This window comes from Aegilops tauschii, chromosome 6 (assembly GCF_002575655.3).
Source record: "Aegilops tauschii subsp. strangulata cultivar AL8/78 chromosome 6, Aet v6.0, whole genome shotgun sequence".
Lineage (NCBI taxonomy): Eukaryota > Viridiplantae > Streptophyta > Magnoliopsida > Poales > Poaceae > Aegilops > Aegilops tauschii.
In genome coordinates, this window is record NC_053040.3 from 318,355,161 (window position 1) to 318,499,339 (window position 144,179).

A 144,179-nucleotide genomic window follows, 5' to 3' on the forward strand; every position below is an offset into this window, starting at 1 on the left:
CCCCGCGCGGTAGTACCGCCCCTGGTTTACGGTACTACCGCGTGTCGGATTTTTGCATTGACTCCAACTCAGCGGAAGTTGCCACGGATGTATTTTTATATGTCTGTGCCTTCCAATATCTGGTACATCCCTGCCTTGCGGTAGTACCGCAAGGGGGAGCGGTAGTACCGCGCCAGCGGTTCTACCGCCCTTCGCTTCAGTGCATTTGGGCTGTCCAGGTCTGTACTTCTCGGGAGGTAGTACCACGGGGCCCTGCGGTAGTACCGCATGCCTTTGCGGTAGTACCGCGGCCCTGGCGCGGTAGTACCGCGCTACGCAGGCTGGGTTGGTGGATAACAGTTTGATTTGTCCCACCACTATATAAGGGGTGTCTTCTTCTCCGAGTTGGCTACCTCTTCCAACCCCAAGCTCCATTGTTGCTTCAAGCTCCATTTTCGCCCGATCTCTCTCCCTAGACAATCAAACTTGTTGATTTTCTAGGGATTGGTTGAGAAGGCACCGATCTACACTTCCACCAAGAGATATTTGATTCCCCCCACTAATCCCTTGCGGATCTTGTTACTCTTGGGTGTTTGAGCACCCTAGACGGTTGAGGTCACCGCGGAGCCATAGTCCATTGTGGTGAAGCTTCGTGGTGTCATTGGAAGCCTCCAATTAAGTTGTGGAGATTGCCCCAACCTTGTTTGTAAAGGTCCGGTGGTCGCCTCCAAGGGCACCAATAGTGGAATCACGACATCTCGCATTGTGTGAGGGCGTGAGGAGAATACGGTGGCCCTAGTGGCTTCTTGGGGAGCATTGTGCCTCCACACCGCTCCAACGGAGACGTACTTCCCCTCAAAAGGAAGGAACTTCGGTAACACATCCTCGTCTTCACCGGCTCCACTCTTGGTTATCTCGTGCCTTTACTTGTGCAAGCTTATTTGTGTTATATCCCTTGCTTGCTTGTGTGCTTGTTGTTGTTGCATCATATAGGTTGCTCACCTAGTTGCATATCTAGACAACCTACTTTGATGCAAAGTTTAAATTGGTAAGGAAAAGCTAAAAATTGTTAGTTGCCTATTCACCCCCCCTCTAGTCAACTATATCGAACCTTTCAATTGGTATCAGAGCCTCGTCTCTTTATTAAGGACTTTGCTGTCCGAAGAGTATGGTTGACACCGTAGACGGCGTGGAGGAACACTCCGGTGCGAATCCGGTCTCGTCTATGGCCGATGGGGGAACCGTGGTCTCTCGTGAGGAATTCAATGTGGCTTTGGACACACTGAAAACCTCCATGACGACCAAGGTTGAAAGCATGTTTAATAAATTCATAGAAGGGCTTAAATTATCCACCGCACCGTTGAAAGTGGGTGATCCCACCAACAAGGTGATGGATGCTAACTCCGACAAGGGGGAAGCTACTAGTGAAAAGACTCCTTCTTCTAGTGGTAAAAATGGCACCGGCAACTTTTCCCATGTGGAACCTCCACTTGTTTATGATGGACCAATTCCTTCCACTCATTTGAATCATGTCGGTCCTCCCCCTAAGATTGTGAAAAATGAGGACTTTGATTCTTGGGTTTATCGCTTTAAGAGTCATTTAAATCATGTGAATACTAATCTTTGGAGAATCATTGAAGAAGGTTTCTATCCACATGACCGAAGCAACTTCACCCCTAGAGAAGCCGTGGATAATCAATTCAATGAGAATGCTCTCTTCATCATACAAGATGCAATTCCACCCGAAGACCTCCCTCATCTTCGGCCCTTCGCCACGGCCAAAGATGCATGGCATTGTGTTGTTTCCCTCTACCGGGGAAGCGCAAGATTCAACGCTCCAACTATGAAGTGGTGCAAGATGAAGCCGATGAGTTTGCAATGAAAGAAGATGAAGAACCTCGTGAGCTCTATCGGAGAGTAACCAAACTCGCGGTCTCACTCCGAGATCATGGGAGCAAGGACACGGATGACAATTGGATCAAGCGCAAATTCCTCAAGGCAATGATGCCTTACCACAAGGCCATGTCCTCCGTCATTCGTCAAAGGCCAGACTTTCACACCTTGTCCTCAAGTGAAGTGTTGGATGAGTTTGTGGCTATGAGCATCTTGGACAAAACCGCCGACAATGCGATGCTACGTTCTCAAAGAGCAAAGAAGCCCAACCTTGCTTTGAAGGCCAAGGTTAGTGTGGAAGAAGAAGAAGAGGAAGAAGAGGAAAGCATGTTGGAAATATGCCCTAGAGGCAATAATAAATGGTTATTATTATATTTCTGTGTTCATGATAATAGTCTTTTATTCATGCTATAACTGTATTGTCCGGAAATCGTAATACATGTGTGAATACATAGACCACAACCTGTCCCTAGTAAGCCTCTAGTTGACTAGCTCGTTGATCAACAGATAGTCATGGTTTCCTGACTATGGACATAGGATGTCACTGATAACGGGATCACATCATTAGGAGAATGATGTGATGGACAAGACCCAACCTAAGCATAGCATAAAAGATCGTGTAGTTTCGTTTGCTAGAGCTTTTCCAATGTCAAGTATCTTTTCCTTAGACCATGAGATCGTGCAACTCCCGGATACCGTAGGAGTGCTTTGGGTGTGCCAAACGTCACAAGGTAACTGGGTGACTATAAAGGTGCATTACAGGTATCTCCGAAAGTGTCTGTTGGGTTGGCACGGATCGAGACTGGGATTTGTCACTCCGTGTAAACGGAGAGGTATCTCTGGGCCCACTCGGTAATGCATCATCATAATGAGCTCAATGTGACTAAGGCGTTAGTCACGGGATCATGCATTGCGGTACGAGTAAAGAGACTTGCCGGTAACGAGATTGAACTAGGTATTGGGATACCGACGATCGAATCTCGGGCAAGTAACATACCGATTGACAAAGGGAATTGCATACGGATTGATTGAATCCTCGACACCGTGGTTCACCCGATGATATCATTGTGGAACATGTGGGAGCCAACATGGGTATCCAGATCCCGCTGTTGGTTATTGACCGGAGAGGCGTCTCGGTCATGTCTGCATGTCTCCCGAACCCGTAGGGTCTACACACTTAAGGTCCGGTGACGCTAGGGTTGTAGAGATATATGTATGCGGAAACCCGAAAGTTGTTCCGGGGGTCCACCGGGTGGGGCCACCTGTCCCGGAGGGCCCCGTGGGCTGAAAGTGGAGGGGAACCAGCCCCTAGTGGGCTGGGGCGCCACCTTGGGCCTCCCCCCCATGCGCCTAGGGTTGGGAACCCTAGGGGGGAGTTCCCCCTTGCCTTGGGGGGCAAGGCAACCCCTTCCCCCCTTGGCCGCCGCCCCCCCCTTGGAGATCCCATCTCCTAGGGCTGCGCACCCCCCTTGGGGGCCTATATAAAGGGGGGGGGAGGGAGGGCAGCATACTACAGCCTTTGGCGCCTCCCTCCTCCCCTGCAACACCTCTCTCTCTCGCGCAGAAGCTCGGCGAAGCCCTGCCGGAGAGCCGCTACATCCACCACCACGCCGTCGTGCTGTTGGATCTCCATCAACCTCTCCTCCCCCCTTGCTGGATCAAGAAAGGAGGAGACGTCGCTGCACCGTACGTGTGTTGAACGCGGAGGTGCCGTACGTTCGGCACTCGGTCATCGGTGATTTGGATCACGGCGAGTACGACTCCGTCATCCACGTTCATTGGAACGCTTCCGCTCGCGATCTACAACGGTATGTAGATGCACTCCCTTCCCTCGTTGCTAGTAGACTCCATAGATGCATCTTGGTGAGCGTAGGAAAATTTTAAAATTATGCTACGATTCACAACAGTGGTATCAGAGCCAGGCCTATGCGTAGTTACTATGCACGAGTAGAACACAAAGAAGTTGTGGGCGTTGATGTTGCCAATTCTTCTTGCCGCTACTAGTCGTTTCTTGTTTCGGCGGCATTGTAGGATGAAGCGGCCCGGACCGACATTACACGTACGCTTACGTGAGAAAGGTTCCACCGACTGACATGCACAAGTTGCATAAGGTGGCTAGCGGGTGTCTGTCTCTCCTACTTTAGTCGGAACGGATTCGATGAAAAGGGTCCTTATGAAGGGTAAAATAGAAATTGGCAAATCACGTTGTGGTCATACGTAGGTAAGAAATCGTTCTTGCTAGAAACCACAAACCACGTAAAAACTTGCAACAACAATTAGAGGACGTCTAACTTGTTTTTGCAGCAAGTGATATATGTGATATGATATGGCCAGAAGATGTGATGAATGATATATGTGATGTATGAGATTGATCATATTCTTGTAATAGGAATCACGACTTGCATGTCGATGAGTATGACAACCGGCAGGAGCCATAGGAGTTGTCTTTATTATTTTGCATGACCTGCGTGTCATTGAATAACGCCATGTAATTTACTTTACTTTGTTGCTAAACGGTTAGCCATAGAAGTAGAAGTAATCGTTGGCGTGACGACTTCATGAAGACACAATGATGGAGATCATGATGATGGAGATCATGGTGTCATGCCGGTGACGAAGATGATCATGGTGCCCCGAAGATGGAGATCAAAGGAGCATGATGATATTGGCCATATCATGTCACTATTTGATTGCATGTGATGTTTATCATGTTTTTGCATCTTATTTGCTTAGAACGACGGTAGCAAATAGGATGATCCCTTATAATAATTTCAAGAAAGTGTTCACCCTAACTGTGCACCGTTGCGAAGGTTCGTCGTTTCGAAGCACCACGTGATGATCGGGTGTGATAGATTCTTACGTTCGAATACAACGGGTGTTGACGAGCCTAGCATGTACAGACATGGCCTCGGAACACACGCAATACACTTAGGTTGACTTGACGAGCCTAGCATGTACAGACATGGCCTCGGAACACGGAGGACCGAAAGGTCGAGCATGAGTCGTATAGAAGATACGATCAACATGGAGATGTTCACCGATCTTGACTAGTCCGTCTCACGTGATGATCGGACACGGCCTAGTTGAGCTCGGATCATGTTTCACTTAGATGACTAGAGGGATGTCTGTCTGAGTGGGAGTTCATTAAATAATTTGATTATATGAACTTAATTATCATGAACTTAGTCTAAAAACTTTACATTATGTATTGTAGATCAAATGGCCCACGTTGTCCTCAATTTCAACGCGTTCCTAGAGAAAACCAAGCTGAAAGATGATGGCAGCAACTATACGGACTGGGTCCGGAACCTGAGGCTCATCCTCATAGTTGCAAAGAAAGATTATGTCTTAGAAGCACCAATCCCTGAGAACCAAGACGTTATGAACGCTTGGCAGCAGCGTGCTGATGATTACTCCCTCGTTCAGTGCGGCATGCTTTACAGCTTAGAACCGGGTCTCCAAAAGCGTTTTGAGAAACATGGAGCATATGAGATGTTCGAGGAGCTGAAACTGGTTTTTCAAGCTCATGCCCGGGTCGAGAGATATGATGTCTCCGACAAGTTCTTCAGCTGTAAAATGGAGGAGAACAGTTCTATTAGTGAGCACATACTCAGAATGTCTGGGTTGCACAACCGCTTGTCTCAGCTGGGAGTTAATCTCCCGGATGACGCGGTCATTGACAGAATCCTCCAGTCGCTTCCACCAAGCTACAAGAGCTTTGTGATGAACTACAATATGCAGGGGATGGAAAAGACCATTCCCGAGGTGTATTCAATGCTGAAATCAGCTGAGGTAGAGATCAGAAAAGAACATCAAGTGTTGATGGTGAATAAAACCACTAAGTTCAAGAAGGGCAAGGGTAAGAAGAACTTCAAGAAGGACGGCAAGGGAGTTGCCGCGCCCGGTAAGCCAGTTACCGGGAAGAAGTCAAAGAATGGACCCAAGCCCGAGACTGAGTGCTTTTATTGCAAGGGAAGTGGTCACTGGAAGCGGAACTGCCCCAAATATTTAGCGGACAAGAAGAAGGCCGGCAACACCCAAGGTATATGTGATATACAAGTAATTGATGTGTACCTTACCAGTACTCGTAGTAGCTCCTGGGTATTTGATACCGGTGCGGTTGCTCATATTTGTAACTCAAATCAGGAACTACGGAATAAACGGAGACTGGCAAAAGACGAGGTGACGATGCGCGTCGGGAATGGTTCCAAGGTCGATGTGATCGCCGTCGGCACGCTACCTCTGCATCTACCCACGGGATTAGTTATAAACCTCAATAATTGTTATTTAGTGCCAGCTTTGAGCATGAACATTGTATCTGGATCTCGTTTAATTCGAGATGGCTACTCATTTAAATCTGAGAATAATGGTAGTTCTATTTATTTGAGAGATATGTTTTATGGTCATGCCCCGCTGGTCAATGGTTTATTTTTGATGAATCTCGAACGTGATGCTACACATGTTCATAGTGTGAATACCAAAAGATGTAAAGTTGATAACGATAGTCCCACATACTTGTGGCACTGCCGCCTTGGTCACATTGGTGTCAAGCGCATGAAGAAGCTCCATGCAGATGGACTTTTGGAGTCTCCTGATTACGAATCATTTGACACGTGCGAACCATGCCTCATGGGTAAGATGACCAAGACTCCGTTCTCCAGAACAATGGAGCGAGCAACCAACTTATTGGAAATCATACATACCGATGTGTGCGGTCCAATGAGTGTTGAGGCTCGCGGAGGATATCGTTATGTTCTCACTCTCACTGATGATTTAAGTAGATATGGGTATGTCTACCTAATGAAACACAAGTCTGAAACCTTTGAAAAGTTCAAGGAATTTCAGAGTGAAGTCGAGAATCAACGTGACAGGAAAATAAAATTCTTACGATCAGATCGTCGTGGAGAATATTTAAGTCACGAATTTGGTACACACTTAAGGAAATGTGGAATAGTTTCACAACTCACGCCGCCTGGAACACCTCAGAGAAATGGTGTGTCCGAACGTCGTAATCGCACTCTATTGGATATGGTGCGATCTATGATGTCTCTTACCGACTTATCGCTCTCATTTTGGGGTTATGCTTTAGAGACTGCCGCATTCACTTTAAATAGGGCACCGTCTAAATCCGTTGAGACAACACCGTATGAATTATGGTTTGGGAAGAAACCTAAGCTGTCGTTTCTAAAAGTTTGGGGATGCGATGCTTATGTCAAGAAACTTCAACCTGAAAAGCTCGAACCCAAATCGGAAAAATGCGTCTTCATAGGATACCCTAAGGAAACTATTGGGTATACCTTCTACCTCAGATCCGAAGGCAAGATCTTCGTTGCCAAGAACGGGTCCTTTCTAGAGAAGGAGTTTCTCTTGAAAGAATTGAGTGGGAGGCAAGTGGAACTTGATGAGGTGATAGTCACCCCTTCCGAACCGGAAAGTAGCGCAGCGCGGGAAAATGTTCCTGTGGTGCCTACACCGACTGGGGAGGAAGTTAATGATGATGATCATGAAGCTTCAGATCAAGTTACTGAACTTCGTAGGTCCACAAGGACACGTTCCGCACCAGAGTGGTACGGCAACCCTGTCCTGGAAATCATGTTGTTAGACAACGGTGAACCTTCGAACTATGAAGAAGCGATGGCGGGCCCGGATTCCGACAAATGGCTAGAAGCCATGAAATCCGAGATAGAATCCATGTATGAAAACAAAGTATGGACTTTGACTGACTTGCCCGATGAGAGGCGAGCCATAGAAAACAAATGGATCTTTAAGAAGAAGACGGACGCAGATGGTAATGTGACCATCTACAAAGCTCGACTTGTCGCTAAGGGTTATCGACAAGTTCAAGGGGTTGACTACGATGAGACTTTCTCACCCGTAGCGAAGCTGAAGTCCGTCCGAATCATGTTAGCAATTGCCGCATACTATGATTATGAGATATGGCAGATGGACGTCAAAACGGCATTCCTTAACGGCTTCCTTAAGGAAGAGTTGTATATGATGCAGCCGGAAGGTTTTGTCGATCCTAAGAATGCTAACAAAGTATGCAAGCTCCAGCGCTCAATCTATGGGCTGGTGCAAGCATCTCGGAGTTGGAACATTCGCTTTGATGAGATGATCAAAGCGTTTGGGTTTACACAGACTTATGGAGAAGCCTGTGTTTACAAGAAAGTGAGTGGGAGCTCTGTAGCATTTCTCATATTATATGTGGATGACATATTATTGATGGGAAATAATATAGAATTCTTGGAAAGTATAAAGGCCTATTTGAATAAGTGTTTTTCAATGAAGGACCTTGGAGAAGCTGCTTACATATTAGGCATCAAGATCTATAGAGATAGATCAAGACGCCTCATTGGTCTTTCACAGAGTACATACCTTGACAAGATATTGAAGAAGTTCAGTATGGATCAGTCCAAGAAGGGGTTCTTGCCTGTATTGCAAGGTGTGCAATTGAGCACGGCTCAATGCCCGACCACGGCAGAAGATATAGAAGAGATGAGTGTCATCCCCTATGCCTCGGCCATAGGGTCTATTATGTATGCCATGCTGTGTACCAGACCTGATGTAAACCTTGCCGTAAGCTTGGTAGGAAGGTACCAAAGTAATCCCGGCAAGGAACACTGGACAGCGGTCAAGAATATCCTGAAGTACCTGAAGAGGACTAAGGATATGTTTCTCGTTTATGGAGGTGACGAAGAGCTCGTCGTAAAGGGTTACGTCGACGCTAGCTTCGACACAGATCCGGATGACTCGAAGTCACAGACCGGATACGTGTATATTTTGAATAGAGGAGCAGTAAGCTGGTGCAGTTGCAAGCAAAGCGTCGTGGCGGGATCTACATGTGAAGCGGAATACATGGCAGCCTCGGAGGCAGCACAGGAAGCAGTCTGGATGAAGGAGTTCATTACCGACCTAGGGGTGATTCCCAATGCGTCGGGCCCAATGACTCTCTTCTGTGACAACACTGGAGCTATTGCCCTTGCGAAGGAGCCCAGGTTTCACAGGAAGACCAGGCATATCAAGCGTCGCTTCAACTCCATTCGTGAAAGTGTTCAAAATGGAGACATAGATATTTGTAAAGTACACACGGACCTGAATGTAGCAGATCCGTTGACTAAACCTCTCCCTAGGGCAAAACATGATCAACACCAGGACGCAATGGGTGTTCGATTCATCACAATGTAACTAGATTATTGACTCTAGTGCAAGTGGGAGACTGTTGGAAATATGCCCTAGAGGCAATAATAAATGGTTATTATTATATTTCTGTGTTCATGATAATAGTCTTTTATTCATGCTATAATTGTATTGTCCGGAAATCGTTATACATGTGTGAATACATAGACCACAACCTGTCCCTAGTAAGCCTCTAGTTGACTAGCTCGTTGATCAACAGATAGTCATGGTTTCCTGACTATGGACATAGGATGTCACTGATAACGGGATCACATCATTAGGAGAATGATGTGATGGACAAGACCCAACCTAAGCATAGCATAAAAGATCGTGTAGTTTTGTTTGCTAGAGCTTTTCCAATGTCAAGTATCTTTTCCTTAGACCATGAGATCGTGCAACTCCCGGATACCGTAGGAGTGCTTTGGGTGTGCCAAACGTCACAAGGTAACTGGGTGACTATAAAGGTGCATTACGGGTATCTCCGAAAGTGTCTGTTGGGTTGGCACGGATCGAGACTGGGATTTGTCACTCCGTGTAAACGGAGAGGTATCTCTGGGCCCACTCGGTAATGCATCATCATAATGAGCTCAATGTGACTAAGGCGTTAGTCACGGGATCATGCATTGCGGTACGAGTAAAGAGACTTGCCGGTAACGAGATTGAACTAGGTATTGGGATACCGACGATCGAATCTCGGGCAAGTAACATACCGATTGACAAAGGGAATTGCATACGGATTGATTGAATCCTCGACACCGTGGTTCACCCGATGATATCATCGTGGAACATGTGGGAGCCAACATGGGTATCCAGATCCCGCTGTTGGTTATTGACCGGAGAGGCGTCTCGGTCATGTCTGCATGTCTCCCGAACCCGTAGGGTCTACACACTTAAGGTCCGGTGACGCTAGGGTTGTAGAGATATATGTATGCGGAAACCCGAAAGTTGTTCGGAGTCCCGGATGAGATCCCGGACGTCACGAGAGGTTCCGGAATGGTCCGGAGGTGAAGAATTATATATAGGAAGTCCAGTTTTGGCCACCGGGAAAGTTTCGGGGGTTATCGGTATTGTACCGGGACCACCGGAAGGGTCCCGGGGGTCCACCGGGTGGGGCCACCTGTCCCGGAGGGCCCCGTGGGCTGAAAGTGGAGGGGAACCAGCCCCTAGTGGGCTGGGGCGCCACCTTGGGCCTCCCCCCCATGCGCCTAGGGTTGGGAACCCTAGGGGGGAGTTCCCCCTTGCCTTGGGGGGCAAGGCAACCCCTTCCCCCCTTGGCCGCCGCCCCCCCTTGGAGATCCCATCTCCTAGGGCTGCGCACCCCCCTTGGGGGCCTATATAAAGGGGGGGAGGGAGGGCAGCATACTACAGCCTTTGGCGCCTCCCTCCTCCCCTGCAACACCTCTCTCTCTCGCGCAGAAGCTCGGCGAAGCCCTGCCGGAGAGCCGCTACATCCACCACCACGCCGTCGTGCTGTTGGATCTCCATCAACCTCTCCTCCCCCCTTGCTGGATCAAGAAAGGAGGAGACGTCGCTGCACCGTACGTGTGTTGAACGCGGAGGTGCCGTACGTTCGGCACTCGGTCATCGGTGATTTGGATCACGGCGAGTACGACTCCGTCATCCACGTTCATTGGAACGCTTCCGCTCGCGATCTACAACGGTATGTAGATGCACTCCCTTCCCTCGTTGCTAGTAGACTCCATAGATGCATCTTGGTGAGCGTAGGAAAATTTTAAAATTATGCTACGATTCACAACAAAGCAACCCCGAAGATACAAAGTATGCATATCATGAACACAATTTTGGAGCAAGAAGAACTCAAGGCCCAACTTAAACAAGAGCAACTCAAGTGGCGCGAAGGTCAAGCAACGAGTGAGGACTTGCTATAATTGTGGCAATGTGAGCCATTTTGTTGCGGAATGTCCTTACGAGAAGAGGGAGGACAATCGTGGCAAGCTCATCCGAAAGGACAAGGCCAAGTCTTTCCCCAACAAGAGCAACTTCACCAAGAAGACTCCTCCCAAGGTGTTGGTGGTCCAAGAAGAATACAATGAGGATGATGATGATGATGAAGATGACGAGTCGGTTTCCATGGCCTCCGTTGCCATTGCGGCAACTTCACGGGTGTCTCTCTTCGACTCACCCAATGAGAGCATCACCGCCAAGTGCCTCATGGCTAAAGCCACCAACAAGGTAACCACCATCATTAATAATCCTTCTTTGACGGATTGCATTGATGAACATGAGGGTTCTAATGTGGAGAACAATGAATTTGACTCTTTTATGAGTAAACTCAAGGGCAAATCCAAGAAGCACTTCGTTGCTCTCTTGGGACAACTTGGTGAAGCCAATGACATGATCGAGGCTCACGAAGATACCATCTCTAAGATGGAGGGGCATAGTCATGACTATGTGATACGTCTCCAACATATCTATATTTTTTTATTATTCCATGCTATATTATATTCTTTTTTGGATAATTAATGGGCTTTATTATACACTTTTATATTCTTTTTGGGACTAACCTATTAACCGAAGGCCCAACCCAAATTGTTGTTTTTTGCCTATTTCAGTGTTTCACGGAAAAAGAATATCAAACGGAGTCCAAACGGAATGAAACCTTCGGAAACGTGATTTTCGGAACAAATATGATCCAGAGGACTTGGAGTGGACGTCAAGCAACAGACGAGGAAGCCACGAGGTAGGGGGCGCGCCTACCCCCCTAGGCGCGCCCTCCACCCTCGTGGGCCCCTCGTGGCTCCACCGACCTACTTCTTCCTCCTATATATACCTACGTAACCCCAAACCATCAGAAGCGACCACGAAAACCTAATTCCACCGCCGCAACCTTCTGTACCCGTGAGATCCCATCTTGGGGCCTTTTCCGGCGTCCTGCCGGAGGGGGCATTGATCGCGGAGGGCTTCTACATCAACACCATAGCCTCTCCGATGATGTGTGAGTAGTTTACCTCAGACCTTCGGGTCCATAGTTATTAGCTAGATGGCTTCTTCTCTCTCTTTGGATCTCAATACAAAGTTCTCCTCGATTCTCTTGGAGATCTATTTGATGTAACTCTTCTTTTTGTGGTGTGTTTGTCAAGATCCAAAGAATTGTGGGTTTATGATCAAGATTATCTATGAACAATATTCGAATCTCCTCTGAATTATTTTATGTATGATTGGTTATCTTTGCAAGTCTCTTCGAATTATCAGTTTGGTTTGGCCTACTAGATTGATCTTTCTTGCAATGGGAGAAGTGCTTAGCTTTGGGTTCAATCTTGCGGTGCTCGATCCCAGTGATAGCAGGGGAAACGACACGTATTATATTGTTGCCATCGAGGATAAAAAGATGGGGTTTATATCATATTGCGTGAGTTTATCCCTCTACATCATGTCATCTTGCTTAAAGCGTTACTCTGTTCTTATGAACTTAATACTCTAGATGCATGCTGGATAGCGGTCGATGTGTGGAGTAATAGTAGTAGATGCAGGCAGGAGTCGGTCTACTTGTTACGGACGTGATGCCTATATACATGATCATACCTAGATATTCACATAACTATGCTCAATTTTATCAATTGCTCGAAAGTAATTTGTTTACCCACCGTAATACTTATGCTATCTTGAGAGAAGCCACTAGTGAAACCTATGGCCCCCGGGTCTATTTTCCATCATATTAATCTTCCATCAACAAGTTATTTCTATCTTTGTTTACTTTGCAATTTTTACTTTTAGTATTTATCATAAAAATACCAAAAATATTATCTTATCATCTCTATCAGATCTCACTCTCGTAAGTGACCGTGAAGGGATTGACAACCCCTTTATCGCGTTGGTTGCGAGGTTCTTATTTGTTTGTGTAGGTGCGTGGGACTCGAGCGTGGTCTCCTACTGGATTGATACCTTGGTTCTCAAAAACTGAGGGAAATACTTACGCTACTTTACTGCATCACCCTTTCCTCTTCAAGGGAAAACCAACGCAGTGCTCAAGAGGTAGCACTATGCCGATGAGATTTCGGATCTTTCCAATGCTCTTGAGGAAGAGCGTGGTTTTCATTTGGCTCTTGAGGAGTCAGACAACGATGATCATGCTAAATTGAAGAAAGACCTTGATCATGCTCTTGTTGTCTCTCGTGTGCTAGCCTCCGAGAAGGCCAAGCTTGGGGTTGATCTTGCTAGACTCAAAAAGGAGTTTGATGTACTTGACAAGGCTCACAAGGTCTTGAAGGGTGCTCATGCTAGCCTCAAAGAGTCTCATGATCAACTCCAAGTAAAGCTAACCAAGGAGAAAGCCACATTTCCTCATATGGTCTTAATTGATAATGCAAATGCCACTAACCTGTGTTATGAGCATGTGCATCTTGTTGAGGAGAATGCTAAGTTGAAGGAGCAACTTGAGAAAGGCCTTGTGTCTTGCATACAAGGCGAGAAGAACCTCAACGACCTTTTGAGCAATCAACAGGAAGTTGTAGCCAAGGAAGGGATTGGGTACGCGCCCAAGTCCAAGAACAAGAAGAAGAATGACAAGGCCCAACGACCTTCTCCTCTCAAGCAAACCTTTGTGAAGGAGGGAGAGGGTGCTACTAAGAAGAAGAAGAAGAACACCGTGAAGGGTGGTGATGCCAAGAAGGGCAACACTTTCCGTCCCAACAAAGCCGGCGACTTTAACCCTTCTTATGTGTTATGCCGTGCTAGTGATGGACATGTTTATGCCAAATTTGTTGGTTCTTCTTATGAGTACATTGAATGGTCTATTTGGGTTCCTAATACCCTTGTTACTAACATCAAAGGACCCATTACAAAATGGGTACCTAAAACCAAGCATTGATTTCTTGTAGGTGTTTGCTTCCGGTGGAGGATCATGGTTGCTCGATAGTGGAGCAACTAATCATATGACCGGAAGCAAGGACTTGATGGTGGATTTTCACTAGATTCCATCTATGCCCACCAATGTCGAGTGGGGTGATGCCTCGTCCTCTAAGGATTGGGACTTGGCAAGGTTGTCATTTCTCATGATCTCACGATCTAGAAGGTCATGCTTGTTGAGTCCCTTGCATATAATTTACTTTTCGTTCGACAACTCGCACTCATGGGCTTTGCCACTTTCTTTGATGTTGATATCGTGGCCCTCTTGTGGAGCAAGACTCTTAAAGTAGCCTTTGTTAGGCATGTCGAGAACGGTCTCTATGTGATTAACTTTTCGGAGCGACCCACTAGGACCGCGACATGGCTAATGGCAAAAGTTGACGTGGGATGGCTTTGGCATCGCCGTTTAGCCCATGTCAATATGAGATCTTTGCAAAGTCTTCTCAAGGGGGACCATGTCCGTGGACTAACAAATGTTAGTTTTGCTAAAGATCGTGCTTGCAGTGCTTGTATCGAAGGAAAGCTACATGAAAAGGCTCACCCTCCCACGACTATCATTTACTCAAAGAGGCCTTTGGAGCTCCTTCATTTGGATCTCTTTGGGCCTCCATCCTTTGATAGTCTTGGGGGTAGAAAGTATTGCTTGGTGATTGTGGATGACTATTCAAGATACACTTGGGTATATTTCTTCAAGAGGAAGAGCGAGACCCAACAAACCGGCATTGACTTTGCAAATGAAGCCTAACGTCAACACAATGCAAAGATCTTGACAATAAGAAGTGACAACGGCACCGAGTTCAAGAATACACCTTGGATGAGTTTCTTAGTGATGAGGGGATCAAGCATCAATATTCCGCACCTTACACCCCTCAACAAAATGGTGTAGCGGAGAGGAAGAACCGGACGTTGATGGATGCGGCAAGGACCATGATGGCGGAGTTCAAGTCTCCATACAACTTTTGGGCCGAAGCCATCAACACCGCGTGTCATGCATCAAATCGGCTCTATCTCCGCAAAGGCTTGAACATGACTCCATATGAGATACTCACCGGTAACAAGCCCAACCTCAAGTACTTTCGGGTGTTCGGGTGTAAGTGTTTCATTCTCAAGAAAGGTGGTCGTTTGTCTAAATTTGAAGCTAGAGCTTATGAGGGCATACTTGTTGGTTATGCTACAAACTCTCATGCCTACCGTGTCCTCAATAAGTCCACGGGACTTATTGAGGAGACGTGTAACGTGGAGTTTGATGAGAATAACGGCTCCCAAGTGGAGCAAAGTGGCACTTGTGATGTAGGTGATGAAATTCCTCCTCAAGCCATAAGAAGAATGGGAGTTGGTTTTATCCTACCCATTGAGGAACCCCTTGTGGCCGAAGGAGAAGGACAATGCTCCACTCAAGTGGAGCCATCACCAACCCAAGGCCCACACGCTTCCGAAGAACAAAGTGAAGGCCCTCAACCTCATGAACAAGACCAAGGGCAAGATCAATCTCAAGGTGGTGTTGAAACATCAAGTGATGCCCAAGGTCAAGTTCTCTCCTCCGAGCAAGTTCAAGATCAAGAGCTTCCTCGAGATCAAGAACAAGCTCAAGACGGCGCTCAAGATGATCAAGTGACCGCTCCTCAACTCACCCCCGAGGAGGAATTGGAGCGTCGTGCCGCCAAGATTGCATCCAAGCTCTCCACCAAGGGTCATCTCATGAAGAATGTGCTTGGAAGCATTCAAAAGGGGGTAAGCACTCATAGAAAATTGGCAAACTATTGTGAACATCACGCGTTTGTCTCTTGTATTGAACCCCAAAAGGTCTATGAGGCGCTCGAAGATCCGGATTGGCTCAATGCCATGCATGAAGAACTCAACAACTTCAAGTACAACAAGGTGTGGAGATTGGTGCCAAGGCCAACGGGGAACCACAATGTCATTGGAACCAAGTGGATATTCAAGAACAAGCAAGATGCTCATGGGACCATAGTTCGCAACAAGGCACGATTGGTAGCACAAGGCTACTCCCAAGTCGAGGTTATCGACTATGGTGAAACCTTTGATCCCGTTGCTCGCCTTGAATCCATTCGTTTGTTGATTGCTTATGCTTCCCATCATAACTTTAAGTTACAACAAATGGATGTGAAGAGTGCTTTTCTTAATGGTCCTATTAATGAGTTGGTATATGTCAAGCAACCCCCCGGGTTCGAGGATCCCTACTTCCCCGATCATGTGTATCAACTCGATAAGGCACTCTATGGCCTTAAGCAAGCCCCACGTGTGTGGTATGACCACCTTACCGAGTTGTTGCAAGATCGTGGATTTGAAGTTGGGCAAATCGATCCCACTCTTTTTACTAAGAAGGTCAAAGGGGAGTTGTTTGTGTGCCAACTATATGTTGATGATATTATATTTGGTTCCCCTAACAAAGCTTTCAATGAGGAATTTGCCGCACTCGTGACCTCTAAGTTCAAGATGTCGTCGATGGGAGAGTTGAAGTTTTTCCTTGGATTCGAAGTCAAACAAAGAAGAGAAGGAACCTTCACCAACCAAGCCAAATACACTCAAGACATGCTAAAGAGATTCAAGCTAAGTGATGTCAAGCCGGCTTCTACTCCAATGCCCACCAAGTGCCAACTTGACATTGATCCCAATGGTAAAGCGGTGGATCAAAAGGTATATCGCTCCATGATTGGCTCCTTGCTTTACCTTTGTGCATCTAGACCGGATATCATGTTGAGTGTGGGAATTTGTGCACGGTTTCAAGCCGCACCTAAGGAAAGTCACTTTGTGGCGGTCAAGCGAATCTTTTGATATCTGGCTCATACCCCAAACTTTGGGTTATGGTACCCAAGAGGAGCGAACTTCAAGCTTGTAGGTTATTTGGACTCGGATTGGGCGGGAGACAAAGTGGATAGGAAGTCCACTTCCGGAGGGTGCCAATTCCTTGGTTGCTCTTTGGTAAGCTGGTCTTCTAAGAAGCAAAGTTGTGTGTCTCTCTCGTCCACCGAAGCGGAGTATGTGGCGGCCGGTAGTTGTTGTGCACAACTTCTATGGATGAGGCAAACTTTAAAGGATTACGGTGTCATTTGTGACAACGTGCCTCTTTGGTGTGACAATGAAAGTGCCATCAAGATTTCTCTCAACCCGGTGCAACACTTCAAGACGAAGCATATTGAGATTAGGTATCACTTCATCCGGGATCACATTAGGCGAGGGGAGATCGAGCTCAACTACGTCAACACTCATGATAACCTTGCAGATATTTTCATGAAGCCCTTGGATGAAGCAAGATTTCGCGAGTTAAGGCATGAGCTAAGTATCATTGATTCGAGCAATGTTGCTTGAACCCTTGCACATCCCACCATACTCAACTTGTTATCTTATTTAGGTGTAGGCATGGACATAGGGGGAGTGTTGTTCTCTCAATGAACTCTCCCTCCCCCCATTATGCATAAATTGATCAACTCTTCCACATTAGCCATTTTTATGGTACTTGTGCTTCAAAGACGAGTTTTGGTCATGGGCCCAAGGATAATTCTTCGCGATGCCATACCAATTGACTCAAACATAGGTGGCTCCGGCCACCGGCCCCTCTTTAGAGAGGTTGTGTTGAGTGTCTTAGTCCGTGTTGTCTCTTGTCTTCCTTTCTTCGTGTCGTTCTTGTTTGAGTTGTTTTGTGTGTCTGCGTTTTGGTGGGTCCGTTCGGGTGAAGGTTGCCTTGCAAAGACTTTGTTTTCCCCTTCTTGAAACTTGCATCTTCTTGAGCTCACGGTACTACCGCGGCCTGCCACGGTACTACCGCGTGAGGAGCGTACGGTACTTCCGCACCTAGCGCGGAAGTAATTTTTTACTGTCGCCTGGGGGGCGGTACTACCGCCCCTGTGCGGTACTTCCGCCCGGGCGGTACTTCCGCCCGGGCGGTACTACCGCGATGACGTGCGGTACTACCGCACGGCCGAGGGCGCGTGGGGGTTAAGAGCGGGCGGGGGAGTTCCAACTCCCCCATACCCATTCGTCCTTTTCTCTCCCCGAGGTCTCTCTCTCTTGCCGAAGAATGGTGCCGGAGACCCTCGCCGGATCTCCGTCTCGGGCCGCTCTCCTCGGATTCCGACCGGTGGGATCGTTCCCCACCACTTCCTCTTGCCATGGAACAAGGTTTCTCCCCAAATCCCTCTCTCTTTTGTTCGTTCTTTCGCTTCTAGGTTTTTGGGGAGATGCATGTTGTTCTTGAGATTTTAGGCCAAATCTTTGCAAGAGTAGGATGTAGGAGAGTAGTGATGCGCAGAAATTGTACTTGGTATGTTGTCTCGTGGTAGATTTGATCAACCGTAGTACCTCCTCGTTGTCACGGTTGTTCTCAGATTCCATTGGTTCGGATATGACGCCGTGCGGTACTACCGCTCGTACGGTACTACCACCCCTCAGGCGCGGTACTACCGCGCGAGCCGAGGTACTAAATCCCTACTGCCGCTCCGAGCCCCGGTACTACCGTGCCCCCGCGCGGTACTACCGCGACTAGGAGCGGCACTAAAATTTTAGTACCGCGCGAACAAGCAGTACTACCGTTGATGACAAATCTTCTTCATGGCAATTACCAAGTGCACATTCTACTTGTTTCACCTGTTTTGTTGTGGTCTTTGCATTGATTCTTCTCGCTTCTCGTGCGTGTTTTGTGTTTTGTGTCTTAGGTGGTGGCTCCGGCGCTCCTGCTCGCCATTCCAATCCCAGCCGTGACACGGGTTCCAAGCGTCTGCGCAACCAAGATGAAGCCCCAGAGGGGTCCAATGCCCCCCAACGCAGGACTAAGACCACCGCCACCAAGCAGAAGGAGCCCTCCATGGGCATGGATGAGATCTCACTGGCAGAGTTTATCTCTCGAAGGAGGATCAACCCTTATGTGAATCCTTGTGCCAACATCAGAGGCAATGATCTGTTCTGGACCAAGCAGCAGAATCTCATTTATTTGGATGTGATCAAGGGCAAGCAGAACACTTATGTGGACGTGCACTGGATTGATATGAATCACATGAGGGAGGAGAAGCACCGTGCCTACTTTGGTGAGGCCTTGGATCTCATGGAGCAGTTTGCCATTGAGGATGTGATCTCTTTTCACCTGGACTTTGATCCCGAGCTTGTGGCCCAGTTCTTTGCTTCGGTACACTTTCACACTGAGGAGAAACGGCGGATGACCTGGATGACCAATGGACGTCAGCTGACTGCTACATGGAAGGAGTTCATGGCTTTGCTCAGTATACCTGATGAGGGGCTCAACACGCTCGTTGGAGTTCGCCCTCATGCCAACCCCGAGTCTGCCAAAAAGAACAAGCACATACCATATTATGTTGAGAAGCTCCTTCCAAGTGGCAAGAAGACGTGGGTTCTGAACCCTTTCCTTGACATCATGCACCGGATCTTCCGCAACTCTCTCTTCCCACGCATTGGGGACAAGGACAAGGTGCATGCTTATCTTGTGGACATGCTGCTTCTCTGTGAGGAGGCGTGTCTCTCTCAGACTCAGCCATTGGACGTCTCCCACATCATGTGGTGCGGGCTTTGGTTTGCGGTGTTCAACCGTAAGGTTCCCATCTATGGACCTTACCTATTTCTTCTGATCTCGAAGACGTGGGAGAAGCTATTCCCCCAGGATGATTTTTGGCCCCTGACTGGATCCGTCATGACCCCATCAGACTTCGCATCAAGCCCCAGTGGGCTAACACTACTACTCGTGCTGACGCAGCGGCTGCTAAGATGGCTGTTGATGGGGAGGAGAGTGAGGAGGAGGATGCGGATGAGGACCGCTCTGCTGGGTATGTGATACGTCTCCAACGTATCTATAATTTTTGATTGCTCCATGCTATATTATCTTCTGTTTTGGACATTATTGGGCTTTATTATACACTTTTATATTATTTTTGGGACTAACCTATTAACCGGAGGCCCAGCCCAGAATTGATGTTTTTTGCCTATTTCGGAGTTTCGCAGAAAAAGAATATCAAACGGAGTCCAAACGGAATGAAACCTTCAGGAACGTGATTTTCGGAACGAACATGATCCAGAGGACTTGGACCCTACGTCAAGAAAGCTACCACGAAGCCACGAGGTAGGGGGCGCGCCTACCCCCCTGGGCGCGCCCTCCACCCTCGTGGGCCCCATGTTGCTCCACCGACGTACTCCTTCCTCCTATATATACATACATACCCTCAAACGATCAGATACGGAGCCAAAAACCTAATTCCACCGCCGCAACCTTCTGTACCCGTGAGATCCCATCTTGGGGCCTGTTCCGGAGCTCCGCCGGAGGGGGCATCGGTCACGGAGGGCTTCTACATCAACACCATAGCCTCTCCGATGAAGTGTGATTAGTTTACCTCAGACCTTCGAGTCCATAGTTATTAGCTAGATGGCTTCTTCTCTCTTTTTGGATCTCAATACAATGTTCTCCCCCTCTCTTGTGGAGATCTATTCGATGTAATCTTCTTTTGCGGTGTGTTTGTTGAGACCGATGAATTGTGGGTTTATGATCAAGTTTATCTATGAACAATATTTGAATCTTCTGAATTCTTTTATGTATGATTGGTTATCTTTGCAAGTCTCTTCGAATTATTAGTTTGGTTTGGCCTACTAGATTGATCTTTCGCAATGGGAGAAGTGCTTAGCTTTGGGTTCAATCTTGCGGTGTCCTTTCCCAGTGACAGTAGGGGCAGCAAGGCACGTATTGTATTGTTGCCATCGAGGATAACAAGATGGGGTTTATATCATATTGCATGAGTTTATCCCTCTACATCATGTCATCTTGCTTAAAGCGTTACTCTGTTCTTATGAACTTAATACTCTAGATGCATGCTGATAGCGGTCGATGTGTGGAGTAATAGTAGTAGATGCAGGCAGGAGTCGGTCTACTTGTTTCGGACGTGATGCCTATATACATGATCATGCCTAGATATTCTCATAACTATGCTCAATTCTGTCAATTGCTCAACAGTAATTTGTTCACCCACCGTAAATACTTATGCTCTCGAGAGAAGCCACTAGTGAAACCTATGGCCCCCGGGTCTATTTTCCATTATATTAATCTTCCAACACTTAGCTATTTCCGTTGCCTTTTATTTTACTTTGCATCTTTATCACAAAAATACCAAAAATATTATCTTATCATATCTATCAGATCTCACACTCGTAAGTGACCGTGTAGGGATTGACAACCCCTTATCGTGTTGGTTGCGAGGATTTATTTGTTTGTGTAGGTGCGAGGGACTCGTGTGTAGCCTCCTACTGGATTGATACCTTGGTTCTCAAAAACTGAGGGAAATACTTACGCTACTTTGCTGCATCACCCTTTCCTCTTCAAGGGGAAACCAACGCAGTGCTCAAGAGATAGCAAGAAGGATTTCTGGCGCCGTTGCCGGGGAGGTCTACGCAAAAGTCAACATACCAAGTGCCCATCACAAACCCTTATCTCCCGCATTACATTATTCGCCATTTGCCTCTCGTTTTCCTCTCCCCCACTTCACCCTTGCCGTTTTATTCGCCCTCTCTTTTCGTTCGTCGCTTTTTTGCTTGACTTGCCGTCATGGCTAGTCCTTTATCTTCTCCGTTGTCTCCCGAAAATGAAGTTCTCAATTTTAAACAAAGGGAGGGAGAAAATCTAAAAGACGCTTGGTATAGAATTTGCAATGCTCAAAATAGATCTACCAGGAAGCAACCTACTTCCGTTCTTCTCCGCAATTTTTATGTAGGTGCTAATCCTTGGTATAGATATATTCTTGACACCATTATCGGAGGGAATTTCTTGGCTAGCCATACTTTTGACTCTTATAATGCTATGATAGATTTGTTTGGCTCACCACCTCTTTTGGTTAATGGAACTATTTTAACTTTGGAGCATGTAATGCAAAGACTTGAAATTATTGAAAATAAAGTTGCTACCGTAGAGCTAATTGAAAATTTGGATAAAAAGATCCACAACCAAATTACCCAATACGGATCTAAAGTAGGAGTCACTTTGAAAAACATTAAGGATAAGGAACCCATAGTTAATGAAAGAATAAATCAGGATTCTACTAGAATCGATAAACTTGAGGGTATCATTACCAACTTGGGAACCGCTTTTTCTTCCGTAAAAAATGCTCCTAGTCCTCCAACGAAAATTGCCAAGCTTATGTATGTTCCTAAAAATAAGGGTGAACCCTCTAGTAAGGAAACTGCGGATCTCAAATCTATAAGTATTCATCCCGATCTTTTTGCTATCGTTAAGGAACCATTTGCTATAAATGAATTTTTCGATCTTGTGCCTAAAAGTTTGTTAATTAATAAAAAGAAAGAAATTCCCAAGGATGATAGATGCCTCATTGAAGAATTGCCTACCAAAGATGGCAATACCTAGGTCTATCCTTGCTATTATGCCTAGCTAAGGGCGTTAAACGATAGCGCTTGTTGGGAGGCAACCCAATTTTATTTTTAGTTTTTTTTGCTTTTTGCTTCTGTTTAGGAATAAATATTTGTTCTAGCCTCTGGTTAGATGTGTTTTTATGTTTTAATTAGTGTTTGTGCCAAGTTACACCTATAGGATCTTCTTGGATGATAGTTATTTGATCTTGCAGAAAATTCCAGAAACTTTCTGTTCACGAAAATAATTTTTTTAAATCACCAGAACGTGATAAATATTGATTCCAATTGCTGCTGACCAATAAACAAATTGTCTAGGTCGTCCTATTTTGTCTGATTTTTTGGAGTTCCAGAAGTTTGCGTTAGTTACATATTACTACAGACTGTTCTGTTTTTGACAGATTCTGTTTTTCGTGTGTTGTTTGCTTATTTTGATGAATCTATGGCTAGTAAAAGAGTTTATAAACCATAGAGAAGTTGGAATACAGTAGGTTTAACACCAATATAAATGAATAATGAGTTCATTACAGTACCTTGGAGTAGTCTTTTGTTTTCTTTCGCTAACGGAGCTCACGAGATTTTCTGCTGAGTTTTGTGTTGTGAAGTTTTCAAGTTTTGGGTGAAAGATTTGATGGATTATGGAACAAGGAGTGGCAAGAGCCTAAGCTTGGGGATGCCCAAGGCACTCCCAAGATAATCTAAGGACACCAAAAAGCCAAAGCTTGGGGATGCCCGGAAGGCATCCCCTCTTTCGTCTACTTCCATCGGTAACTTTACTTGGAGCTATATTTTTATTCACCACATGATATGTGTTTTGCTTGGAGCGTCTTGTATGATTTGAGTCCTTGCTTTTTAGTTTACCACAATCATCTTTGTTGTACACACCTTTTTAGAGAGACACACATGATTCGAAAATTATTAGAATACTCTATGTGCTTCACTTATATCTTTTGAGTTATATAGTTTTTGCTCTAGTACTTCACTTATATATTTTAGAGCACGGTGGTGGATTTGTTTTATAGAAACTATTGATCTCTCATGCTTCACTTAGATTATTTTGAGAGTCTTAAATAGCATGGTAATTTGCTTAAATAATCCTAATATGCTAGGTATTGAAGATTAGTAAAAACTTTCTTATGAGTGCGTTGAATACTAAGAGAAGTTTGATGCTTGATGATTGTTTTGAGACATGGAGGTAGTAATATTAAAGTTGTGCTAGTTGAGTAGTTGTGAATTTGAGAAATACTTGTGTTGAAGTTTGCAAGTCCCGTAGCATGCACGTATGGTAATACTCTAGATGCATGCTGGATAGCGGTCGATGTGTGGAGTAATAGTAGTAGATGCAGGCAGGAGTCGGTCTACTTGTTTTGGACGTGATGCCTATATACATGATCATGCCTAGATATTCTCATAACTATGCTCAATTCTATCAATTGCTCAACAGTAATTTGTTCACCCACCGTAAATACTTATGCTCTCGAGAGAAGCCACTAGTGAAACTTATGGCCCGCGGGTCTATTTTCCATCATATTAATCTTCCAGCACTTAGCTATTTCCGTTGCCTTTTATTTTACTTTGCATATTTATCACAAAAATACCAAAAATATTATCTTATCATATCTATCAGATCTCACTCTCGTAAGTGACCGTGTAGGGATTGACAACCCCTTATCGCGTTGGTTGCGAGGATTTATTTGTTTGTGTAGGTGCGAGGGACTCGTGTGTAGCCTCCTACTGGATTGATACCTTGGTTCTCAAAAACTGAGGGAAATACTTACGCTACTTTGTTGCATCACCCTTTCCTCTTCAAGGGAAAACCAACGCAGTGCTCAAGAGGTAGCAGTATGCCCCTCCCTCCACTGAGCCCTCATGGGCTAAGAAGCTGAAGGCCAAGATGAAGGCCTTGTTCTGCATGCAGGCTAAGGGGCAGTACCGGACTCATGTTGCCTCCAAGGAGAGTCGCCGCCGTGACAAGAAGATCATGAGGGTTTTTGGAGAGGAAATCTCTGGCGGCTCCGAGGAGCACATCACTCCAGAGGCTGAGTGGATGACGAAACAAGGCTACAAGTGGACAGATTCTGAGGAGGAGCCCATCCCCGCTGCCGAGTCCGACGAAGAGCGTGCGAGTGAATACTCCGCTTGAGCCACCACTTGTGTTGTAGGTGTCCTCTCTGCCTTTTTGGCGTCTCGATGCCAAAGAGGGAGAGAGTGTAGGGATTTGCGAGTCGTGTGTCGTGTTGCGTTTGTTTCGCTGTGCTTGCCTTTGATCCGTTGAACCTTATTTGCTTTGGTTTGGTTTGCGCTTGTGAGACTTATCTATCATATGGTGTAAGACATATGCACTCTATCGTACCCTATTAAGCTTATGCTATCTTGTGCTATCTATTTTATGTTCATAGTTTATATCTTGCTTAGTGCTAGCCTTGTTGTTGCAAGATATGCCTAGTCTATAAAATATAGGGGGAGTGTTGATCCTAGTATGTGTGCCGTGCAGTCCAAAACACTTATCTAGATAGCACACATCTAGGGGGAGCCCGTCGATATTTTATAGATGTGCGGTTTGCACATGTTCATTCTATCTCCTATTATGCAAATCCCGTATTGTCATCAATCCACCAAAAAGGGGGAGATTGTAAGGGCATATTTATCCCTTAGTTGTTTTGGTGATTGATGACAATGCTTTTGCGGACTAATCGTGTGCGTTGAGTGTTTCAGGCATCTCATCACTACGCACAAGACGATTTGGTGCCCCTCGAAGACTATTGAAGACAGCGTTTCTCTACGTTTCTTTTTGGTGGATTTGAGTCGTAGGAAAGTCGTACTATTAAGAGGTGGTCCGCTTTAGAAAGGTTTGGGTGGAATCATCACGCACGTCTACTCCCTTTTGCACCTCCTTTCCTCTGGCTCTCTGGAGCATCCTCCGTCTTTTCACGTCTATGCAAATTGTCGTGTTTGCTGAGCTTGGGCATGCGGTAGTACTGCTCCAAGGAGCGGTAGTACCGCAGGCCCTTGCGGTAGTACCGCGCCCTGGCACGGTAGTACCGCAAACGCCCACGGTAGTACCATTCCTCTGAAGCTGTACTACCGTGACCCCAGACCAGGCGCCGCTGCGGGTGCAGTAGTAGGGGCGGATGTAATTTTTTACATCCGCGCCCTACGCGGTAGTACCGCGCCGGTGCGCGGTAGTACCGTGCACTCTGGCCTGACTCAGCAGCTTGCGTGGCAGTAGGAGCGGATGTAATTTTTTACATCCGCACCCCGCGTGGTAGTACCGCCCCTGGCTTACGGTACTACCGTGTCGGATTTTTGCATTGACTCCAACTCAGCGGAAGTTGCCACGGATGTATTTTTATATGTCCGTGCCTTCCCATATCTGGTACATCCCTGCCTTGCGGTAGTACCGCAAGGGGGGCGGTAGTACCGCGCCAGCAGTTCTACCGCCCTCCGTGGGGCCCTGCGGTAGTACCGCATGCCTTTGCGGTAGTACCGCGGCCCTGGCGCGGTAGTACCGCGCTGCGCAGGTTGGGTTGGTGGATAACGGTTAGATTTGTCCCACCACTATATAAGGGGTGTCTTCTTCTCCGAGTTGACTACCTCTTCCAACCTCAAGCTCCATTGTTGCTCCAAGCTCCATTTTCGCCCGATCTCTCTCCCTAGCCAATCAAACTTGTTGATTTTCTAGGGATTGGTTGAGAAGGCACCGATCTACACTTCCACCAAGAGATATTTGATTCCCCCCACTAATCCCTTGCGGATCTTGTTACTCTTGGGTGTTTGAGCACCCTAGACGGTTGAGGTCACCGCGGAGCCATAGTCCATTGTGGTGAAGCTTCGTGGTGTCGTTGGGAGCCTCCAATTAAGTTGTGAAGATTGCCCCAACCTTGTTTGTAAAGGTCCGGTCGCCGCCTCCAAGGGCACCAATAGTGGAATCACGACATCTCGCATTGTATGAGGGCGTGAGGAGAATACGGTGGCCCTAGTGGCTTCTTGGGGAGCATTGTGCCTCCACATCGCTCCAACGGAGACGTACTTCCCCTCAAAAGGAATGAACTTCGGTAACACATCCTCGTCTTCACCGGCTCCACTCTTGGTTATCTCGTGCCTTTACTTGTGCAAGCTTATTTGTGTTATATCCCTTGCTTGCTTGTGTGCTTGTTGTTGTTGCATCATATAGGTTGCTCACCTAGTTGCATATCTAGACAACCTACTTTGATGCAAAGTTTAAATTGGTAAAGAAAAGCTAAAAATTGTTAGTTGCCTATTCACAGCCCCCCCCCCCTAATCAACTATATCGATCCTTTCAACAACTAAACCCACCAAACCTAAAACTAGAGTAGCATACCAACTCAGCTGGACGTCGAACATCTTCAAGCCGTCTAAGCCTCTGAATTGCGTGAAAAATAGTTTTTCTCCTGGCTTTTCCTCTAACACCTAGGAGGTTAGTTCCAACAGAGATAAAAGGCATCATTTCTGGATTTCAAAATACATTGACTAGATAGCAACTTCTGGATGGTCCACATGGAGAGCTTCGATGATGTGCACGACAAGTAGATTGTCCCTGATTAAATGTGTTGACTGTGATCACGATCTACCACATGCTCTCCCTTGAGTTGCCCCCTTGGTTGTTCATGGGGATCAACAAACTCTGTCATAGTTTCTTCTAGACGAGGGCCGAGGAGGCTAAAGGTGGGCATTTCCTAGTTGCTTGGGAGCAGATTTGCAAACATGTGGAGTTAGTTGGCATTGGTACGTTGGGTTATCTCAATTAGGCGTTGCATATTAGATGGCTTTGGCTGCAAAAGACTGGGCCGATCAGGGCGTGGTCTGGGCTATCCCCTTCTATCTCTAAGGAGGCCACACAGCTTATATGGCGGCAACAAAAGTGCATTGTGGGCAGAGGCAAATCGGTTTCTTTCTGGCAGGATTTGTGGATTCATGGGAGGAGTGCCATGGACATTGCACCCAAGTTGTTTCTGTTCGTGAGGGTGCAAGAAGGGAAAGGATGTTTGGTGGTGGACGTGTTATCCGACGACAAATGGATCACATACATCAAAGGATCCTCACCTTAGATACGATTGTTAAATTTGCTCAGCAATTCTGGTTTGTGCTTTGAAATTTCAGGCTGCTGAGCTTAATCTCAAGCAATGACTCGACGGTGAGAGGTTGGTTGTGCAAGCTGGGCACTAGATTTCTGGAGATCAGGGCGAGGGAGATTGCTTTGATTTTGACTGTGGGCTTCCGTAAACTCTGCTAGAGAGGAATGCCAGAGTGTTTGATAGTAAAGCTTCGATGGTCCAAATAGTGCTTGCCCCCGAGATCGCCATCTCGGCACATAAACAGAAACCATCCGGAGCGGCCGCCCCGGCATCCACTGTCCCCGCCGACAAAAAGATCCGTGCAAACCGGTAGCTCTATGAGGTGGGGCTCTATCTCGGCATTGGTTGGCTGGCATCCTTTGTCCCGCTTGGGCGGTGGGGGTGTTGACTCGGTCGATGCGTCCAGAGGGGGCGGTCTGACTTTATGTCGGGGCAGCGGCCCCGGATGATGGTGTGACGTTCGTGGTCTGCGAACGGTTGCCCTGTGCAGCGTGGGCTGCGGCAGCTGGGTTGTGCGGCATTGCTGCTCGAGGGGAGCAATGGTATGTCGGGGCGGCGGCCCCAGAAGGCGGTGCTGGTGGAATGCGTTGGGCGCGACGGGGCGGTGGATGTCGGGGCGGCGGCCCCGAGAGGATCTCCGTGGCGACCAGGCTTCTGTGGCAATGATGATGGTGGGAGCGATGTCGGCGACGCGACAATAGTTGTGGTAGTCGGCTCTTCTCTGGCGTGTCTGTGGTTTTGCCTCGGTTTGTTTGTTGCTGCGGAGTCGAAGCTGTGGCGGCGGGGCCCTGTGGTATACGATGACTGGCTGCAAGTTGCCCGTTCGGCGATCTTCCGAGCTCCAGCTTTCGCCTAGTTTTGTTCTTCTGAGTTCTTCATCAGAGTCGGAGCTGCGTTGTCCGACCGCAGGTCGACATGTTGCCGATTAGGATGGGCTTTGCCCTGTGCGTGTTTGTCTTTGGGAGTGGGCTTGGCCCTTGTTGTTCCTTTTTTGCCCAATTTTTTATAATTAACGGGGCAAACTTTTTGTATTTAATTAATAGATGAGGCAACCTCTGCCTCAAAAAAATAGTGTTTGCCAGGCAGAAACAAGGGATGGTCTCGCTAGATGGTAGGGGCAGGCCCCGGTGCTGTGAGTTTCTCTTTTGGGTGCCAAAGAGTGTGTTCCTTGCGCTCAAAATTTGTAATTAATTCTTTCTCTTTTTAATGAAAATGACAGGCAACATTGGTGTTGGTTGTCGTGAAAAAATATATAATATATCTACGTAGGTTTAGGTATATATTATGTAAACAATGTATGGTGAAACTTGCCAAGAATGATCAATGTAAGCTCTCGGCGGCAAAGCTCCTTCTAGTAATTTCACTAATCGCTACCTGTTTACTCATTTTGTACGCGCTGGACTCCCAGTTACTTTTACAAACTCCACCGTGTGGGGTGGGGGCATTGCTTTAGAGATCACTGACCGTAGAACCAAACATGAACAGAACCGTCTCCTTGTTGCTTTCGACGAACAGCAGTAGTGTTTCCTCCGGTAGAAGACGAGGAAGGAACCCAACGGAACCATGCACGCCCTTCCAAGACCAAGAGGGGGGCGGAGGAACTGCAAGTGCACGAGGCGGAGGCCCTCCTACGTTTGTCGCCGCACCGCCACCACGGGATGCATGGTCCACCTGACGAGCGGAGGCCCGCGCTGTTGCCCACAGTACTACTACTACGCACATGGCTCGCTGCCTGCCTGCCTCCCTCGGAGCGCGCAGTCCCCGGTGCCACTCCCGGCCAGCTCGGTGCACAGTCACGGGCCTCACGGCGCCTACACCTACCCAGGAGGCAGCAGTGCACCCAGCGCTAGCAGCAGCATATGCGCGCGCGGGAACGTTGCCTTCCGCTAGTCGACGGCACGGCCGATGGGATGAAACTGCACGAGGCGCCACCTTTGCTCGGTCACATGCGGAGCTACTAGCCATGGATTCCCTCTTTCTGTCAGCGAGCAGAACAGGGCAGCGCAGCGGCAGCTACAGTTACTTTTGGGTACTTTTGCCCGGCGGGTCCGCAGCCTTTTGGGATTAAATGATGAGACTCAAATTGCAAATTTGTAGCCGTCTGGTCTGCCTGCGCGCGCTTGCATCGGAATGTCAGATGAACAGCCATTTTCGCGTGCGCTGCGCAGGCAACGCAAGGGGCCAGCCAGCTCGGGGTACGCGTGAACAATAGTATGGCCGTTCCGTTCTGCAGTGCAAGCGACCTAAACTATTGCTTTGCTTTGCTTGGTTGCACATGCAGCCAGTTGTGGGGGTGATTTCTGATGCATGACCGGGGGCCGCATGAAACTAGCGCCCGTGACGAGGTTGCTGGTTATATTGATGCTGATGGGACGGCAGACGCCGCTCCCATGCAGATGCAGCTTGGGAATAATGTTTATACTCACGGCAACGTATAAATTATTATTTTCTTCTGCAACCGCATTATATTGAGATAATATGATGGTGGTTGTGCTATCGTTGAGCCCTCGAAGCTGGTGAAAATATTTCAAAGTTGCTGCATTTCTCGGAGGATCATCTACTGTATTCTGTATGGGCAAACATGGAAGCATTGCAAGGTAACGATGGTGCTTTCTGCCAGGCCAAAGTTTCTTCGCGTTCGATTTTGTATTGTTGTTTCCGCACTCGGAGGGGACAGCGCTCAGAATGAGGCGAGGAACAATCTACAACGACAGGAGAGGATACGGGCATCAGAAAAGTCGTGCATTTTACTTGGCACGCCGCTACTCCATCTCTAAAAGATGACAAAGGGTCTCGTATGGTTGCTGTGCCGTTCGGTGGCAGCCGTACAATTTACATTTTTACAATGGATATCCCGAAGCTTGTAATCTTGTACAGTAGCACATTTAGATTTTACTAGAAGAATCTGTGGCGTGGATCATCGTAACTAACACAAATAAGTCACTTCAGTTTTGACAGTGACAAAGCTAGCATCAGGTGTAGGTTTGAAGAAGCAACAAAAAATAACTCCCTCCGGTCCTATACAAGTCGTTGTTTTTGACAAAGATGGGCAAACTTCTAAAATTTTAACCAGTGGTATCTTTATAAGTATTCCCTCTGTTCTTCTATGTGCAAGACCACTAAACAAATACGAAAAGTGCAAAAAAAAAAAATACAAGATCACTTGCCATTCCCAAATTATTCATATAACTATATGTTGTATGACACATTTTGTTTGGTCAAATTGTTGACCAAGTTAGACTCGAATTACAAGTGTCATATATAAATAGACAGAGAGGGAGTAGTACCGTTAGTTAAAGCCAACACATGATTGGACGGTTAGGAGGATGGTTGTGCCTCTAGCTACCCACGAGAATTCAAACTTAGGTTTGACGTCATGGATACCGGCTAACACAGAATATTCTTTCAGCAAAAAATGACATTAACGTGATCTAACTGTCATTGTGAGTTAAGAATATGAGTTTCAGTAAAACCAGAGTTAAGAATAAGTTTTTACTCGTATAGAGTTACAAAAATTCAGTAAAAGATTTGATTATGCAGTTGAGAATTATCTTGAGATTATCATGAATCATGCTTCGGGGTGATGACTGTACGTCTACCATGGGCAGAAGAGTTGTTGTACGTGCTAAATCAAGACTTGCTGTAATGGAATAGGACGAACCATGGTTAATCTAACAGTAGAGACTGCCACACTATCCTTCTTGTAATATTGAGTGTTACGATTGTCAGTATCAATCTCTTTCATTATTTCTTATATTCTTTGAAAAATGATTCAAATCATCTGACTAATAACAACGCGTGCGTTCCCGTCTCTGTGGCCGCCGGATCTGATTATAATCAGATGGCTCACGAGCAACTTATTACCTAGACTAAGTTTTACAGGATCTGGATCTACTCGAGAGCAGTTGCCTCGCGTGCTCCTCCCGAGCTTCCCATCAAGCCAAAGGCTCCACGCGCCCTCATAGGCCCGTAAAGCTCCCGCCTTCGCGCTGCAGCAGGCACGCCGTCGACGTCGCCGCCCCCGGTCCGAGCTCCTCCTCCTCCTCACCACGCAGAAGACAATGAAGCCGCACTGGGGGACGGCCCGCTAGGACCCAGATCAAAGCCAGGGGGCGCGCCGCCGGCCACCCCACGCCACCAAGCCGCCCTGCCGCCAAGGAGCAGCGCCGCCACCTCGCCCGCCGGGTCGCCGGACCGCCGCCTAGTCGAGCATCACCGCCGCCGTCCCCGCCCCGGGAAGGGATGACACGCGTGCGGGTACAGGAGATCCCACCGCCGCCAACACCATCCAGGCCAGCGGCGGGGGGGGGGGGGGAAGGAGGGAGGCCGAAGGTAGAGGAGCGCGCGCCGCCCAGGCCGCCTCCCGGGGAGGCGGCGCTAGGGCGGATTCGGGGAGGGAAGGGAAGGGCGGAGGGAGGGGAGCCCGGATCTGGTCTGCGCGCCGATGAGATCCGTCGGAACCCGCCGGAAGCGAGCGGCGAAGGTGGCGGCGACGAGGGTTTCGGGGGAAGGAAGCTACAGCAGATAATCCCAATAAGTTAATTTACAAGCTTTGATCTGACGGCTCGCGAGGCGGTGGATCTTTCCAAAAGATCCGACGACCGACGCGTAGCACGCCCCATCTTCTTTCTCGAGTTCCCTTGCTTCTTTGCCCACTACATTTACTTTAGGGAAAAGTATATTTTTCATCTCTGACTATCGATAGTTTTAAAATGGTCCCTCAACTTTAAAATCAGGATAACCTTGTCCCCCAACTGTTAAAAAGACATTTTTTTTTTGTCCCTCGGGCTGCTTCGGTTGGTTTTATGCTGAGGTGGCATGGTTTGACCATTGAACTTTGCCATGTCATCATCTCTCTCTACACTGTCACACGTCACCACCAATCCATGCCGGCACCAAGGCCGAGGCTAATCATCTGGTCGTCATCAACGAGCGCCAGACCCGGATGTGGTCACATTGATGTTGGCTACACTCACTCGTTGCTCATCACACGACTCAATTGTGCTCTTGTCATTCCACGGCGCAATGGAGAGCGTAGGAACGCCTCTCAACTGAGCGAGTTGGCACTTCCGCCGAAGACAGAATCATCATCGCATCACCGACGATGCGAAGGACAGAACTGCGAGGCTGGGGAGCAGTTCGACGCGACAAGCAGCAACCAGAAGCTCGTCGGCGCATGGTTCCAGTCCCAGGGCCACCGCACCAACTACTGCTAGACACTGCCGCTGCGCGTACTGGTGCCGCTCGCATCTCTTGGCCTCCGCAGCGGCCCCAAATTTGGTTTTTCTTTTCAAAAAAACACAAATGGCCGTTTGCTTAACATCCGACCCCGATTATAACTGGGCGGCCGCACCCGACCATTGGGGCATGTACAATGGTTCTATCTTAAACATGCCACGTAGGATAAATGATGAGGTGGAGGAAAGAGAAATCATAAAAAAGGACTTGTCTTCTCTTATTTAGAGAACACAAAAGATGATCTTTTAAGATAATATGATTCATCATGTTTTTAGGAATAGCTAGTTATTAAAATAAGGCTAAGAGACGACCCATTGTAGACATATTTTTTGTCATCTCTAAATCACATGTAAGACTTAAGATAAAATCATCTTATCAACCATTGTACATGCCCTTAAAGTCCGCCATCCGCTTGATTGATCAAAACGGCCCGGCCCGTGTCTCTCAATCACTCGCTTCACTCTCCATCTCTCGGTCTGCCATGCATGATTTGGGCTCCGGCACATCGTTTCGTCTGTCTCCTGTTGGTACGGCAAAGCCACCCGCTTTGAGTCCCCGCGCCATGTTTCCTTCTCATAGCATCCACTCATCAGGTCTCATTTTCAGCGTACGCGTGACAAGTTCGTGAGAAGAAACGACGAGCGCAAACTTTGTCGCAGCAAGGCCATGGCCATGGGATATTGTATTGTTGTTCCCGTCCCGCACTCGGAGAACAACACTCAAAATGAGGCGAGGAGGCGAGGCGAGGAACAATCTACGCGAGAGGATTACGAGCACCAGAAAAGCCGTGCAGTTGTACGTGGTTTTCTCCTTCTACTACTCCCTAGAAAGGATCGCCGTGACGCGCTACGAGGTCGAGGCTACGTACTGTTGTCACGGAAACTCACAAGCATGTCGAGTGATGAGGAGAGCTCTTTTCGCTACCACGTTTCGGATGACAGTTTACTAGCTCATGTTTTTCTTCGCGAAAATGATCCATATATTATCAAAGTTCACCGGAAGTACAAAGTACCTCAAACATAATAAAAATTACATCAAGATTCTGAGACCATGCGAATGACCACTACCGTCATCAGAACGAGCCGTCTACGCATCGCTGTCGCCGCTCTCCTATCACCGCCAGGTTACGCTCTCGTGTTTGTTTGGCCCGCGCAGAATTGTTTTTTTAAGAAAAAAAATAGGGGCCCTGGAGGGCAACAACACAAAGTAAGTTTTGTCCGGGTAGATATTTCCAAGAAAAGCGTGAGCTCGGGTCTGCAGAGGATGAGATGTACCTTTGTGTAATGTGAGAAAGTACTGTGCAGTACACATATATAATTTCTCCAAACGAAAGCTCGCATCACATGTTTAGCGGCAAAAGGCTTTTGGAAATTGATCTTGTCACTTTGGAGAGTCTTTGACCGCCAACTTGTCGGTTTCCTTTAGCCACCATAATATAGTACAACTGCTTTTCCAAAACAAAACCAAAATACCCAAAGTTTTCATCAATCAACATGCCCATGCCATCCACGCGTGCATGCTGAGACAACACTTTTCAATCAACAAAGAAAATATGAAAAGGATGAAATGGTTTGTTTATTGAGCTTGTCTATACATGCAGCATCTCTCTCATTCAGCTCCCTGCCTTTGTTTTCACATCATCACCCTAGTCCAACATCAACAACAAACCCAGGAGGCAAATCAAATATATACATTTTCTGGCAATATTTACAAACTTCATACATCAGTTGAAGCACATCTGATTGGATCCATGGTATAAATAGAAACCAGAGCTAAAAAACTGTTAAAACTCAAGGAAGCCTACTAGTCTACGAAGAACCAAAGACAAACCAAGAACTATACAAGAGGAGCTAGCACTCTCATGGGGCCCGTGCATGTAGTGATAACCGGTGGAGAGCCTTCGCTCCAGCCAGCATCCACTGCTTCGCCTCGACCATGATCGATTCGACTGCTCGCTGCAGTTCGGCAGCAAGGCGTCGTTTCAAGACCACAGTCGCTTCTCAGCTCGCCACATAGTCAGGATGTTGAGTGACCGTGCATCTCTTGAGATGTCTTCCCCGGCGCGTGTTGCAGCTTGCTCAAACCAGGAGTTGCAAGTCTTGCCTGACTGCGGACCAGTGGCCTGCAGCGACAAGGGTGAGAGGACATCATGCCAGACCTGTCTCAGAAATGGGCATTCAGTTAGCATGTCTGACAGTGTTTCAGCTGTCTGATCGCGAAGGGGGCAGCGACCAGACCATGGCGTTTGAGATGATCTGCCATCCAATATCTGTTTGCTGCACCAACCAAGACAAGCAAGACCTTGCGTTTCAACGGAGCCCATCGGTCCCAAAGTGTTCACTCAAAAGTACCCCCCGAAGAGGGCATTTATGCTGATTTAGCTGAATAGGAATCTGAGTCAGATAAGTTCCACATAAACTGGTCTTCGATGCCAGGGTAGATGGATCGGGTGTCGCTGATTTCCGCAGGATGGAGAAACTGCACAATGTCTTGCACATTCAGAGTTCCAGCAATGTCTCTGGTCCAGTGGTTGTTGAGGATGGCATCAGGAAGTGACCTCTGCTAGGAGTTCACGACCCTGACCACGGCAAGAACTGTAGGTGCCAGCTCGGCTATGGACTGACCTGCGATCTATCTGGTCATAACCGTGCAGGCGTTCCATCACCCAACAGTCAGTGAAGCTGCATGCACAAGGCCAGCGCCACACTTTTCACCTTGACTGGAAAATCTGCCCCAAGGTTTGGAGGGGTCGACTTGGCGCAGCCAGGCCACCAAGCATGCAGTTGCATCCAGTGGAATTTATCGTCCACTACCAGGGTCAGTCTACACAGAAACAAATACTAGCACTTCAAGGAACAATGGAGTGCAGAGCTACCACCTTACACCATCAAAAGACAACATGGGAGTCTCGCTGATGCTATCTCTAGTAGAGCAAGAACCAGATAATGCAAGATCCGATGTACCAAACAAGCCGCTCTTGGTGTTGCCTTCGACTAGCGTGATACCGTTGTCATCTTCAAAATCATTGCAAATACTTCCATTCGACGAGAAACCAAACATAGCTTCCAAACTACAACAACAAGATTGGACATGATGTGATGATGACCGCAATTCTGTGGAGAAATCACATAAGCTTTCCCAGTTTTGCTTACAAGAACGCTCTGAATATGAGGATAAGGAATCCAAACAAGTGTCATTTGCATCCATGCGCAAAATGCTGTAGCTGTCCTTTGGGTCATGATGATGATCAAGAATTCCAGACGTGTACTTGGAAAAACTTGAAGCAGTAAATTTCAAAGGTAGCTGATCCAGTCCCTGTACAAGCCCAGTATCAGGATCATCAAACAACTCTGCCTCTGTCAAATGTTTATCCACCATTCCATCCATACAAGATATACGGACAGCAGAGTCACAAAAGCTCTTTGACCGCTGCTCAAAAGGGTCATCTGAAGTTGAACATATGGAATTCAGGCAACTTCTGTCTGGATTCGGCACAATGTTCTTGCTCTCACTAACATGGAAGTTGGAGATACTGCTAAAACCATTATTATCAAGAATTGTGTTTCTAAGGCCTAAAAAGCTTGAAGAAGTGCATTTCTCATGTGACTGATCAAATGCAGATTGAAGTCCAGCATCAGAATCATCAAACAATCCTGCCTCAATCAAGCCATCCACCTCCAGTCCAAGCGACCTAGAAGTACAATGCTCTAGGGATCTGGAAAACTCAGGTTGCCATGAAGTATCTGATATTGCACGCGACACCACAGACTGCTCTCTGGTCTGACAGGGGAAGGACAACCGATTTGGAATTGGTTCAGTGACTGCTAGCAACAGCATTGGATCCCATTCATCATGATCATATGGCTCAGATTGAATATTGCAGCCCAATTCATTACCCGAAGCTAATTTGCATTTGGGGAGGTGTTGAACATCCTCTAGCAACATGTTGGAGACCTGGTTGTGAACAGTGTCCCTTCTCCAATCAGAACTTGAAAATTTTGTAGTATATGCTGATGGTAATGACATGCCCTCATGTGCTCCATTGTCCCCACAAGATAAATCGTCTTTCCAATCAAGAAAACTTGGAAGACCCTGATCGTCTACCCATGGCAACGCTAAGAATTGACGTGATTCGTCACTTGAATATGAGGATGACTCTTTGCCCAATATCAGTTTAGTTGATGATTTGAAGTCACCCCCGTAATCAAGCATGTTTTCAAAATGACCTCTGGGATCAGAACGAGCACGTCTGTGAACCATTTCCCTCTGTCTCATGGGCTCTTTATGATGCTGCATTGAATTAGGTAGCTGTCAGAGGTAAACCAACTAGATAATAGAACTTTAAGTAGGTGATGATACATTTGTAACTATAAGTGTTCAAACTAGAGGGGCTCAGCAAAGAATGCCTTTCTTATTATGTCGTTGGCGCCTAACCTTTGCAAGATATCAGCAAAAAATTCTAATCTGAAAAGTTCAATCACCGCACCAAAATATTAGAGTACACGAAAATATAAAAAATAATTGAATTATTCAATAATATAATAACAACCTTTTTCGCAACAACTCACAACTTCCCATTGACACAGTTTTTGCAGCTAGCTTTAATAATTTTCTTCTCTTTTCTGAAAACATCCGTCCACTCCCAGGTTCTGCGTCTATTACCGGTACACCACAAGTGGAAACATAATGGGATTAGCATCTCATCTGAATGTAGCAATTGTAAATTTGCTAGAAATACACTGCTAACAACATATGATCTCACCGGCACAACCTTACAAAAGATTTCCAGAACTTGGGGATTACAGAATTTAGATACGGTGAATCATCATCTCAACAAGGTGATGTATCTAAGCAGTAACATGTGCTTGTAGCAGGGAACGATTGCAGGACACATATCAGCATCCACGCAAGGAAAAATTATGTACATTTCAAAAACAGATATCTGATAGTTAGCAAGGAAAAGGAGCATCTAAGACTAATAAAATATCATGATTGCAGGCATGATATTATTATATTCGCATCTATTTTAGTTTTAGTACTAGTAGTACGTCTTTAGTTTGTTCACTCCCAAAATGCAACCATGGTAAATAAAGTTTCAACTATGTCATATGTCATATAACTGTACAACAACAACAACAAAGCCTTCAGTATAACTGTAAAGTTACCAGAAAGGTTGACTACTGTATACGGCAAAACTTTCAGCAGTATGTAGTATTTGTTTTGATAACAAAGCAGTAAAGTAGTGATAGCACTAAACATTTGTATCGAGCAATGAGCATGTGCTCACCGGTATTTCTTGAAATCCCTGCAATTTCAAATGGTGTCTGAACCGTGGGTGTGAAAACATGACCCATTGGCAACTGAGGTGTATCATGATTGTGATATTCTGCAGAGATGAGGATCAATAGTGAGAAGAGTCTAACAACATATCACTCATAATTAAAAGAAGGGGCCAGAGAAAGAAAACCGGACCAGAATGTGAGGCTTGCACTTCCACTTGCTCATCAGAGATTTCATTGTTTAAGGGTGTGGCTGGGGTCTCATCAGGACACAGAGTAACATTCTGGGCAGGGAACTTCTTGTGCGACGTCATGTTCTGTGGTTCTACAAGATGCAGAAAGAACAGAAGAAGATCATAGGACTGATCCGTTGCAGCTCCTTTTAATGTATGAAGCAAGAAGAATCAAAGAGAATGATACTATAGGACAGCAAGAGTGGATAAAAAATTACATACCCATTCTATCGCCCTCTTTTTGCTTGGAGATGCTTGGCACAATGTTTTGATGAGGTTGTCTGAGGGAACGGGATCTACATCCTGACTGCTCCCACAATTTCTTAAAGAATTTGAGTTCGGTAGTTTTCGCATCGGAACCTGCATAGGAAGTGATGCCCACATAGGAGTGTCAAATAACACATTATTTATTATTATTGCTTTTTATTTTTATTTTCTGTTACTCCAATCTTAGGCAGACTTGATTGTCTGATTCTGTGTATTTTGAAATTTGAATGTTTGAATACAAGTCATCAGGTGGGTTATTCCCAGCCCAGCATTGACCCTTCCAACAGAAAATTAAATATCACATGGCTCGAACAATCTAACAGGTACATTACAAGCATCCTTTTGAATTTAGAGCATATTGAACCTTTGAGTAGGAATTCCAATAAGCAGACAGGTTGACACACATAAGAAAAGAATTAACGTTACCAGATTATAGTTGTGGCACAACGCCCCCTTTAAGCTGTGTTATTACAGAATTGCAAGATGCAGAAACATATAGCGTCTAAAAGAGTACTAATGCATAAATTCAGTACTGTTAAGAAAGACAGGAGTTCCAGTAGATTAGAGGCACCTTGGGGCTTAGTTTTCTCAGCTCTGCCTGTGTTAGCAGCATCCTGTCTCCCATGCATGTGATGACTACCAGCTTCACTTGCAAATCGAACCTTTTTTCTTGGCCTTCCATCTGCCATTAGATAGTGAATCATTACATGAAGCCAGAAATACAGAATGATTTACAGGATGAAACTCTCACTCAAGAAAGACTGCAATGACCAACATGTTGGTACTTAAGGGTCAATTAGCAAGATTCGCAATAGCCAGAGCTGTACAAACAAAATTCAAAGAAGTAAAAAAGAAGATCCTAAAACCCCATGACCTCTCAGAAACCGAACGTGCTAGTCAAGAATCACAAGGAACAGATGGAAAACAGCAACATATATGTAGGGAACGGAAGCGCACAGCCTTTAAACTAGCACCAGATCCTACTACATCGAGAGTGAAATGATCCCGAATCTCCCCAAAATGCCATGAACTCTTCTGTTTATCTTTGGGGGGAAACGCAGGATCGGCATTCCGGTCCAATTAGAATCCTAACGCAGAATTAACTCCCCGGCGTGTTCCTGAACCCCAAATCCCGACTCAACCCACAAGACGGGAACTTCTGCATCAATCTTGGTTCCAAGAACTCGAGGGGTAATACAAGAATCGTAAAAGCGGTGGAGGCGAGGGAGACGAGCCTGGAGAGGAGGGCCCGGGGAGAGGCCTCGACGCCGGTGGGGGCTGGAAGGCCGAGCCTCGCGGTGGCCGCGGCGGCTTAAGAGGGCGGCTGCTAGGGTTCCGGAGCTGGGGGCGATCCATCGCTCGCCACCGCCGCTTGGGTGGGTGCGCGCCAACACTCGGCCGCAGGAAGTTTGCGCGTTCGGTTCTCGCGTGTGGTCAACTGACAAGTGGAACCCACGTGGTATTTTTTTTTTTTGCTTTTTGCGAATGCCCACATGGTAAGGGCAACTCCAACCGCATGCATCAAAATGCAATAATCGTGTGGTCTGCATCAAATGTTTCCCAAAATCTAAAAAGTGGTCGTGCACTAAACGGAGAGAACGAGCGGCCGAATCAGAGCCGCTCGATCTCGTCCCGATCGACGGCGCGGGGTGTCCAGGTGTCCCTGGTCGGGTGGTGGAGCCGCGCCGCTCGGACCCGCGCGTGGACCGGTCGCCTGGTCCGATTGCGCCGCGCCGCGCGAGATAAATCTCCCGTGGGACCCACATGTCATAGAGGATTAGGCAGTTCCCCAGTGTATTAGCCGTCGTGCGGAGTGGGCGGCGGTTTCGGATTTCGTGCCATTACCCCGTCCATCCCCCACCTCTCGTGGCCCATTCCTCCTCTTTCCCCCTTGCTTTCGTCGTTGGTTGGTGCTCAGAGGCGGTTCCAAATCCGCCGGGTTGTGGTCGACGGCGGGGTGCGCCGCGAGGGTCGTCGTCCGCGGCGGCACGGGTACTGCTCCTACGCGCGCTCCCCGTTCTTCGTCCCTGCTTGTTTGTCCACTCGCCCGCCCTCCTTTTTTCTGGTGAGGTCGCACGTTTTCCGGTGAGGTCGCGGTCGTTGTCAGGGAGGTCGAGGTAGAGGTCGAACTCGAGGTCGCAGTCGGGGTTAAGGAGGTCGAACTCATTTTCCGGCGAGGTTGAGGTCACCCCCGCGGACTACTTCGTTTGGGAAACCGCCGGATTGGCAGGGGTGGGCTAGGGTCGTGCTCATCCCGTCGTTTTTGCGTTGCAGTAGGGGGAGAGCTCGTGCATATACGTACGGGATGAGTGGTTCAGGGAGGATGAGTGGTTCGCGGCGATAGAGCCTCGTCTGTGGATTGTAGCCTCGTGGTGGATCTGGTGTTTTTGATGAGTGTTTTCCCCTGCGGTGTGCAACTCTGTTGCCCCTTGCGTGCAAATTAGGAGAAGTAGTAGACAATTTTTTAGATAATTTGCCAGCCTTGTGGTGGTTCTCCTGGGTCATGTGTTTTCCCCTGTTGTGTGCAATTAGGGACCATTACCTGTGCAAATTAGTACCTATGCTTGCCAATTTCCCAATATTCTTTATCCAAGCTGCCAGCCTTTGTGATTGATCTAGTGGTCCGTGTGTTTTCCCGCTGTTGTGTGCAACTAGGAACCCTTATTTGTGCAATTTAGCACCAATGCTTGCCAATTTTTGCAATATAGTGTACCCAATCTGCTAGCCTTGTTGTGGATGTGGTGGTCCACGTGTTTTTATACGGGTGTGTGCAAATAGATATCATCACTTCTGCAAATTAGTACCAATGGTTGACAATTTTCCAATATAGTCTACTGATTTTTCTGCCAGCCTTTGTGCTGGATCTGGTAGTTCGTGTGTTTTTCCCCTGCTGTGTGCAACTGGGGCCTCTTGATTGTGCAAATTAGTACCAATACTTACCAATTTTCCAATATAGTCTACCCAATCTGAAGTCTTTCTTGTGGATGTTGGGGAACGTAGTAATTTCAAAAAAATTCCTACGCACACGCAAGATCATGGTGATGCATAGCAACGAGAGGGGAGAGTGTTGTCCACGTACCCTCGTAGATCGAAAGCGGAAGTGTTATGACAACGCGGTTGATGTAGTCGTACGTCTTGACGATCCGACCGATCCTAGTACCGAAAGTACGGCACCTCCGCGATCTGCACACGTTCAGCTCGGTGACGTCCCACGAACTCTCGATCCAGCTAAGTGTCGAAAGAGAGTTTTGTCAGCACGACGGCGTGATGACGGTGATGATGAAGCTACTGGCGCAGGGCTTCGCCTAAGCACTGCAACAATATGACCGAGGTGGATTATGATGGAGGAGGGCACCGCACACGGCTAAGAGATCAGTGATCAACTTGTGTGTTCTAGGGTGCCCCCCGCCCCCGTATATAAAGGAGCAAGGGGGGAGGCCGGCCGGCCCTTGGGGTGCGCCAGGAGAGGAGGAGTCCTCCTCCTAGTAGGAGTAGGATTCCCTTTCCTAGTCCTACTAGGAGGGGGAAAGGAAGGAGGAGAGGGAGAAGGAAAGGGGGACGCCGCCCCCCCTTCCCTAGTCCAATTCGGACCAGAGGGAGAGGGGGCGCGCGGCCTGCCCTGGCTGGCCCTCTCTCTCTCCACTAAGGCCCATGTGGCCCATTATTTCCCCCGGGGAGGTTCCGGTAACCCTTCGGCACTCCGGTTTTCTTCGAAATCATCCGAAACATTTCCGGTGTCCGAATATAGCCGTCCAATATATCAATCTTTATGTCTCAACCATTTCGAGACTCCTCATCATGTCCGTGATCACATCCGGGACTCCGAACTATCTACGGTACATCAAAACACATAAACTCATAATACCGAACGTTAAGCGTGCGGACCCCACGGGTTCGAGAACAATGTAGACATGACCGGATACATCAAAACACATAAACTCATAATACCGAACGTTAAGCGTGCGGACCCCACGGGTTCGAGAACTATGTAGACATGACCGAGACACGTCTCCGGTCAATAACCAACAGCGGAACCTGGATGTTCATATTGGCTCCCACATATTCTACGAAGATCTTTATCGGTCAAACCGCATAACAACATACGTTGTTCCCTTTGTCATCGGTATGTTACTTGCCCGAGATTCGATCGTCGGTATCTCAATACCTAGTTCAATATCGTTACCGGCAAGTCTCTTTACTCATTCTGTAATGCATCATCCCGCAACTAACTCATTAGTCACATTGCTTGCAAGGCTTATAGTGATGTGCATTACCGAGAGGGCCCAAAGATACCTCTCAGACAATCGGAGTGACAAATCCTAATCTCGATCTATGCCAACTCAACAAGTACCATCAGAGACACCTGTAGAGCACCTTTATAATCACCGAGTTACGTTGTGACGTTTGGTAGCACACAAAGTGTTCCTCCGGTATTCGGGAGTTGCATAATCTCATAATCATAGGAACATGTATAAGTCATGAAGAAAGCAATAGCAACATACTAAATGATCAAGTGCTAAGCTAACGGAATGGGTCAAGTCAATCACATCATTCTCTAATGATGTGATCCCGTTAATCAAATGACAACTCATGTCTATGGCTAGGAAACTTAACCATCTTTGATTCAATGAGCTAGTCAACTAGAGGCATACTAGTGACACTCTGTTTGTCTATGTATTCACACAAGTACTAAGTTTCCGGTTAATACAATTCTAGCATGAATAATAAACATTTATCATGATATATATGGAAATATAAATAACAACTTTATTATTGCCTCTAGGGCATATTTCCTTCAGTCTCCCACTTGCACTAGAGTCAATAATCTAGATTACACAGTAATGATTTTAACACCCATGGAGTCTTGGTGATGATCATGTTTTGCTCGTGAGAGAGGCTTAGTCAACGGGTCTGCAATATTCAGATTCGTATGTATCTTGCAAATCTCTATGTCTCCCTCCTTGACTTGATCGCGGATGGAATTGAAGCGTCTCTTGATGTGCTTGGTTCTCTTGTGAAATCTGGATTCCTTTGCCAAGGCAATTGCACCAGTATTGTCACAAAAGATTTTCATTGGACCCGATGCACTAGGTATGACACCTAGATCGGATATGAACTCCTTCATCCAGACTCCTTCATTTGTTGCTTCCGAAGCAACTATGTACTCCGCTTCACACGTAGATCCCGCCACGACGCTTTGCTTAGAACTACACCAACTGACAGGTCCACCGTTCAATATAAATACGTATCCGGTTTGTGACTTAGAGTCATCTGGATCAGTGTCAAAGCTTGCATCGACGTAACCATTTACGACGAGCTCTTTGTCACCTCCACAAAGAGAAACATATCCTTAGTTTCAGGTATTTCAAGATGTTCTTAACCGCTGTCCAGTGATCCACTGCTGGATTACTTTGGTACCTCCCTGCTAAACTAATAGCAAGGCACACATCAGGTCTGGTACACAACATTGCATACATGATAGAACCTATGGCCGAAGCATAGGGAATGACTTTCATTTTCTCTCTATCTTCTGCAGTGGTCGGGCATTGAGTCTGACTCAACTTCACACCTTGTAACACAGGCAAGAACCCTTTCTTTGCTTGATCCATTTTGAACTTCTTCAAAACTTTGTCAAGGTATGTGCTCTGTGAAAGTCCAATTAAGCGTCTTGATCTATCTCTATAGATCTTAATGCCCAATATATAAGCAGCTTCACCGAGGTCTTTCATTGAAAAACTCTTATTCAAGTATCCTTTTATGCTATCCAGAAATTCTATGTCATTTCCAATCAACAATATGTCATCCACATATAATATTAGAAATGCTACAGAGCTCCCACTAACTTTCTTGTAAATACAGGCTTCTCCAAAAGTCTGTATAAAACCATATGCTTTGATCACACTATCAAAACGTTTATTCCAACTCCGAGATGCTTGCACCAGTCCATAAATGGATCGCTGGAGCTTGCACACTTTGTTAGCATCCTTTGGATCGATAAAACCTTCACGTTGCATCATATACAACTCTTCTTCCAGAAATCCATTCAGGAATGCAATCTTTACATCCATTTGCCAAATTTCATAATCATAAAATACAACAATTGCTAACATGATTCGGACGGACTTAAGCATCGCTACGAGTGAGAATGTCTCATCGTAGTCAACTCCTAGAACTTGTCGAAAACCTTTCGCAACAAGTCGAGCTTTGTAGATAGTAACATTACCATCAGTGTCAGTCTTCTTCTTGAAGATCCATTTATTCTCGATGGCTTGCCGATCATCAAGCAAGTCAACCAAAGTCCACACTTTGTTCTCGTACATGGATCCCATCTCAGATTTCATGGCCTCAAGCCATTTCGCGGAATCTGGGCTCATCATCGTTTCCTTATAGTTTGTAGGTTCGTCATGAGCAAGTAACATGACCTCCAGAACAGGATTTCCGTACCACTCTGGTGCGGATCTTACTCTGGTTGACCTACGAGGTTTGGTAGTAACTTGATCTGAAGTTACATGATCATCATCATTAGCTTCCTCACTAATTGGTGTAGGAGTCACAGGAACAGATTTCTGTGATGAACTAATTTCCAACAAGGGAGCAGGTACATTTACCTCATCAAGTTCTACTTTCCTCCCACTCACTTCTTTCGAGAGAAAACTCCTTCTCTAGAAAGGATCCATTCTTAGCAACGAATGTCTTGCCTTCGGATCTGTGATAGAAGGTGTTCTCAACAGTCTTCTTTGGGTATCATATGAAGACACATTTCTCCGATTTGGGTTCGAGCTTATCAGGTTGAAGCTTTTTCACATAAGCATCGCAGCCCCAAACTTTAAGAAACGACATCTTGGGTTTCTTGCCAAACCACAGTTCATAAGGTGTCGTCTCAATGGATTTAGATAATGCCCTATTTAACGTGAATGCAGTCGTCTCTAAAGCATAACCCCAAAACGATAGCGGTAAATCAGTAAGAGACATCATAGATCGCACCATATCTAGTAAAGTACAATTACGACGTTTGGACACACCATTACGCTGTGCTGTTCCGGGTGGCGTGAGTTGCGAAACTATTCCGCATTGTTTCAAATGAAGACCAAACTCGTAACTCAAATATTCTCCTCCACGATCAGAACATAGAAACTTTATTTTCTTGTTATGATGATTTTCCACTTCACTCTGAAATTCTTGAACTTTTTAAATGTTTCAGACTTATGCTTCATCAAGTAGATATACCCATATCTGCTCAAATCATCTGTGAAGGTGAGAAAATAACGATACCCTTCGCGAACCTCAACATTCATCGGACCACATACATCAGTATGTATGATTTCCAACAAATCTGTTGCTCGCTCCATTGTTCCGGAGAACGGAGTTTTAGTCATCTTGCCCATGAGGCATGGTTCGCAAGTACCAAGTGATTCATAATCAAGTGATTCCAAAAGTCCATCAGAATGGAGTTTCTTCATGCGCTTTACACCAATATAACCCAAAATGCAGTGCCACAAATAAGTTGCACTATCATTATCAACTCTGCATCTTTTGGCTTCAATGTTATGAATATGTGTATCACTACTACCGAGATTCAATAAAAATAGACCACTCTTCAAGGGTGCATGACCATAAAAGATATTACTCATATAAATAGAACAACCATTATTCTTTGATTTAAATGAATAACCGTCTCGCATCAAACAAGATCCAGATATAATGTTCATGCTTAACGCTGGCACCAAATAACAATTATTCAGGTCTAAAACTAATCCCGAAGGTAGATGTAGAGGTAGCGTGCCGACTGCGATCACATCGACTTTGGAACCATTTCCCATGCGCATCGTCACCTCGTCCTTAGCCAATCTTCGCTTAATCCGTAGTCCCTGTTTCGAGTTGCAAATATTAGCAACAGAACCAGTATCAAATACCCAGGTACTACTGCGAGCATTAGTAAGGTACACATCAATAACATGTATATCACATATACCTTTATTCACCTTGCCATCCTTCTTATCCGCCAAATACTTGGGGCAGTTCCGCTTCCAGTGACCAGTCCCTTTGCAGTAGAAGCACTCAGTCTCAGGCTTAGGTCCAGACTTGGGCTTCTTCACTTGAGCAGCAACTTGCTTGCCGTTCTTCTTGAAGTTCCCCTTCTTCCCTTTACCCTTTTTCTTGAAACTGGTGGTCTTGTTGACCATCAACACTTGATGCTCCTTCTTGATTTCTACCTCCGCAACCTTTAGCATTGCGAATAGCTCGGGAATTGTCTTATCCATCCCTTGCATATTATAGTTCATCATGAAGCTCTTGTAGCTTGATGGCAGTGATTGAAGAATTCTGTCAATGACACTATCATCAGGAAGATTAACTCCCAGTTGAATCAAGTGATTATTATACCCAGACATTTTGAGTATGTGTTCACTGACAGAACTGTTCTCCTCCATCTTGCAGCTATAGAACTTATTGGAGACTTCATATCTCTCAATCTAGGCATTTGCTCGAAATATTAACTTCAACTCCTGGAACATCTCATATGCTCCATGACGTTCAAAACGTCATTGAAGTCCCGGTTCTAAGCTGTAAAGCATGGCACACTGAACTATCGAGTAGTCATCAGCTTTGCTCTGCCAGACGTTCATAACATCTGGCGTTGCTCCTGCGGCGGGTTTGGCACCTAGCGGTGCTTTCAGGATGTAATTCTTCTGTGCAGCAATGAGGATAATCCTTAAGTTACGGACCCAGTCCGTGTAGTTGCTACCATCATCTTTCAACTTAGCTTTCTCTAGGAACGCATTCAAATTCAACGGAACAACAGCACGGGCCATCTATCTACAACAACATAGACATGCAAAATACTATCAGGTACTAAGTTCATGATAAATTAAAGTTTAATCAATCAAATTACTTAAGAACTCCCACTTAGATAGACATCCCTCTAATCATCTAAGTGATCACGTGATCCATATCAACTAAACCATGTCCGATCATCACGTGAGATGGAGTAGTTTTCAATGGTGAACATCACTATGTTGATCATATGTGACGCCCGGATAATTAGGCTACAGTAATCCCCCGTTAATGTCGCCACATCACCTTGGTTACTGTTCCTAATCTCGCGTTAGTTCGAAACCGATTCCAATTCAAATTCTAAAATCAAGCAAGAAAATAAAACTTTTCAAACATTAAAACTAAAATATTCCAGGTGTGACAAATAATACCTAGATAATAATGGTGGAGAAACCAACATCCTTAAAAATGTTTGAATGTCCTAAAATAAATAAAACAGTGGCAACTTAATTAATTAAATGCCTTTTATCATTTATAAAATATCAAACTATTTTAGTTAGGAGTGAAACTTTTTGTGGCAGTGGGTTAGACCATAACACTAATTTAGAAACTATTTTCCTAATTTATAAAACTAAGATAAATAGAAAACAAAATAGAAAACTACTAAACAGAAAATAAATAAGAGAAAATAGGAAAGAGAAAAAAATAGAAGAAAGACCCCCCCCCCCCGCTAGGCCTCGGCCTAGCTGGCCACCAGGCCGCCCGAATGGGCCGGCCCACCCCGCGCCCCCCACTCCCTTATCCACTCACCTGCCCAAACCCTAGCCCAACCGAACCCCACTTTCCCCACGAACCCGTCTCCCCTCGCTCCTCCTCCCGAACGCGATCTTGATCGGGGCGCCTTGCCCCTGTGCCCATCGCCGGCGCCCCGTCGTCCCTGTCCCCCGTCTCCGACCACCGCCGCCTGAGGCCCCGACGTCGGCGCCGCTCCCCCTCCCGTCGCCCGCCTCGCTGGACGCTGTGCTCGCCGCCCCGACGCCAACTGCCGTCGCCCGGAACCGTCGTCCTCATCCCCACCGCGCCGGACGGCCTCGACCTCCCCCGGCTTCACCGAGCCCTCCACGAGCTCCGCAGTGAGCCTCTCCGACGATCCCCCCACCTCCCACCTCAATCTCGTTGCCATAACCCCCGCTTCGCGCACGACCTGGCCGCGCCCTCGCTCGCGCACGTTCGCCCGAGGCGCGCCTCTGTCCCTGCTGCCGTCGGTACTGCCGCCGCTTTCCTCCCCTGCTCGCCATGCGGCGACCGCCGCCACTCGCCATCATTGCACGTCCCGGCCTCCCCGCCTGCGTCCTCGCTCGTCCCGCCCCGCATCGCCCCAGCGGCGCCCTGCCACCCACGCCCCGCCTCCGGCCACTGCGCCGGCATGCACGCCTACCGTTGTTGGCCAGGACGGCGCCCTACTCCCTGGCCCGCGCGGCTCGTCGCCGCACCATCCACGGCCTCCTGCCGCCCGCTTCCCCCCACGGGTTGCCCGCGGCGCCCGGCGGCCTCGTCCCACTCGGGCGGGCTACGCCCACTCCTCGTGGGCTCCCACCCGTTAGCACCGCACCCGCTAAGGCCTCTGGCCATTGACAAACGGGGCCCACGCCCTGAGAACGAAAAAAATTAATAAATAAAAAAAATTAAAACAAATAATAAAAATAAATTTAATTAATTAATTAATTAGCTAAATTAATTAAGTTAATTAATCTTGTTTAAATTAATCTAATTTAATTAATTAGTTTAATTAATAGTTAATTAATTAGCTAAACCCTAATTAACCTAAACAGAGAATGACAGGTGGGTCCCACTTGACCCACATGTCAGTTTGACTTAGTCAACCCCTGCTGACTGCTGATGTCAGCATGACATCATGTTGATGTCGTAAATACAATTTTGAATTAAATTAAATGATTAATTAAATTCCAGAAATTAGTAAATCTTTAGAAAATCATATCTTTTAAACCGTAGCTCAGATGAAAATACTTTCTACATGAAAGTTGCTCAGAACGACGAGCCGAATTCGAATACGCAGTCCGTTCGTCCGCCACGCGTCCCTAGCATAGTGAACCTGCAACATTTCACCTCCGGTTCATCTGTCCGAAAATGTGAAACACCGGGGATACTTTGCCGGATGTCTCCCCCCTTCACCGGTATCACCTCATACCGCGTTAGAACACGTCTAGCTCTGCCTGTTGTCCTGTTATGCACTTGCTTGCTATGTATTTACTGTTTCTCCCCCCTCTTCTCTTCGGTAGACCCCGTGACGATGCTGATGCCCCTGTGGTCGACTACGTCACCGACGACCCCTCTCTCTTGTCTGAGCAACCAGGCAAGCCCCCCCCCCTTTGATCACCAGATATCGCCTACTCTACTCTCTACTGCTTGCATTAGGGTAGTGTAGCATGTTACTGCTTTCGGTTAATCCCATTCTGTTGCATAGCCTGTCATTGTTGCTACAGTTGTTTCCCTTACCTGCTATCCTACTGCTTAGTATAGGATGCTAGTTTTCCATCAGTGGCCCTACATTCTTGTCCGTCTATTGTGCTATACTATCGGGCCGTGATCACTTGGGCGGTGATCACGGGTATATACTTATATACTATATACTTGACACATGTGGTGACTAAAGTCGGGTCGGCTCGTTGAGTACCCGCAAGTGATTCTGATGAGGGGGCTGAAAGGACAGGTGGCTCCATCCCGGTAGAGGTGGGCCTGGGTTCCTGACGGCCCCCGACTGTTACTTTATGGCGGAGCGACAGGGCAGGTTGAGACCACCTAGGAGAGAGGTGGGCCTGGCCCTGGTCGGCGTTCGCGGATGCATAACACGCTTAACGAGTTCTTGGTATTTGATTTGAGTCTGGCCATTTGGTCTATACGCACTAACCATCTACGCGGGAGTAGTTATGGGTATCCCGGCGTCGTGGTATCAGCCGAAGCTCTTTTTGACGTCAGCGACTGAGTGGCGCGCGCCGCATTGGACCGTAAGCTCGCACTTGTATTAAGGGGGCTAGGTCTGCTTCCGGCCGCGTACGCAACGTGCAGGTGTGCATAGGGCGATGGGCCCAGACCCCTGCGCGCATAGGTTTAGACCGGCGTGCTGACCTCTCTATTGAGCCTAGGTGGGGCTGCGACGTGTTGATCTTACGAGGCCGGGCATGACCCAGAAAAGTGTGTCCGGCCAAATGGGATGAGCGTGTTGGGTTATGTGGTGCACCCCTGCAGGGAAGTTTATCTATTCAAATAGCCGTGTCCCTCGGTAAAAGGACGACCCGGAGTTGTACCTTGACCTTATGACCACTAGAACTGGATACTTAATAAAACACACCCTTCCAAGTGCCAGATACAACCCGGTGATCGCTCTCTAACAGGGCGACGAGGAGGGGATCGCCGGGTAGGATAATGCTATGCGATGCTACTTGGAGGACTTCAATCTACTCTCTTCTACATGCTGCAAGATGGAGGCTGCCAGAAGCGTAGTCTTCGACAGGATTAGTTATCCCCCTCTTATTCTGGCATTCTGCAGTTCAGTCCACTGATATGGCCCCTTTACACATATACACATGCATATGTAGTGTAGCTCCTTGCTTGCGAGTACTTTGGATGAGTACTCACGGTTGCTTTTCTCCCTCTTTTCCCTTTTCTATACCGGTTTGTCGCAACCAGATGCTGGAGTCCAGGAGCTAGAGATCCCGAGGATGATTCTACATGGAGTTCGGCTTTGAGGAGTAGTTAGGAGGTCCCAGGCAGGAGGCCTTGCCTTTTCGATCGTTGCTACTTTTGTGCTAGCCTTCTTAAGGCAAACTTGTTTAACTTATGTCTGTACTCAGATATTGTTGCTTCCGCTGACTCGTCTGTGATCGAGCACTTGTAATTGAGCCCTCGAGGCCCCTGACTTGTATTATGATGCTTGTATGACTTATTTATGTTTTAGAGTTGTGTTGTGATATCTTCCCGTGAGTCCCTGACCTTGATCGTACACATTTGCGTGCATGATTAGTGTACGGTCAAATCGGGGGCGTCACAAGTTGGTATCAGAGCCGACTGCCTGTAGGAATCCCCTTTCCACACTCCTTGGCCGAAGTCGAGTCTAGACATTGCAAAAACTTTTACTAACATGGATGTGTGTCCTACGGGCCCACGTCGCCATTGGGTGGTATTAGGATCTTTTACTCCTTGTCTATACTCTGGGACTCTTATCTCTCTTCTATTCGGGTTAAGTGAATTTTGCTAAATCTAACATTAGGATCTCGTTATCACTTTCACCCGGAGAGCCCCTTATTACTGATGATCGTCTGCTGCACGTGAAGACCCTGAAGATACTCTCCGCTGATAACCCGAGAACTTGTGTTCATCGCTTTTGCAATTCCCTTTCATCGATAAACTCCTATGGATAACCGCGTATACTCGCCATTCATACAATGTTTCCCAGTTGATCTTGTTACTACAAGATACCCCGAAATTATCTCTGTTGTTTCGAGAATCCTTGAGCCTACTGCCTTGCTGTTCTTTGTCACCTGAATACCCCTACGGATAATTCTCGCACTTACCGAGTATCCGCTCATCCCCAGTTGATTCAAGTATTTCACAAAAGTGTTCAAAATACCATTCGATCTTCCGAAAATCCTCAAGAGCCTTTTTGCTCTTGAAATTCTTGCTTACTTGCATTATGATTAATCTTAAGTCTCGTAATCTTATTGGCATCTCTTGTCATTATCATTTTGAGTCCGTTGATTCAATTTGTTGCGAATGCTCGCAATCCTCAATCAGATCCTAGAATTCATCCTTCCGGCTTAGACGTCATTTGAAACGTGAGCTGGTTCTCGACTAATCAAATTACTGTCGATTGTATCCCTATGGCTATTCAACTTATCCATCCCTAATCAGAGCATTGCTTCGGATCCCTTGATTTGGAAATCATAATTCCTTTGCCTTTGAGCTTTGAGTTAGTCAGTTGTTTCTATAATCTGATCTCCTTGCATTCTTCTTCCTCTAGTGGAGTACCGTTGCTCACGTCAGATCCCTTGTGGACCACCAGATCCTTTGTTGGGTTTTATCCGACAGTGTCCTTCATATTCAATAAGCCTGTGAGCTTTTCCTCGGATACATAATGCCTTTGGTAAATTGTATCCTCTGCTTTGTCAACCATGCTCTACTATTGAGCTTGTGTTATTTACTCCTGAAGTTTGTAGTATATCTTTCTACGATGCCCCGATGGGTTGAACCTATGCCTTCCTTAATCTGTGTGAACCCGAAAGATTTCGCGGGACATACTTATCTGGTATTGCACCAGGTAAAACTTTCGACAACTAATGTCATTATCAAAATACGAGAGGCGAATGGAAGGTTATGCATTGAAGAAGTGGGAGTCGACCTTGAACCTTTGTGTTCATGCCCATGGACACGATGTAGATCCTATCATGGAAGCTTCTTATAATAATAGCTATTTCCTTGGTATAATATCATCTGGTATCGGTGAATTGATCCTTTGTAATCGTGGTTCCGACCATGTTTCTCCTCGATTCCGTTTCTCGTGCAAGTTTGAGCACTTGTCTTCTGCAAAGCAATACCCTAGTCCAACCTCTACCTTGATCTGTCGTCGAGTATTACCCCCTGGTATCTCGAGATTATCATGGAACTGCATAACTTCTTATGAGTTCTTCATCAAGTGCTAGATTCTCACTGATTCCAATTTTCCACAGGCTCTGGGTTATTAATCACGCAAAGACACCGATAACTGAACCGAGTCCGCACTACGGTTCAACAACTCTTAGTAATCTTCTTTAAGTACGAGTTTGTACCCGATCACGCCATTCCTAGCTTGTTTGGCTATATCATTATCTTGATGATTTTAACTATGCTACCTGGTCCTTATTCCCGGAGCACCACTTTCGACGATGAGCTAAGCTTACGTCGATTTTCCTCGTCATATCGTTTCACCTCGAACAACAAACTTGACCCCGAGTTTGTGCAGTATCTGTGGCTCCAATAATCTTTTGTTGCATCAGTCCTTTTGCTTGATGCAGTCGCTGATCAATTGCTTCTTCGTGGATCCCCTCGACAACAAAATGTCGTGATTATCATCAACATTTTGACTCCTTCCAGGATATCAATGGAATTCTTGATGATAAGTGCCATCCTCGTTCCTTGGTAATTTGAGTTACCATCGACAACATCCTTACATTCCTTCCATCACAAACTTGATCATGTTATGGAGCTCCTTGCTAACCAACTTATGTTATGTTCTACATTGAAGTATTACTGTCTTTCATGTCAAGGATGTTGTGAGGATTGCCCCACCTCTTAAGAATTCCTGATATAGTAATACTTCTCGCCATCTCCATTCATTTCCAGGTTCACGTGTTGATTCTAACCGGGATACCAACAGGTGAACTGTGTTGTTCGGATTTTAAAACTTCTAGCAACCCTATTGCTTTGAAGTCAATGGTCAGCCGTTCATTCTTAGACTATTGATTATTGAATCACCATTCCGACGTTGGTCGTGCAACCCATCCCATATTTCGGGTGCACCTTTCAACCAATGTTTAATTGGGTATGTTTTCCTCGAGCATACCTCATTATATCATTCGATCTAGCTAATGTTATCTCCTTGGTCAAATAGTTGTGGAAATCCATCTTTTGGAAATCTCAATGGATTGTCGCTGAGTCAATCAGCCACCTCCTCATCCTCTCGTTGGTATACTGATGGACTCTTGTTTCGGAACTCGCTTCCATAGTTCGTTTCCCGAGAATCTTACAATGTCATCTCGTCAATTGGTGTTGCGCCTTTTTCTTCTTAGGCATCCTAAGTCTGAGGAATCGTGACACCAATCAGATCTGAATCTCGGTCAGATATGATGGTTGGAACATATTTCCAAGAGTTATAACATTGGTCTCTACATAACTCGATAAGGTGGTGTCTTTGCTTAGCACCCCTAGCCAGAGGACCTTTTGTTATAATTTCCTTTTTAGCAAGGTTAACCATTCTTCCATGAGGAAATTGAAAGACTTATTCTATATGTTGTTCCTGATGAATCCTTGTGTATTCCAAGTCTGTCTTTTGCTTGAAGACCATGTCAATGCTATCTCGAAGCATGTCTGTGGTACTCCGAATTTTAATAAGAACATTTGAAGCACAATGCTAAACTTTCTTTATCAATTATCCAAACACCGTTGTATGGGTAATGGCATGAAATTTCTCTCCTCTTTCCTAAAGGGTTTTCTACGTTATATCCCGACATGGATATCATGCTCTGCTTACCCTTGGGAAGAATATACCCTTGAAATATGTGTTTAAACACATTTTCCTTTCCATTGTTCTGTTTAATCTGATAATGATATTTTCCTTTCCATTCTTTTGTTTAACCCTTCTTGAGTTCTATATGATCTAAGCAGTAATATTCTCCTGCTTATGTAAACACCTCGGTGTACAATTCTGTCAGCAAGACCCTGTTACTATTGTTGATGACATCCCGGTAGCCACCGATGGACGAGAACTTTGCCTAATGGTCCGCCTCGTTTCAACGAGCAGGAAAATGGTTCTCTTCGTCCCTCGCCCTTGGTACCGATGTTGTTGCCGACATAAAAGACAGGCTATCCTCTTACATGCCTTGCTTACATGACCGTGCAAGATGTCACCGCTTTTTCTACCTTTATTCCGTATGGTGGGCCCATAACCCACAGTTCCACAGGATCGAAACCTGACTCTCTTGTACACCCAGGTTGAAAAAGTTATTCCTCGCATTTGACTTCATATGAAATTCACGGGCCACCTGCCCAGTGACCTATTTCTGGTATCAGACGCAATACTTATTCCCATTGCCCCGAATCCTTTTCGCACTTTGTTTCAAGCATAGAATGATTGCCTGCCCGCTCGAAACATCCCATGATACCTCCTTACTTTGCTCTCGATATTTTCTTAAGTTTCAATTCGAGAGTTACTCCCGCCACCTTCCTCGATGTTATCGACCAGATAGTCGACCTCGCAGAGGTCGGTTCTCCCTGGATGCCCAACCTTTATTCTTTCGTAAGTACGATGAAGTTCCCGAATAAAGGATGCCGACTTCATCATGATGACTGGAGCATAGGAATGAAGCCTCAGCTTAATGGATTGACCTCTTCGAGAAGAGTAACTAAGACCGAGAAGACATGTTAGAATTTCGTAACCAGATCCCTTCCCCCTTATAACCGCTCCTAAATCTCGGGACGAGATTTCTTGTAGTGGAGGAGAATTGTGACGCCTGGATAATTAGGCTACAGTAATCCCCCGTTAATGTCGCCACGTCACCTTGGTTACTGTTCCTAATCTCGCGTTAGTTCGAAACCGATTCCAATTCAAATTCTAAAATCAAGCAAGAAAATAAAACTTTTCAAACATTAAAACTAAAATATTCCAGGTGTGACAAATAATACCTAGATAATAATGGTGGAGAAACCAACATCCTTAAAAATGTTTGAATGTCCTAAAATAAATAAAACAGTGGCAACTTAATTAATTAAATGCCTTTTATCATTTATAAAATATCAAACTATTTTAGTTAGGAGTGAAACTTTTTGTGGCAGTGGGTTAGACCATAACACTAATTTAGAAACTATTTTCCTAATTTATAAAACTAAGATAAATAGAAAACAAAATAGAAAACTACTAAACAGAAAATAAATAAGAGAAAATAGGAAAGAAAAATAATAGAAGAAAGACCCCCCCTCGCTGGGCCTCGGCCCAGCTGGCCACCAGGCCGCCCAAATGGGCCGGCCCACCCCGCGCCCCCCACTCCCTTATCCACTCACCTGCCCAAACCCTAGCCCAACCGAACCCCACTTTCCCCACGAACCCGTCTCCCCTCGCTCCTCCTCCCGAACGCGATCTGGATCGGGGCGCCTTGCCCCTGTGCCCATCGCCGGCGCCCCATCGTCCGACCACCGCCGCCTGAGGCCCCGACGTCGGCGCCGCTCACCCCCCCCCCCCCCCCGTCGCCCGCCTCGCAGGACGCCGTGCTCGCCGCCCCGACGCCAACCGCCGTCGCCCGGAACCGTCGTCCTCATCCCCACCGCGCCGGACGGCCTCGACCTCCCCCGGCTTCACCGAGCCCTCCACGAGCTCCGCAGTGAGCCTCTCCGACGATCCCCCCACCTCCCACCTCAATCTCGTTGCCATAACCCCCGCTTCGCGCACGACCTGGCCGCGCCCTCGCTCGCGCACGTCCGCCCGAGGCGCGCCTCTGTCCCTGCTGCCGTCGGTACTGCCGCCGCTTTCCTCCCCTGCTCGCCATGCGGCGACCGCCGCCACTCGCCATCACTGCACGTCCCGGCCTCCCCGCCTACGTCCTCGCTCGTCCCGCCCCGCATCGCCCCAGCGGCGCCCTGCCACCCACGCCCCGCCTCCGGCCACTGCGCCGGCATGCACACCTACCGCTGTTGGCCAGGACGGCGCCCTACTCCCTGGCCCGCGCGGCTCGTCGCCGCACCATCCACGGCCTCCTGCCGCCCGCTTCCCCCCACGGGTTGCCCGCGGCGCCCGGCGGCCTCGTCCCACTCGGGCGGGCTACGCCGACTCCTCGTGGGCTCCCACCCGTTAGCACCGCACCCGCTAAGGCCTCTGGCCATTGACAAACGGGGCCCACGCCCTGAGAACGAAAAACAATTAATAAAAAAAATTAAAACAAATAATAAAAATAAATTTAATTAATTAATTAATTAGCTAAATTAATTAAGTTAATTAATCTTGTTTAAATTAATCTAATTTAATTAATTAGTTTAATTAATAGTTAATTAATTAGCTAAACCCTAATTAACCTAAACAGAGAATGACAGGTGGGTCCCACTGGACCCACATGTCAGTTTGACTTAGTCAACCCCTGCTGACTGCTGATGTCAGCATGACATCATGTTGATGTCGTAAATACAATTTCGAATTAAATTAAATGATTAATTAAATTCCAGAAATTAGTAAATCTTTAGAAAATCATATCTTTCAAACCGTAGCTCAGATGAAAATACTTTCTACATGAAAGTTGCTCAGAACGACGAGCCAAATCCGAATACGCAGTCCGTTCGTCCGCCACGCGTCCCTAGCATAGTGAACCTGCAACATTTCACCTCCAGTTCATCTGTCCGAAAACGTGAAACACCGGGGATACTTTCCCGGATGTCTCCCCCCTTCACTGGTATCACCTCATACCGCGTTAGAACACGTCTAGCTCTGCCTATTGTCCTGTTATGCACTTGCTTGCTATGTATTTACTGTTTCTCCCCCCTCTTCTCTTCGGTAGACCCCGTGACGATGCTGATGCCCCTGTGGTCGACTACGTCACCGACGACCCCTCTCTCTTGTCTGAGCAACCAGGCAAGCCCCCCCCTTTGATCACCAGATATCGCCTACTCTACTCTCTACTGCTTGCATTAGGGTAGTGTAGCATGTTACTGCTTTCGGTTAATCCCATTCTGTTGCATAGCCTATCATTGTTGCTACAGTTGTTTCCCTTACCTGCTATCCTACTGCTTAGTATAGGATGCTAGTTGTCCATCAGTGGCCCTACATTCTTGTCCGTCTGCTGTGCTATACTATCGGGCCGTGATCACTTGGGCGGTGATCACGGGTATATACTTATATACTATATACTTGACACATGTGGTGACTAAAGTCGGGTCGGCTCGTTGAGTACCCGCAAGTGATTCTGATGAGGGGGCTGAAAGGACAGGTGGCTCCATCCCGGTAGAGGTGGGCCTGGGTTCCTGACGGCCCCCGACTGTTACTTTATGGCGGAGCGACAGGGCAGGTTGAGACCACCTAGGAGAGAGGTGGGCCTGGCCCTGGTCGGCATTCGCGGATACATAACACGCTTAACGAGTTCTTGGTATTTGATCTGAGTCTGGCCATTTGGTCTATACGCACTAACCATCTACGCGGGAGTAGTTATGGGTATCCCGGCGTCGTGGTATCAGCCGAAGCTCTTTTTGACGTCAGCGACTGAGTGGCGCGCGCCGCATTGGACCGTAAGCTCGCGCTTGTATTAAGGGGGCTAGGTCTGCTTCCGGCCGCGTACGCAACGTGCAGGTGTGCATAGGGCGATGGGCCCAGACCCCTGCGCGCATAGGTTTAGACCGGCGTGCTGACCTCTCTATTGAGCCTAGGTGGGGCTGCGACGTGTTGATCTTACGAGGCCGGGCATGACCCAGAAAAGTGTGTCCGGCCAAATGGGATCGAGCGTGTTGGGTTATGTGGTGCACCCCTGCAGGGAAGTTTATCTATTCGAATAGCCGTGTCCCTCGGTAAAAGGACGACCCGGAGTTGTACCTTGACCTTATGACCACTAGAACTGGATACTTAATAAAACACACCCTTCCAAGTGCCAGATACAACCCGGTGATCGCTCTCTAACAGGGCGACGAGGAGGGGATCGCCGGGTAGGATTATGCTATGCGATGCTACTTGGAGGACTTCAATCTACTCTCTTCTACATGCTGCAAGATGGAGGCTGCCAGAAGCGTAGTCTTCGACAGGATTAGCTATCCCCCCTTATTCTGGCATTCTGCAGTTCAGTCCACTGATATGGCCCCTTTACACATATACACATGCATATGTAGTGTAGCTCCTTGCTTGCGAGTACTTTGGATGAGTACTCACGGTTGCTTTTCTCCCTCTTTTCCCTTTTCTATACCGGTTTGTCGCAACCAGATGCTGGAGTCCAGGATCTAGAGATCCCGAGGATGATTCTACATGGAGTTCGGCTTCGAGGAGTAGTTAGGAGGTCCCAGGCAGGAGGCCTTGCCTTTTCGATTGTTGCTACTTTTGTGCTAGCCTTCTTAAGGCAAACTTGTTTAACTTATGTCTGTACTCAGATATTGTTGCTTCCGCTGACTCGTCTGTGATCGAGCACTTGTAATTGAGCCCTCGAGGCCCCTGGCTTGTATTATGATGCTTGTATGACTTATTTATGTTTTAGAGTTGTGTTGTGATATCTTCCCATGAGTCCCTGACCTTGATCATACACATTTGCGTGCATGATTAGTGTACGGTCAAATCGGGGGCGTCACATCATATCTACTATATGATTCACGCTCGACCTTTCGGTCTCAGTGTTCCGAGGCCATATCTGCATATGTTAGGGTCGTCAAGTTTAACCCGAGTATTATGCGTGTGCAAAACTAGCTTGCACCCGTTGTATGTGAACGTAGAGCTTATCACACCCGATCGTCACGTGGTGTCTCGGCACGACGAACTTTCGCAACGGTGCATACTCAGGGAGAACACTTGTACCTTGAAATTTAGTGAGAGATCATCTTGCAATGCTACCGTCGAACTAAGCAAAATAAGATGCATAAAAGATAAACATCACATGCAATCAATATAAGTGATATGATATGGCCATCATCATCTTGTGCCTTTGATCTCCATCTCCAAAGCACTATCATGATCACCATCATCACCGGCGCGACACCTTGATCTCCATCGTAGCATCGTTGTCGTCTCGCCAACTATTGCTTCTACGACTATCGCTACCGCTTAGTGATAAAGTAAAGCAATTACATGGCGATTGCATTTCATACAATAAAGCGACAACCATATGGCTCCTGCCAGTTGTCGATAACTCCGCTACAAAACATGATCATCTCATACAATAAAATTTAGCATCATGTCTTGACCATATCACATACAACATGCCCTGCAAAAACAAGTTAGACGCCCTCTACTTTGTTGTTGCAAGTTTTACGTGGCTGCTACGGGCTGAGCAAGAACCGTCCTTACCTACGCATCAAAACCACAACGATTTTTCGTCAAGTATGTGCTGTTTAACCTTCAACAAGGACCGGGCATAGCCACACTCGATTCAACTAAAGTTGGAGAAACTGACACCCGCCAGCCACATGTGTGCGAAGCACGTCGGTAGAACCAGTCTCGCGTAAGCGTACGCGTAATGTCGGTCCGGGCCGCTTCATCCAACAATACCGCCGAATCAAAGTATCACATGCTGGTAAGCAGTATGACTATTATCGCCCACAACTCACTTGTGTTCTACTCGTGCATATAACATCTACACATAAACCTGGCTCGGATGCCACTGTTGGGGAATGTAGTAATTTCAAAAAAAAAATCCTACGCACACGCAAGATCATGGTGATGCATAGCAACGAGAGGGGAGAGTGTTGTCCACGTACCCTCGTAGACCGAAAGCGGAAGCGTTATGACAACGCGGTTGATGTAGTCGTACGTCTTCACGATCCGACCGATCCTAGTACCGAAACTACGACACCTCCGTGATCTGCACACGTTCAGCTCGGTGACGTCCCACGAACTCTCGATCCAGCTGAGTGTCGAGGGAGAGCTTCGTCAGCACGACGGCGTGATGACGGTGATGATGAAGCTACCGGCGCAGGGCTTCGCCTAACCACTGCAACGATATGACCGAGGTGGATTATGGTGGAGGGGGGCACCGCACACGGCTAAGAGATCAATGATCAACTTGTGTGTTCTAGGGTGCCCCTGCCCCTGTATATAAAGGAGCAAGGGGGGATGTCGGCCAGCCCTTCGGGCGCGCCAAGAGAGGAGGAGTCCTCCTCCTAGTAGGAGTAGGACTCCCCTTTCCTAGTCCTACTATGAGGGGGAAAGGAAGGAGGAGAGGGAGAAGGAAAGTGGGGCGCAGCCCCCCTTCCCTAGTCCAATTCGGACCAGAGGGGGAGGGGGCACGCGGCCTGCCCTGGCCGTCCCTCTCTCTCTCCACTAAGGCCCATGTGGCCCATTAGTTCCCCGGGGGGGGGGGGGGGGGGGGTTCCGGTAACCCTTCGGCTCTCCGGTTTTCTCCGAAATCACCCGGAACACTTTCGGTGTCCGAATATAGTCGTCCAATATATCAATCTTTATGTCTCGACCATTTCGAGACTCCTTGTCCTGTCCGTGATCACATCCGGGACTCCGAACTATCTTCGGTACATCAAAACACATAAACTCATAATACCAAACGTTAAGCGTGCGGACCCTACGGGTTCGAGAACTATGTATACATGACCGAGACACGTCTCCGGTCAATAACCAATAGCGGAACCTGGATGTTCATATTGGCTCCCACATATTCTACGAAGATCTTTATAAGTCAAACCGCATAACAACATACGTTGTTCCCTTTGTCATCGGTATGTTACTTGCCCGAGATTCGATCGTCGGTATCTCAATACCTAGTTCAATCTCGTTACTGGCAAGTCTCATTACTCGTTCTGTAATGCATCATCCCGCAACTAACTCATTAATCACGTTGCTTGCAAGGCTTATAATGATGTGCATTACCGAGAGGGCCCAGAGATACCTCTCCGACAATCGGAGTGACAAATCCTAATCTCGATCTATGCCAACTCAACAAGTACCATCGGAGACACCTGTAGAGCATCTTTATAATCACCCAGTTACGTTGTGACGTTTGGTAGCACACAAAGTCTTCCTCCGGTATTCGGGAGTTGCATAATCTCATAGTCATAGGAACATGTATAAGTCATGAAGAAAGCAATAGCAGCATACTAAACGATCAAGTGCTAAGCTAACGGAATGGGTCAAGTCAATCACATCATTCTCTAATGATGTGATCCCGTTAATCAAATGACAACTCATGTCTATGGCTAGGAAACTTAACCATCTTTGATTCAACGAGCTAGTCAAGTAGAGGCATACTAGTGACACTCTGTTTGTCTATGTATTCACACAAGTACTAAGTTTCCGGTTAATACAATTCTAGCATGAATAATAAACATTTATCATGATATAAGGAAATATAAATAACAACTTTATTATTGCCTCTAGGGCATATTTCCTTCAGTGGATGTGGTTGTTCATGTGTTTTCGCCTGATGTGTGCAAATAGGGACCCTTATTTGTGCAAATCAGTACCAATGCTTGCCAATTTCCAATATATTATACCCAATTGTTTTGCTGGATATATTTCTTGTTGGCTTGCATTTTTTTTGTTCCAGTTGCACAAGTTATCATATTGAGCTGGTTGCCTTTAGTTAACTATTTTCTGCCTAGTTATTACTTGCCACAGTTAAACTTTGTTGGCTTATATGTTGTCCAGTTTGCACAAGGTTGACTGCCCAGTTGGCTGCGTCATTGTAGTAGTTGGTTGTCCACATGTTTTATAGTTTTTTGCACTATGTGTCCTGCATATGTGTAGAGGTCTGCAGATCAAAGCAACCTTTTATGATTTCTCTAGTTTGTTTGCGCATCTTCTTACTATGTTTTCTTTTGTTGTATTTCCCCCCGCAGGGCAAAAATGGTTATAATAGGAGGAGATGCGGATGGCAATGAAGAAGATGTATTTTTTCACTTTTTCTATGCTTTTGAGTTGTTTTCAACTTATGCACGTATGCTAATGTCCTTTTTTCATGTTTTCTTTGGTTGCTTAATCAGCGTTCTGGAAGTCAGTCGCTCCGCCGGAACTCGAAGCGTCCTGCTAATCGCCAGCCACGACCTGCTCGGAGTGTTCAGCAGGGAGAGGAAGTCGAGGTAAGTGGCATTCTGATGACACAAGCACCTTATTTTGGTTTTGTTTGGGTCATATAATATTTTTTTTGTTTTTTCCCATGCTCATGTTTTTTATTTTCTTAGGATGTTGATCAGTTTCGTGTTGTAAAACGGACTAGACGTGCAGCAGTTGGAAGGGGACCTGAGTCATCTAGTAGGGTAAGTAAATTCTTGAATATAAGTGTTTCTTGCTTTTTAGACGCTGATGAAATTATGCAGCCATTGGCACCACTATTTTTGTTGTAGTTGGTCAATAACAATCTTGTAGTTGACATCACTGGTCATCTTGATCTAAATATAGTTTTCCCACAAGTTGACATGAGTTGGCATCTTCTTGTTGACATTAGTTGGCATCTTGTAGTTGACATCACTAGTCACCATTTTGTGCAGGTAGCAGTTGCTGGAGGAGCTGCCGCATCTTCCGCAGCAGATGCTAAGGTATGTGGGTTTTTTTACAGAATGCAAAACTACTCCACCAGTACATGGTCATTATCAGTAGTAATGCAAAAGTTTCAAAGTTGCACATGGTCATTATTAGCAGTAATGCAAATGTATTAATGTTACTATTGTTTACTCCTGTCAAATAAAATACTCCATGTCAATATGGCTAGTGTTTACTCCTATGAAATAAACTACTCCATGTCAAAATGAACCTTGCTCTAGGTGAATCTTTTCCATTAATCAAATTTAACTGAACTTAAAGCACATGATCCTTGTCAATTACTGACTATTTATAATTGTTTTCTTGAGTACTTAATCATGATCTGGAGTACTATCATGGAGTTATTTTTTTGCAAGAGTACAATTACAAGCATGAGTACACCGAATTTCTTGTAGCAGATGGAGCACATAAAAATGGAGTAGCTCACCTACTGTTGATCTGCTAATTTGTCAATTTTCTGCATTAGCAAATGGAGTACTCCTTGCTGATCTTGTTTTTGTTGATGTGCTAATGTAATGCTATTTAACAGTTCCTTGCAAACCTTTTTTTAGTTGATGTTATCTTGTTGCAACATCACTTCTTATTGTTGCACATCCCCTAGAACTTTTTGTAGTTGTCAGGTCTAGTATATTTTCTTAGTTTTTTTGCACGTTGCACACTTGTAGTCTTTAGTTGTCATCATGAGCTTTATTAGTTGCACAAAAACATCATATTAGTTGGCATGATCCATTTTATGTTTATATAGTTTTTGCAATACTGATCCAAATGGTGATTGCTAGTTTTTTTTCATTCCTGTTTTTTCTCTTGTGTTTAATGTTTCCTTAATGTTTCTTATTTTCTCATCAACAGGCCAGCGGTGAAGGAGTTGAGGTGGCTGCAGGGAAGATGTGGAGCAACCATCACAAGCGGGCAGGATAAGGGCATCACCAGGGCGGTTTGCAAAGTTCAACAGCTCTCTATCCCCACCGCAGAAGTCTGAGCTAGTTTCGAGGTTGTTCAGGGGCCTATTGAACTTATCAAACACACTTCCAGCGGACCTCACTAAGTTGCTGGTGCAGTCCTACTAGCCAGAGAGCTTTGAAATGGTTTTCCCAGGCAGGGGAAGGATCCGTGTCGATGCTAACAGTGTTCACAGGGTATTTGATCTCCCAAACATGGGTCAAAAAGTCAGATATGTAGTTGACAAGGATGCAACTAGGAGATTCAGAGAGGCTTTCAACATAACTGGAGATTCTCATCCCCAGATCACTACATGGTGCAAGATGATTCAGGATATGGCTGGAAGAACGGATGACACATTCTTTATGGCCTGGCTTGCGGTTGCATTCAACACTTTTCTAGCACCAACCACGACCCTAAAGCTCAGCCCAAAGTGCTACGGACTTGTGCTAGATCATGAAATGCTCAAGATGAAAAACATCTGCCTCTTCATAGCAGAAAACATAAATGAAGCTTTCCGGAACATGGACTAGGAGAAGCAAACCGTCTGCTGCTGCTTCTATCACTTGATGGTTAGTGAAAACGAGCACTTCCATGTGTTCTTCTTTGTGCAGTTATAGTTTTCTGAAATACTCCTCATAATAACTGAACTTGGCTTTTCCTTTGTTGGGTCTGGTGCAGATACTATACATTGATGCGCTCGTTCATGATATCCCAGTAAGCAGCTGCGCGATACGAGCGAATGCATGTGATAGTATTCTAATTGCCAAGGTGATCAAGAAGGACACGATCTCTCCTGGTGTGTTCGGCAAATTACAAGTGAGTTCTCTTTGTTTTTTTTCAACAGTGGCTTCTTTTTATGTTCTATTCATGTCTGCTCACTTTTTGGAAATTGCACAAAAACTGTGATCAACTGGCACAACAATGCATGTAGTTGCACAACTTGTAGCTTTAAGTTTGGCATCTGCACACATGTTCATTTTTAATTGGCACACAGTTTTACTTATCTTGCTGCACATATGTGTAACATCAGTTGGCAAAAACTTTTTTTAGGTGCAATGTGGGTTGCACAGTTTTTTTGTCTTTGTTCAGTTGCATATATGTAGAATCGAATTGTCTACCTAGTATCTTGTTGTAGTTGCACAGGTTATAATGTTTGGTTTCGTTCAACACACAAATCTGTTTTTGATAACCTTGTTCTTTTCTTTTTCTCTTTTTACATCAGCTTAAAGAGGAGTATAGAGGTACGGAGTAGACACCACTGTTTGGCGGTATTTTGCAAGCTAAAGCATTCGTGGCATCCAAGTTACCAATAACCTACAATCCGCAGGTTAGTCTTTTGCATACAGAAGTTTGGATCAGTTACCAACATTTTCTTTTGGCTGGGATGCATGTTCAGTTGCACATATATGCCTTTTTAGTTGCGAGAATACAGGATTCAGTTGGCTGGGATGTATGTTCAGTTGCACATATATGCCATTTTAGTTGCACATATTCTTTGGACAATCAATGTGTTCGTTTGCAACCAATGACATCAACTTGGCAGAATGCATGTTTAGTTTTGGCCACAATGCATGTGTAGTTGGCTAGAATCATGTTTTTAGTTGGCCAGAAAATATGTCTTAGTCGGCTTGCTTAACACATCATGGTCAGTTACAGACATTTTCTTTTTTAAAATTGTTTTCTAACTGAATCAGTACTGAATATTTTTTTGTGTTGATGCAGAAAAAGGCAAAGATTGCCAAAGTGGTTAATGACCTGTGCAAGGCTGTAACTAAACAGGTTGGCACCTTCATTGAAGCAGTTGCCAAGATCGATGACGAGGAGCCGGATATTGATCCCTACGTACAGCAGCCATCAATGCGAACCGGGATGTCACGCCGTGCTCCAAAAAGAAAGAGACGGGTTTCAACTATACAAGAAGAAGAAGAGTTTGTTGAGGAGGAGTCAGAAGAAGATGAGGAAATGGAAGCATCGCTAGATGTTGACAATGACGAGGACACAGATGCGGATGAATCAAAGGAGGAGGACAAAGAGGAGGATGACAAAGAAGAAGATGCAGAGGAGGAGGAGGAGGAAGAGGAGAAAGAAGAGGAGGACAAAGAAGAAGAGGACAAAGGAGAGGAGGAGGAGGACAAGGAAGAAGATAGTGAGGCAGAGGAGGAGGAAGAAGAAGATGAGGCCAAAGAGGGGGACGAAGACAAAGGTGCAACACTTGATGGCAGTGAGGGGGTAGAAGATGATGAGGAAGAAGATGGGGATGTTGATGGTGATGATCAAGGTGGATCCAATGGAGGTAGTGACAACAGCGATGATGATGATGACAACGCCCCTGGTTCTGGTGGTACAGGCGGCAACACATCCAGGAGGACTAGCAGCTCTGCCAACCCTGCCAGCAGTAGCAATTCATTGAGCAGCAGGAGCACACTACAGATGTTGATTGACAAACGTGCTGGAAAGACAAGGATTTGCCGAAGTCAAAGAAAAACGAGGAAGCAGAGTCTCAGGACAGCATTGATATGTTCAAGCTGTTCAACTTGAAGCCAGCTTTGCTAACTACCTTTCCCGTGCCAGATTTTAGTGACAAAGAGATGTGTGAGAATATCAACTTTGCCATTGATCAGAGCCTGTTCTTATCAAGTGAGGCTGAAAAGAATCAAATTGACATGGAGGAAGCTGGAAAGGGTCTTGACTGGGTTCATTCAAAGAAAAAATACAAGGAATATTTGAAGCAGCTTCCAGATGTAAGCTGCAGCAAGAGCAAGGCAGCATCCGTGGCAAACCCTCACGTGGTCCAGAAGCGCAAAGCAGTTTCAATGAAGAAGAATCTGCAGTTGCCTCAAATCAAGGAGAAGATGGTGAGTGCAGATGCTGAAATAAATGTGGTCAAGGAAGCTGTGGTTCAAACTGATATGCCAACTGTAGTGAGCAGAGAGCCAACCACCATCACAGGAGTTCAACAGATCAAAGGGAAGACTCCTCTTTCAGCAGTCCCACCTAAACCAGCTAAGCAACAAAAGATTGTCAAGTTTGCCAAGGGCACAAAGGGGGAACATGGCACAAAAGGTGTGGGGTTCAGAGACGAGACAGAACTACGTTCCACAGCAATTGATGCAGGGGTGCCAAGTTCTGCTAGGTTGATGCCAACTCAGACTGGAAAGATGCCAACTGAAGATACCAGTGTGCCAACTGATGTGTCAGTTAGCAGCGTGGTCACAGTATAAACCACCATTGCTGCTCAGGAAGGCATCACTGCAACTGCAAGCCCCAAGGTGCCAACTCATATAGATACTTCAATGCCAAACACGAAAGGAGGTGATCAAACTGCCAAAGTGTCATCCCCAAGAGCTAGCACACAACAACCAAGCAAGCCTACATCACCAAGAGCTGACTTTCAGCACTCATTAACACAAGAGGATGTCTTCAACATTGTAAGTAGGTGCAAGCCTCCAAGGCCGCCAACTACAACACTATTGCGAACCAAGTCAGCGAATGATGCACATGTGTATGTACCGCAAGGAGATGCCCTGGGCCTTGAACCCATACGCAGATCAAACTCTTGCAGCTATCATGGTGACGGGTTCTGCGATGCACCATCTTTTGACCTCAGCATAGATGGTGATGCTCCAGCACCTGCTCCAGCAGCAGAAACAGCGCAAGACGGTGTGGTTATCATAGATGAGGGTGAGTTGGACCCAGCAGCTGTGAATGAAGGATGCGCTACTGCTGATGCTGGCAAGGCAATAGCTCAAGAGCCAGATGTTGGATCACGAGACAGTTGCCACACCCCGATATGCGCAGAACCAGAAGTTGGCACGAGCAGTTCTTCAGGACCACCTGTTGCACGAAGACAGAGGAGGGTAATAAGGCCCGCAGCATCTCAAAGGTCTCCATTCATTGACTACAATAAGAAGAAGACGTTCAGCTCCAATGAAGCAGTCAACAAGCTTTACGCTGCCCTCATGTATTGGGTCAGGCATCTTCCAGGAGCAAATAATGAGGCTACCAGGTAAACCAACTCCCCACAGCCTACATACATATCTTTTTTAGTTGCACAGGACCAGCCACTTAGTTGCACAGAGAAGTAGAACATGTTGCACAGAATAGGGCTTTTAGTTGCACACTGTTTTGTTTTAATTTCATATACATTTTTTTGTTGTTGTGACCCTTCGAGCTAACTTGTCTTTTTATTTATTAAAAAAATCATCCCTAAGATAATCAGGTATGGTGCTTTCTACATTTCTTTAAAGGAGTTAGTTGATTCGATGAAACCGGTTCAATGGCTGTCAAGAATTGTTATTGAGACTGGAATCTTACACATCATGGATAACTTACCAGAAGGGTCAAAGAAGGTCGTTATGCCACTGAGGTTTTCTGTAAGTTTTTTCAAAACCTTTTTCCCCTCTTCTTTGTTGTAGCACTTTTGTTGACCAATTCAGGGAGTCCTTTCATCTAGTAAGAAGTTTGAGGCATGCTTATAATCTCTGCAGATCAACTTACAGCAAGGGATCCACAATGTGAATGAGATAAACAAGAAGTTTGATTATAAGAACCGTCTCGACAAGCAAGACTTGGTGAGTGTTGTGCCCACATGATCCATCTCTTTAGTTGGCACCCATAGCATGTTCAGTTGCACATGACACATATGTTAGTTGGCAAATACTTTCTGGCAACCTGTTTTAACTTCACCAAGTCTTTTACTGTTTTTCTTACCTACAGCGTGTATCTGTGTTTGAAATCGTTCACGCTTGCAGGTCATGTTGCCAGTGCTCAAGTGCGCTGATGTAAACGATAAGGAGGGAGGCATTATTGGGTCTTCAATGTCAACTTGAGGGACGGACGCTTCGAAGTACTTGATTCAAACAGGAAGGTGGACAACATTGAGTTGATGACCACCGCCTCTACCATCGCGGGGCCAGTACGCCAGCTATGGAGGAAGCATTACCCAAAGTTCAGCATCAAGCACTTCCAGATTATTGACATTGACGTACCGAAGCAGCTCGGCAAGTAAGACAATAAGCATGGCATTCTTCTCAATTTTTTACCATTAATTTGTAGTTTTTAAATTTTTCTACATGTGCAATCTTTAGTTTTTTAAAGCACAGAACTAGTTTGCAATCTGTTTTTCATTTTTATGAGTTTCTCATGGATTATATAGTCAGTTGCACAGTGGCACATAAGTAGTTGCACAGTGGCACATAAGTAGTTGCACAGTTTCACAGAGTACATTATCTTTTTTGGTTTTAAATTTCTGTGACAAATTTTATTTTTTGCCCACCGCAGCAATGCGTGTGGGTTGTTCGCACTGCTTAACGCCACTGAGTGGAACGGTAGCCAACTGCCCGACTACGAACCCAAGGAAGTACTCAACATCAGGAAAAAAACTGGCAATGATTGGGTCACCAGCCCGCACAACTCCGCCCCATGGAGGAAGTTGCTCAGATACGACAAGGACTAGGTCATTACTCTTTTCTTTCTCTGCCCCATGGAGGTAGTTGCTGGTTTGCACAATTTTTGAGCAGATTTTGTAGTTGCACACTAGTAGTAATTCCGTTTGCAACTCAATATCATCACTTTTGTTGACACATTAGGAGCACTGGACATACATTTGTTCAACAACTAAATATTTAACCATTTGCCAACAAGGCACAAATAGCAACCATTTTTACACAATGCATGAACTAATTCAAGGGAAAAAAATTAGAGAAAAGAAAGCATAGATGTTGAATGTGTCCACTTGGTCCCAACATTGCTCAAAAGCCATCATTCTTTTCCTTTTTGTCACAAAGATACAAACGATGAAAGAGAATCACAGCAGCCTGAGTGGACACACACCAGCAGTGTGCTCTGTAGATTGGCACTGGCTGCATTTGTTTTTCTTCTTTGGGTGTAGCTCCAGCGCCGATTTGTACCGTCGACTCTTCGCCCTACCCTTTGTAGTAGACCTTGGAGGATCCTTGGGCACAAAATCATCAGAGGCTTGTGCAAGGGATGCAGCCTCCAACGGGGCAGTAGGACAAGTGTGCGTGGGCGCTAGACCATCACGAGGTTGTGTTTGATCACTTGTGGAATAATCATATAAAAAAGTTTAGTATTTTTTTGCGCAACCAGGTCTGATGTTTTCTGCAACCACACAGACCATGCTGTGCAACTAACTGGTTGATGTGTGCAAGTTAAGTTGAAAAAAAACTGTAGTAGCACGGCCCGTCATGGCACTTGGATGGTAATCACCTATAGCCAGAACAGGAAAAACAAGTTAGTTTTTTATCTTGATGCTCGAACTAACATAGCGCGCGCAACTAGATAGCCCGTTCTGTGCAACTGGGCACCATGATGTGTGCAACTGAAGTCACACACCTAGTTGCATGGGGATTTGGGGCAGGTAATTACCTGGGTGGTGAGCCCCATGAGTACTCCCTGTAGGGCCATTGGGAGGAGCATGCGGAGCACTGCTTGTTGGGCCAGGCGGGGGAGGAGGTGGCGGAGCATGCCGTGTAGGGCCTGGAGGTGGAGGAGGTCCTCGAGGGTTGCCATCACCTATAGCCAGAATAGGTAAAACAAGTTAGTTATTTATCTTGATGCTCGAACTAACACAGCGTGCGCAACTGGGTAGCCTGTTCTGTGCAACTGGGTAGCCTGTTCTGTGCAACTGGGTAGCCTGTTCTGTGCAACTGGGCACCATGATGTGTGCAAGTGAAGTGACACACCTAGTTAGATGGGGAGTTGGGGCAGGTAATTACCTGGATGACGAGCCCCCTGAGTGATGCCTGTAGAGCCATTGGGAGGACGACGCGGGGCACTGCTTGTTGGGCCAGGCGGGGGAGGAGGTGGCGGAGCATGCTGTGTAGAGCCTGGAGGTGGAGGAGGTCCTTGAGGGTTGCCATCATCTGATGGCCCAATAGCAGCAGCCAGTTTTTTCTTTTTCTTGGACTTGTTCTGGTGGCTGATCTTGGTGCGTGCTCCGCGCATATGCTTGTATACAATTTTCTGTGCTGCATCAGAGCCACTTGCAAACTTGGCTAGTTTCCGAAAATTGTATATCATGTTTCTCTCCCTTATCTGCTTCTTTGATTGAGGACGCATTTCATCTCGTTGTTCATACCCGGTCCCTGGAGCACTAGGGACAACAGTAGGTGTCCACCGTCTTAGCATGTACCTTTCCGGTATGACATCAACTCCAAGATGGGTGAACACCTTGAGGATGTGGCAACAGAGCATGTTGTCCTTGTCCGTTTTGCAGCATTCACACAAATAGGAACCCTCCCCCACCCTTTCCTGCACTAAGTAGTTTCGAGAACCATATTTGGCAACAAATTCCTGGTTCGGTCTGAGCTAAAAAAGGTCAGCACCAACTAGGAGCGCATTATAACGTCCAATCAGCACAAACTCTTCTCTGAACTTGTGGTAAAGGTCCCTAGTGTAGGTTTCGTAAGCTTGCCTCTCTATTGGGAAGTTGGACCATAGCTCAATCTCAAGGTGTTCTGTCCTGTAATCATTGCAGCCTTCCTTGGGAAGGATGTGGTTCTGAATTTTTTCATATTGCTTGATGAAGTTCAGCATTGAATTGTGTGGGTTCACATATCTTTTTAGGACGGCGTTGAACCCCTCACTACGTTGTGTAGACTGCAGGAAGGGGAAGAACCTGTGTTTGAAGTAGCACGGCACCCAAGTTGACCTGTATTCGTACAACTTCTCAAAGTGTGTGTGTGTCATAGCCTCGTACTTTATCATTAACCCAACCCAATTCCGCTCAAACTCGTCTATAGTGAAGCTGAAGTCAACACAGTAGTTGAAATCATCAGAGAGCCCTGGGTTCCGGCACAACAGCCAACCAACTTTTTCTTGAGCCTTTTTCATGATGTGCCATCGACAACAGCGGTGCACTATGGATGGAAAGATGCTCTGTATTGACTGCCTCATTGCACCATCCTGATCGGTTATGAAGTTGTCAGGAGGTTTGCCATCCATAGCCTCTAGGAATGCTCGGAAGACCCAACCAAAGCTTGATGCCAACTCCTGCCTCACAAACGCCCAACCCGGCATGAAAGATTGGCCATGCCGGTTTATTCCGATGAAGGGCGCGAACGACATATTGTACATGTTGGTCATGTAGGTGGTGTCAAACGATATGCAATCGTGGTACGCCTCCCAATAAGCTTTTCGAGCTGAGCCATCCACCCAAAATATGTTGACAACTTTGTCCTCTTCATCATATTTTACCTTATAGAAGAAGTCTGGATCGGTTTTTTGTATATCCTTGAAGTGCGCAATTGTCTCAATCATGTCACCCTCCTTTGTGTCATCTCTACGAAAACTTGTACACAGATTTGTTATTGCCTTTGGTCCGAACGGCACCATCATCTCAGATCCATAATGCATCATACGTCATGCATAATACAAAAAGAAACAATATCTCTTTTTTTAGTCGCACGGATGCACATATCCAGCTGCACAGTAATATGACATGTGTTGGCACAGATAGTTGCAGGAAATGGACAACCAGTTGCACCTTTTTTCATTTTGTACACAGGACACTATGTAGTTGCACAGTGAAGGTAATCTAGTTGCACAGGAACATCATGTAGTTGCACAGTGAAGGTAATCTAGTTGCACATTTAAGGCATTTTAGTTGCACACCAGTACCATAACAGTTGCACACTGGACTGCCTAGCGGGAAACTTAATTCTGTAAGGAATATAGAAACACACCTGTAGTCAAGTTGCAGTTATACAAGATGCGCAAAAACTCCTTTTCATCAGGAGAGATGCCTTGGTGGGATCTCAAGTATTTGGACAATGAAGGTTTGTTCACCAGCGGATGATTGTGGTCACGAACAAAGTGCGTCACCTCCCATCGCCCATCCATCAGCTTCACCAACATTTTTGCCTTGCATTGAGTCTGCTTTATTGTCTCGCGTTTTCGTTTCTTCCTTTTCTTACTAGGATCAGCCTCATCTTCAGCAAAGATTAGAGGTTCATCTTCCATTTCCTCATTAGTGTCAACAGGTTTTGGATCTAGTATAGGGTCCAGGACAGGAGGAGCCTCAACTCCTCCATCATCAGCTTTTGGCTTCTTGTACTTGTTGCAGCAAAACTGTTGTTTTACCAATACATTGCCTGTCCGCCTAGAGGTGTTCATTTTGACAGAGAAACCCATCCATAGGGCGTAGCTGTTGTAGTGATCCTTAGCAATTTGAAGGCTATCAAACCTCATGCGACATAGGGTTCCATTGGCTGAGAACCAGCCTCATCTTCTCCTTCTTCTCCTTGCACAACACCGTCAACAGCACCGGCTCTGAGCTTAGTCCTGGTTGGACCAGGAACATTTGCTGCGGTGCCCCTGTCATCAAGAGTATGGCTCTCTGACTGCAAAGACACCACTACAGGGGCAGCACGGGTTGATGACTGCCCTGCCACATTGTCATGGCCCATAGGGTTAGGCCCATGACTTGTCTGCGTGTAGTAAACAGAGCGCCCGTTTTCTGTCCAATTTCCTTGTGGCATGTTGTGTTGCTGTTGATCCATATCATGAGGAAGCTCATTGAGATCAGGAGGCAACTCATTGAGATCAAGCATTTCTTTTTCCTTTTATTGGCTGCTGCCACAGATCCCCTGCATATATAAAAAGAAGGAATTGATGTCAAGTTTTAATCATCAAAGAGTGTTTCAAACAACCAAAAATTTTACTAAATAGCCAGTTGCACACCATTATGACAATCTTAGTTGCAGAAACTACATGTCTATAGCAGAATATTTATTATAACAGGCATGGTTTTTTTGTTTGCACAGAGTTGTTATGTTAGTTGCACAGTTTGCAGTAAATAGCTGGCAAGAAGAAAGGTTTATGACTTTTTTATTTGCACAGAGTTGTTATGTTAGTTTGCACAATTGTGGCATCAAGTTTTAATCATCAAAGAGTGTTTTTTTGTTTGCCCAGAGTTGTTATGTTAGTTGCACAGTTTCACATCATTAGGTTTATGACCTTTTTTTACTACAGAGTTTTCCTGACTTTTTTTCTCTGTTTGTTGCAATGATCCGCAGGTTTCTGTTTTTGCAAGGAGCTGATTCAGATTTTTCTGCACATAATCTGGACATAATTTGATGCCACAATTGAGGGAGGGAAATCCAGGTGAAAGAAGAATTGGATGACAGATTATAGATATATGTTTTTCATTGTCGTTTCTGTTTTTACTTCTAGTATATTGAACATATTATTTACACTATAGCTTTGCAATAGGTGTGGGACCAGAATATATGTGTGGGACAAGAATATATGCGTGACTATTTTAATATGGTTTGTGGTTTCATTAGCTATGTACAAAAGTTTATTTGTCTTTTCGCTGTCGTTCTACAGATTTTTGGTTTTGGCTAGAATAGATGTGTCAGTTGGCCAGCATGCATGTTTAGTTGGACAGTCAATGTGTTAAGTTGGCTAGCATAGGTGTTTCAGTTGGCCAGGATGCATATTCAGTTGGACAACATGCATGCTCAGTTGGCCACGATACATGTTTTTATTGCACATATACTTCAGGTTTTTTATAGTATTCACTCAGAATTCATGTTCAGGATACATGTTCAATTTTGCCTAGCAAGCATGCTGAGTTGCCAGAATGCAGGTTCAGTTGCACACTTATGTATTTTCCGTTGGCTACAATGCATGTTTAGGTTTTTCTCTACAATGCATGTTGAGTTGGCTAGAATCATGTTTTCAGTTGGCCAGAGAACTTGCTTTAGTTGGTTTGTTTAACACATCTAGGTGGGGGAAACTTGGTTGACATGCATGTTAGAAAAGTGTTCAGTAAAGTTGGTCTCAAACCATGTTTAGCGTGCAACTAGGATGCTGTGCAACTAAACCTAATGACTTGTGTTTAGTTACACAAACCAGGAAATAGTAGGCTTTCTATCCATGGTTAGTTGCATAGTAATTCTTGGTTGTTTTCAGTTGCAGATATGACACTCATGGCGGGGTGGGGGTGGGGGGGTTTATGTGCCAGATCCACCTCTTTTTTGAAGCAGCTTATCAAAGGATTTCTGCTAGATCCATGGAGAAAGGGATTGACATATGCAGCAGAAGAAGGGGGGAAGAGAAAATGGCCAGAGGGAGGGAAATTACCTGCCCTGATGTTGCTGCCTGGTATGGCTCTGACCACCCTGCCCTTAGATCTTTTTTTAAGCACCTTCTTCTTCTACTTTGGGGCTGCCATGGCGGCTGTGTAGGAGGAGGAAGAAGGGCCTTGGATCCCCTTCTTTCGTGGAGAAGAAGAAGGCACCGTGGTGGCGTGAGGGCGTGGGAGGGGCTGGGTACGTACAGCTGGCCACGTGGGAGCGTGGGGGAGACTTTTCTCTGGTTTTGTTTGGGCCTATCGGGACTGGTCGCTTTCATCACGTGGTTTGGTGGCCGCTTTCCTTTTCTGGAGCGCGGGACCGCTGGATCGCACTAGTGGGCAGCCGGCCGCCCACTAGACGCGTCCCAAATGTTTAGTATTTATTACTATATAATTACTAGGCCAGTGTCATTTTCAACCGTAGCTGCCGAATGTCATTTGCACCTTATTTACCATATGCATTCAAATTTTCTCAGCATCCTGGCCAATAATGACATCTTTTCATGCAATTCGGTCATCCACCTTCATAGCAACACTTTATTTTCTTCCTCATAGATACCATTAAACCTCCAGTTTCCAACTGGGAGATTCCCCTCAGTTCTGCCATCAAAACGATCATAACTCTCACCAGGGCCAAATCCAACCCCTCTTCCTCTACCAAAAGGTTCGATCAAGTTTGAACTCATCATCTTCTCTTCCTTTACATCAGCCACGACCTGGGCCGCAACCTCTACCTCACCATCAGGATGAAGTCCCCACTCCAAACTTGCAGGGTTATATTTGTCCGTTTCAAATTCTTGCTGCCAATAACCAAGAAGGCCACAGACACCACAAAAAATTGGTAATTTCTCGTATTTCACCTTATAACAATCATTCTTGCTAGCTTTATTTATTGCCACAAATCTAGTGAGTTTCTTGTTAACATCAAGTCTTACTCTCACATGGACGAACTCATAGACATAGCTCAATCGAAACTTTTGTCACCTTCCCTGTGTTCATGCACATGCCTTTGATCACCTCTAGAACCAAAAACTAATCAGGAAGTTGATAACACAAGTCCAAACGGTGATCCTATCCAGAACGACCTCCATAGAGTTTGTGAACCCATTTGTACTCTCCAATGATCAGACCTTGATTGTTAAAAAGCCATGGACCATAGTCATCGTAGTGTTCCAATCACCCGAACTGTAATGTGAAAAGGGTTATCATCGATTTCCCTTCAATGAACCTCCCTTGCCAGGTTCCATGTCAATATCATATCTGCCTATAGAGCGGAGGGGCTAAAGCCCTTGTTCACATGCACCTTCGCTATGGCCGAGCCACTTTGCTTGCACGCGTTGATCAGCCATTTCGATTCTCACACAAACTCATCCTCCTCATATTCATGCAGATCGAGATGACTGAGTAGGTCTTCCACCCTTTCGGCACCTCCCTTACTTCCGCTGAAGTCACCCTCTCTCGACACATGCAACCTAGCTTACATGAAACGACAAGATCACAAGACTTAGACGATCCCTCCGCCGTGGGAAGGAGCACGAATTTGAGGAATCAAGCTCATGGTGGTAGCGCTGTCGGAGTAGACCTAAACCCGTTTTTTTGCTAGGGGAGTTTTTTAAAGGGCGAGGCAAGTTTATGCGACGAGACGGTCGGGGTCTTGGAAGAAGTCACATGACAAATGAAACTTTGATTGCCTTCCACTACACCATGTTCAACCTTTTGCACAAGACCACACCCTCAGTCCCTAAAGAACTTGTCTAACACCATCTAGGGCAGCTCCTCCTACATGGACTGTGGGGCCGCGAGTTCAGGCTATGCATTTGCCATGCCTCAAGAGATAAACTGAGAAGTGGGAACGACCATGTCTCCTGAAGAAGAGGGGCATTTTCAGGACGCAGAGTTTCTGAGCTCAGGTGAACTGTAAAATCTAGAAAAATTGAAAACAAATTCAAAAATTCTGAAAATTTTATGAGGCAAATATCGACGAATGTTTTCATTGCTTGCAAATTTTCATCAAAGAATGACATTCGTGGAAGTTGTGGAAAAAAAAAATAAGCAACGCTCCAAAAGAGTTATTTTTCAAAAGCATTTTGAAGTGCTGGGTTTTTTTACCAGACTTCCACAAATGTCATTTCACGATGAAATTTTGCAAGCACTTTAAGCATTTGTTAAACTTCATCGCAAAAACAATTTAGATTTTTTGATTTTGTTTTCGCTTTTTTGTGATTTTACTGTTCATGGCAAGCTCAAATGAGCTCGCAAGTAGAAGATGACTTTCGGGCATTTCAACCTTATCAGTATTGATTTATAGCACACTTTTGCCCTTCACAATCAATTTTGAGGCAAACTTACAAGAGAGGCATCTCGACTTAGGCAAGTTTTACAAAAGAAAAACAAAAAACTTGTTAACTTGAGGACAAATCTGCAACTCTTCCAACGATCAAACAGTGGGAACAAAGAAATGTATCACTTGCCCACCAGTACACACTTCAATTGCACGATTGCAGGCAATTTCACTATCCAGTGCCAAAATCGTTCACGCCATGTCACATGCTAGAAAGCAATCGGAAGATCCTGAACATCTAATAAAACATCGTCTGCACTAAACCGTCCTGTAAATATTCACAACCTACTATCTCTCAACAGATCTGTCCTCTGAGAACCTACAGGAAAATGGGAGATGAACAAGCACCGTGAAGCTTTTCCCGTCTCTCTTTGTACAATGTGAATGGTCAAATGTGACACATGACAGGAAAATAAGAAGACAAATAACACATACCACACAAAAGCGAGGAGCTAAATACATGAGCACCACCTGTCTGTTTCTATACAAATGCACAAATGAATGAAACCCATAATTCCAGCCCATCCAAACAAATGTCTATGTGGTACACAAGTATGATACTACTCATTGGTTAGCATCGATAGGTGCACCAGACCTTGCCTGCGATATCCGATTTGCGTAGATTGTTACTAGCCGCAACTGTGTGCTACTAAGCCCCTCCAGATACGGTACAAATGCTTTCCCTAGCATGATGTAGATATCCACCAGGCAGAATACAACAGTCTGCAAGCAAGTGTAAATGATATCAGATGTGGAACACCAATGATGTTTGCTAAATGTAAATTTTGCCATAAATAGTCTAGAAAATAGATAAATGTCAAGCATGGTTAATGTGCACTAACAACGGGTAAAATGAAAATGACCCACTAGAAATTTGAAACAGAGGATGCGCTAAAGCTGAAAACCACACAACCTGGCACTGAAATATCTGCAAGAAATAATAACAAATAGCATGAGTGTTTTTCATGTTTAAACTTTAGGTTGATTGAGAGCTTCCACCCACCCCACATCTATTCTTAGAAACAGAAGTGGATATTACAGCTGGCACATAAAACCCTGGTCCTTTGATGCTGCCTAAAATAATCGTACACCCCTATCCCTAGTTTTCAGGTACTACCAGAAGCCTGTATTACTGGTGGGACAAAAAGCCACCTTTTTAGACTGCTCTCTTAGGCTCTTCACATTGTTATGGATGCAACTTGATTGTATTGCAAGGCCCAAGGGGTACAAGGAAAGGAAACATAGCCTAATAGGACTCCTATACCTAATACTAATACTCCTTAACACACATAAGCTTCAAGGTCCCCTAGTCAAGGAACTAGCACGCCAGCGAAAAAAGGTCGTTCATCAGCAGAACAGGCAAATACCTTGCGAATATCTGGACTCTGGTTACTGAAAGCATCAAAAAGTGCTGGTAAAAATGAAGGGAGTTGAGCCACCAATTCCTCTTGTGAAAGCCGCCCAACAAGCTGCATGTTTACCAGGAGAATACCAACAGTCAACCATTGTTTCTCAGGATATATTGCTATAGTTAACAAGAATAAAAATGAGTGAACAACTCTACAAACTAATAACATGGTTATCAGAAAATCCTTTCTGTACAAATATATCCTCGCCAACAGATGCAGCAGTGGTGCTTAAATGGAATAATTATCTGAATAGGTGTTCACAAGGGTTATCGGATCAATAGTCAGAAAGGATGGTCCTGGTGAGTGCTGACTACAAACCTAAAATCTAAGAAATTGCCAGATGAACCAGAACCATCAGCCATCAGATCAATAGTCATCAAGCCATGACAGGCCATCAGATCAATAGTCATCAAGCCAAGATGGGCGGGATAACCAAAACCATTCCATCAGCTAATGGAACTTCTGAATAGTGCACTTGCCAAATGATTCTTCAAATTAAAAAGAGAATCATATTGTTCTCTTGGCCAATTATAATGTGAAACTAACTTGCCTTTGTCAAACAGTTGATACACATGACAAGTGTCTTCTCATCATCAGTAACTAGCAATGGCACAATAACCTGCAGTGCAAGTGAAAAAACATATGTAAGTTGCTAGCTAAAAAAACTATAAACAAAGATAATAGTACTAAAGTAATATCATTAGTAAATAGGATTACAGCACTGGACATACAGCAAGGCATCTAAACGGATCATATTTTGCCAACACGACATTTAAGCACTGGTTTGCTTCATTTGAAATCTGCGCCCACATTAAGAAAATATCAGCACAGCAGAAACAAGACCAAACCTCTTAAATTAAGGAAAATATACCTTTGCCACAACATCTTTGGTCATCTGCACCAGCTTTTCAAGGATAATCTCTATGGATTCTTCCATTTGATCTTTCTGAGAAAATAAATAGAAAATATTAATCAACAATACTACCTACATAAATGCATGATTTATGAGTACCAGACCTGATTGCGGAGCATCTCAGCAACTAGCGATAGAGAAAGCTCCCTGACAGAAGAATCAGAGTCATCCAATACCTCAAGGAGAGTTGTTAAAATCTGATTGAAATACTATTTAGAGAAGGGGCTAGTATTAGAATACAAATATTATGTGTTGAATGATAAAATATTGAAATGACACTAAGTAACATAGTAGATGGAGAGGAATGGATAGTGACTACTTTTTGTGGGAAAAGAATTGAGGGACGCCAATTAAAAATGATTGTTTAGACAGAGACCAAATGTCCTCTTCTCTGTTGTTGAAATAGTGAAACATTCTTCATCACAGAAACCATCTCATTAAGAGCCAAATATCAAGTAGTTGGATTGTATTAGAAAGAGGGTATTTTCTAAACATAGCAGTACTACCCTAATAATCTGATGAAAAGGTAATGCTGAGTTAACTCAGATGTAAGAAAAGACAGGCAGGGGGGGGGGGGGGGGGGCAAATAGACAAGATAAGAAGGAACATAATGCATTCTCTTTTGGGAAATGCATTTCCCTCCTTCCCAGACAGCACTCCAGAAATCCTTACCACCAGATGGAAAAATAAGTCATAAGATTGAATGAACTTGAACACTCAACGAAAGACTGAAGAGGAATCTAAACTAAGTAAACAAACGAAAAGAAAGCGGCAAGAATATATTTCGTCAAATAATAAACTAAAATGGGAATTTAAATGGTAAGGTTACAGACCTTTGTCCATATAGAGTTATCATTGTTCGCAGATGCTTGCACCAACTGCTGCAATGCGTCCTGCTTGTCTTGGGATGAAACTTCACCATCATTACTTATCTAAGAAGGTACAAAGCCATATAATCATGATGTTATTTAGGACAATGAAAAGTAAAAGCAACACATACAGAATTACTATTGGAGTGAACAAAGATGAAGGAATACAAAACAAGGATATATCAGAAGTACCTGATGAAGAAGTTGTGGTATGCTGGGGCTGTTAGTTGTATGTGAGACAACCTTCACAGAACTAAGGTCGACAAATTGATCCATGTCTTGCATATTTTTCCCAACAGTTGTAAAAGCAGCATTATTATGTCCATCAGAGACATGACGGCCAAAATCCTGGCGAGGGGTGCCAACAGAATTTTCATCATCAATGGTGGCATCTGATTTTTCAGGATAATCTGCCCATGAGCGTGCAGCTTCTACAACTGAGCGAGCATTGCTCTTTGACTCCCGACTTGCTGTAAAAATTTCAGCTTCAGAAGAAGGCTCAAAACATTGATTAGCATGATCAGTGTGGACATCTTGAACTGCGTGCATCCTCTTCCCAGATTCATTGTCAAAGGAACTAGCAGAGACCCGTCCAAAAGGATAGCTATTCCTGGATGTCAGATTATAACCATCTTCAGAAGTTCCAAAATCAATCTGTTCATATTCATAAGACTTGGGACGTGAACGCTCTTTCTTGCTCTGCAAGTAGTTTACCAGATCAACCTCAATACGAGGAGTATATTGCTTGAGCGAGCGCCTCACAAGGTTTTGTTCTTCAATCGACAAATTTAGAATAAAGTTTAGGACTGCTGTTGAATCAAAATGAGAATAAACTGATATGATTCCTTTAATGGACGTTTCCTTCAACTTTGCATTCTTTTCATGTATTAAAGGTGCTAGTTTTGAAAGCCAGAGCTTAAGAAAGCCGCTATTACTGTAACCTTCAGAGTCCACCTTGTACTTGCTGAATGACTTATTAGCGAACTCAAGAACAGCCAGTTTCGCCTTAGGAGACCTTTGTTCATCCAGTGAACGTACTATTGCAGGTAACAATGTGTCAACAGCATATGTTCGGCCAACAACTTCCAAGGTCGATGAACATGGCTTAGAAACCAACTCCTTTGGGTCAATAAGTCTTGAAAAGACATATGGTAAAATTCTTTCAACATAGCTCTCAAATGGCTTCTTGCATGCTGGAATAATATCTGCAAGTGTGGAGAAAGCTGCCTGTGCAACTTTGTGATGAGGATCATCCAAATAACGAAAAAATAGCTTCATGACCTTTTCAAAGTTCTGAGTAATTTCTTGAATGCCTTTCTGTCCTAGTTGCAATAATGTCTGAACAAAATTAAAAGCTGCAACTCTTGCTACCCAGTCTGAGCTTGGACTAAGACCCTCAGAGAGGGCTTCATTTAGTGATGCTGGGCCATCTGTATATCCAGACATGTCATTAGATGGGACATGGCCATCATCAAAACTGTGTCTGACACCCACAGAAACCCTTGATGCCACTTGCTTCCTAAGCGGCCTTTGGAAGTGTGGGACATGGTTGTTTTGTGGATTTCTGTAACTGGCATCCCTATAAGGCATATCTGTGAAGTGTTTGTCCGTATGCATCTGTGGCGATCGCCTGTTAGGCCTTGGCCATGTATCATTACTCTCATCTGTAATGCTATCATCTTGAGATCTCCCTGAAGATCTTCTCAAATAAGGCACTGACAAATCCGACATGGGTTCAGATGATAGATTATGCGAATATGGTGACCTCGATCGCTCCTTGGTGTCTACCTGAGGCATTGCATCTACCAAACGTGAACCACCATTTCTTCTGATGCTTATGCTAGGGAGGGATGAATCCAACAATGCAGAACCCTGCAAAGAAAGGCGGTCTGAAGCAGGCGCAGCAAGCGGTATATGAGGATCACGAGAGGATGGAGGATCAACTCCTGCACTAGGAGGAAAAGAAAAAGAAATTAAGGTTTATCAAGTATACAGAAATAAGTCATGAAAGCAATAGCAGTAAAGACTTGGCTACACAACAAAAGAGCCTTTCCATACTTGATGAAACAAATTATCATTAAGCAGCGTAAACCATACCAAGATCCAAGCTTGTTGAGCGCACAGCTGAGAAATTTTGCCTGCCTGAGATGCCTACGCCTTTCAATAAACTCTCAATGGCTGAAACCTTTTGTTTGCTTGAACTAAGCACACTCTCTATGCTTCTTTCCGCATGTCTGCCAGTTGCCTTAGACTGCAACAAGAGCATGCTTGACGGGAGAGATGATTCAGAAGAAATTGTTGCACCCTTGTCCATTGCAACAATAGATGAAGTGCTATATCCGGTCAAATGTGTACCACTTGCATGAGATGAGGAACGAGAAAGTTGAGCACCCTTCTCATGCAATGATGAAGGATATCGCTTGTGCATGCCCCCATCTTCATCATTAATAATCTGCAAAAATGCCCAGTGTTAGATCAAACAAACAGAAACTCGCAATTGCATAGCAACAATTGGAACCACTTAAAGATCCAGATGTGAACCTACATCCATATAGTTTCAACACACCGAAAATTAGTATAACAGAAATCGCCGGGGGGGGGGGGGGGGGGGGGGGGAGCTGGAGAGAGCATATAGGCAGCAGCCAAACCAAATTGCTGTGCCACTTGATCCCCTTTGGTTACATAGCCCAAAATGCAGATAGCTAGGACTCAGACTCCAGTGGTAATGGATTGGGCTAACCCAGACAAACCAATATCCTAGGCCTCTGATACCCAGGCCAGTCGAGATCGATGCATTTAAATTCCAATCTTTCTAGGACAGCTACTAGTCTACTACAACTCAAAGGGGGTCGTCAACTGTCTGTATCCCATACCAAAGGCATCACACGAGACCTACACCAACAAGAGTGATGATTAAAGAAGATGAGCAAAGGAGGACCAAGAGCAACACTCAAATATCCGCAATGGAGAGAACGATGATTCAGACTTTGTGATTTGTGATGATAATGTGAGCAATGATGATGAAGATCCAAACAATGCTAGCCAAGATGGCAGAGACAACAGACAACATGAATGTTTACCACCATCGATGAGTTTGATGATGCTATTGCGACTTGGAGTTGGAGATGAAGGTTGAAACATGAGAGAGTTGGCCAGCCTTAAGCCTTTTGATATGTTGGTGTTATGTGGACCTATGTTATGCCACTAGAGTCTAATCTCTAATTTTTAGGACTCGGGATTCAGGACTTATGTCATGTGGCCTTTGTGGACTAATTTACAACATCTTCAATGTTGTGGATTTACATTGGTTCTGTAATATGTCATTTAGTCATGCTTGTTATCCTGTTTTTCAATTTTGTTCACATTTAGTTCTCAGTATTTTCACTTATTGTGGACTGATAAGAGTGATAAGTTATTAAGTTATAACATATTTGTTCATGTTCATGCAGCTTTCTGTTGCGGAGAAGAGAAAGAGGATGGGAGGGATGGATGCTATGTGGGCTCAGCAACCAGCATTTTCAAGGTTTTGTATGCCTACTAAATGCTACTCTATTCTTCTGCCATAGTAGTTGCATGAAGCGCTTGATGAATTCGAATCTGGTGCCCAGCAATGATCCCAACGACGATTCGGTGGGGCCAAGCTCTGGTTCTCCTGACGCTTCGGCTTGTCGGGAACCGGCCCCTGCCAGCGATGCGCCAGACTCCCAGCAGGAGGGATCTGCAGCGCCAGCGATCCGGTCGGGACAAAGTGGTGATACCGCCCCACCCGTTTCAGACGTGGGGCTGGATTCCACTGACCAGTTCACCGACCCCCACCCCACACGCGCTGCATCGGACAGGGAGGCGCAACCTTTCGGCGCCAATCCTCCCGCCCATGCGCCTGAGCTGCCCCTGCCCGCTGCCGCGCGGCCTGCCCAAAGCCCAACGGGCCCGGTCGTGATCCTGCAGAGGCCCGTGGCCAACCCCTCTCCACCGAGGCCCACTGAAGACCCGCCTGCACCAAATGATGAGGCCACGAACACCCAAAGCCCAGGCGGTCACACGCCGAGCCGTTTCGCATCGCCGCCAATCACAGTTGCGACGATCCCGAGGGCGCACCATGCCCCAATCCTGGACGCTTGGGGAGTTTCTGGCCACCGCTACGAAACATCTTAACGCCGCCTTGCCAGCTCCGGGGAAGAAGCCGCACCGGCCACTCAACTTTGCCCCTCGCCGAGGACGATCTGCAACCGCGGCCTGCCAGCCATGCGCACCCCCCACGGCAGAGCGACGTGCCCACGTTCAAATCCTACGCACTCTCAGGATCATTGGAACTGACAAGATCACTGCTGCGGAGATGAAGGCCTACGACAGCATGTTCGCGGCACCCCTACCCCTGACAGTCCTCAAGGCCATCGCCGCACTGGTTGATCACGAGATCCCAGCCTGCATGGCAACGACCGCGACCGCTGCGGCACACGTCGATGCTGCATGCGAGAGCTAGTCCAGTCTAGATATGCCTACCCGTCGATTCCGTTCCCATGGATCGCCGCCATGCCATCCGGTCGCTGCTGGACACTACCGGGGCCTCCATTGTATGCCTGCAAGAAACAAAAATGGAGTTGATCTACTCGTCCATTGTCCTCGATGCGCTTGGCTCAGAATTCGATGACTACACGTACCTCCCGGCCGATGGCACGCGGGGCGGCATCCTGCTGGCGTGGAAGAGCACGGCCGTGACTATCACGGACCCAATGTTCACCACCAATGTGGTAAGGGCAAAGGTAGCCACAGCCACCGGAACGCCATGGTGGCTAATGATGGTGTACGGCCCTCAGGACGATGCCGACAAGGTCGCCTTCCTGCAGGAGCTTCGCGAGATCAGAGCCGCCTGCCCTGAGCCGTGGATGGTTTGCGGCGATTTCAACCTCATCCTTCACGACGAGGACAAGAACATTGGCAACGTCAACCGACGCATGATGGGCAAATTTCGCCGTCTCACCAACGACCTCGCGCTCAAGGAGATCTACCTCACCGGGCGACGCTACACGTGGTCGAACGAACAATCACCGCCGACGCTGGTGCACCTCGATCGAGTGCTCTGCACCGCGGAGTGGGAAGACACGCACAGCGGATGCCACCTCCATTGCCTCGCGTCCGTGGTGTCGGACCACGCCCCGTTGCTGCTGGACTACTCGCCCACGCCCACCTCGCACAGACGATTCCATTTGGAGGAATACTGACTGCGTTTGGACGGGTTCCACGACGTGGTGACCGCAGCTTGGGGCTCCACATACCACGCCGACCCCTTCCACCGCCTCATGCTTAGGCTCCAGGCAACGGCGACGAGTCTTACAAGCTGGAGCTCCCAGTCTACGGGCAACATCAAGGCCAAGCTAGCGATCTCCCGGGAGCTCATACCGCGCTTCGACAAAGCCGAGGAATCGTGCAACCTCTCGCCCGCCCCCGGAAGACTGGCTTCGCAAGTAGCTCAAGATATCTTAACATTGGGCTCGCATCCATGGAGCGCACGATCGCTCGACAACGCTCTTGCATTGCTAATCTCAAAGACGGCGACGCCAACACGGGCTTCTTCCATCGGCAGTGCTCGTTCAGTCGGCAGAAGAACCGCATCTTTAGCCTGGCCGCGGACGGCAGGGTGTTCACAGACCACACCGACATGGCGGAGGCGGCCTTCTCTCATTATGAGGCCCTGCTTGGCACAGCGACCGCTCGGGGGCACTCCCTGGACCTGTCACAACTCATTGAGCCGACCGACCTCGCCGACCTTGATGCACCGTTCAGCGCAGAGGAGATTTGGGAGGCTGTCAAGCGCCTCCCCGCGCGCAAGGCGCCGGGTCTAGACGGGTTGTGCATGCTGGACCATCATCAGGCAGGACTTCTTCGATGTGTTCCAGCAACTCTATGACTTGCGAGGAAGGGGGTTCTACAAGTTGAACCAAGCACTGCTGACGCTGCTCCCGAAGAACGCCGCCGCCCATGGGCTGCGCGACTACCGGCCGATCTGCCTGATTCACCTCGTGGCCAAAATCTTCGCCAATGTGCTTTTGATCCGCCTCGGTGCCAAGCTGGATCATCTGGTCAGCCGCAACCAAAATGCATTCATCTCGAGACGAAGCTTGCACGACAACTACGTCCTCGTCAAGCAGTCGCTCAAGCTGCTGCACCAACTGGGAGCTCCGAGAGTCATGCTCAAGCTCGACCTCACGCGTGCCTTAGATTCCCTGTCATGGCCATTCCTCTTCGAGGTTTTGCGCCAGTATGGATTCGGGAACCGATTCTTGGAATGGACGGCCATCCTCCTGTCTTCTGCCAGCACGCGCATCCTTCTAAACGGCGACCCGGACCTCCCATCTGGCACCGACAAGGGCTCCGGCAGGGCGACTCCATGTCTCTGCAGCTCTTCGTGCTCGTCGTAGACACGCTTGGACGGCTTTTGCGACGTGCCCACAGCTTGGGCATCCTACAGCCTCTGCACCCCCGACGACACATTCCGGCGATCTCGCTATACGCCGACGACGTCATGGTCTTCTGTCACGCCACAGCGGACGATGCCGCTGCGACCAGGGAGATACTCGCCTTGTTCGGCAGGGCCTCCGGCCTACAGGTGAACTTCGCCAAGAGCTCTGCCACCATCCTGCACGGCGACCAGGCGGCCACGAAGATGATCACGCACCATGGTCGATGTTGTCGCCGTGCAGGATGGTGGCAGAGCTCTAGAAGATTCGATGCGGTTTCCTTTGGGCTGGGCGAGCTGCTGCCAATGGAGGACACTGCCACGTGAACTGGAATCAAGTTTGCCGCCCCATCGAGCTTGGGGGCCTAGGCGTGCGCGACCTCCAGCGCGCCGACCTTGCACTACGGTTACGCTGGTTGTGGTTCTCCAGAACGGACCCGAAGCGAGTGTGGCAAGGGCTCAACCTTCAGTTCCCGCCCACGGAACGGGCGCTGTTCTGGGCATCCACGTCCATGGTCATCGGGAATGCACTGACCGCCCTGCTCTGGGAGGACCGGTGGAACGACGGCCAATCTGTGCGCGAGCTCATGCCCAACCTCTACGGCTGCATCCCCAAGCGACGATGCACGACGAGAACCGTGGCGTATGTGCTCAATGGCAACTCCTAGGCACACGACATCCAAGGCAACCTCGGCCTCCACGAGATTGGTCAGTATCTGCAGCTCTGGCAGATCATGCAGCACACCGAGCTCTCCGCCGTCCTAGACAGGCTGATCTGGAGATGGACAGCGAGCGGTACCTACTCCGCGCAGTCCTGCTACCTCGCCACCTTCCATGGATCAACGGCTTGCTATTCCTGGAAGCTAATTTGGAAATGCTAGGCGCCGCCGAGAGTCAAATTCCTCCACTGGTTGGCCAACCAGGACCGGTGCTGGACTGCAGAGAGGCTGGCTCGCCATGGACTCCAACATCATCCCCGCTGCCTCCTTTGTGACCAACAGCCGGAAACTATGTCCCATCTGCTGCTGGAATGCCCCTTCGCCTGCCAGGCATGGCATGAGACACTGGCCTGGCTCTGCATCCTAGCCCCGGCCCCCACTCGTGAACCCTCGCTTATGGACTGGTGGAAACATGCCAAGGATAACACGCCGCCGATCCTAAGCAAGGCCCTAAAATCCGTCGCGTTGCTCATGCCATGGATGGTTTGGAAGCACAGGAACAGTTGCGTCTTCGACAATGCAACACCATCCTTCAACACGCTATTGGATAGAATTAAGGACGAGACCTGCTCTTGGGCTGCAGCCGGGGCACCTGGCCTCCGACTTGTGTTGCCACAAACCTAGGACGTGCATTAAACTGGATGTAACCCGCGCGTCCTCGGACGATTGTAACTGAACTTCTCCCTTTTCAATGAAAAGAAACGCAAAGGTCTTTTGCGTTTTCTCGAGAAAAAAAAGGGGCCAGGGCGCCTCACCTCGCCTTACCGCCTTAAAAACCTTGGTCAAGGATGAGTACTCTATGTAGAGCCTTTATCTGTTGAATTGAACAAGTGATCCCGTCAACAGATTAATGATTCACCACTAGAACTTAACCGTGCTAGGCATGCGCTTAAGCATGCCTAGGCATGCTCTTAGGCAAGATAGGTGCCCTAGGCAGAGGCAAAACCAGGAATTTACGCCTGTCGCTCTTTTGAACCTTGCTTTCCACCCTACCGGCACACAACGCCTCTCCTTTCCCTAACCCACAACAATTCCAGGGAGATAAGGGTACCACCGGCCTCAGGCTCGAATCAGGCCATCTCTAATTAGTACAACCTGCGATTCGTGATTCCAAGTCGTCACAAAATACAAGATGTCATGCATTGTTTGGCCTTTTTATATAAAGAAGAGTTTTCAGAAAAATATTAAACTGTAAAGTTGAGTCTACCACTGCTAACTTATCTCCTGGACTTGAGCTAATCAGGGTAGATATTTCATTTGCACTGGTTTCCGCAAATTTACAAACAATTCTTGGCTGTTATAGCCAAATGTAGAATACTAGAATTATGATTGAAAAGTAAAACACCAGGCATCAGATGCTATATATACTACTCCCTTGAACTAAAACCACGACACTTATTATGGATCGGAGGGAGTACTGTTCAATATCTATTCAGAGTTTCAGACTTAAAATAAACCAGTGTAAGATATTACACAACCCAATAAAAAACTCTGCTTCCATGAGATCCATAGAACAATCTAAATAATGTCCTTAGCTGGATGATAGTTTTATGTGCCTTCTCTTTCTATGTAGAGCCATTGCTTCTTCTCCTCTTTTTTTAGTTGGCAACAGTGCAACACATGAGTACATCACAATGATGAATATAAAATCAGCTTGTCCAACCTCATTTTTTCTGTTATAGGTTTGATAATTCATATATAGTGATCTGAAAAGGCATGCAGAGAAGTAAATCCACATACCCTCTGTATTGCAGGATCAAATGACATAAAAAGCCGACGTGAACGCTCAGGCCATGTCTTTATGAACATCCTATAGCAACTTCTTGCAGTTGCACGAACCTATATTTGCAGTATGGCATTGCATACAAGAAATAACACAAATTCAGACAAGTTTCAGGTTTCAATGCATAAAAATATTGAGGTAATGTTATCAAGCCGGGAAACATAGATGTTAGTCCTACCTCGCTCATTGCATCTGCCACACAGCATTTTATTAGATCTTCATATAAATCAGCTGAGCGTTGTATTTCTGGAGCATCGGCCCAATATTCCAATATTAGAAGTGCATACTCACAACACCTGCCGTAGGAGAAAATGTATAAGTAGTTATAATCTTTAAGACCCCGCGTCTGTTGAGACAATGAAAAGCAAAAGCACCTGGCACGGAGGATTGCACTGCGGTCATTTTTTGCTGTGTCAGCTATAAGTGGAACAATACGTGAAACCTTGCAGTTCCGCAGGATCTGCAAGATATTGCATGTCAGAAAAGTAATGAAAGGAAGTATTGCTCAGTACAAGTGAAGGCAGGAACCTCACAGTTTTTACACAGTTGTCTGAAGATTCGGCAATCACGAGCACAGTTATGACAACAAGCTTAAAAAGTGCCTGATAATTTCATTAATATGTTAGCCCTATTAGTACCAGAAAAGAGTTGCATAACACTGAAACAGCTTCAGGAATTACCGGAATAAATATTTCAGCGCATGCTTCAAAGTCGCTGAGGAGTTCCTTCGATAGTACGTTAAGTAGATGACATGCCTGCAAAACAAACCTAGTCAGCAGTTCTTCATCACCAAGAAGGCAAGAAGTTTGCCCTGTGACTGCAGATTTAACCAGAAAATGTTCCAACAGAATTCCATAACACCTGCATCTTACGAAATGAAACAACTTCAGGCTGAACTGATTTTTAGCTGTAACCCAAAATTGGTGTAAACTGGAACTACTATACAGACCCTAATGGCGTACTGAAACTCTCAAAGGTAAAAGGCTCCATCTAGTGACTAGATAACTTGACTTGTACGCACATGCATGCAACTCCCCCTCCCAATGTCAACAACTAAACGGGCATGAAATTCCAATGCAGCAGTCTGTGCATAACCTTAATAATAAGCTTTTAGTTTTAGGCGAAGGAACCTTAATAATAAGGTAGAACAGACTTCCCTTATTGTGCGAGGGCATCAAGGTAATGATTATAGTCCCTGTGTAGTAGATGAGTCTAAACCTCTATGGAACCATGTTAAAATCTAGGGAGAAAACTGGTTATCTTGGTGAGTCTGTCTTGTGCTCTATGAAACTTACCCTTACTTGTGTTGTAGACTTATAGTAGCTCTGATTGACTACGAAAATTCGAAAGTTTAGTTCTAATTGTGTCATAGTGATTTTGCTTTACCCTCAATATGACCAAAGGACTATGAGTTGGTCAAGACTAGTCAATGAGTTAGTACTTGCCTTCCAACCAAAAACCTTGATTAGTCACGCGGCCAATTCATGAGTCGGTGCCCTGGCGACTCGGCTCGACTCGTAATCCCTGATATGACCTATCATTATTAACTATCTATATTTTATGAGTATATTGCATTACAGGTCTAGAAAAGATGGGTGCAAGTGGGTAAAAGGACTGGACAAACGCTCATTTACAGCCAGTGAGGTGCAAAATCCACCCTGCTATGCAATTTGGTGCAACTGTAGCATGACTCAGCCACACTCTGCAATGATTTGCTCTTTTTCTCTTTCTTCTCTTATCTATTTGATGAAACACTTGCCTCCCCTCGATTCACCTGAGCTCATCCAGTCACCCTTCCACATGCCTTAACAGTTTGGATCGACAGACCCACTTCAGTATATACCTTGACCTACCACAGTGGTTGCAACCAGTCACTAAAAGACCGTGGGGCTGCAGAAGCAGCACCATGGTGGAGCAGTGGAGCGGGGCCATCACAGTGTCCCTCTCCACAGAGATGTCACCCACTCTTGAGGTGTCAGCGAGGTTAAACCTGAGTCTTCTCCAACGTTTACGAGTTGTCGAGTCATCCGAGGTTGAGACTCATAGACTAATCATGACTAGTCTAGACTAGTGTGAGACTAGTCGACATGGTACTGTAGCATTGAACTACAGGACAAGGGAGAAATTACTTGCACAAGGCGGATTCAGGTGTAGATGAACCAGCCCAGGAACCAGCAGAGGGACAAACACTGGATCTGGACAGCAGAACCAGCGGAGAGGGAGAGCGCCAGAGCAGTGGGGCGGATCCAGCGGAAGAGCAGAAGCAACCGACGGAGGGCGTCGCGATTCTCCTTGCCACCGCCGGTGGTGGCAGATCAGTGGGTGCTGGCAGCGCCTCATCCCAGCTAAGGCAGCTCTCTCTGGATCAAAACTGAAACCTAGCCATGAAATTTTCCCTCCCAGAGGCTTGCGGGCTGGGCGGCTCACTTATCCCTTCCAATTTTGAGTCACTCGCCTCTAAAAGAAATATTAAAAATTAAGTCGCTCGACTCAAACTGCACGACTAGTCTCTCAGCTGCTCGAATCAGCGAATTAGTCTACACGAGGTTTGCAGTCGACACTGGAGTTGTGACTTGACTAGTCTATCAACTAGTCTCGACTAGTCTTTCGACTCGTAATCATTGATCTTCTCTACCTGATTTGTACTGTTCTTGTACCCAGTTGCACCCACCTCTCAAGTTCTTAGACAAGCGATGCAATTTACGCCAAATTGTTTTTCTGGAGTGGATTTTGCGCTTGTGTGAGTAAGCACTCACACTATATCACTGATCCAATGTGCCTTGAGATATGTTCATGGTCTCTCACCCCCAATTTACTCACATGGGGTGAGATAACTTGCACAGATCTCAAGGCATATCGTATGGTCGAGATAGTATGACCACACACACATGCACACTGATTGTTTGGGGAAGATGGGGGTTACTGTTGCAATTTGCAACAATAATATCAGCATTCAGATATTGAATTGTCAATAAAGATCAAGGCAAGAAAGAATACCTGCTTTACAATGCTAGACCGTCGATCGGCTAGCTGAGAGGACAATGGATGAACCAGCTGCTTCAAGAGCATGAAAAATGATGGATAATCAATTGCGCCTGGCACAAAAAGTTTCAAGTAATATAGGCAAAATCGTGTTAGCAAAAGAGGACTAGGTAATAGGATATATCTAACATTACACTTGTCAATACTATGAACCAAATATAGCTAAATATAATGTTAATAAATGTGAAACAGTTTTGCTTTACTGTCCGATCTATTAATTTCCATGGCTTAGCATGTTCCACTCAAGTGACTTCTATACAGCTTACATGATTAACAGTTCGCTCCCTCCCTCCCTCCCTCTTTCCAATTAGTGATAAGCACCATGCCCACTAATGCCATATTGATATGTTGAAGACTCAAAGAGTACTTGTATAAGTTAGAGCATCTCCAGCCGCGCCCCCAACAGGCCCCTTTTTGGGCGCCGGCGCCCAAAAAACGGCCCAGTCGCGCCCCCAGGAGCCCATTTTTCGCCGGTTAGGCCCGAAACTGGCGCCGGCGGACCCAGGTTGAACCCGGCACGCTGGGGGCCGCCCGGGGGCGCCGGGGCAATCGTTATTGACGCGAAAGAACGGCGGGCCCGCCGAGTCAGCGACCCCCGAGCCTCGTCGTCCTCATCGCCTCGGTTTCCTGCAGGGAATCAATGCCAAGGTTGCCGCCGGTCAGCCTTCCATTGATTCCTCACGGGCGGCGCGGTGCGGCGACGCGCCCCCTACCGCCACGCGTACACACGCGTTGCCGCCCCTCGGCCGCTATAAAAGCCGCCCCCTCCCTCGCCAGTGGAATCACCCCGCCCGCAGCCCTCCTTCTCTCGCCGCCGACGCCCTCTCTCCCCGTCTCTCCCCGTCTAGCCACCGCGTGCACGCACACCCTGATGGGTGAATGGTTCCCCGGCGACGCGGCGGCAGCCAACGGCTTCGGCCGCCGCTCTCTTCACGAGTGGGAAGCTCACCTCCTCCACGAGGCGAATTACCCGGCGCCCCCCGACATGCGCGCGCCGGGGCAGTGGAGGCTCAGCGCCGAGGGCGTGCCAATCCCGCCTGTGCCTGACGTCGAGCACCCCGCATACTTCCATGCCGAGATCGAGTGTGCGGGCCTCCCTGACGGAGGAGGACCGCGCCCTCCCGGATTACGACCCCGGCAACCACGAGGCGTGGGCGGCGTTTTTCGAACGCCGGCAGGTGGAGCGGCTCGCCTCCGTCAACAACGCGCCGGTGGTCAGGGGGCGCAACAACAGCGACGGCCGCCACCTGTGGTGGGGCGCCCCCGGCCGCACGCTCCACGCCGTCCTCAAGTACCTCGAGGGCGGCAACGATCCGCCGCTACAGTACCCGGCGACCCCGGCCCCCCGGAGTGTCGGCGCGTGGCTGCCGCGGTGATGCTGGGTGGGTCTTCCTCCTCCTCCCGATCCTCCTCCCACTCCTCCGGGTCGCCGGCGCTCGTTAGCGTCAAGCCCGAGCCCGTGGAAACACCGCTCGGCCGGCGCACCCGCAGCGCCGCTCTCGTCATCAACGAGGGCGGCCGTGCCTCCTCCTCGGCTCCTCCCCGCCTCGTCAGGCCGAAGACAGAGCCGGGGCTCGCCGCCGTGAAGAGCGAGCCCGATGACGCGCTCGACGACGAGGCGGCTATGAAGTGGGCGCGGGAAGATTGGGCGCGGCTGGAGATGGAGCGCCAGCGCCACGCCCTGGAGGAGATTGCCGCGCGCCGCCGTGGGCGCGACGAGGGCGGCGGCGTCGTGCTTGAGGACAGCGACGACGACGCGCCGCCGGCGGCCAAACCAGTCCGCCAGGGCGACCCCGGCCAGGGGTCCAGCAAGAACGGCCGCGTGAAGAAGGAGAAGGACGACGACGATGGCGGCGGCGACGGCGGCGACTATGACGCGTTCAGCGAGTTCTTCGGCCTGTAGGCGCGGGCCTTTTGTTTTTTAGTTAAATTTATGTTTTCTATGTAAAAAACTGTGGAACACCTAAATCTATGTCGTGTTTGCCGAATTTATGGCGTGTTTGCCGAATCTATGTCCTGTTTTGCCGAATCTTGACCGAATATCTTTTTCAAAATGTTTAAGAAAGGGCGTCTGGGGGCGACCCTGGGGGCGGCGGCTGGGAACCCGATCGCCCCCACGGCGAAAATATCGCCGGTTCGCCCCCAAGCGGCACTTTTTCTAGCCCCTGGGGGGACGAACGGCTGGAGATGCTCTTATAAAGTTGCAACAGTTCTGCTATGACACAAGTGGATGCTACCCGAGAGTGTCTCTCTTGGACAATCTGGTTTCCAGCATCCAGACCTGGCTAAGTTGGCTGCATCCTGCATATCTTTTGAAGGATATGGATGGTCTATTTTTTTCCTAGGGTTTATAGGAAAAAAGATTAACTTCCTCTGGATTTCCCCCTCAGTTCAGCTTTGACATATAACGAGAACTTCAAAAACGGCACAGGTACGTTTTCTGAAGGAAGTAATTTAATGACAAAACAAAAACTTAGATATGAAAATAGGACATGGGAGACAAAGATCAACCTCCATATACCAAGGCTTCGATCCTTTGCATTGCAGCAATACGTATAGACCAGTCCTTTTCTGGATTAAGGGCAGATGCAATCTTCTCAATCTCTCTAAATAATTCTTTCTCTGAATGAACTCTTATGGGTTCCACCGGTTTTTCGGTAATATCTGTGTCACCTGGAAAATAGCACGAAATCCAACAAGATATCATCAATATGGTGAATGTGTGTTCTGCCACGAACTTTAGAACAGTAACTTAGCATACATCCAGATTGCGATAACAACTTTTGACTGCTGAGCTTTGTTTGCTTAATTTTTTCGGTAACAAAATTTCCTACCAAAATAGTGGAACAGAAAGTCTACTTTATCTACCAAGCGAATAAATGATCATGTTGTTTGTAATGGGGGCATCCATATGTAGTGCATACTCTGAAAGGGACAACTGCATTTGAACACACTGATGAATGGACTATCGTTTTAGTTGATGCAAGGTCCAGAATGGAGTTGCTGATAATTAACATGCAGATATTTCAAGGCTAATATATAAAAGCATGGTTTCTGAAGGGAACATGTGATGTCCACTTCAACTATGTCACTGGATCCACATGTGGAATTTACCACTGCTGTCCGTCTGAATTTTGAAGTCATGAACCAACTAAATGCATTTTAATACCATTATCCATACATGAACACAAAAGCAGTGCCGTATGTCTAATCAGATCAGCAGTAGTAGATTGGCCATTTCAGTTTGATCTAGTGACTCTTCTAGTTCTAGGCATACATCTTTCCAAAATCCAAATCTTCTGACCATGCAATTAAACTACACTTAATAATAGCAACAACATCGTTGTTCTTTATATAAACCATATAAAAGGAACAGAATAATAGCATAGACTCTCAGTACAAGGAACACCAAAATAATGGTCCACAGACTGAAATAGGAGACACTAAATATTGGTAACGTCGTGGTAATAATAGGATGTGCTTCAGCAACCATCTACAACTCTGAGAAAGTCCACTTACATGAACATAAAAGATGAAGCAATTACTTGAAATCTGTGTTAACCCTTTTGGCCATATCATAGATACTAATCAAATTAAATGGAATCGTCCAGTATGACAAAGTAGAACTTGCCTCCAAATAATGTGCTTTCCCTGGATGTGTTTTTTTTCCTTGGACTGCCTCTTTTAGGATGAGCACTAACAGATCTTTCCATGGCCCTATATTGCGTTCTAGCACCATCAGATGGGGGAGCCTTTGGTTCTATTTTATCCAATCTTGAATTTATTTCCTTTAGCTGAAACACCAAATGAGGCAAAGGAATGATAATCACGATGTTATGTCAACACAGCCATCGTTAAATTTGGATAACCATGGAGGATGCAACAATCACGACAAAATAAACGGATAACAATGGAGAGATCACCATGCTTAAGTAGTAAAGGACCACATGCATTAGTTCATTACCATATAAGAAGGCAGATTATGGCGCTGCAGCTCTTCATGGAACTGAGATCCCATATTTTTGTACATCTCCTGTAGTGAATAGGTAGAATGCAAATATTACGGGTGAAGTATTTCAGTAAAATATATGTGCAGACCATCATGGGAAGTCAGGCAGATCAGAAGGAAAAATTGAGTGTTTGCATTTGAATATAGGTAAATCGCATGACCACAGAAGTTAGTGTTGCTTTGTTTTCAACAGAAATATGATTAGTAGTTGGTACCAAACCTAAAATAACTTTGGTATGTCGTTAGTAGCCCATAGTATGTAATGGTGCCTTCTTGCCTAAAGCCCTAAACTAGTTCAACAAAGTATATGGGTAAAATGCAGAATAGGGGAAATGCAAGAGACTGAGTAAGAGAAACGGAATGCAACCAGAAGAGAACATCCAAAAAAATAATTTGCGTTTCTTAAGTCAATTAGCTTGGTACAAGAAGCAAGTCACCGAACTGTACAATCCAGTTAGAATCATACGGGGGATGGGACTGTAACAATAATGTAGACATGAGAGAAAACAAAAAAGAATGAAAAGTTTTAACCAATAGCCAAAGATGGAGCGCGGTTTGAAAAAAAATTGCATAAGAAACTGAAAAGCATCAAAATGGGCAGGCTTGTGATGGACCACCTGAATACAGGAGATTGCAGCCTCTCTAACACTTTGATTCAAATCATTCAACAATTGCAGGACCTGTGAAGTTGAAACAAGATTAGCAGTTAGCATTGCCAGTTACGCAAGAAACTAAAGGGAAAACAAGATATTCCGTATCCAATAAGGAGAAAAAACATCCTGACATACAGGTGAAAGAAACACTCGCTGTAGAAGGAGCTCTGTAGAAGCAAAAAGCCCAACAGCCGTTGCAAGGGTGCGCACAAACTCTTCTCGCACCCTCCAGCTCTTGTGAGTCCAAGCATAACTTCCAGCTCTTTCAACAATGATTGTTGGAGAAGAAACCTGACATTGGAGAGACAGAATCAATTCACTATACCCCACGAGAAAACCATGGGGTAAAAATAGTTCCACATCTAGATAGATGATCATTTATGTGACAACCGACAAATTAGTGATTTCGGTGCAATTCAAAAAGACAGATTTCCATGTAAACAGGAGTATGCAGCATAGGAATAATAATGATATATCGAAGCTCACAGCACCAAGAAGTTTTTGTTCAAAGCACAAATGGGAATTTTACTGCTGTAATGATGGGAAACATCATGTTTCAACTTTAAAGTACCCAAAAGAACTACAGTTTTGCAAAGTGCTGGATCAACCCATAGCTAGTGTTCAGAATTATAAGAGTGAATACACAATTTCATCCCTGAATTATCACATGCACTGACACACCTCATTTTCGTGCCTAACAATCAGAGTGACCAAATCGGTCCCTTAACTACCGATTGTGGTTCATTCTCGTCCTCTTGCCAATGTGGCAGTACACATGGGGCACTGACTAGGCAGGAAAAGGCCAAGAACATGTTGTGCATGCGATAACCCAAAATACCCTTGTCGTGGACCTTTGAGCTAAAACTTGAGAAAAGGACTGCATTATAACACTTTTCCTTGTGTTATAGCTCTACCATGGTTCCTGGACCTTCTCGCATAGAAATGTGTCACTTATTGAGCTAAGATTCAGCAACAAAAACCTCTTTCCTTGGGCATTTTGGGATTTGCAGCCTCCCTCAGTCCCTCACGCTGAGTCGGCATCCACATGTATTGTCACATGAACAAGACTCCGATCCCCAACTTCTCGCTCCCGAGTCGCTACCGCGGGCGACTCCGGGAGCCAACCCTAGCGCCACCTCTTCTCGACCCCCGCCCTGGCCTCCCTCCGCTCGCCGCCGCTGGTGGCGTCGCCAGCCAAAGGTCGCGTGGCGTAGGCGGCGGCAGGGCGTCTTTCTCCCGCGCGTTGGAGGTGTACGTCGCGGGGCGCGACCTTCCGTGTCGACGGCATGGGTCATCGGGTCCTCCCCGGGCCCTGCCCCCTCCCCTCGGCGGCCTGGTGGTGCTGATCCCCCTCCCTGCGGCGGCTCGTTGACGGCGGATCTGGTTCCCCCAGCCCAGATCCGGGTGGTGGCGGCGGTGGGCGTGGGTGGCGGCGGCGACCTGGCTAAGGCGACAGCGGGGCGGCTGGCGGCCAGGCCGCTCCTTTCGGGGTGGCGGGGTGCTGGGCATCTATGGTTGGGGGGCGGGCTGCAACTTCGGTGGCGCTCCGCAGCTGCTGCAGGGCAGCGGGGCTGCCCCTCAGGGTCCTGGCGTGGATGTGGGCTGTCACGGCGTGGTGGTGGCTCATGGTAGTGGACTGGTTCATGTCACGGCGTCGGCTGGACTTCTCCGGCGTCGGCCCGTCGGTGAGCGGCCTGTGTCGGCCTTCAATTCCTCTCCTCGTCGTCCGGGCACTACCTTCGTCGAGGGGCTGGCCCTCTCCCAGCTGCGATACATTACTCGTCTAGCGCCCGATGCTGCAGGACCGAGCTCATCTCGCGCCCGGCAGCAGAACCGAGCTCGTCTCGCACCCGGTGCAACAGGACGGGTCGATGGAGGCCAATTTTGGCTGACCTTTTGGGTCTCGGCGCTTGGGGCCGCCCAGGGGTGCGAAAGGCGGGACCTTTCCACTCGTCTCTTTGGTTGGGGTAGCGGCGGGTCTCAGGTGAGGTGGTGTCAAGGTCTTGGATGCCGGGGCGGCGGCCCCGGTGGTGGTAGCACGGTGCTCATGCACAGAGCCCGTGGCTTGGTGCTGCCTGGTGACCATGGCCATGTGGGCGGCATGGTAGCAGGGGTGTGGCGTTCGGTGGCAGTGAGTGTTGGCCGGGGTGAAAACCTGTTCTATCTTCGTACGGACCGGCGGCGGCGAAGCTCGTTCCCTTCTTGTAGGCGTCATCACGGCCTCATTGCCCGTCATGTTGCTCCAGGGGAAACTCTGACCCTCGGGTCGGGCGGTGGCGGCGCTCCGGTGTCGTTCCCTTTCTGAAGGCGCCGCCTTGGAGCCCACGGTTCGTCGTATGCGGCTTCATTTCTTCGCGGTGGCGTGTTCACGGTTGAGGACCCCGGTTGCTCTTGTAGTGCTTGGGGTGGTGTTGCTACGCTCAGCGCCTATGTATCCTGCCTTGGGGGTGTGCGTGTGTTGTGGTGGCATGCATTTGTACCGGGTTGTTGATGATCGTTGCTTTATATATAAAGCGGGGCGAAAGCCTTTTTCGGTATGTACTTTCACATAGGCAAGACTACAAAAAGAGCGACATCACATAGTTCAGGGACCAATTTGGTCACTTCCGTAGTTTAAGGACGAAAGTGAGCTGTGGGCAACAGCTGATGCTCAAAATGTGTATTTAAATCCAAATACAAAATCATGTAAGTGCAATCTGCAACCTCACATGCATAACTGCGCCAAAAGAAGCAGCCACATACACAAGAAAAAGGGAATTGGTAGTTTAATTTGATACTTCTGCTTGGCTAAACTCCATATTAGCACCGGAAACAAAGACCGTAAAGCACCTAAAAGACAAAAAATTGCAGATATTTTTTCCACTGAAAGCAAAATACACTAAGAGCTCAGGTCTAGATACAGATACTATACTCCAAACTTCCATCTCTATCCAGTGGTGTAAAGTAAGCATTAATTGAATAAAGAGAGCCATCGGCAAGTCCAAACTGGTGCCTTCATTTAGTCAAAATATTCCAGCACTCAGCCAAGTGTGTTCATTTAACTAGAAAAGAGCAATTATAATCTAATTCACTTGGTTATCATTGGAATTCCGCTGAAATGTTGTTTTTGAGATAGGAGCAGAGACGCCTGGTCCCTGTAGTAGTAGAAACCTAATGGTGATGTGTTGCAAGGGTAGGAAAGCAGACGGCAGCATGGGGGCAGACCAACATTGTAGTAATCCGGAAGGCAGCTCGCCTTATGAATGTAAAGTCCGCTTCATCCTAACTAAAATTTGGTAGTATTCCATTGGAGTCTAGAAACATAACCCTATGTCATAACACCCACATTGATATGCTGGAACATGAGATCTTCTGCTCGAACTATATTCCATTGCAACTACTACCCAGGAAGCATGGAATAGAACCCACATTCCCCCGGAACCCAACTCGGAGGAGCACAGACCATATCGATTGCAAAAGGCAACAATGGAGAGGCTGTGGGCTGACCTCCATGAGCGTGACGAGGAGCTGGCGGGAGGCGTCACGGACGGGCTGCTTGCCGTCGCCGAGGCGCTCGACGGCGGCGGGCACGAGGGCATTGAGGTGGATCTTGAAGTGGTCGCCGGCGAGCACGGCGGCGGCGGAGAGCGCGTGCAGGCCGCCCTGCGCGACCCGGAAGTTGGCGTCCCTGGTGAGATCCATGCAGGTGTCGACGAGCGCCGTGACCTCGGCCGCGGTGAGCCCGCGCCGCGCCGCGGCCTCCAGGGCCTCGTGCAGCCGCTCCACCCCGGCCAGACGCTCCTTGGTGTCCTTGGAGCGCGCCGCCTCCAGCGCCGCCTCCATTTCCGCCAGCGCCGACGCTTGCCTCCTCCTCCGCCGACGACTGGCAGCGGTTGGGTTGGGGTTCCCGGCGAGTTCGGGGAATGGCAGGGAGGGCAGGCCGACGGTGGGGAGGGGAGTTGGTCGGATCTGGGAAAGGGAGGCAGGAGGGAAAGGAGTGTGCGAGTGCGCCGAGGCAGAGAGTAGCTCTGCTTGGGTAGTTTCGTTTGCAAATAGGTCCCTGATGGTGTGTGATACTACTTCGTCACCGCCCTCGTAGGGGTGTATCGCGAGTTTTGGTACCACGTATATTCTGCATTTTGAGGACCAAGCGGTACCGCTAGTACGCTTGTAGTACTCGTGGAGAACAATATGCATTGTTTTGGGAAGAGGGAGAGGGGATAAAGATGGGCCGCGCAATGGAGGGAGAGGGAGAGGGAGAGGGAAGGAAGATTTGTTGAGTTGTCATGATAGTAGGTGCAAGTGCACATTATGATTGACATTATGGTTTATGATTGGGGGTCCTCTCCTCGTGTAGTACGTAACAAAAGTGCAGTGAAGGGATAAATGGATACCCCTCCTAGTACGAGCGTGTACGCCCCGATTCGGTCCAATCCTTTCCACTTGCAGCCATACGAACGGGGCGTGATAAAGTGGCACTGATACGCCACCTAATTATACCTTGACAGTTTGTCTGATAGGACGAATGCCATGCTTTGGATCAGAGTGGTGTGGCTGCGTCAGGTTAGCGGCAGCTTTTCCGTTCTACTCTATATAGTACAGTCGCCGTTTGGAAATACATGGTGGTGATCGATGCGTACCGCCTAACAGTAATGGACCGATCTTCTTCTGTTCGCCCGCTGGTAGCTGGTGCCGTGCGGATAGACATCGCACTCAATCAAGCATTTCGCGTGCTGTTCCACTGTCCTCTCCTGACTCGGCCTAACACAACTAGTACTACTGCGTGGAGAAGATTACCAAGGGAACCAGTTAGTATAAACTCCTTTTCTTTTTGAATCAATGAGCTTTATTAATCAAAGATCAGTATTACAATCTTGCTGTAGAATGTCAGCAAGGAAAGAAGGGGTGTGATTAAGCCATAAACATCTACGCCTAGACTCGCTCGCTCTTTTAGCACGAAGATGTGCCGCAGCATTAGCATCCCTCCCAATAAAGTTCAAGGTAAAAGTAGAGAAACCAGCACTCATCTTCATGATGTCATGCAGAATACTTCCTATCTCTGCTCTCTCGTAGTTGCTGGACTGCCACAACTTCACAATGTGTTGGACACATGTTTAAATGTGTACATGCTGGATAGCTCTTTCTAGAGCCAACCGAACCGCATCTCTCACAGCCAAGGCTTCCATGCCCTCCGCATTTGCTGCTCTTTCATACCATAGAGCCTGAGCTCGAATCATCTGCCCCTGTATTGTCTCTCCATATCAGTCATGTAGCTCCTAATTTACTCTCTTCTGTATAGAAGGCATCCACATTGATTCTCGTTTCAACTACATCTGATGCTCGCCAGCTAGCTTTTGGTTTTGGTGTCTTCATTCTGCCTTCTTTGCCCATCAAAAGTAAATCATTTGCCGTGTCAATTGTCCAGCGAACCGAATCCATCACCGACCGCCCCTGGTTGCCATGCCGCCGAGCATTACGCTCAGTCCATGTCGCCCAGCAGCCACATAAAATGACACACGCATCTTCCTCTTTAACTATCTGCCCCTGGATCATGTCACTCGCCCATGTTTCCGGATGAAGTTGTGCCAATTTCACGCCCGTTCTGGTTTTCACCTCTTGCCAAAAGATCCGGACCCCTAAAATGAGCACATATTTATCCGCAGACACATACGTGGACAATCATACGGAAGCCGGCCATCCAACCATACACGCATACCCCTTGCCGATCTTGACGAGCTCACCGATCGAGACAGCGACAGTGTCACACGGCCACTTTCATGGTGGCGAGTGACCGGTCACGGGCCTAGGCCTGCGCGAGGTCGGGGTCCTCGCGGACCCAGGTTGGCACCTCATCGGACTTGACGAACGCGAGCGGCGCAGCGCATTCCGTCGTTCCCTCCGCACCGCCTCCTTGGTCGCCCACTCCTCAGCCAACACGATGGCCAGGGACAATGCGGAGCCGCCGTCAGGGTAACGACATTGTTATTTTTTATGGCAATAACACGGTAGAAGCTTTTTCCCCTTTCTGTCACTAGGGTAGATTAATTGAAACATTAAATCTAGCTAACATACACAACTCATCATCAATGTAAACATGGCCAATGAGAGACTAATAGATTAGATAGCATATATGTCCGTAAACCATACATCAAAGAACTTAAAAAAATCCAAAAGAAATCACATATAAATCTAATCTTAAAGTGAAAATTCATCACACCACAATAAACACACCAAGAATTACATTAGATGGATCACAATCATGTAAGGCAGCTTATGTGATATTTTTATTGAGAGACACGAGAGAGAGAGAGAGAGAGAGAGAGAGAGAGAGAGAGAGAGAGAGAGAGAGGCTGCCACCTAGCTATTGCTATGGAGCCATAATCCAAGGAGGACTACTCACACATGGACATGGTGGCAGCGAGATTGATGAAGATAGCTCCGATGATAATTTCCCCTATGGTAGAGTACCGGAAAAGGACCGCATGTTAGATTGTCGCAAGAGGTGGAGGGGCACCTTGTGGGGCCCATGTTCCTGTTGGGAAACGTAGTAGAAAACAAAAAAATCACCCTACGAACACCCAGGAACAATATGAAGATGCATATCGGGTTTGGATCAACGATCGTTACGGACTTCAGAGTGCAGCAGAAGTAGACGTGTCAGTGTAGATCGTACTTGGAGTCTCTCGAACGTCGATGACGATCCCGCGAACTGCCCTTGAATGATCCCTCAAACGGAAGATCGAAAGCACAACCTCTCTACTTGGTTGCAAGCGTACGGTATTCACGATCCGGCAACGATTCGCCGTACTGAGCTAATCGTCGCCGGAGAATTAGAGGGAGGAGATTAGAACCACATGAGGCTTCTAATTATGAGGATTAGAGGTGGCTAGGGCTATCTCTAATTAGTCAACTAGGACCAACTAAAACTAGCACTAGATCAACTAGAGGAGGCTCCAAAACTTCTGTCACAAAAAGGTGGAAATCCTCTAGTATATATAGGCTGGAGGGGAGAGGGAGGGCTGCTACCAAGGAGGAAGGCACCGGCCTAAGGGGCACCCCAATTCGGCCTTCCTCAAGAGGGAAAGGGGGTGCCTCCCCTATTGGGCCTTGGTGGCCCAATTCCTTCTCCGCCACTTGGCCTTATTAGGCCAGTTGATATTAAATTAAATATATATTTGTTCTAAACATTTTAAGAGCATTATATATATATATATATATAATTTAACATCCCTGAAAACATTTTCCACATATATATATTAATCGGTATTACTCGATATTCACCGAAACCCTACCAGTGACCTCGAAACGCTTCCGGAACCTCTCGGAACTATTCCGGATATTAATGAAAAAATTCACAAATATATTGTCATTACTCTTGTTCCACTAACACTCAGCATATCGTGGCTACCATAAGCTTGTGACCCCATAGATTCGGTAAATCATAGACATGAACGAAACCCCTTCGTTAAATGACCGATAACGGAACCGTGGACATCCATATCGGTTCCTATGATTACACAAATGATATTCGAGTGAACCTTTGGTTATCATGTGATGTTCCCTTTACTTCGCGATACTTCACAAAACACAGGATGCATTGGTATCCTCCTGAGTCATCACCATGCATGCTGACTATACTGAAATCCTCGTTACTGGTTTTGTTCTTCTTTCTCATTATTGTGTTCAGCCATCCCCGTGATGAAGTCACGTGTGTTTGGCCAGACGATGATTGATGTCGTCACACCGGGAGATCCCTAAGAATATCTCTTCATCGTTGGAGGAGCAAATCTCACTCTCGAGCTATCGGGCCACTTGTCAAACTCTCCAATGAACCTGTAAGTTGTCGTTATGATCATTGTGTTACAGGTGAACTTTGAGCAACCCCAAAGCCCACCGTACGGTAAGAAGTGACTGCAATACTCTCATGATCTAAGGAGCAAAATCACACGTTAACACTTCGTGTTATTACATTTGAATATAGACGATATTAATTCAATTCACAACAAACAAGTTTGGGTCGATCAATATGATTGTTCTTCCAACGTCATAATCTCAAAGTTGTTTTAGGACCATCGTCTAACACTTTAAATGATATCCTAAGATCCGAAAAATATGATCACCAACAACACTTGAGCTAGTCCTAAAGGCAAGACTAGGAACCTTTCATTTAACCGTTTATTATTCCACACGTGCATATGAGTTTTACACTAAATTGCATATTCCAGGATCATAGGAGTCATAGCATGAAATATAAACTCTATAACTATCAATATGGAAATATAAAAATACAAATATTATTGCCTCTAGGGCATATTTTCAATAGTCTCTCACTTGCACTAGAGTCAATAATCTAGTTAGCACCTTTAAATTTTACACCAATGACAATCTGGTGTCAGTCCATGCTTTGCTTGTGGTATAGATTTCGTCCTATCGAATCCAAAAACTTCAGATCCATGTGTATCATTTGCATTTCAATGCATCCATCATGCTTTCACATAAATTCATAATTTGTGTGAAACGAGCTTAGTATATATTGAATCACTGGTAAGACCTTTGATTCCTTAGATTGAGCTATAGAACCACTATCTGAAAAATAGTGTTTTACATAAATGAACCTTTTGATTCATCACCCTCTATTGTTGCTTCTAAAGTGACAATATACCCAGCCTTCTGTTATAGATTTCACCACAGTAACTTTCTTGGATCAATTCCAACTTACTGTGCCACCATAAATTATTTAATTTAAACCGAAATTCGCTTGGAGCACCGATTGAAGATTTTTGTCGAGGTACTACTTACATCAAGCATGTATTGATGTAACTCTTTACATCAATCTCTTCATTTTCTCCATATGCGAGAAACATGTCGTCAGTACTCAGCGACATTTTCACTGTTGTCATATGATCAACAATTTGACAATTCCAGTAACTTTACTCACAACTTACTTGGAGTACTAGACGTATCTGGTTATTTACATACCATGGAATTAACACAAGTACAATTGAAATCATGTATTTCACTCATTAGTATTTCAAGGTACCGATTCTTGCTAATAACTCCTTTCATGTGACTTTGACAAGAAAATCTTTTTGGCGTTTTTTATACTAAACTGCTTTAGTATTTTGTCAATATGTATTTGGCTAAGCCCGATTAAACATTACTATCTCCAGAGATTATTATATCTAATATGAGGACTACATTGCCTAAGTACTTTACTGAAAAACTATTTTCAATAAAATCTTAAACTGTATCAAGAACTTTATATCATTTCCAATCAACATTGTGTCGTGCACCCATAGTGTTTAGAAATATTATCATGCTCCCACTTAATTTCTTGTAAATACAAGCATCTTTGTTTCTATCGATGAAATCATATTATTTGGTCAATTCGTCAAACACAAAGATTCCAACTCCACTATGCTTGCTTTAGATCATTACAGGATCTCTTGAAGTTTGCACATTTACTAGCATCCTATCGATCAAGAAAATTACCTTGGACCGTATCAAATATACAACCTTGGTTCTATTTACAGCTCATGGGAATCATTTTGACATCCATATGTTGTATCTCATAACTGAAATATTTAGTAATTGCTAGTTTAATCCAAACCGAATTTAAGTATTATTATGATGAGACAATCTCGTCATGATCAACTCTTTGATCTTGTCATAAACTATTTGCAACAAGTCAAGCATTATAAAACAATTTTATCTTTGTCAATCTATAGATCCATCACTACACTTTAGAATTTAAGTTTTTCAGAGGGTCTATCAAGTTCTAAACTTGAATTATGTGTGTGGATACTATCTCAGATTATTTTGGCGTACAGCTAATTCTGGAGTCAGGGTCCATCAACGTTTCTCTGTGTATTATAGGTTCATTGTTTGTTTCAACAATATTTCGTCTGCACATCCTGAAGGTCTGTACGAATTCTCCAACCTATATAGTTCAGTTGCATGTTCGACTGAAAAACTACATCTTATGTAGAGGCTTACATATCAGTTAAAGTATGAAATATTGGAACCAATTCTAGTGTTTCTTTTCTTATACCTGATTACGAATATTTTGTAATCTTATCGAGTTGCACTATCCTCCCTCTCACTATTTTGCAGAAAACATTTTCTTCAACATTACCGCACTCTCTAACAAAACACTTTGCCTTGAGATAGTGATAGAGGGATACCCATTCATTTGGGATAACCTACAAAGTAGCACTTATTTCAACAAATTTGATGGCGCTCTTTTCAATGCAAAAGCCACTGTCTCTAAAGCATCACATTAAAAGTATATTGACAAAATAATTAATGTCATATTTGATTGCACCATGTCATACATAGCTTGATTACTTCTACTCAAAACACTCTACTCTTAGTAGTGTTTCTACGAGGTGTATGCTATAAAATTCTTTTACAGCTCATCAGACATTCGCTAAATTTGTAACTTAAATATTCCTTTTTGCAATTCAATTGTAGAAACATAATTTTCTTGTTACAATAGTTTCTACTTTATTATGAAAATCTTTTGAAACATTTCAAAAATCCAGATTTATGTCTCAACTAGTAAATATAAATATCTACTTGAGTCATCCTTGAAGATAGATAAATCCACTACTTGCAACAACACTTATTGGACTACATACATCAATATGAATATTCCAACTTATTTTGTTGCTCGTTCTTTATGGTCTGTGAACGGTATTTCAGTTTACTTCACTATTTGGACGAAGGTTGCAAGTATCAGATGATTCGTAATTAATCATATGACTCCAAAATCCATCACTATGGAATTTTTTCCATGGGGGACACCAATGTGACTAAATACAGTGCCACACATATGTTGTGTTGTTTTAGTCTTGTGACATTTAGCGTCAGTGTTATGGATGTTCAATTCTATTATCAATATTCATAACTTAAATCCTTTTCACAATAGGAGCATGGCCCTTTTGTTCATTTTATCGAACAACTATTGTTCTCTTATGAACAACCTCCTTGCAACTTCTATGCAATGGGCTAGAGTGTACAAAACTCTAAAATGAATTATGACACTAAATTCATAGGTAATATATTGATGAAAAAGTATCATTATTACAAAATTTTCAACCCATATTTCAACCTCATTAATTTGTTGGTCATTAGACCGTAGTGATTCTTGCATCAATTCGCAATGACATGCAATCGAGTCGGTATCCTCGCGATCAACCTTTAACCAGAATTCTCGAAGAATTTAGTGCTTAACAATTTAATCATGATTCTCAAGAATCACACTTTACTTGACAGACTTTCTCTACATCTTATAACTTGTATGACATTCATCCTGAACTGGACATTCCAGTCTTCTTTTCTTCCGCCTCTAAACTTATTACAGTTTTACTTTTAATATTTCTTCCAATAAACAGAAGAATCATCTAACTTTTTAAGAGTGGCTGATACGTCTCCAACGTATCTATAATTTTTGATTGTTCCATGTTGTTATATTATCATTCTTGGATGTTTTATAATCATTTTATATTATTTTTTGGTACTAACCTATTGACATAGTGCCAAGTGCCAGTTGTTGTTTTGTGCATTGTTTTTTACATCGCAGGAAATCAATACCAAACGGAGTCCAAATGCAGTGAAACTTTTTGTGGATCTTTTCTGGACCAGAAGACGTCCAGTGGGTCGGAGAAGCGCCTGGGGGGTGCTCCGAGGGGAGCACAACCCACTGGAGGCCCAGACGCGCCCTGGTGGGTTGTGCCCACCTCGGTGGCCTCCCGCACTGCCTCTTTGCTCTATAAATACCCCAATATTCCAGAAACCCTAGGGGAGTCGACGAAAATCAATTCCAGCCACCGCAAGTTCCAGAACTACCAGATCCAATCTAGACACCATGACGGAGGGGTTCATCATGTCCATTGGTGCCTCTTCGATGATGCGTGAGTAGTTCATTGTAGACCTAGGAGTTCGTAGTTAGTAGCTAGATGGCTTCCCCTCTCTCTTTTGATTCTCAATACAATGGTCTCTTGGAGATCCATATGATGTAATTCTTTTTGTGGTGTGTTTGTTGGGATCCGATGAACTTTGAGTTTATGATCAGATCTATCTTTTTATCCATGAATTATTTGAGTCTTCTTTGATCTCTTATATGCATGATTGCTTATAGCCTTGTATTTCTTCTCCGATATTTGGGTTTTGTTTAGCCAACTTGATCTATTTATCTTGCAATGGGAAGAGGTGCTTTGTGATGGGTTCGATCTTACGGTGCTTGATTGTCGTGGGAGTAAGTCTGACAGTAAGAATAGGGGTATGTAGGAGGAGGCAAGATCCTAGCTACGGTGAGGTTGTGCACGCAAGATGTATGAGTTCAAGCCCTTCTCGAAGGAAGTAATAGCCCTACGTCTCGGTGCCCGGAGGCTTGGTCAACTGGATTATGCGTGAGAGTTACAGGAGGTGTGAACCCTTGTACCTGAGGAGGGGGGTGGCTTATATAGCGTGCGCCAAACCCCTCCAGCCCTCAGTCATACAGGGTTTAATGTACATTAAGACAGGGCGTTACTGGTAACGCTAGCTATAAAGAGTTATAAATGGCCTTTAAGACTACAGAGTGAACGCCTGACCATTGCCGTTCTGAGTGGCTTTAGACCTTCTGTTCTCTGAGTGATTCTTCGCGTGGTCGAATGACTCTATCTTGGTCGAATGGAACTGGGGTATCCGACTGAGATAGTTGGTCGAGTGGATTGCACTCCAAGGTGATTTCAGTCAGTATCTTCTGTTGTGCTTTGAATGTCTTTGACTCTAGGGCAGTGTCCTTGGGTAGGGCGTCTAGGTCAGGCCTATGACCCTACCCTAGGTACATGTCATCATCATTAGCCCACGAATGGATTGAGGTTCAAGTGAAGAAGTGTAGAAGTTGATTCTGACTTGATTCTATGCTTCGAAGGCATTTCGCTAGAGTCTGGGAATCTTGCTGAAGCTTCAACCTTGTTTCAGTCGCCTCGATCGATTCAAAGGTCGTCAAGTGAACTATACTGACAATCTTTGAGTGTTGTTATGGCGTGAAATCCTGGCGCGATTGGTTGCTTTGTGGTTCCCGAATCTCACGGGATTCAAAATTTTGGAGAAGCACGCGGGACGGAGCGTGCCGTAGTTATCGGAGTGGATAGACAGGGGCGCCTCAATCCTCGCACCACCTTTTCGCCACGTATCGGGCGAGCGACTATTGCGGGATATGATTAGATTACTCAGGCCCACACGTCAGCCACTCGACAGTGGCCTCATAAATAGCGCTCGGGTCGATGTGATGCACAGTGCGCCTCAATCGATCTCTTCCTTCTCTATTCCTCCACCGCATTCTCCTCTTCTCCCGTCGTCTCCGCTCGGCCTGTGCGCACTCCGCCGCCATGGGGAAGGACAATACGGCGGCCCTCAAGCGCTCGAAGAAGGCGGCGACGACGGCGAAGGGCAAGAAGACGACTCGGGGGTCATCGTCGAGGTCTGGTTTGCCGCCTGGTTGGATCCAGGGGGACTGGATTCGATCCACGATCCAGAAAGAAGACTTGGAGGATCTGGCCAGTGCGGGCTTGATTGCCCATGGATCTTGGAGGTTGCCGGGGAACGAGTCTGAACCTCAGCCGCATGAGGGTGAGTGCGTCCTCCTTGCAACCCATGTCGACCGTGGTTTCTCCCTACCTCCGCATCCTTTTTTTCGGGGCTTCTTGAACTTTTTCGGTGCTCAAATCCATCATTTCCCCCCCCAAACACCTTCACCTATCTTGTTGCGTACATTTCTTTGTGTGAAAATTTCTTGGGCTGCCAACTGCACTGGGGTCTCTTCAAGCATATCTTCACTTGCCGATCTCAAACGGTAAAGAAAGCGAATCCGACTGATGAGAAGACACACGTGACCCCAATGTGTGGGGGTTTGGGGATTCAGACTAGGGGTAAAAGCACCTTTCCTTCCATAACCCTTCCCGAGTCAGTCCGCGGATGGCAGTCGACCTGGTTCTTTTGCAAGGATGTCCCGACTCCGGGTCAGTCGACCGGTCTCCCCCCTTTCACCATGGAGTGACCCCGCCTACCTTCTTCGCTGACCATGACTCCAGAGGAGAAAGGCGAGGTTTCACATTTAGTCTACCAGGTTGTCAGATTAGTCCGGGAGGGGGTGGCTGGCATGGACTTGCTAGAAGTGTTCCTCAGTCGACGCATTCAGCCTCTCCAAGCCCGCGACCATCTGATGTGGATGTACTCGGGCGCTGATGACACTGCGCGGGTCCACCCAGAGGAGGTCACCGAGGAGACGGTGGCTCAGTGGCTGCGAAGCATAACCGGGAACAAGGACAACCCCAGGGGGTCCAGGAGGGTTCTGCCATTCGATGTTGAGCACGAGCCGGAAGAGGTCAAGCTCAAAATAACGAGTGCTCTCTTTCTTTGATTCGCAGTTGCTCTTGAATCCGACTGTTTTTTGTTGACTTGTGCCTTGCAGATCTACACCAAGATGTATTCGATGCCAAACGGGGAGCAGCTCCAGGAAGGAGAGGAGAGCGCGGACGAAAGCTCCGACTGGCAATTCCCAGATGAAAGTGATGAAGACAACGAAGATTCTGGCAGTAGTGAGGAGATCGACTCGCCGCCCCGCTCCGAGCGGCGTTCCAAGCAGTCGCATGACCCCGCGGGCGGGCGTGGCAAAGCAGCCCCACCAGGCACGCAGGCTCCGAAGCGCACTTGGACGTCTACCCCTAAGCCGTCAGAGAAAGCTGCGAAGCAGCTCAAGGTCGCGCCATCGAAACCCCGGAAGGCCCTGCCCAAGATCAAGGTGGATGTCCCTGTTGCTTCCGCGTAAGTGTTTGCTTCTTCTCTTTGTCCTTTCTGTTATCGCCGACTCATTCACTAGCTTGACCGAGTGGGTTTTTGGAACTTTCAGTGCGGCTACTTCTGGAACGTCCATGAATATTGACAAGTAGCAAGATGATGAGGAGACTGCAGATGCAGCCACTTCTCGAGCAGGTACAACTCCGCAACCTTGCCCTCACTTTGTCAATTGTTCTGTTGGTCGACTGTACTCTTACGGTCGAGTGTTTTGTAGCACCACCGAATGTTATTGAACTTCCAGACGACGACGACCATGAAGACGTGCCTCAGAAGAACACAGGAAGAAAGGGCAGGACTTCGAGCAGGAGGGTGCCTGCCAGCAAGGTGCCTCAGTCGACATCGGCGCCAGAACCAGTCATCCATCAATCCGGAGATCCAATTCGGGCTTCTGTTTCTTCTGCCGATCCTGTGTCGACTGATCGTCCTTCGGCGTCGACTGCCCAAGTCCTTGCTCCGTCTATGCAACTCCATGCTTCAGATCCCTTGGCTGCCCCGTCTGTTCCACCAACTCCGCTCTTTGTTACCCATCATGTCCCAGAGGACCAAGTAAGCGCTGCTAAGGAAGCTATACGCCAAGCAGGCCTTATGATGGAGCAAATGAAGGTGGTGTACGAGGCCAGCAAGGCTGCCTATGATGCCAGCTCTGCCCTTCAAACCAACGTCCTGGTGAGTTGATTTCCGACTGGTCTTTTAGCTTGATCTTTGCTCTGTTAGGATATGGTACTTGAAAACTGCTGCTTTATTATTCATAAGATGTCCGTGGATGAGCATTTTGAAACCTTTAGTGCACATCTATCATGAGTCTGTGCCTTGCATCCACTCACCCACTAGGTGTTTTGACTTCTCTGTGTAGCTCTGTCACTTGAGTCGACTAGGTGTCGAGTGTACTCTTGAACTAGTGGGGGCACGCAGAGTGCACCCACTGGGTGTAATCCCTGAGACCGCCGTCGAATGCTTGATTCGGCGGGGGTCTTTGTGAAATGTTTGGTTGTAGTTCTTCCACTCGGTCTAGACAGGTCGTGCCGAGTGGGATCCGGACCAGTGGGGGCACGCCAGGTGCACCCACTAGGTGTAGTCCCCGAGACCACGGTCGACTGCGGGCAGTCGGCGGTGGTCTGAAAACAAGTGTTGTCGTTTCCTTCTTTTTTTACTCCTTCCACTCATACTGGGCAGACCATGTCGAGTGGGAAATCGAACCAGTGGGGGCACGCTAAGTGCACCCACTGGGTGTAGTCCCCAAGACTACTGTTGAATGTTTGATTCAATGGTAGTCTTAGAACTCTTTTTTCCATAATCATCTGATCTTTGCATCTTATCACTCGGAAATGACTGACTCTTGTTTATGTTGACTGACTTGTCTTGTTGTTTGCTGCAGAAATCCCGTGATCTTGGAACCAAGTTTGCTGATCTGGAGAAGAAGCAGATCCAACTCAATCTCGACTTTGAGCTAGCTAAGCAGAATTTGCAGAAGGCTAAGGATGAAGTAGCTTCCATGGGAGGTAATAACTTGTCGACTATTCGCCTTGCCATCTTTTCTTTCGTATTTTGAACCGAGTGACTCCACTCGAACAGATGTGCGTAGTGAAAACCGACAACTCCAAGCTCGTCTGAAGAATGTTATTTCTTTAGACAAAATGAAGCAGGCTCTGGAGCAAAAGGACCTCGTCCTTGCAGCAGCGCAGAAGACGGCGCGTGAGAAAACTGAACTTGCCGATAAGAAGCTGGCTTCAGTCGGCAAGTTGGAAGAAGAAAATGCCAAGTTGAAGACTGTCGTTGATGAAGTAAACAAAGAAGTCGTGCAGCTGAAGAAGGACAAGGTGGTCTTGACTGACAAAGTCGAAGATCTCACTCGGAAGAGAGACGAACTAGAGACTTATCTGGGAGGCCTTGCCAAGAAGATGTTCTTTATGCTTGAAGGTATTCTCCCTTGTTCGACTGATTTGCAACTTGTCGACTCATCATAGGACTGTCGACTCACCATTTTTCTGTGTGTGTAGAATTCTATCAAAATTTCGAGGAAGAGACTGGGCGGATTGAGATGAATCTGGACCCCATTAACTCCCCCGTCAAGGACGAAGCTGCGATGAACGTGCTACGGCTGGAATCTCGCCTCGCCAGCGTTATGGACTATCTTGCTCAACTGAAAGTGGCGGTGTCGCGGATCGACACGGAGCTCTGGCCAGGTGTGATGTTCCAGAATGACCTCGAGTCTCTGATGACTCGACTCAATGAAATCCCTGGTCGAGTGCAGGCATGGAAGAAGTCATCTGCTCGCTGCGACGCTGATGTGTCTCTGTCTCTGGTCCGTGTTCACTGCAAGGAAGTTAGAGAAGAGAAGCTGGCGGCTATCAAGGTTGCCAACACCAGGAAGCTTCAATTCCAGTCCTTCATGGAGACCTTCATCGACGTTGCCACTCGTATCGCAGATGGAATCGACCTGGATGAGTTCGTCGAGCCAGCTAGCCCTCCTCCTGCCGAGTGAAAAACTTGATGTCTTGACTTTATTTGCCTCGGAATGCCGAGTGATTTTGTAACCGTTAAACTCTTTCGGGACTGACTCCCGAGTACTTCTGTTCGTGGTTCTGAACCTTCATGGATTTATCTGAACTTGGTTGCTTTATTTGCATTGCCTTCTTCTGATTTTATCAATGTGACTGAATTTCCGAATGAGAGGATTGCTCTCCACTCGGAATAGTGATTGTACTTGCGGCGCAGCTCAGAATGCAACCATACGTTGTATTTGTGGCGCAACTCCGAGTGCAACGATACGTTGTATTTGTGGCGGAGCTCCGAGTGCAACTATACGTTGTATTTGTGGCGCAGGTCCGAGCGCAACCATATGTCGTATTTGTGGCGCAGCTCTGAGTGCAACCAAGCCTCCGAGTGGGAGGATTGCTCTCCACTCGGAGTAGTTTTGTAACTTAGGCGAGTACGGGGTCGCAGCTAAGCCCCCGAGTGGGAGGATTGCTCTCCACTCAGAGTAGTTTTGTACCTTAGGCGAGTACGGGGTCGCAGCTAAGCCCCCGAGTGGGAGGATTGCTCTCCACTCGGAGTAGTTTTGTAACTTAGGCGAGTATGGGGTCGCAGCTAAGCCCCCGAGTGAGAGGATTGCTCTCCACTCGGAGTAGTTTTGTAACTTAGGCGAGTACGGGGTCGCAGCTAAGCCCCCGAGTGGGAGGGTTGCTCTCCACTCGGAGTGTTTTTGAAACTTAGGCGAATCGGGTTCGCGGATAAGCCCCCGAGTGAGAGGGTTGCTCTTCACTCAGAGTGTTTTTGAAACTTAGGCGAATCGGGTTCGCGGCTAAGCCCCCGAGTGAGAGGGTTGCTCTTCACTCGGAGTGTTTTTGAAACTTAGGTGAATCGGGTTCGCGACTAAGCCACCCACTGGGGGATTTGAACACATATTCTTAAGGGATAACAATCATTAAGATACTGCAAAAATCTTGTCTTTGATAAGCAAACTAAAGGATTCTTATTACAGCTCATCGATAAGAGTGCTTAGGTATAAAAATGACGGAGCAGCTCCGCATTCCACGAGTGTGGCTCGTCTTCTTTCTTGGCTACGTTGTAGAGGTGATATGCCCCGTTGTGGAGCACCTTGGTGATGATGAAGGGTCCTTCCCAGGCCGGAGCAAGCTTGTGAGGTCGTTTCTGGTGCACTCAGAGAACAAGATCTCCTTCCTAAAATCTCGGCCTCTGACATTTCGGGCATGGAAACGGTGCAAGTCTTGCTGATAGATGGTCGACCGGATCAGAGCCATCTCTCGCTCTTCCTCTAGGAGATCCACTACATCTTGACGTGCCTGTTCTGCTTCAGCTTCTGAGAAGAGTTCCACTCGGGGTGCATTGTGCAGCAGATCACTCGGAAGTACGGCTTCAGCACCATACACCATGAAGAAGGGAGTCCGATCAGTCGACCGGTTGGGAGTTGTTCTCAGTCCCCATAAGAAAGATGGCAACTCTGTCACCCAAGCTCCAGCAGCATGCTTGAGGTCGTGCATCAGTCGGGGCTTCGGCCCTTGAAGGATCAAGCCATTCACTCTCTTTGCCTGCCCATTCGACTGTGGGTGCGCAACAGATGCATAATCGACCCCAGTGCCTTGGGAAGCGCAAAATGCCCTGAACTCATCAGAATCAAATTTGGAGTCGTTTGCTACCTCTTGAACATGTGTTGGTTCTCCCTTGAAGAGGAAAGGATGATGCAGCAAAGTAGCGTAAGTATTTCGCTCAGTTTTTGAGAACCAAGGTATCAATCCAGTAGGAGGTTACACGCAAGTCGCCTTATACCTACACAAACAAATAAGAACCTTGCAACCAACGCGATAAAGGGGTTGTCAATCCCTTCATGGCCACTTGCAAACGTGAGATCTGATAGAGATAATAAGATAAATATTTTTGGTATTTTTATGATATAGATTGGAAAGTAAATATTGCAAAATAAACGACGATAGAAATAGTAATTTGATAGGAAAATAATATAATGGAAGATAGACCTGGGGGCCATAGGTTTCACTAGTGGCTTCTCTCAAGATAGCATAATCTACGGTGGGTGAACAAATTACTGTCGAGCAATTGATAGAAAAGCGCATAGTTATGAGAATATCTAGGCATGATCATGTATATAGGCATCACGCCCGCGACAAGTAGACCGAAACGTTCTACTTCTACTACTATTACTCCACACATCGACCGCTATCCAACATGCATCCAGAGTATTAAGTTCATAAGAACAGAGTAACGCATTAGGCAAGATGACATGATGTAGAGGGATAAACTCAAGCAATATGATATAAACCCCATCTTTTTATCCTCGATGGCAACAATACAATACGTGCCATGCTGCCCCTGCTGTCACTGGGAAAGGACACCGCAAGATTGAATCCAAAGCTAAGCACTTCTCCCGTTGCAAGAAAGATCAATCTAGTTGGCCAAACCAAACTGATGATTCGAAGAGACTTGCAAAGATATCAAATCATACATATAAGAATTCAGAGAAGAACCAAATATTGTTCACAGATAATCTTGATCATAAACCCACAATTCATCGGATCTCGACAAACACACCACAAAAAGAATTAGATCGAATAGATCTCCAAGAGAATCGAGGAGAACTTTGTATTGAGATCCAAAGAGAGAGAAGAAGCCATTTAGCTAATAACTATAGACCCGAAGGTCTGTGGTAAACTACTCACACATCATCGAAGAGGCTATGGTGTTGATGTAGAAGCCCTCCATGATCGATTCCCCCTCCGGTGGAGCGCCGGAAAAGGCCCCAAGATGGGATCTCATAGGTACAGAAGGTTGCGGTGGTGGAAATAGGGTTTCGTGGTGCCCTCGGATGTTTTCCGGGTATATGAGTATATATAGGTGAAAGAAGTAGGTCGGTAGAGCCACGAGGGGCCCACGAGGGTGGGGGCGCGCCTACCCCCCTGGGCGCGCCTCCCTGCCTCGTGGCCGCGTCGTTGCTTCCTTGACGTCCACTCCAAGTCTCCTGGATTGTGTTTGTTCCAAAAATAACTCTCCCGAAGGTTTCATTCTATTTGGATTCCGTTTGATATTCCTTTTCTGCGAAACACTGAAATAGGCAAAAAAACAGCAATTTGCACAGGGACTTCGGTTAATAGGTTAGTCCCATTGTTGGAATATACAATCCAAGTTCTATAATGAAAAATTCCCACTAGTATATGAAAGTGACAAAACAAGAGACTCTCTATGATAAAGATCATGGCGCTACTTTGAAGCACAAGTGTGGAAAAAAGATAGTAGCATTGCCCCTTTTATTTCTTTCCTTTCTTTTTTGGGCCTTTCCCTTTTTTATTTGGCCTTTCTCTTTTTTTCTCTTTTTTATTTGGGACAACGCTCTATTAATGATGATCGTCACACTTCTATTTATTTACAACTCAATGATTACAACTCGATACTAGAACAAAATATGACTCTATATGAATGCCTCCGGCGGTGTACCGGGATGAGCAATGAATCAAGAGTGACATGTATGAAAAATTATGCATGGTGGCTTTGCCACAAATACGATGTCAACTACATGATCATGCAAAGCAATATGACAATGATGAAGTGTGTCATATTAAATGAAACGGTGGAAAGTTGCATGGCAATATATCTCGGAATGGCTATGGAAATGCCATAATAGGTAGGTATGGTGGCTGTTTTGAGGAAGATATAAGGAGGTTTATGTGTGATAGAGAATATCATATCACGGGGTTTGGATGCACCGGCGAAGCTTGCACCAACTCTCAAGGTGAGAAAGGGCAATGTACGGTACCGAAGAGGCTAGCAATGATGGAAAGGTGAGAGTGCGTATAATCCATGGACTCAACATTAGTCATAAAGAACTCACATACTTTTTGCAAAAATCTACAAGTCATCAAAAACTAAGCATTATGCGCATGCTCCTAGGGGGATGGATTGGTAGGAAAAGACCATCGCTCGTCCCCGACCGCCACTCATAAGGATGACAATCAAAGAACGCCTCATGTTTCAAATTTGTCACACAACGGTTGCCATACGTGCATGCTACGGGACTTGCAAAGCTCAACACAAGTATTTTTCAAATTCACAACTACTCAACTAGCATGACTCTAATATTACCACCTTAATATCTCAAAACAATCATCAAGTATCAAACTTCTCATAGTATTCAATGCACTTTTTATGAAAGTTTTTATTATACCTATCTTGGATGTCCATCATATCAGGACTAGTTTTATAGCCAAAGCAAATTACCATGCTGTTCTAAAGGACTCTCAAAATAATATAAGTGAAGCATGAGAGATCAATAATTTCTATAAAATAAAACCACCACCGTGCTCTAAAAGATATAAGTGAAGCACTAGAGCAAAATTATCTAGCTCAAAAGATATAAGTGAAGCACATAGAGTATTCTAATAAATTCCGATTCATGTGTGTCTCTCCAAAAGGTGTGTACAGCAAGGATGATTGTGGTAAACTAAAAAGCAAGGACTCAAATCATACAAGACGTTCCAAGCAAAACACATATCATGTGGTGAATAAAAATATAGCCTCAAGTAAAGTTACCGATGGACGAAGACGAAAGAGGGGATGCCTTCTGGGGCATCCCCAAGCTTAGGCTTTTGGTTGTCCTTGAATTTTACCTTGGGGTGCCCTGGGAATCCCCAAGCTTAGGCTCTTGCCACTCCTTGTTCCATAATTCATCCAATCTTTACCAAAAACTTGAAAACTTCACAACACAAAACTCAACAGAAAATCTCATAAGCTCCGTTAGTATAAGAAAACAAATCACTACTTTAAGGTACTGTAATGAACTCATTATTTATTTATATTGGTGTTAAACCTAATGTATTCCAACTTCTGTATGGTTCATACCCCCGATACTAACCATAGATTCATCAAAATAAGCAAACATCACACGAAAAACAGAATCTGTCAAAAACAGAACAATCTGTAGTAATCTGTACCAAGCGTATACTTATGTAACTCCAATTTTTTTGAAATAAATTGGTGGACGTGAGGGAGTTATCTATTAATCATCTTCAAAAAGAATCAACCTAAAAGCACTCTCCAGTAAACAATGGCAGCTAATCTCGTGAGCGCTAAAGTTTCTGTTTTTTACAGCAAGATCATAAAGACTTCACCCAAATCTTCCCAAAGGTTCTACTTGGCACAAACACTAATTTAAAACATAAAACCACGTCTAAACAGAAGCTAGATGAATTATTTATTACTAAATAGAAACAAAAAGCAAGGAACAAAAAATAAAATTGGGTTGCCTCCCAACAAGCGCTATCGTTTAACGCCCCTAGCTAGGCATAAAAGCAAGAATAAATCTAGGTATTACCATCTTTGGTATGCAATCCATAAGTGGCTCTCATAATATATTCATAAGGTAATTTAATTTTCTTTCTAGGAAAGTGTTCCATGCCTTTCCTTAACGGAAATTGGAATCTAATATTTCCTTCTTTCATATCAATAATTGCACCAATCAATTTAAGGAAAGGTCTACCAAGAATAATAGGACAAGTAGGATTGCAATCTATATCAAGAACAATAAAATTACGGGCACAAAATTCCTATTTGCAACAATAAGAACATCATTAATCCTTCCCTTAGGTTTCTTAATGGTGGAATCCGCAAGATGCAAGTTTAAAGAACAATCATCAAATTCACGAAAACCTAACACATCACACAAAGTTTTTGGAATCATGGAAACACTAGCACCCAAATTACACAAAGCATAGCATTCGTGATCTTTAATCTTAATGTTAATAGTAGGTTCCCACTCATCATAAAATTTTCTAGGGATAGAAACTTCTAATTCAAGCTTTTCTTCATAAGATTGCATTAAAGCATCAACGATATGTTTAGTAAAAGCTTTATTTTGACTATAAGCATGAGGAGAATTTAGCACAGATTGCAACAAGGAAATACAATCTATTAAAGAACAATTATCATAATTAAATTCCTTGAAATCCGAAATAGTGGGTTCATTGCTATGTAAAGTTTTGACCTCTTCAATCCCACTTTTACCAATTTTTGCATCAAGATCTAAAAACTCTGAATCATTTTGATGCCTTTTAACTAAACTTGACTCATCTCCAGTCCCATCATTATCAAGATTCATATTGCAAAACAAAGATTTAATAGGAGACACATCAATCACTTTTAGATGTTCATCATTATTATCATGAAAACTAGAAGAACACGCTTTCATAAAGCAATCTTTTTTAGCACGCATCCTAGCGGTTCTTTCTTTGCACTCATCAATGGAAATTCTCATGGCTTTGAGAGACTCATTGATATCATGCTTAGGTGGAATAGATCTAAGTTTCAAAGAATCAACATCAAGAGAAATTCTATCCACATTCCTAGCCAACTCATCAATCTTAGGCAATTTTTCTTCAAGCAAAGCATTGAAATTCTTTTGCGGAATCATAAATTCTTCAACACTAGTCTCAAAATAAGAGGGCATCTTATTAAAATTTCCATAAGAGCTGTTGTAGGAATTACCATAATTATTAGAGGAATTACTAGGTAACGGCCTAGGATTAAAGTTTCCTCTATACGAGTTGTTACCAAAATTGTTCCTACCAACAAAATTCACATCCATAGATTCATTATTATTCTCAATCAAAGTAGACAAAGGCATATCATTAGGATCAGAAGAAACACTCTTATTAGCAAAAAATTTCATGAGTTCATCCATCTTGCCACTCAAAACATTAATCTCTTCTATCGCATGAACCTTTTTACTAGTGGATCTTTCGGTGTGCCATTGAGAATAATTAACCATAATATTACCTATGAGTTTAGTAGCTTCTCCTAAAGTGATTTCCATAAAAGTGCCTCCCGCGGCCGAGTCTAAAAGATTTCTAGAAGCAAAATTCAATCCAGCAATTTTTTTTGTATAATCATCCATAAATTCAAACCATGTGTAGGCAATTATGTATCATTAATTTCATCCTCTCCCAAGCTTGTGCAGCATGCTCATGATCAAGTTGCTTAAAATTTATAATATCGTTTCTAAGAGAGATGATCTTAGCGGGAGGAAAATACTTAGAGACAAAAGCATCTTTGCACTTATTCCATGAATCAATACTATTTTTAGGCAAAGACGAAAACCAAGTTTTAGCACGATCTCTAAGTGAAAATGGAAATAGCTTCAATTTAACAATATCATTATCCACGTCTTTCTTCTTTTGCATATCACACAAATCAACAAAGTTGTTTAGATGTGTAGCGGCATCTTGATGTCTACTACGCAACCTTCTTCTTGTAGATGTTGTTGGGCCTCCAAGTGCAGAGGTCTGTAGGACAGTAGCAAATTTCCCTCAAGTGGATGACCTAAGGTTTATCAATCCGTGGGAGGCGTAGGATGAAGATGGTCTCTCTTAAACAACCCTGCAACCAAATAACAAAGAGTCTCTTGTGTCCCCAACACACCCAATACAATGGTAGATTGTATAGGTGCACTAGTTCAGCGAAGAGATGGTGATACAAGTGCAATATGGATGGTAGATATAGGTTTTTGTAATCTGAAATTATAAAACAGCAAGGTAACAAGCGATAAAAGTGAGCGTAAACGGTATTACAATGCTAGGAAACAAGGCCTAGGGTTCATACTTTCACTAGTGCAAGTTCTCTCAACAATAATAACATAATTGGATCATATAACAATCCCTCAACGTGCAACAAAGAGTCACTCCAAAATCACTAATAGCGGAGAACAAATGAAGAGATTATGGTAGGGTACAGAACCACCTCAAAGTTATTCTTTCTGATCGATCTATTCAAGAGTCCGTAGTAAAATAACACGAAGCTATTCTTTCTGTTCAATCTATCCTAGAGTTCGTACTAGAATAACACCTTAAGACACAAATCAACCAAAACCCTAATGTCACCTAGATACTCCAATGTCACCTCAAGTATCCGTGGGTATGATTATACGATATGCATCACAGAATCTTAGATTCATCTATTCAACCAACACAAAGAACTTCAAAGAGTGCCCCAAAGTTTCTACCAGAGAGTCAAGACGAAAACGTGTGCCAACCCCTATGCATAAGTTCACAATGTTACGGAACCCGCAAGTTGATCACCAAAACATACATCAAGTAGATCACGTGATATCCCATTGTCACCACAGATAGGCACATGCAAGACATACATCAAGTGTTCTCAAATCCTTAAAGACTCAATCCAATAAGATTACTTAAAAGGGAAAACTCAATCCATTACAAGAGAGTAGAGGGGGAGAAACATCATAAGATCCAACTATAATAGCAAAGCTCGCGATACATCAAGATCGTACCACCTCAAGAACACGAGAGAGAGAGAGATCAAACACATAGCTACTGGTACATACCCTCAGCCCCGAGGGTGAACTACTCCCTCCTTGTCATGGAGAGCGCCGGGATGATGAAGATGGCCACCGGTGAGGGATCCCCCCCTCCGGCAGGGTGCCGAAACAGGGTCCCGATTGGTTTTTGGTGGCTACAGAGGCTTGCGGCGGCGGAACTCCCGATCTAGGTTATGTTCTGGAAGTTTGGGTATATATAAGAGGTTTTGGCGTCGGGAACAAGTCAGGGGGGTCTCCGAGGCAGCCATGAGGTAGGGGGGCGCGCCCAGGGGGTAGGGCGCACCCCCCACCCTCGTGGGTGCCTCGGGACTCTTCTGGCCCATCTCCGATGCTCCGTGGGCTTCTTCTGGTCCAAAAACAATCTCCGTTAAATTTCAGGTCAATTGGACTCCGTTTGGTTTTCCTTTTCTGCGATACTCAAAAACAAGGAAAAAAGAGAAACTGGCACTGGGCTCTAGGTTAATAGGTTAGTCCCAAAAATCATATAAAATAGCATATAAATGCATATAAAACATCCTAGATGGATAATATAATAGCATGGAACAATCAAAAATTATAGCTACGTTGGAGACGTATCAAGCATCCCCAAGCTTAATTCCCGCTCGTCCTCGAGTAGGTAAATGATAAAAACAGAATTTTTGATGTGGAATGCTACCTAACATAATTATCAATGTAATCTTCTTTATTATGGAAAGAATTTTCAGATCCATAAGATTCAAGACAAAAGTTTAATATTGACATAAAAATAATAATACTTCAAGCATACTAACAAAGCAATTATGTCTTATCAAAATAACATAGCCAAAGAAAGCTCATCCCTACAAAATCATACAGTTTGGCCATGCTTCATTTTCGTCACACAAAATGCTCTCATCATGCACAACCCCGATCACAAGCCAAGCAATTGTTTCATACTTTAGTATTCTCAAACTTTTTCAACTTTCACGCAATACATCAGCGTGAGCCATGGAAATAGCACTATGGGTGGAATAGAATATGATGATGGGGGTTGTGTGGAGAAGACAAAAAGGAGAAAGTCTCACATTGACGCGGCTAATCAACGGGCTATGGAGATGCCCATCAATTGATGTCAATGCGAGGAGTAGGAATTGCCATGCAACAGATGCACTAGAGCTATAAATGTATGAAAGGTCAACAAAAGAAACTAAGTGGGTGTGCATCCAACTTGCTTGCTCACGAAGACCTAGGGCATTTGAGGAAGCCAATTGTTGGAATATACAAGCCAAGTTATATAATGAAAAATTCCCACTAGTATATGAAAGTGACAATATAAGAGACTCTCTATCATGAAGATCATGGTGCTACTTTGAAGCACAAGTGTGGAAAAAGGATAGTAGCATTGTCCCTTTCATTTCTATTTTTTTATTTGGCCCCTTTTTTTTAATTGGCCTTTCTTTTTTTTTCTTTTTTTATTTGGCCCCCTTTTTTTGGCCTTTCTTTTTTTCTTTTTTTTTTCTTCGGGACAATGCTCTATTAATGATGATCATCACACTTCTATTTATCTACAACTCAAAGATTACAACTCGATACTAGAACAAAGTATGACCCTATATGAGTGCCTCCGGCGGTGTACCGGGATAGGCAATGAATCAAGAGTGACATGTATGAAATTATGCATGGTGTCTTTGCCACAAATACGATGTCAGCTACATGATCATGCAAGGCAATATGACAATGATGAAGCGTGTCATAATAAACGGAACGGTGGAAAGTTGCATGGCAATATATCTCGGAATGGCTATGGAAATGCCATAATAGGTAGGTATGGTGGCTGTTTTGAGGAAGATATAAGGAGGGTTATGTGTGATAGAGCGTATCGTATCACGGGGTTTGGATGCACCGGTGAAGTTTGCACCAACTCTCGAGGTGAGAAAGGGCAATGCACGGTACCGAAGAGGCTAGCAATGATGGAAGGGTGAGAGTGCGTATAATCCATGGACTCAACATTAGTCATAAAGAACTCACATACTTATTGCAAAAATCTACAAGTCATCAAAAACCAAGCACTATGCGCATGCTCCTAGGGGGATAGATTGGTGGGAAAAGACCATCACTCGTCCCCGACCGCCACTCATAAGGAAAGCAATCAAAGAACACCTCATGCTTCAAATTTGTCACACAACGGTTACCATACGTGCATGCTACGGGACTTGCAAACCTCAACACAAGTATTTCTCAATTTCACAATTACTCAACTAGCATGACTCTAATATCACCATCTTCATATCTCAAAACAATCATCAAGTATCAAACTTCTCATAGTATTCAATGCACTCTATATGAAAGTTTTTATTATACCCATCTTGAATGCCTATCATATTAGGACTAATTTTATAACCAAAGAAAATTACCATGCTGTTATAAAGACTCTCAAAATAATATAAGTGAATCATGAGAGTTCATTAATTTCTTCAAAAGAAAACCACCATCGTTCTCTAAAAGATATAAGTGAAGCACTAGAGCAAATGACAAACTACTCCAAAAGATATAAGTGAAGATCAATGAGTAGTTGAATAATTATGTAACTATGTGAAGACTCTCTAACCTTTAAGAATTTCAGATCTTGGTATTTTATTCAAACATCAAGCAAAACAAAAGAAAATAAAATGACGCTCCAAGCAAAACACATATCATATGGTGAATAAAAATATAGCTCCAAGTAAAGTTACCGATGAACGAAGACGAAAGAGGGGATGCCTTCCGGGGCATCCCCAAGCTTACGCTCTTGGTTGTCCTTGAATATTTCATTGGGGTTCCTTGGGCATCCCCAAGCTTAGGCTCTTGCCACTCCTTATTCCATAGTCCATCGAATCTTTACCCAAAACTTGAAAACTCCACAACACAAAACTCAACAGAAAACTCGTAAGCTCCGTTAGTATAAGAAAATAAAACCACAACTTAGGTACTTTTGTGAACTCATTCTAAATTCATATTGGTGTAATATATACTGTATTCCAACTTCTCTATGGTTCATACCCTCCGATACTACCCATAGATTCATCAAAATAAGCAAACAACACAATGAAAACAGAATCTGTCAAAAACAGAACAGTCTGTAGTAATCTGTATCATTCGAATACTTCTGTAACTCCAAAAATTCTGAAATAAACTGGTGTACCTGAGGAATCTGTCTATTAATCATCTGCAAAAATAATCAACCTAAAAGCACTCTCCAGTAAAAAATGGCAGCTAATCTCGTGAGCGCAAAAGTTTCTGTTTTTTACAGCAAGATTGCAAAGACTTCACCCAAGTCTTCCCAAAGGTTCTACTTGGCACAAACAGTAATTAAAACATAAAACCACATCTAAACATAGGCTAGATGAATTATTTATTACTAAACAGGAGCAAAAAGCAAAGAACAAAAATAAAATTGGGTTGCCTCCCAACAAGCGCTATTGTTTAACGCCCCTAGCTAGGCATGATGATTTCAATGATGCTCACATAAAAGATAAGAATTGAAACATAACGGGAGCATCATGAAGAATATGACTAGAACATTTAAGTCTAACCCACTTCCTATGCATAGGGATTTTGTGAGCAAACAACTTATGGGAATATGAAACAACTAGCATAGGAAGGTAAAACAAGCAAATCTTCAAGATTTTCAACACATAGGGAGGAAACTTGATATTATTGCAATATGTAGAAGCATATGATCCTCTCTCATAATAGTTTTCAGTAGCATCATGAATGAATTAAACCATATAACCAGCACATAAAGCATTCTTTTCATGATCTACTTGCATAGACATTTTACTACTCTCCACATAAGCAAATTTATTCTCATCAATAGTAGTGGGAGCAAACTCAACAAAATAACTATCATGTGAGGCATAATCCAATTGAAAACTAAAATCATGATGACAAGTTTCATGGTTATCATTATTCTTTATAGTATACATGTCATCACAATAATCATCATAGATAGCAACTTTATTCTCATAATCAATTGGAACCTCTTCCGAAATAGTGTATTCATTACTAAATAAAGTCATGACCTCTCCAAATCCACTTCCATAATTATCACAATAAGATTCAACACCCTCCAAAATAGTGGGATCATTACTTCCTAAAGTTGACACTCTTCCAAACCCACTTTCATCAATATAATCATCATAAATAGGAGGCATGCTATCATCATAATAAATTTGCTCATAAAAACTTGGGGGGGGGCAAAAAATATCATCTTCGTCAAACATAGCTTCCCCAAGCTTGTGGCTTTGCATATCATTAGCATCATGGATATTCAAGGAATTCATACTAACAACATTGCAATCATGCTCATCATTCAAATATTTAGTGCCAAACATTCTAATGCATTCTTCTTCTAGCACTTGAGCACAATTATCGGAATCCTTATTTTCACGAAAGACATTAAAAAGATGAAGCATATGAGGCACCCTCAATTCCATTTTTTGTAGTTTTCTTTTATAAACTAAACTAGTGATAAAACAAGAAACTAAAAGATTTGATTGCAAGATCTAAAGATATACCTTCAAGCACTCACCTCCCCGGCAACCGCGCTAGAAACTGCTTGATATCTACTACACAACCTTCTTCTTGTAGACGTTGTTGGGCCTCCAAGTGCAGAGGTTTGTAGGACAGTAGCAAATTTCCCTCAAGTGGATGACCTAAGGTTTATCAATCCGTGGGAGGCGTAGGATGAAGATGGTCTCTCTCAAACAACCCTGCAACCAAATAACAAAGAGTCTCTTGTGTCCCCAACACACCCAATACAGTGGTAGATTGTATAGGTGCACTAGTTCGGCGAAGAGATTGTGATACAAGTGCAGTATGGATGGTAGATATAGGTTTTTGTAATCTGAAATTATAAAAACAGCAAGGTAACAAGCGATAAAAGTGAGCGTAAACGGTATTGCAATGCTAGGAAACAAGGCCTAGGGTTCATACTTTCACTAGTGCAAGTTCTCTCAATAATAATAACATAATTGGATCAGATAACAATCCCTCAACGTGCAACAAAGAGTCACTCCAAAGTCACTAATAGCGGAGAACAAACGAAGAGATTATGGTAGGGTACGAAACCACCTCAAAGTTATTCTTTCTGATCGATCTATACAAGAGTCCGTAGTAAAATAACACGATGCTATTATTTCCGTTCAATCTATCCTAGAGTTCGTATTAGAATAACACCTTAAGACACAAATCAACCAAAACCCTAATGTCACCTAGATACTCCCATGTCACCTGAAGTATCCGTGGGTATGATTATACGATATGCATCACAGAATCTTAGATTCATCTATTCAACCAACACAAAGAACTTCAAAGAGTGCCCCAAAGTTTCTACCGGAGAGTCAAGACGAAAACGTGTGCCAACCCCTATGCATAAGTTCACAATGTTACGGAACCCGCAAGTTGATCACCAAAACATACATCAAGTAGATCACGTGATATCCCATTGTCACCACAGATAAGCACATGCAAGACATACATCAAGTGTTCTCAAATCCTTAAAGATTCAATCCGATATGATAACTTCAAAGGGAAAACTCAATCCATTACAAGAGAGTAGAGGGGGAGAAACATCATAAGATCCAACTATAACAGGAAAGCTCGTGATACATCAAGATCGTACCACCTCAAGAACGCGCGAGAGAGAGAGAGATCAAACACATAGCTACTGGTACATACCCTCAGCCCCGAGGGTGAACTACTCCCTCCTTGTCATGGAGAGCGCCGGGATGATGAAGATGGCCACCGGTGGGGGATCCCCCCTCCGGTAGGGTGCCGGAACAGGGCCCCGATTGGTTTTTGGTGGATACAGAGGCTTGCGGCGGTGGAACTCCCGATCTAGGTTATGTTCTGGAAGTTTGGGTATATATAAGAGGTTTTGGCGTCGGGAACAAGTCAGGAGGGTCTCCGAGGCGGCCACGAGGTAGGGGGCGCGCCCGTGGGGGTAGGGCACACCCACCACCCTCGTGGGTGCCTCGGGACTCTTCTGGCCCATCTCCAATGCTCCGTCGGCTTCTTATGGTCCAAAAACAATCTCCGTAAAATTTCAGGTCAATTGGACTCCGTTTGGTTTTCCTTTTCTGCGATACTCAAAAACAAGGAAAAAACAGAAACTGGCACTAGGCTCTAGGTTAATAGGTTAGTCCCAAAAATCATATAAAATAACATATAAATGCATATAAAACATCCTAGATGGATAATATAATGGCATGGAACAATCAAAAATTATAGATACATTGGAGACGTATCACATCTTCACTAGGAAGGCCAGAGAATTGATCTTTCATGACAAGATTCAGCAAAGCAACATTAATTTCACAAGATTCAGCATCAGTAATATGAGCAATCGGAGTGCTAAGAAAATCATTGTTGTTGGTATTCGAAAAGTCACACAATTTAGTATTGTCTTGAGCCATCGTGATAAACAATCCAACACACAAGCACACAAGAAGCAAGTGAAAAAGAGACGAACGGAAAAAGAGGGCGAATAAACGGCAAAGGTGAAGGGGGGAGAGGAAAACGAGAGGCAAATGGCGAATAATGTAATGCGAGGGATAAGAGTTTGTGATGGGTACTTAGTATGTCTTGACTTGTGCGTAGATCTCCCCGGCAACGGTGCCAGAGATGGCTACTTGCTGGGAGATCAAATCTTGACTTGACTTGGCGTAAGCCTCCCCGACAATGGCGCCAGAAATCCTTATTGCTACCTCTTGAGCATGCGTTGGTTTTCCCTTGAAGAGGAAAGGGTGATGCAGCAAAGTAGCATAAGTATTTCCCTTAGTTTTTGAGAACCAAGGTATCAATCCAGTAGGAGGTTACACGCAAGTCGCCTTATACCTACACAAACAAATAAGAACCTTGCAACCAACACGATAAAGGGGTTGTCAATCCCTTCACGGCCACTTGCAAAAGTGAGATCTGATAGAGATAATAAGATAAATATTTTTGGTATTTTTATGATATAGATTGGAAAGTAAATATTGCAAAATAAACAGCGATAGAAATAGTAAATTGATAGGAAAATAATATAATGGAAGATTGACCCGGGGGCCATAGGTTTCACTAGTGGCTTCTCTCAAGGTAGCATAATCTACGGTGGGTGAACAAATTACTGTCGAGCAATTGATAGAAAAGCACATAGTTGTGAGAATATCTAGGCATGATCATGTATATAGGCATCACGTCCGCGACAAGTAGACCGAAATGATTCTGCATCTACTACTATTACTCCACACATCGACCTCTATCCAGCATGCATCTAGAGTATTAAGTTCATAAGAACAGAGTAACGCATTAGGCAAGATGACATGATGTAGAGGGATAAACTCAAGCAATATGATATAAACCTCATCTTTTTATCCTCGATAGCAACAATACAATACGTGTCATGCTGCCCCTGCTGTCACTGGGAAAGGACACCGCAAGATTGAATCCAAAGCTAAGCACTTCTCCCGTTGCAAGAAAGATCAATCTAGTAGGCCAAACCAAACTGATAATTCGAAGAGACTTGCAAAGATATCAAATCATACATATAAGAATTCAGAGAAGAACCAAATATTGTTCATAGATAATCTTGATCATAAACCCACAATTCATCGGATCTCGACAAACACACCGCAAAAAGAATTACATCGAATAGATCTCCAAGAGAATCGAGGAGAACTTTGTATTGAGATCCAAAGAGAGAGAAGAAGCCATCTAGGTAATAACTATAAACCCGAAGGTCTGTGGTAAACTACTCACACATCATCGGAGAGGCTATGGTGTTGATGTAGAAGCCCTCCGTGATCGATTCCCCCTCCGGTGGAGCGCCGAAAAAGGCCCCAAGATGGGATCTCACGGGTACAGAAGGTTGCGGCGGTGGAAATAGGGTTTCGTGGTGCCCACGGATGTTTTCAAGGTATATGAGTATATATATAGGCGAAGGAAGTAGGTTGGTGGAGCCACGAGCGGCCCACGAGGGTGGGGGCGCGCCTCCCTGCCTCGTGGCCGCCTTGTTGCTTCCTTGACGTCCACTCCAAGTCTCCTGGATTGCGTTCGTTCCAAAAAAAACTCTCCTGAAGGTTTCATTCCGTTTGGATTCCGTTTGATATTCCTTTTCTGCGAAACACTAAAATAGGCAAAAAAACAACAATTTGCACTGGGCCTTCGGTTAATAGGTTAGTCCCAAAAATAATATAAAAGTGCATAATAAAGCCCATTAAACATCCAAAACAGATAATATAATAGCATGGAACAATAAAAAATTATAGATACGTTGGAGACATATCACCGTTATCTGTGATAATGCTGTGAGGAACTCCATATCTGAATATCAGCTCTCTGATGAAACTAATGGCAGTGCTTGAGTCAAGATTCTTGATAGGCTTGGCTTCGATCCATTTGGTGAATTTGTCGACTCTACGAGCAAATGAGTAAAGCCACTACTGCCGGTCTTGAAAGGTCCAACCATGTCCAACCCCCAAACTGCAAACGACCAGACGAGTGGAATAGTCTTCAAGGCAGATGCAGGCTTGTGAGACATGTTTGAGTAAAACTGGCATCCTTCGCACTTGTCGACTATATCTTTAGCCATCTCATTTGCACGCGGCCAGTAGAATCCTACTCGGTATGCTTTGGCCACGATGGTCCGAGAGGATGCATGGTGGCCACAGGTCCCCGCGTGGATCTCATTTAGGATCAGTCGACCTTTTTCTAGAGAGATGCAGCACTGAGCAACTCCGGTAACACTTTCTGTGTAAAGTTGTCCACTCATTACGGTGAAGGCTTTGGATCATCAGACGATTTGGCGGGCCTCATCTTCATCCTCCGGGAGCTCCTACCTGAGCAGGTATGAAATATATGGCACCGTCCAGTCGGGGGTGATCACCAAAACCTCCATGATCAGGTCGACCACAGCCGGGACTTCAATCTCAGTCGGATTGGTTGAGCTTATCGGTTGTGGGGGCTCCTCTGTAAAAGGATCTTCTTGAACTGACGGGGTGTGGAGATGCTCCAAGAACACATTGCTGGGGATAGGTTTCCGAGTGGAACCTAACTTCGCCAGATCATCGGCAGCTTGATTCTTGATTCGGGGTATGTGGTGGAGCTCTAACCCCTCAAACTTCTTCTTTAGTTTCCTTATTGCATTGTAATAACCAGTCATAGCTGGGCTCCTGATATCCCACTCCTTCATCACTTGATTGACCACCAAGTCCGAGTCGCCGTAAACCATCAGGCGTCGGACGCCGAGTGAGATGGCCATACGCAACCCATACAGAAGTGCCTCATATCCAGCTTCATTGTTTGAAGAATCAAAGTGAATCTGGAGGACATAACTGAGCTTGTCACCTCTTGGGGATGCCAGAACCACTCCAGCACCAGAGCCATTCAACATTTTGGACCCATCAAAGAACATAGTCCAATGTTGCGAGTGAATCTGAGTCGGTTGCTGCTGCTCAATCCACTCGGCGAGGAAATCAGCCATTGCTTGAGACTTGATTGCTTTCTTTGCCTTGAACTTGATATCCAAAGGAAGGAGTTCAATCGCCCACTTGGCCACTCGACCGGTTGCGTCCCGATTGTTCGGAATTTCTAGTAATGGAGCGTCGCTGACAACCGAGACCGAGTGGTCTGCGAAGTAATGTGCAACTTTCTTTGTGGTCAAATAAATCCTGTAGACCAGCTTCTGGTAATGTGGATACCTTTGCTTGTATGGGGCCAAGACTTCAGAAATATAGTACACTGGGCATTGGAATTTGTAGGCTTTGCCTTCTTCTTCCCGCTCGACTGTGAGCACAGTGGTGACAACTTGTCCAGTGGCTGCAATGTATAGCAGTAGAGGCTCTTTGTTGATTGGGGCAGCAAGCACCCACTGAGTGGAAAGCAGGGCTTCGAGCTCTACAAACGCTGCTTCGGCTTCAGGAGTCCACTCGAACTTGTCAGACTTCTTCATCAGTCGGTAAAGAGGTAATGCCTTTTCACCGAGACGAGAAATGAATCGGCTCAACGCAGCCAATCAACCAGTAAGCTTCTCAACGTCATGCGCACGCACATGGCTCTTCATTCGGAGAATTGCTCCAACCTTTTCTGGATTTGCGTCGATCCCTCGTTCGGAAATGAGGAAACCGAGAAACTTTCCTCCCGGGACTCCGAATGTGCACTTTGATGGATTGAATTTGATATCATATCTTCTTAAGTTGGCAAAGGTTTCAGCAAGGTCAATCAATAGGTCGGAACCCTTGCGTGACTTGACCACGATGTCATCTACTACCTCTTGAGCTTGCGTTGGTTTTTTCCTTGAAGAGGAAAGGGTGATGCAGCAAAGTAGCGTAAGTATTTCCCTCAGTTTTTGAGAACCAAGGTATCAATCCAGTAGGAGACTACACACAAGTCGCCTCGTACCTACACAAACAAATAAGAACCTTGCAACCAACGCAATAAAGGGGTTGTCAATCCCTTCAGGGCCACTTGCAGAAGTGAGATCTGATAGAGATAATAAGATAAATATTTTTGGTATTTTTATGATATAGATTGAAAGTAAAGATTGCAAAGTAAAAATAGATTGGAAACTTATATGATGGAAAATAAACCCGCACTACAGGAAACAGCTATTTTGCCGTCTGCCACGGCGGACGGCAAAGGCTCGAACGGCGGACGGCAAAGGCCTTTGCCGTCAGCCGCGGACGGCAAAAGGCTCCGGCAAAGTAGGCTACGGTAAACAGCTGCTTTGTCGTCTGCTTCCTGGCGGCTGACGGCAAAGGCCCTTTGCCGTCTGCCGCGGACGGCAATAATTGCGCTGTCAGTCCGTTAAGTGGCTAACGGCAGGCCTTTGCCGTCCGCCGCTGACGGCAAAATTTCTAGTGTCTTTGCCGTCCGCCGTATGATGTCATCTACACGTCACTAGATGGCAGGTTCTTTGCCGTCTGCCACTGATGGCAAAGTGCAGGTTCTTTGCCGTCTGCCACTGATGGCAAAGTCTTTGCCGTCTGCCACTGTAGGCAAACTGACCAAATGGGTCAGCTCCCAGGAAGCACAGTTGGCTGCCACGTGGCTTCTTTGCCGTCTGCGGCTGACGGCAAATAGCCCGTTGCCGTCGGTGGCAGACGGCAAAGAGCCTGCATATTGGCTCTTTTTTCTGTTTTTTATTAAATCCAACAATTTTCATCACAAATATATATGACATATATAGATATATTTCATAGCAAACATATAAGATATATATGACAACAATTTTCACAACAAAGTGCAAACATATAAGATATCCATCCAACATGCAGAGTTCCATCATACATAGTTCCATCACATATGTTCCATCCAACTAGCAAGTTCCATCATACATAGCATAGTTCATCCAACTACCAAGATACATGCATAGTTCAACGATACAAAAGAAACAGAGAAAGGGATAAGGAGCACTCCATCTATGCAAGCTTTCGTCAAGTGAATGAAATCTGCAAAATGAAAAATAAGAAAGTTAGAAATAGGTGACTAGAACAAGAAGAAGACTAGAACAAGAAGAGTATGTCATTTATGGGCTAACTTACGTGAAATGGATCATATATGAGCTAACTAAGTTGAAATGGGTCGTTTATGCGCTAACTAAGGTCAAATGGACCGTTTTTTAGGTAACTAAGGTGAAATGGATCGTTTTTTAGCTCACTTAGGTCAAATGGATCATTTATGAGCTAACTTAGTTGAAATGGATCGTTTTTGAGCTAACTTTGTTGAAATGGATCATTTTTGAGCTAATTTAGTTGAAATGGATCTTTTTGAGCTAACTTTGTTGAAATGGATCATTTATGAGCTAATTTAGTTGAAATGGATCTTTTTGAGCTAACTTAGGTGAAATGGATCATTTAAGAGCTAATTTAGGTGAAATGGATCGTTTTTAGCTCACTTAGGTCAAATGGATCATTTATGAGCTAAATTAGTTGAAATGGATCGTTTATGAGATAACCTAGGTAAGATGGGTCATTTTGGAGTTAACCTAGGTGAAATGGGCCATTTTAAAGCTAACGTAGGTAAAATGGATCATTTAGGAGCTAATCTAGGTAAAATGGGTCATTTTTGAGCTAACTTGGATGAACTGCATCATTTATAAGCTAACCTAGGTAAAATGGGTCATTTTGGAGGAAAAGAAGCTAACTCTAGGTCATTATGGTAAGAAAATTGGAGGAAATAAAGCTAAGTCTAGGTCTTTATGCATTTGTTAAGCAAAACACTAGAGAAACTTACCGTGATCAGGGAGGTGTAGGAGCGGGGTGGCTAGTGCCGCTACCTGGAGAAGGATCGTGCGATGCGTTTCTGGAGTTAAGCTGCACCAAAGATCATTTCCAATGTCTCGTTAGCATTATGACACTCAGATGTTAAGACTAGCAAGTAATGTCCATTCAAATTAAACTCACCGTGCTCCCAGGAGCAATCACTGGCATCGGCGGAGCGGGCTGACCGGACTTCTCGCACACAGACTGCACATTTGGTTTTCACAACAGAGTCATACTAGTTAGTAATGAGACTCAAATGTTAAGACTAGCAAGTAATCTGCAGAAGAAACTTACCACAAGGAGCTCATACATGGCCCTTGCCTGCATGTCATTCCGTGCCCTCTCCTCCTCCATCATCTTTCTCGTCCTCTCCTCCATCTCCCGCCGCCTCTCCGCCACCTCCGCCAGAAGTTTCTCCGTTCTATCTCTCTCAGTCTGTATAGCAGCCTGCAACACCAGTCACATGACCATTTGTAATCATTGATGGAAGCGCACACAATGTAATGGAGAAAGATAACTGAGTACGTATCACTAACCTTGATGGCGAGTTGCACTGGCCGTTCACGAGGCCTTATCTCAGGAGCGGAGCTCGACTGGCGCGCCTTGATCTCCGGGAGAGTGCTAGGACAACGGATAAGTCCATCTCCAATGGCTATGGAGCCATGGGACCTCCCGCCACCAGATATCATCACCAGCTCTGGATCAATGGGACCCTGGCTCGGGTTAAAGTCCTCCCCTTTCCTCGCCTTCCCCTCATCTCTATATCTCACGAGCTTGTTGTGGGAGGAGATGTTGGTGAAGTTGTTTGCATCATCGAGGTCAGACTGAGAGAAAGCCTTGACTTTCTTGAAAGAGGCAGTGTGGGCCATGGCATACAGGTCGTACACCTCTGGCACCTTATCCGCCTTATTGTAGCGTGCCTGAAAGAGAGAAACAATGAAAATTAGTAATTAAAGGGCTCAAGCTAGCATGATGAATGAATTGCATGAATCATGAAGCAAACCACATACCCAGTTGCGCCCGAACTGATATAAGTTGGAGCTGCCTTGATGGTGTGGCACACCTTCCATTTGGGCACGTTTGTCCTTGGCCTCGTTGTGGAGGGCTAGCCATTCTTTTGAGCACCACTCATCGACCAACACCTCCCAACAATCCATCCGATCCGCACACCATCTCGGAGACGCCTAAGTTAGCAAATAGAAACTTGAGCGCTACGGCTAAGAATTACTAAATGAAGGAACTTAAGTAGAAGGCCTTAAGAATTACCTTCATGTACTGCTCCTTACTCAGGAACTTATCGCGGCATGCTGGCTTGGTCTTCTTGATACCACGCAAGGCGTAGTAGTCTCGAACAGCCTGCACCCGAGCCTCGTGCCGTAAGTTCTGGAGTAGGCGCTTGCAAACGTTCTGGATAACATTTGCTGCGTCCTCCTCGTATCCCTCCTCACACCTGTAGAATGTCTGCAATCAAATGAGATAATATTGATTAATACAATTAATAACTAGCTAGTTGAAGATTTTGAAATGTGTAAAGGAGAAATTACCCAGAACGTCCTGATCACCATGTCTGCCCTCGTGTCGCACACGACACCGTCGATAATGCCATCCGGCGGGGCCGGGGCAGCCACGTAGTGCTCCCAGCTCAACCCAAGCTCTGGAAGCCGACCCTCACCAGGCAACGTGACAAACCCCGGGAAGTTTTGCCGGCAAAGAACTCCAAGGACGGAGTTGGGCCGGCGGACACTATGATGGTGGTCCCAAGCCCTGCAGCATGACAATGCCAACGCATTAGTTATTTGAAGAAACGTGAATGCAGAAGGTACAAAAATATTAAATGCACTTACGTACCTCTCCCCATCAGGGAAAATCAACCACCTCTGCTCGCGGGTCGCCGGCACGGACGGGAGCCGTGTAGCACCACGCTGGTAGACGATGCCACCCTCCTCCTCAAGATCAGTCGGCTCCCCGCCATCATCAGCATGGCCACTCGGCTCCTCGGGCTGATCCGGCCAGGTACCCCATCCGGACGTGTGCTCCTCCGGGGTCTCGTGGGCCGAACTCTCGTGGGCCGAAGGCCAGTCAACCCGAGGCTCGTGGGCCCAAGACCCGTGGACCGGAGGCTCGTGGACCGGAGTCCGTGTAGCCTCCTCCTCGGACGAGTCCACCCTAGCAGTCACGTGCTCGGGTGAAATAGCTGGGGGTGGCGGCGAGGAAGGCGTCGTAGCAGTCACCCTACCTCCTCTCCCGCGACCACGTGCCCCACCTCCTCTCTTCCTACCTCGTCCCCTGCTGGGCACCGCGGTCGACGAAGAAGGGCCCGGCGGTGTGGACATACTGTCCAGCAACGCTCGGCGGAGAGGTGCGTCTGGAATCGAAGACCTCAGACCACGCGCCGACGAAGAAGGGGCCTTGGCGCGCTCCCGACCAGCGCCCACCATCTTTCAACACCTGCCATGACAAACAGTAAACGAAATTAGTACAACATAAAAAAAAGACCGACATGAATAATAATATGTGTATCACTTAAGTGTATCATCATCAAGTACAACATTAAAAAATTTAATACCTGACACTACTAATAATCTCGATCAGTATCATCAATAAATGCATAATCATCATCATCACTATAATCAATGACGGGCTCATAGGGTTCAGTGGCATCAACATGTGGAAGGCCACCTTGACGTAATCGGTCAAGCAATGACAGGTCATCCGCAGAAGTAACCTCTTCTTGTTCCGGCTCTTCTTGTTCCTCCTCTGGGGTGATGTCGGATTCACTGTCGCTGTCTACTTCAATGTTTTGGGGTGAAGTATAGCGGTTCTTGAAACGCTTTTTGGAAAGACGTGTCTCTTGGAAGAATTCTCCTTCATATGTGTCTGGGTTAATGTGAGGTTCATAATCCTCTTCCTTTGGGGGAGATAGTCTAGCACGTGGTGGCACTTCATAAACGACATCCCAACCTTTCAGATTTGGATTAGTTTGGTAGGCCCACGGTAGATAGAATACTTGGGTCGCCTGTTGAGCCGTAATATAGACATCAGGAACATCTAAATGGGTGCTTTGGTTGATTTCAACTAGCCCTATATGTTCATGAGTCCTTCTAGTCTCCTTCGGCTGAAACCAATAACATTTGAAGACTACGACATTCGGTGGGTTTTCACCATAGAATAGAAGTTCATAAATTGCTTCAACTCTCCCATAATACTCGGTACCTCCTTCGCCGATAGCAGATACACAACAATTTGTAGACTTTCGGTCGGCCATAGATAGCTCTTTGCCATAGGTACGAAAGCGATACTCGTTGATGTCGTATTTGTCAAATGAACGGACCTTATAGTCAAAACCATTAGCGACTTGTCTCAATTCGGTGTCCATAGACTCTGAATTAGCCTACAAGTTTAATATGAAAGGATTGTTGCATTACGCACAAATTAGCGAATGAAACCGGGATAGCCGCCTACAAATTAGCCTACAAGTCTAATAGAAATTACCGTTTGTTTGAACCAAGAGATGAAACCGGGATAGCCGCCTCCTTGCTTTGCGAGAAGCTCATACTCTTCGACAGAATCCTTTTGGATCACCGCTCCATACGAGAATAAGGCGACGTATCGACTGTATGAAATATCCAGGAATAAGAGCAGTTCAAAGGAAATAGAAGTTGCGAAACTATGTACCGAGAACTTACTCGATGTACGGCCGCACTTCTATCAGGTTGTTGAAGATATACAACGAAATGGTCCGCCATTGTTCGTTATCCAAAGATACTGGATTTGAAACACTGGCTGGTGCGAGATTCCCTTTGAATAGGCTGAGGTTGGATCCACCCTTTTTAGGGTCGTCAGCATTGTACCGAGGCTTCGAATTATGCAAATGACGATTTTTGGCTTCGTAGTGTGCTGTCACGAAGTTTGCCGCCTCCTCAGTGATGAATGCCTCAGCCATCGATGCTTCAATTCTACGTTTATTTTTACATTTTTGTCGAAGCGTCTTCTGCATCCTCTCAGTTGGGTAGCACCAACGATTTTGCACGGGCCCCCCCAATCTTGCCTCGGTCGGGAGATGCAAAATAAAATGTTGCATTGGATTAAAGAAGCCCGGTGGAAAGATCTTCTCTAACTTGCAGATCAACTCCGGCGCCAACTCTTCCAGTTCTTCTAGCACTCCAGGCGATAGTTCTTTCGCACAAAGAACATGGAAGAAATAGCTGAGTTCTGCCAGTACTAGCCATTCATCCTCAGGGATGAAGCCACGCAACATCACCGGCATTACCCGCTCAATCCATATGTGCCAATCATGACTCTTGAGACCAAATATCTTCAATTTATCAAGACTGGCTCCCCTCTGTAGATTCGCTGCATACCCATCGGGGAACATCAACTGCATTTTCACCCACAAGATAATTTCCCTCATAGCTGGCCTTCCAAGATTGAACCATGCCTTTGGCTTCGTCCAGTTCTGCTTTCCTTTCGGTTCTTTCATGTTTTGTAACGGCCTATCACATAGCGCCTCCAGATCGACTCTAGCCTTAGTATTATCCTTTGACTTCCCATCTATGCTGAACAATGTACCAAAAAGTGCCTCGGCGATATTCTTCTCAGTGTGCATCACGTCGATGTTGTGTGGGCAAAGGAGGTCTTTGAAGTAAGGCAGATCCCATAAGCATGTTTTGTGAGTCCAGGCGTGCTTAGAATTATACCCCTTGAAGTACCCTGGACGCTCTGGATCTAGCTCGAGAGCGATTAACTGATCTAGGGTCTGTTGGCCTGTCAATGCAGGTGGTGCAGAGTTTTTGACAACTCTACCTCTGATGAAGTTCTTCTTGTCTTTCCTGAACTTATGGCAAGGATTCAGGAACTGTCTATGCATGTCGAAGCAAGAAAACTTGCGACCAGCCTGAAGCCAACAAAACTCAAGAGCTCCCTTGCATGTGGGGCACGGGAACCTTCCATGCACACACCAGCCAACGAATAGCGCATACGCCGGCAAGTCATGCGTCGAGTACATGTACCAGACACGCATTATGAAGTTTCGTTTTCTATAGGCATCGTAGGTCTTGAACCCATTATCCCAGGCTTCTTGCAATTCGTCCTTAAGCGGTTGCATGTACACATTCATATTTTTCCCCGGATAGTTGGGCCCTGGAATTATCAACGTCAGGAAAATGTTCTTTCTTTGCATAATCTGTCCGGGGGGAGATTGAGTGGAAAGACAAATACGGGCCAACAACTGTATTGGGCTGCCGTCATACCAAACACAGTGAACCCATCCGTGCTGATGCCGACTCGAGGATGCCTCGGATCTGCCGCTTTGTCACCATGTAATTCATCAAACTTTTTCCACGCAACACCATCCGATGTGTGTACAATCATCAGATTCCCATCTGCATCTAGTTCGGTTCTTTTGCCCGTTTTGTGCCATGTCATCTGTCTGGCCGTCTCTTCGACCATGAAAAGACGTTGAAGTCTTGGTACGATTGGCATATACCGAAGAACACTAACGGGGATTTTGGTCTGTGTCTTCTCACCCATACCGTTGTCTACCACAACATACCTGGAAGACTTGCAAATGGGACAATAGGTCAAGTCCGCATAGTCAAGCCTAAACAAGACACATCCTTTCTCACAGGCATGTATCTTATCATAGGGCATCTTCAGTGCACGGAGGATTTTGTCCGACTGGTACAGGTTTGCAGGCATTACATGGCCTTTGGGTAGAAAGCGTCCAAATACTGTCATCATTGCATCGTAGCATTCTCTGCCCAAGTTGAACTGAGCCTTCAGAGCCATTACTTGTGAGATGGCATCCAACTGACAAAGCTCAGTGTGCTCATGGAGCGGACGTTTTGAAGACTCCAACATTTCATTGAAGGCCTTTGCAGATTCCTCCATCTCCTCGTCCGAATCCCGAGCATCATCAAAGTCTTGCACCATGTTTTCCATCCCGGTACCATGCTCGTCGGTGCGACGACGATCCACCTCAGCTCGATCACGTTGGGCAGACTCACCATGAAATGTCCACACCGTATAATCGGGCGTAAAACCACTCTTCTGCAGGTGTTTGCCCATTTCAGCCTCTGTCCTCTTTTCCCAATTGCCGCACCGTAAATAGGGGCACCAGGTTTTCCTCTGGCCATTTGCAAATGCGGCTCGCACAAACCCCTTGGTTTTTGTGAACCATTCAGTGCTCCATTTGTTCTGACCAGTGTGACCGGTGTACATCCATGCACGATCACTCATCTTGACTTTCAGAGCTACTAGACACACAACAAATATATATATATATAATTCACCATGTATATATTCATCAGTTGATCTACTTTGTCAATTTTATTACGTCCATGCAACCTACACTCTAATAGGTAATGATAGGTCCTAATCCCACCCGAGTATGTTTAGATTGGGTTCATTTTCCCATGCTATGCTCCGGATCCTACGCAAAATTTCGGCAGCACCTCCCCGCTGTTCTCTTGATACACGTCTCTGCAATAAACAGAGAGGATGTGTACCCGGAGAACAACAGGGGAGGCACTGACGAAATTTATGCGTCGGATCCGGAGCAAAGCATATGGGAAAACGAACCCAATCTAAACATACTCGGGCTGTCCATGGATAACGTTGGACAATTCGAAAGAATCAAGGTTATAAATATGCAAATGCATGCATATTTATAACTATGACGCTTTCGAACGGGAGACACATATTGGTTACGCATACTGATGATTCAAGACACATATGTAGCTAGCTATCAAGTTTCATCGGAATAGATCAAATAATTAATGGGGGAGGAGGACATGTCATTTGTGCTCACCCACGAACGAAGGGGCAGAGCTCGTCAAACGCACGGCGAGGTCGTCGAACACCAAACCTCGCAGCGATGAAACAACTGCACATTTAAAACTACCCGATCAACACAATTATATATGATGTTTTTCATAACAAAATCGAAAGATATATGACCTAACTAATAATTCACAAATATATGACCCCGTCGGCTTCTGGAAGGCCAAAGAACACCTTTTCAGGAGGTGTCGGGGGTCGGGGTGTCGTGTCGGTCTCGGGGTGCCATGTCGGGGTCTCGGGGTCGGGGTGTCGGGTCGGGGTGTCGGGTCGGGGTCGGGGTGCCGTGTCGGTGTCGGGGTCAGGCTCGGGGTCGGGGTGTCGGGGTCGGGGTCGGGGTCGGGGTCAGGGTGCCGGGTCGGGGTCGGGGTGCCGTGTCGGTGTCGGGGTCGGGGTGTCGGGTCGGGGTGCCGGGTCGGGGTCGGGGTGCCGTGTCGGTGTCGGGGTCGGGGTGTCGGGTCAGGCTCGGGGTCGGGGTCTCGGGGTCGGGGTGCCGGGTCGGGGTGTCGGGTCGGGGTGTCGGGTCGGGGTGCCGTGTCGGGGTCGGGGTGTCGGGTCGGGGTGCCGGGTCGGGGTCGGGGTGCCGTGTCGGTGTCGGGGTAAGGGTGGGTGTGGTGTCAGGGTGTCGGTGTCGGGGTGTCGTGTCGGTGTCGGGGTCGGGGTCTCGGGTCGGGGTGTCGGGTCGGGGTGCCGGGTCGGGGTCGGGGTGCCGTGTCGGTGTCGGGGTCGGGGTGTCGGGTCAGGCTCGGGGTCGGGGTGTCGGGGTCGGGGTCGGGGTCGGGGTGCCGGGTCGGGGTCGGGGTGCCGTGTCGGTGTCGGGGTCGGGGTGTCGGGTCAGGCTCGGGGTCGGGGTGTCGGGGTCGGGGTTGGGGTCGGGGTGTCGGGGTCGGGGTCTAGGGGTCGGGGTGTCGTGTCGGGGTGCCGGGTCGGGGTCGGGGTGCCGTGTCGGGTCGGTTTTTTTTCCTCTTTTTTCCTTTTCTTCTTCTTCCTATTCTTCCTTTTCTTCCTCTTCTTCTTTTTTCTTCTCCTCCTCCTCCTCTTCTTCTTCCTTTCCTTTTTCCTCTTCTTCTTCTCCTCCTCTCCTCTTTTTTCTTCTTCTTCTTCCTCTTCTTCTTTTTTCTTCTCCTCCTCCTCTTCTTCTTCTTCCTTTCCTTTTTCCTCTTCTTCTTCTCCTCCTCTCCTATTTTTTCTTCTTCTTCTTCCTCTTCTTCTTTTTTCTTCTCCTCCTCCTCTTCTTCTTCTTCTTCTTCCTTTCCTTTTTCCTCTTCTTCTTCTCCTCCTCTCCTCTTTTTCTCTTCTTCTTCTTCCTCTTCTTCTTTTTTCTTCTCCTCCTCCTCTTCTTCTTCTTCCTTTCCTTTTTCCTCTTCTTCTTCTCCTCCTCTCCTCGTTTTCTCTTCTTCTTCTTTCCTCAAACTAAACTAAACCTAAAACTAAACCTAAAACTAAAACTAAACGTAAAACTACAACTACAACTAAATCTAAACTAAAACTAAAACTAAAAAGGAAAAAACAGAAAAAAGGGGGCTCACCTGGGGGGTGGAGGAGGCCGGTGGGGGAGGGGGGCGGGGCGGTGGAGGAGGCGCCTGGGGCGGCGGGGGCCGGGCCTGGGGCGGCGGGGGGGGCGGGGCGGGGGGCGACGGGGCCCCGGGGCGGCGGGGCGGCGGCGGCGGGGTGGGAGGAGAGAAACGGCGAGGGAGAGAAGAAGTGAGTAACGGGCGGGGGGTACGGGCCGTTAGGTAGTGAGCTCTTTGCCATCTGCCCCTCTTTGCCGTCCGCTTTTTTGCCTCTTTGCCGTCCGCTAGCGGACGGCAAAGAGGTGGCCCGTTAAGTTTTTCCCAAACGGGCGGGGGGTGGGGGCCACCTCACTCTTTGCCGTCCGCTGGCAGACGGCAAAGAGCTCGCAGATGGCAAAGAGCTTCTTTGTCGTCTGCCCTTTCTTTGCCGTCTGCTTTTGGGTAGCTGATGGCAAAGAGCTTCTTTGCCGTCAGCTAGCAGACAGCAAAGAGCTGGCAGATGGCAAATTA

The 144,179-nt window shown here is 46.0% G+C and overlaps 3 protein-coding genes and 1 pseudogene across 7 annotated transcripts; all 4 read right to left on the reverse strand.

Annotated features, from left to right (window-relative positions):
* Positions 1-34,289: 34,289 nt before the first annotated feature.
* LOC109770474 (uncharacterized) lies at positions 34,290-39,827 on the reverse strand. Of its 2 annotated transcripts, none has more exons than XM_020329178.4 (8): positions 39,633-39,827; positions 38,969-39,079; positions 38,353-38,490; positions 38,091-38,222; positions 37,906-38,004; positions 37,168-37,273; positions 37,025-37,082; positions 34,290-36,908 (listed from the first exon to the last, which is right to left on the reverse strand). In XM_020329178.4, exons 1-8 carry the CDS (start codon positions 39,751-39,753, stop codon positions 35,490-35,492), a joined length of 2,184 nt encoding a protein of 727 aa, XP_020184767.1. In that variant the 5' UTR covers positions 39,754-39,827; the 3' UTR covers positions 34,290-35,489. The 2 variants fall into 2 exon arrangements, with proteins under 2 accessions (XP_020184767.1, XP_045085866.1); XM_045229931.2 differs by having other exon boundaries at positions 36,832-36,908; positions 37,053-37,082; positions 39,633-39,814.
* A 31,010-nt stretch (positions 39,828-70,837) lies between these two features.
* On the reverse strand, positions 70,838-72,478 carry LOC141020498 (protein FAR1-RELATED SEQUENCE 5-like). Its single transcript, XM_073501520.1, has one exon. It carries the CDS (start codon positions 72,476-72,478, stop codon positions 71,429-71,431), a length of 1,050 nt encoding a protein of 349 aa, XP_073357621.1. The 3' UTR covers positions 70,838-71,428.
* Positions 72,479-72,575: 97 nt separating this feature from the next.
* LOC109770483 (uncharacterized) lies at positions 72,576-75,381 on the reverse strand (annotated as a pseudogene).
* Positions 75,382-77,878: 2,497 nt separating this feature from the next.
* On the reverse strand, positions 77,879-101,578 carry LOC109770473 (CLIP-associated protein). Of its 4 annotated transcripts, none has more exons than XR_012187841.1 (21): positions 100,882-101,578; positions 97,531-97,686; positions 97,360-97,422; positions 96,698-96,766; positions 96,365-96,527; positions 95,245-95,406; positions 92,689-92,786; positions 90,372-90,446; positions 90,225-90,293; positions 90,066-90,151; positions 89,870-89,987; positions 89,649-89,747; positions 82,830-83,184; positions 80,925-82,683; positions 80,697-80,795; positions 79,968-80,010; positions 79,822-79,896; positions 79,682-79,750; positions 79,501-79,569; positions 78,909-79,010; positions 77,879-78,264 (listed from the first exon to the last, which is right to left on the reverse strand). XR_012187841.1 is itself a non-coding variant. In XM_020329176.4 (21 exons), the coding sequence occupies exons 1-21, from the start codon at positions 101,215-101,217 to the stop codon at positions 78,106-78,108; spliced, it is 4,281 nt and encodes a 1,426-aa protein (XP_020184765.1). In that variant the 5' UTR covers positions 101,218-101,548; the 3' UTR covers positions 77,879-78,105. The 4 variants fall into 4 exon arrangements, 1 of the variants encoding a protein (XP_020184765.1); XR_012187840.1 differs by having other exon boundaries at positions 79,968-80,072; XR_012187839.1 differs by having other exon boundaries at positions 80,925-82,678; positions 100,882-101,561.
* Positions 101,579-144,179: the final 42,601 nt, after the last annotated feature.

Bases quoted from the DNA above. Each gene is read 5' to 3' on its own strand.
- LOC109770473 (XM_020329176.4), bottom strand. From the start codon at position 101,217: ATGGAGGCGGCGCTGGAGGCGGCGCGCTCCAAGGACACCAAGGAGCGT. The intron at 90,447-92,688 runs GTATTCTTTCTT...TTTGTTTTGCAG, and splicing joins GGTCTAGCATTGTAAAGCAG to GCATGTCATCTACTTAACGT. The intron at 78,265-78,908 runs GTATTTGCCTGT...ACTTGCTTGCAG, and splicing joins AGAGTCCAGATATTCGCAAG to ACTGTTGTATTCTGCCTGGT.
- LOC141020498 (XM_073501520.1), bottom strand. From the start codon at position 72,478: ATGATGCATTATGGATCTGAGATGATGGTGCCGTTCGGACCAAAGGCA.
- LOC109770474 (XM_020329178.4), bottom strand. From the start codon at position 39,753: ATGGATCGCCCCCAGCTCCGGAACCCTAGCAGCCGCCCTCTTAAGCCG. The intron at 38,491-38,968 runs GTGCCTCTAATC...CTTCCTATGCAG, and splicing joins TGAGAAAACTAAGCCCCAAG to GTTCCGATGCGAAAACTACC. The intron at 38,005-38,090 runs GTCCGGTTTTCT...TCATCTCTGCAG, and splicing joins AGTGCAAGCCTCACATTCTG to AATATCACAATCATGATACA.